Source organism: Callionymus lyra, chromosome 14 (assembly GCF_982586985.1).
Source record: "Callionymus lyra chromosome 14, fCalLyr1.hap1.1, whole genome shotgun sequence".
Classification (NCBI taxonomy): domain Eukaryota; kingdom Metazoa; phylum Chordata; class Actinopteri; order Syngnathiformes; family Callionymidae; genus Callionymus; species Callionymus lyra.
The window spans coordinates 7,052,218-7,174,063 of NC_141831.1; the positions used below are offsets into that span (position 1 = coordinate 7,052,218).

At 35.2% G+C, this 121,846-nt stretch overlaps 1 protein-coding gene across 3 annotated transcripts; it reads left to right on the forward strand.

The window, feature by feature from the left end:
* Positions 1–10,792: 10,792 nt before the first annotated feature.
* tiam1a (TIAM Rac1 associated GEF 1a) lies at positions 10,793–106,346 on the forward strand. 3 transcript variants are annotated; one of them, XM_087807946.1, is made up of 29 exons: positions 10,793–10,948; positions 35,501–35,561; positions 38,886–39,484; positions 41,215–41,483; positions 46,106–46,378; positions 46,450–46,675; positions 49,058–49,230; positions 51,254–51,478; positions 53,583–53,768; positions 57,111–57,257; positions 58,588–58,662; positions 63,164–63,334; positions 73,082–73,186; positions 74,841–74,922; positions 74,990–75,076; positions 79,227–79,439; positions 80,789–80,913; positions 93,418–93,642; positions 95,061–95,129; positions 95,204–95,329; positions 97,540–97,648; positions 97,728–97,907; positions 99,112–99,399; positions 101,002–101,060; positions 101,229–101,325; positions 102,676–102,763; positions 102,838–103,010; positions 104,334–104,528; positions 104,603–104,746. In XM_087807946.1, the coding sequence occupies exons 3-29, from the start codon at positions 38,893–38,895 to the stop codon at positions 104,614–104,616; spliced, it is 4,572 nt and encodes a 1,523-aa protein (XP_087664072.1). In that variant the 5' UTR covers positions 10,793–10,948; positions 35,501–35,561; positions 38,886–38,892; the 3' UTR covers positions 104,617–104,746. The 3 variants fall into 3 exon arrangements, with proteins under 3 accessions (XP_087664072.1, XP_087664070.1, XP_087664071.1); XM_087807945.1 differs by having other exon boundaries at positions 10,794–10,948; positions 99,112–99,218; positions 99,291–99,399; positions 104,334–106,346; XM_087807944.1 differs by having other exon boundaries at positions 104,334–106,346.
* The last annotated feature ends 15,500 nt before the right edge of the window (positions 106,347–121,846 follow it).

Here is a 121,846-nt window from a genome sequence, read left to right on the forward strand (position 1 = left end):
TCACTCTGTGTCTATTATGATAAACGCTGACGACGTATAGAGTTAAATCCTGGACTGTTGTTCTTGTTCATGTGGTCTTTGGTTGTATCAGGAGTAAAACTGTTTAACATTTGTTAAAATCCCTTGTGTGTGTGTTGTCTCTGGGTCAAGGTGACCCGGTGGCTTGAATACGAACATGTTTGTGGTATCCCTTGTGTTGTCTGTGGGTCAAGGTGACCCGGTGGCTTGAAAACAAATGTTTGTGGTATCCCTTGTGTCGTCTCTGGGTCAAGATGACCCGGTGGTCTGGAAACAAACGCGTTTTTGGTATCTCTTGTGTTGTCTCGGGTCTAGGTGAACAAGGTAACTCAAGGGATACCACTAAACACATTTGTTTTTGGGCCACCGGGTCACCTTGACCCTAAAATGACACGAGGGTTAAGTTTGTCATTTAAGGGCTTTGATTTCAGTATTTTTTATTTTAAATAAGTTAAAGGCAACTGAAAAAAACTAAAAGAAATACCTTCGACATTGGTGTAAACCGTGATGTTTTTTTTGTTTATTTAAAATAATAGTTAAAAATAACAATTTAACACATTTTTATATCAGTAGTTTTTTTTTAAAACATTGTTCTTCTTCTTATAATTCCAAGTCTTCCCATTCAATTATCTTTTTTATATGTGCTTGATGCTCCTCAGAGATAACAATTAAATATATTTTATTTGTATTTTAATTCAACTTTTTCAAATTTTTAGGTGCAAACTCTTTCTCCTTCAGACCAGCCACACCCGTAACTTCCTCAATTTTCTTAATATAGAATCCAACGTCACGACCATCACTGACTCACTGAATACAAAACTTTACTTCCTCAAATGTTGCTTGTTAAACAGCTTATTCTTCAATCAACGTCCTTCCATATCAAAAGCACTGGATATAGAAATAAAACTTTAATTAATGACTCAATAACTTAAAATATTAGTTGATATAGTGACGTGTAAAGATGTCGGTGTTTAAGACAAGATAACAGAGGTTATAGATGTTATCAACTGGAATTTGTGTCCTGAAGGAAAACAAATAAAGATAATTCAGATCAATTGTATGGAACACCAGGAGGGCCATAATTAGTTTAGTGTTTGTAAATAAAGACATCCAGGGTAGGAGGAGGAGAAACTATGAGGTAAAACAAAATGGACGCCTCTTTTTCCAAACACTTTATTCTCATTTTGACACTCTTGGTGTTCCGTACAATCGAGCCTCAAAGAACGAAAAGACAATATCAAAATCAGACTTTTACTTCCTGTTTCGTAAATATACATTTCGACTGCTAAAATATTTCCGTGATTGAGTTTGACATCAATTTGACATTTTGTGAAGTATTTGTCGCAAAAAAAACACACATCAATTATTGTATTTTGTTATATATGTTTTAGTGCATATTTAACTATGGAAGGAAGAGATTGTTTTATAATCAAATGCTTTGTTTATTAAAAACATCATTTAAAATGGTTAAAATCCTCTAAAAAACATTGGATTTAAACAGCATAGAAGTCGTTCAAGACATTTATACAGATTTTTATCTTATTTTATTTGTGCTTTTAATTGATTTTCTGAGACTCCTGTGTTTGTCTTGGTGTTGTCTTGACCTTTAAAGTATATATTTTATTGAATATTGTTTAATTTGTTTAAGCGCTTTGTGACCCTGGTCCGGAAAATCTCTACAAATATAAATGACTTACTTATAACCATTTTAAAATGACTGATGACCTCAAGAGGGTCCGATGCTCTTGTAACAACATGGCCGTCCAAGTGTGACCAGAGAGAGACTTTCATACAGTTTTTACATTATATTAAAACTAGCCTGAATGGAAGAACAATGTCAATAATGATGGACGAGGATGAAAACATAACACAATCAATATCGAGCCATGGATCCATTAATGCCTTCATCTCAGCACACGTAGTTATTACATTGAAGTCAATCTTGTTCAATAATTGGATACTTAGAGCAAGAATATCGAACACACAAGGGGCTAAAATCTTTAAGGTCCAAAATAAATGTGTTTTTACTAAAGGAAGTATAAATCTAATGTACATTTGTGTATCTTTTATAATATATGGATAGAAGGATGGATGGATAGATAGACAGACAGACAGACGGACGGACGGACGGACGGACAGATAGATAGATAGATAGATAGATAGATAGATAGATAGATAGACAGACAGACAGACAGACAGACAGACAGACAGACAGACAGACAGACAGACAGACAGACAGACAGACAGACAGACAGACAGACAGACAGACAGACAGACAGACAGACAGACAGACAGACAGACAGACAGACAGATAGATAGATAGATAGATAGATAGATAGATAGATAGATAGATAGATAGATAGATAGATAGATAGATAGATAGATAGATTGAGACAGACTGAGGAGCAGAAAGAAGGAAAACAGGAAGAAAGAAGTCAGAATAATATGTGACGTAAACTCATCGACTTCATCTCTACACAAAGAAAACTGGAGTCTTTTATTGGAGGTCAATGGTTGAACTTTATTGACACTGAAGAGGAAACAAGAGTCACAATGATAACAAACAAACAGTCAAAGAAAGATTCATCCAAACACTCGTGGATCATGTTGACGCCTCAGAGAGTCTCTGGCTGAACATCTGCTGATGCTGGAGACACTTCCAACATCTCCACTTCCTCCACAGGTGCTGGGAGCTGCTCTCTACTCCTGCTCCTCTGGACCACAACAACAACAACAACAACAACCACAACAACAACACACATCATGAAGATCACGACACTGAGCATCACAGACCGCACTAGATGGTGATCAACCTCTGGCTCTCCGAACATTACAAGGGTCTTAGATGCGAACACACAAAAATTGTCTTTCAGAACCACACTCCAGAACTCTCCGCTGTCTTCCAGAGAGATGTTAGTGATCACCAGGCTCGTATTGGAACGAAAGATTCTGTCTTTTTGTTCTTCATATACTTGTGATGTTCTTCCTTCAGTTCTGTTTGTCTTCATGAACCAGAGAATCTCATCAGGCTGTTTCCAGTCACACTGTAGAGTCACGTTCTCTCCTCCAGTGAAGAACACATCAGCAGGCGGGTCAGACTCAGGACACACAATCAGAAGGTAATTATCATACTGACCACTGCGATCACAGGTGTATTCACCTGTGTGGTTCAAGGTCAGTGATGGAAACATCAGAGTGTAGTTGTGAATCGCTTCATGTTTCATCACTGAATTAAAGATCCTCCACTTGTGTGGTTTGTTTCCATTGAAGTCAGAGCAGTTCAGCTCCAGACTCTCTCCCACTGAGCTGTGAACGTAATTATAGTGTATGGAAACAGAAAACTCCTTCAGTAGTTCACAGCTCTGATGGTTCTTCTCCAGACAGTAATAATCAAACGAACCAGAACTTACGTCAAACGTTAGCAGAAGAGATGATTTGTTCTTCACTTGCTGTCGTTTGTACATTGAAGATATTTCATCATCGATTAAAGCTAATTCAGTATATCTTCTTCTGTGGTTATATTGACGTAAAGCCCACTGGACACTCTGGTTTGGTCCCACACCGTCACACTTCAGCTCCAGTGTCTGTCCAACAAAAGGGTAAAAGTCCTGACGTCTCATCTTTCTTCTGCCACAAACCAGGAGAGTGGAGTTCTTCTCGTGCGTCACGTTGTTCTGGGTCCAGCACTGTTCTTGGTACTGACCCGAGTCTGAAACCTTCAGAGGGATTATTGTATAAGAAGCTTCTCTCTGAAGACTGGAGTCATGATACCATGAAGAGCTCCACAGAAGTTCCTTCTCCTCACCGATCCATCTTGAGATCAAGCAGACGTCATCAGCTGTTTTGTTCAGGATGAAGAGATGAAAGTGTCCTTCTCTCTTGAGGATCTCAGCGAGGATGTTGTTGGAGAAGAACGCCACCAGCAGCAGGATCAGTGCAGCCATGTCTTCGTCTGTGAGTGAGAGTCGACTCTGCTGCGACTTCATGATGTCAATCTCTTCACCATCAGCAGCTTCTCGCCTACGATTCCTGGAACTAGACGATAACATCAGGAGGATGTTCTGCGTCAACTTCCTGTCGGCTTCATCAGGTGTGAAGCTTCAACGGAAACTTTTGTGAACTCATATGATTCAAACTATTTTAATGCAATAAAAACATAATTATTTAAGTTAATTTTTGCAAAACCTGGCCCTTTAAAAAATATTAACATCACACTGTCGTAGTTTAAGGGCATATAATAGCATAAAAGTGTTTTTTTTTAATTCTTTTAAAAATGAACGGCTGAATTTAAAAGGCTTCGAAAAATGTTTTATTGAATTTAAAATGCTTCGAATTGTTTTATGTTGAATTTAAAATGCCTCGAAAAATTTTATTTTTGAATTTAAAAACGCTTCAAATTGTTTTATGTTGAATATAAAGGCTACAAGAAAAAAAAATTGAATAATTTAAATTTATATATAATAAATATTAAATAATTGAAATGAATTCAACCTTTCAATATTTGATCGACTGTATGATAAAAATATTGGAAGATTTTTTTTTAAGGTTTTTATTGTCACAATAAAAATAAAAACAACCACAAAAAATGTGCATCTATCAACCATAACACAACGACACAATAGTTGATTTATTTCTGCAATACGTATTTTGATTGATCAGATAGATAGATAGATAGATAGATAAATAGATAGATAGATGGATGGATGGATGGATGGATGGATGGATGGATGGATGGATGGATGGATGGATGGATGGATGGATGGATAGATGGCTAGAGGGATAGAGGGATGGATGGATGAATAGATAGATGGATAGATGGATGGACAGATAGAGGGATAGAGGGATGGATAGACGGATAGATGGACGGATGGATGGACGGATGGATGGATGTATGGATAGATGGAGGGATAGATGAATAGATAGATGGATAGACGGATAGACAGAAGGATTGACGGACGTATAGATGGATGGATAGATATATCGATAGATGGATAGATGGATAGATGGATGGATGGATAGATGGATAGATGGATAGATGGATAGATGGATAGATGGATAGATGGATAGATGGATAGATGGATGGACGGATAGATGTATGGATAGATGGATCGATGGATGGATAGATGGATCTATGGATAGATGTATCGATAGATGGATAGATGGTTAGATGGATAGGCGGATGGACAGATGGACGGGTGGATGGATGGATGGATGGACGGATGGATGGATGGAATGATGGATGGAATGATGGATAGATGGATAGATGGATGGATTGGATGGATGGATGGATGGATGGATGGATGGATGGATGGATGGATGGATGGATGGATGGATGGACGGATGGATGGATGGAATGATGGATGGAATGATGGATAGATGGATAGATGGATAGATGGATGGATGGATGGATGGATGGATGGATGGATGGATGGATGGATGGATGGATGGATGGATGGATGGATGGATGGATGGATGGATGGATGGATGGATGGATGGATGGATGGATGGATGGATGGACGGATAGATGTATGGATAGATGGATCGATGGATGGATAGATGGATCTATGGATAGATGTATCGATAGATGGATAGATGGTTAGATGGATAGGCGGATGGACAGATGGACGGGTGGATGGATGGATGGATGGATGGATGGATGGATCGATGGATCGATGGATAGATGTATCGATAGATGGATAGATGGTTAGATGGATAGGCGGATGGACAGATGGACGGGTGGATGGATGGATGGATGGACGGATGGATGGATGGAATGATGGATGGAATGATGGATAGATGGATAGATGGATGGATTGGATGGATGGATGGATGGATGGATGGATGGATGGATGGATGGATGGATGGATGGATGGATGGATGGATGGATGGATGGACGGATGGATGGATGGAATGATGGATGGAATGATGGATAGATGGATAGATGGATAGATGGATAGATGGATAGATGGATGGATGGATGGATGGATGGATGGATGGATGGATGGATGGATGGATGGATGGATGGATGGATGGATGGATGGATGGATGGATGGATGGATGGATGGATGGATGGATGGATGGATGGATGGATGGATGGACGGATAGATGGATGGATTGACTTTATTATTAATTCCTCTGAAGATCTCTTTCGGGAAATTGTGTTTCCAGTTCAGTACAGAAAGTTTCATAAAAACAAGAACAAAGCGCAAACAAATGAACAAAGTGCAAGGGGTGACAAAGTATAAAGAACATAGAATAAAGATTAAAGCAATAATATTAAACTAACCTTTAAATAAATCATATCAAGTTCGTGTTTCATTCATGTTTCACTAGTTTACAGGTTTATTCTTGAAGTGAACTTGTGTCAAGAGTCACTTCAGAGGAAATACCATCTTATTTTTCAAAATAAAACACCTTTCAGACATGAATTTACCAGTGAAAAATGCTCAAGGACCAGGGGTCCGGGGGGGTCCACCGCCTCAGAGAATGAAGACACCAACCAAACCCAGTATTCACTCGACAGGTGTCAGCAGCAGGATGTGTTTCCATCTGATCACACCTGTCGCCTCGTTAGCCGGGTTTGATGGATCGTCAATCACACCTGTCACTCCGGTCCAGCTGTGTCTCTGATGCTTTTATTTTCTATCTTCCTGCAAATGCTGATGGAAAACAGTTATTAGTTTATCTCACCTGGAGCCAGCGGTGTGAGTGTGTGTGTGTGTGTGAGTGTGTGAGTGTGTGTGTGTGTGAGTGTGTGTGTGTGTGTGTGTGTGAGTGTGTTGGGGGGGGAGAAGGGGGGAGGTACCGGGCCGGAGGGAGGAACCATTGTGGTCCAGAAAAAGATACATTATTCATTAACTCTTGTCGCTCGCTTGCTGATAATGATTTTATCCAATCTGGCAGCTCGTGTGTGTGTGAGAGTGTGTGTGTTCAGATTGTGTATTTTATATCTTTTTTAATCCTCTTCCAATAGGATGTTTTTTCCATGAATGTCAATGTGACACGTTTAGCAGCTGCTGTGAAACAGGAAGTCACTCTCTCTCCGATCGCTCTCCGATCCTTCCGACTGATTGTGTCATTCAAGAGTGTGACGTGTGTCGACTATTGTGTGTAACGGTCGACACCGAAAACACTATATTGACCGACACCGAGTGAAAACTCTTTCTTTTGCTCAATTTCAGACTTTTGACTTCAGTTTTCTTTTAACTCTGTTGTTATTTTTTACTCTAGAACATTTTTTGACATTTGTCACACATTCTTTTTTCAGAGCGAGAGACTTTTATCTTGTTCTTCTTCGTCTTCTTCCACGTCATGATCGTCTATGTCTCATTTTCTTCTTGTTTATGTTCTAACTTCTCTTTCCTCATCACGCATTTCATCTTCTTGTTTTTCCCCTCGAATATGTATTTTTCGTTGTCGTATTTAGTTTCTTGTCCTTCATTTTCTCCTTGTTCTTTATCTGCTTGTGTTTTTCTTCATCGTTGGGACGTCACCTTTTTTCTTCTCCTCCATCCTGATCCTTCTTGTCTTCTTCTTTTTTGTTTTTAGCTTCAACTTTGTCTTTTTCTTCATCGTTGTCACTGCTTTCTTCTTCTTTGACTCCTCTGTCTTTATCTTTATCTCCTTCATCGTCGCCTTTTTCCTTCGTCTTCTTTCCCATCATGGACAGCATGGCCTTCTTCTCCGACGTTGTTGCTGTCGTCATCTTCTTTCTCCTCTTCATCCTCCTCTTCTTCAACTTCATTTTTTGACATTTCGCGTAAGGTGATGCTAACAAGTTAGCCTAGCGTGACCTTCCTCTTCCAACTCTACAAGTGTTTCCACATCCTGTCAATCGCTGAACAATACATGAAACAAATGTGAATTAATAAGTTTTTCATTATTGATCACATTTCTTGTCAAATCCGAGTCAAATCTTGGTCGCCAAGTCTTTTTATTTGGATTATTTAACTTCAAAGATACTGAGAAGAAGAAGTCGACAACTAAAGAGAGAATTTTAACGACAGTAAAACCGAAGAAAAAGGAATTTCATGCACTTTTTATTCCGTCCCCTCGTGTGGTTGAGTTTGACATTCTTGCTGTAACTACTCAAAATGTTGCTGAGATAAAAGAAACACGTTGAGCACAGATGCTCCAAAACCTCAGATGAATTAAATATTTTAAAATTTGTTCTTCTCCTCTCGACAATATCCTCCTCTTCGTTTTTGTTATTTTTAGCTCCTGCTGGTGCAAACATGCGGTGACGACTCCCCGGTTATTACATTACAGCCCAATAACACCATGTTTGTGTAGCTGTGTGGGAAACTGATCGTCTTCAAGTCCTCGCCGGTCCCCCCGGATCGGTCACTTCCTGTTTGAGTTTCCCCCGGCGTGCACGACCTTCCCCGTCCTCCGACGTTAGATAATACAAAAACAAACATTCCATCTTGGAGAGGATTTCTCGGGGCTTTTACAAATGGTCTGACTGTGGTGCTGAAATGTCAGCGGGCGCCCTGGGATCGTGTGTCTCTCGAGTACCCAGAGTTCAACGCTCACGTCGGGTCTCTTTGTCCGGCATGTCTGCGGGCGAACCTGAACCCTTTTTTTGTGTCCCGACGAGTATCGCCTCCTCAAATGCTAAACCTGCCCAAACGTCGGCTCCACAATAGGATCCACGTGTTACATAAGAGTCCTTTTTTCTTATTGTCAACGATTCACGGATGAGATAAAACCTGTTTTCGTAGAAGAATCTCATCGACGAGTCAACAGAGGACGGATGTTTAGTGACGAGCTAATGTTGTTAGCATAAAGATGGTGTTCATATATGTTTGTCTCGTGCTAACGTCACTTTTTTAATTATATCCATCTTGTCATGATGGTGACGTGAGAATATTTTTGTAAGATCATGTTTCACTGCAAAACTATTTAATCATTGCAGTACTTTTCAATGTTATTTATCAAAGGAATGTCTTAAGGAGATCTTGACTAGTTTCCTGTAGACAGAGACACGTTTTATTGATACGCAAACCTACAAAATATGGGTGTAAAACAATACAGATTACACTTAAATATCGCAATATTAATTCGCATGATAATGTATCGATTTTCAATAGCAATGTTTCGATTTCTTTCGATATATTCCAGTTCATATAAAAAAAAAAAAAAGGTTTTCAATTTTATATTTATTTACTATTTAACATGCAAATATTCCAGTATACAGTATGCATATGTTTATTTTTTGGCCACTAGATAGCAGCGGTCATTACGTCCTCAACAGCTAAAGCAATAATGAAATTCTGCCGATGACTGAGGACGAGAGGATACAGTGACTCCAGCAGCTTTTTAAAGCTGATGTTTGGACATATTTTGGTTTGTAAACAAATGAAAGCAGTTACGAATTCGTCAAGAGTCGTGTTGCAGTAAATTCTGCAACACCAGAGTGAAGTACTTGACAGTAATACACATATATCCTTGTTACTACAGTATCACAATACACTGTATCGTTGCCCCTGTATCGTGATTCTTTATCGCCTGATTCTTTATAATACACATCCATATTTGTGACTCCTTCATTAGACAGAAACTCTTTTGGGAAAATACATTTAGGTAAGTATTGTATCATATTCCTGACAATACACACTCCTAGACACGCGTTTAACTCGTTGGATTCACAAAGATCCCACAAGATCCCGGCGATGACTGAGGACGAGAGGATACAGTGACTCCAGCTGCTTTTAAAGCTGATGTTTGGACATATTTTGATTTTGAAAACAAATGAAAGCAGTTACGACTTTGTCAAGAGTCATGTGGTCTGTAAATACTACAACACCAGAGTCAAGTACTGGACAATACTACACATATATACTTGTTACTAGAATATCATTATATATCGTTGACACTGTATCATGATACGTATCGTATCATATTCCTGACAATACACACTCCTAGACACGCGTTTAACTCGTTGGATTCGCAAAGATCCCACAAGCTCCCGGCGATGACTGAGGACGAGAGGATACAGTCGACTCCAGCTGCTTAAAGCTGAAGTTTGGACATATTTTGATGAAACAATTGAAAGCAGTAACGACTTCGTCAAGAGTCATGTGGTCTGTAAATACTACAACACCAGCGTCACAATATCCCTGTATTGTAGTAACAATACGTACATAGAGATACTGTATCGTATCACCAGATTCTTGTCAATACACATCTATAGTCAACAATCATAATGACAGAGACGTCTGATAAGACTAAAGGAGAACACATGTAGATCATTTAGTAAGTAAGTAAGTCATTTATATTTATAGAGCGCTTTTCCAGACCAGGGTCACAAAGCGCTTAAACAATCAAAACAATATTCAATATTTAGATAGACTTGGTCTCGGACAGTTTCCGGTTATAGACGGTTTGATGAATACACCTTTTGTTCGGCCCACGACCTTCTCGTACGACCGACCCTTTCCTAAAGTACCCGACCCGTGCATCAGTATGTTGCCGCGAGCGCCTCGGTATCTCTGTTGTCTTTTGTTTACAGCAGCACCGGCAGCAATTAAAGCGGAGCTCGGGGACGACTGGAGGCTCCTGAGAGCCACAGAACCAGCACTCATGCTGGCAGTCAATTGGCCAGTAACTGAGAGATGAGAGAGTGAAGACGGGAGAGGAGGAGGAGGGCGAGAGAGAGAGAGAGAGAGAGAGAGAGAGAGAGGGAAGTGGTGGAGGAGGAGGGCGGGCTCACAAAGGAGGCTGTGCTCACTCTCTTCACAGCTCCCTCAGTTGTGTGTCAGTGTGTAGGCGGCAGCATGTGTGAGTCAGTGCCGGAGTCGACTCATTGATGCAGGGATTCCTCTGTTTGCTTTTCTAGACGAGGACTCGTCTTCGCCGTCTTTTTTTTTTACTGCAAACCATCACAGGGATTTATCTTCACCAGCAGCACCGGGAGCTTGACTTGAAGGTACAAATATTTGTATTTTCTACTGTGTTGATGACGCACGGTGTGAATGAACTTGAGTTTTTCTGGAGAATCTCTTTTTTTGCCAGATGACTTGTTACACTATATTTTATAATGATTCCTTCACAGATTAATATTCCTCGCTTATTACATATATATTATTTTATTAGGTGTGTGACCACATCCAAACACCTTCTCTGTCTCTTATTTTTACATAATTTCTAGTGTGTTTTGAGATTGAAATTTCAAAAACATAAGAAGCCATTGTTTTTTTTTTGAAGTGGCCAGTGTGTGTGTGTGTGTGTGTGTGGAAATGAAAGGAGTTTATCAATCATTAATGTTGTAACTGGGACATTGCCTAGTTTCCTACACGTGGTACTGGAGGAAAATACCTCGACACGTTTGTTCCCAACAGTCGGTACTACCAAAGTATTACTATCCTATGAGGTGTAATAGTGGAGTTAACTGAAGGGCTGATTGGTTATATAGAGGTTTATGGTGTAAATGTCTTCAAGGAAATAGTGTGTAGTGTGTACGCACTTTATGGTTTTGTTTCATTTTGAGTATGTTTGTCACGAGTCACAGGCTGGTTAATGGTCAAGTGACAAAGTGTCCTTCGTCCTGGACACGTTCTTGAAACTGCTCCAACAAGTATTATTGGCTTCATGGAATTAAATGGATTTAATTGTGTATTTTGAATTATTTTCTAGTTGGAATACCAAGTTGTAGCTTGTTTCTCCCAGTTGTGTATTATCGTTATGCAATTGTCAAAAAAGGTCACAAAGTAGCAAAAAGATTTATATAAATCTCAGCCACCAGATATAGGTAAAGGATTTTGTAATTATTCTTGTAGTACATAAACCGTGTATTTCTGCTGCAATTGAATTTCCTCAGGGGCCACATGACTGTAAGGGGTCGTCAAAAAAAGAGAAAAATTATCATTATATCATGAGATTTTATAACGAAGCTAAAAACCCTGCAATTATTATTTAAACATGGTAAGATTAATTCTAAAATAAATCTTACTTTTACTCAATTCTAAATGATTTTGAAAAATAAATTCTCACAAAAAGGACAAATAAAAATAAAATAAAAAATGTTATCGTGTTGTTATATGTTGAAATTAATAATAAAAATAAACAAATAAAGTGTTTAAATAACAGGCGATCATGTGGGGCCCTTAAATACACACAAAATAGACTTAGTCTTAGAGTATTATTCTAGTATTTGTTCATTTTTGTGTTGCAATTAAACTTCCGGCCGCTAGATGGCAGCAGTCATTACGTCCTCCGCAGCTAAAAGAACAATTAAATCCTGGCAATGACTGAGGACGAGAGGATGCAGTTGACTCCAGCAAATAAAGTGTGTATAAAATATAATAACTAAAAAATGATCAATTTACATGCAAATATTTACAGTGTTTGATCATTTTAGTGTTGCAATTAAAATGTTTCCACCAAATGACAATGAATTCCATCGAGATCTTGGCGCTGACTGGGGATGAGAGGATACAGTGACTCCAGCAGCTTTTAAAGCTGATGTTTGGAAATATTTTGGTTTGAAAACAAGTGAAAGTAGTTACGACTTCGTCAAGAGTCATGTGGTCTATAAATACTACAACACCAGAGTCAAGTACTGGACAATACTACACATATATACTTTTTACTACACTATCACAACACCAGAGTCAAGTACTCCACAATACTACACATATATACTTGTTACTACAATATCACAACACCAGAGTCAAATACTCCACAATACTACACATATATACTTGTATCACTATATATATCACAGTTTATTGTTGCCCCTGTATCATATGTATACTGTAACTATTAAATCTGCTTTTTTTATTTCTAGAAAATAACACATCAAATCAAAACTCCATCATCGTTCATTGAGTTTTACTGAAACGTGGACGAAGTGCAGCTCGACTTGTCGACGTTTACTTAAGATGTTGTAGAGATTTGAAAACCACAAGATAATTCCACACAATGATCCGACTCCAGCCTGTCATCTTATCTATGATAAAAAAAAAAAACACTTCAACACACTGATGCATCCGTCGATAAAGATCCTCAACACCATCTAGATATGTATCTTTTTTTTTTTACAACACTCACAAAGACGTGCTGTGGCCCCGAGGCTGCGAAAAAAAACATCTCCAACAAGTGCGTCCATTGAGCGAGTGTCTACGGCAGCATGTGCAGCCCGTGTACACTGAGCTAATATAGAGTGTGAGCGTAAAAAAAAAAAGGGGGGAAGGGTCTGATAAGTGAGCCGCATGTGTGCGTGGGTTCCTATATATGTGTGCGATGGCATATGACCCAGATTAACCACTACGGCTTTTTCCCGCGACGTCAGCTCACCTCCGGAGCAGATATGGAGGCTCATCACTCCGTACTATCTCCCGTGAGCAGCCGTACGTTCGTGAAGTGCTTCTGAAACGAGGGAAGGAAAAACCAAGCGAGCCCGTTGTAATTACATCCCTTCGCTTTGTTGAAGTTACACAAATGACTCGATAATCATCGCAACACGATGAATTAAACCCCCGCGACCTTGTTGTTGTTTAGGAGAGCAAGAGCGCCCCCTCTCTGTGTGATCCTGGCGTCGCTTTGATGAGCGCGTGGCGGGAAACGATAAAGCTAACGTGAAGGGGATCGTCCTCGTCCCTCTTACTTTTGTCTCGCCCTCGTTGCTTTCTCGACGATTCATCCCTTCTTCTTTTTTTTTCTGCTGGTAAGCAAATATGTGGCTTAGGAGCCGTTTCCAGCATCTCCCCCCACATAGCACTGGTTAAATGTTTGTGTTGCCCGTGGGCTCTGTGCGGTTGTGTATCTGTGCACATGGTTGTGTATCTGTGCACGTGCAACGTTTTCTCTCCTTTGTTATTCTTAATCAACTGATGCTTTATCTTATATACGTTTGAAGGACAAAACTCAAGCTTCTAATATCGTAAGATGATGGGTTGTATATTTTCTAAGAGGCATTTTCTGCAGGATAGCTCATTATATAAATACAATTTTTCAGGGTAACTTTTATACCGCATGGCCCGGGGGCAAAATTTGGCCCGGAAAGTCATTTTATGTGGTCCATCAGCTGGTCGTCTCAAAATTAAAAATAGATTATGTTAATCTTTGTATCCTTTTAAGATCTTTGTGTTTTTCTTCTTTGATCTATGCTCTTTATATTTGCATCTTATCTCTCTTTGCACTTTGTTCCTTTTCTTTGCATTTGTTCTTGCTTTTATGAAACTTGGACTGTAAGTAAGTAAGTAATTTGTAATTATAGCGCTTTTCCAGACCAGGGTCACAAAGCACTTAAATAATCAAAACAATACTTAATAAAATATATACTTTAAAGGTCAAGATAATACTGAGAACAACACGATTAAGCCTAAGTTTTCCATTAAAAAAAAAGCATATTGCAGTTAAAAAAAGGAAAAGTGTTGCGAACAAAAGTGCAAACCAAATATTCAGTGTATATTTTAAATAAGCTTCTTCCTTAAGGGGGGAAAATTTCCGCTGCCATGATCATTGAAAGACACAAACCATCTCCCAATTTAACACGACATATTTAAAAAAAAGCAAAATATTTATATATAAAGCACGTTTTACATTTGATTTCAATTTAAATCTTAATAAACATCTTTTTCAGTCTAATTTCAAATGTTCTTTTCTTTAGGGCACATTTTTATTTAAGTGAAAAAGTCAAAAGCAAGTCTTTTAGTTTTGGGACATTTAAAGCAATTTTTTTTAGCATTTCTGGGTATTTTTAAAAATATGTTTAGACCCAGACATTGTAAGGTAAGGTAAGGTAAGGTAAGGTAAGGTAAGGTAAGGTAAAACTTTATTGATCCCTCAGGAGGTCTCCTTCGGGAAATTGTTTTTTACCAATAGCCAGCAATTTTTCATAAACAATAAAATAAAAAATAAAAAATAATACATAAAAAATAAAATAAGAAGAAGAACAAAAAGAGGAAGAACAAGATGACACAATCTAAGTCTAAAGATAAAGACAAAGAACATAGGTCAAAGAAAAACAACAAAGACAAAGGATACAAAGACTAACATAGAACAGAACATCCAGATACTCTCACTCCACTCCTGCCCCCGAACTCAGAATTGTACAATTTAATAGCCCGAGGGATGAATGAGTCCCTGAGTCTATTAGTGTTGCACCTGGGTAGGAGCATTCGTGCACTCATTCTGCTTCTCTGCTCACTGATGACAGTGTTCAGAGGATGACTGTCATCATCCATGATGGACAGTAGTTTGTTCAATGATCTCCTCTCAGCAACTGTCACCAGTGAGTCCAGCTTCATTCCAATTTGTGTACTTCTTCACAGATGTTCTACAAGTATGCCCAATTCCTTGTTTTATTTAGTGATTTAAGAACCTCCTGAGAACGTCTTGAGACGTTTTCATCGTGAGAAAATTCCTCTTGACCTCCGACCCGGTGACCCGAGCGACAGTAGCTAGCATCACGACACAAGGGGTGACGACACGGCCTCAGGAAACTCCACGATCGGAATCGGAAACGTAATTCGTAACGCGAAATCGCCTCGAAGCCACGAGCGAATCACGAGCGAAAAGCTCCGTAACGACATGTGATTAACGTGACATTTTAACAATGTTTTCGAGAAATGACGTGACATTTATTCCTAACAGGAAAGAGACGGAAGCGTCTGCATAGATGTTCCCGTGAAAAGAATGTTTCTAAAGGCGGTGATGATTGTGCAAACGCGCTGGAGGTTTACGTGCGTCCGTTGGAAATGTCGCCGGTCTGGTTCGACCGGAGGCAGTTTCGCGTCAGGTGTTGAACGTGACTGTCAAACATCTAAAACCCACAGATGCAGATGGAGGACAGAAGGGATGTGGGGGGTTCTAATTTGTGTTGGGGTGTATGTATGTGGGGGGGGGGAGGGGATATCTCCCAGCAGCTGACATGATCTGGCATGTGCCCTCATCTCACTTCCTCTCTATTGTCTGTCTCTCGTCTGATTTCGGGAGTTCCTTCCTTCGTCTCCATCTTTGTCTTCATCCGTCGTCCCTCTTTCCCTTTCCCGCCCTCGCTCCGGCGTCGCTGTCGCGTGTCCGTCCATTAGCGGCTGATCGAGGCTTTGTTTGCGGCCCACGCTTCGCATCCATGTGTGTGTGTGTGTGTGTGTTTCCCAAATGTGGCTAATTGTTTTTGTTGAGAAGCAAAACTACACAGTGGGGGTGAGAAAACAAGTGCAGGTGGTGTGTGTGTGTGTGTGTGTGTGTGGGCAAGAACCTGGCGACGATACGATATATTTTGATACTGTAATATAACAAGGATATACTTGTAGTATTGTCCAGTACTTGACTCTGGTGTTGTAGTATTTACAGACCACATGACTCTTGACGAAGTCGTAACTGCTTTCATTTGTTTTCAAACCAAAATATGTCCAAACAACAGCTTTTAAAGCCACTGTATCCTCTCGTCCTCAGTCTATACTTGGATCTCATTGGCTTTCATTGTTGCTTTAGCTGCAGAGAACGTACTAGTTGGAAGTTTAATTGCAACAAACAAATGAACAAACACTTGACTATTTGCATGTTAATTGTAAATAAATTAAAAAAGATTCATACATTTATTGAAATATAAACTATAAAATAACTATAACCAAAATAAATTATGATTGAAGCCAAAAAATATATACATTTTTAATATCTTTTGAATTAAGAAATCAATTAAGTAATTTTTATAATTGACAGAGTATCATGAAAAACATATTTTTTTGCGATTATATTTTGATACTGTAATATAACAAGGATATGTTTGTAGTATTGTCCAGTACATGACTCTGGTGTTGTAGTATTTACAGACCACATGACTCTTGACGAAATCAGCTTTAAAAGCTGCATCCTGTATCCTCTCTTCCTCAGTCATCGCAAGGATCGCGCAATTTTTTTTTATTAAAGGAGGACGTAATGACTGTTGCCACCTAGTGGCCGTAAGTTGAATTGCGACACAAAAATGAGGAAAAGCAGATAATATTTTTATTTAAAAAAACAAAAATCAAATTATTTTACTTTACAAAAACATTATTAAAATATAAACCATAAAATAACTAAATAGATTAAAAAGCCAAAACAGTATCATTGATAAAAAATGTCACAATATTTAAGTGTTAAGTGTTTTTTCTCTCACTATTTGCTGTATTCGAGAGCTACTCTAATGTTCGACAGCAGGTACAACAAATCCATATTTGGACCATAAAGTCTGCAATTATTCAGAACAAAGCAGAAAGGGTTCATATCCTGGTGACACCTCTTCTTATTACCTCACTTAACTGGAACTGCGGGAGTTTGACTAAAAAACTGCTGTTGAAGCGTTTTTGCTGTTCCGACATAATAATGTTCAGCAGGAGCGTGTTCGCTGTAATGAGCTCGTGTAGACGACCCTAGTAAGAGGTTTTCAGTCGGAAGATAAAGAAGTACGAGCTGGTTTTTTTCTTTGTGCTGAAAGATTCATTTCCCTATGATTACAGCTGTTCTTATCTTCATTTCTTCTACGTTATTGTGTACTCATAAGCTGGTTTGTTTTGAAAGATTACAATACACTATTTTACCTCGTCGTTTGGGAGCTGCTGTAGAAGTCTTTCGCTGGCATTCGTGCCATTTAGGTTTCACTTACATGGGGTTATTTACTTCAAGATATGGCAGATACTGATAACCTTTTAAGACTTTTTTTTCACCTAATTGACAATGATCATTTTCTTCTTTACACTTAGGATAGGTATTGAACTTGCGGTCATATTACACAATAAAGCAGTTTTTTTTGTATGGCCAAAAACACCCTCATAACCTTCATTTCGAACAGCCTTGAGTCTTATAATTTGACATAATTTGCAACCTTAAATTGGATACTTATATGAGGACGACCATAAACTACTATTTCATCATATAAAAGGTCTTACTTTGCGGTTACGAAGGGACTAAAATTTGGGGTAAAACGATCGTATCAATGCACTAAATACTAGGCTTTTCTTTCAGATACCTTTAGAGATTATCTTGTGCATAATTGACTGATAATTTTTCTCCTACCTACGCTTATAAAATATGTCTGCATCGCAATACGGTACAACTATACGATATATAGTGATACGTAGTAACAACCAACATTATATTTTGATAGTGTAGTAAAAAGTATATATGTGTAGTATTGGCTAGTATTTTACTTTGGTGTTGTAGTATTTACAGACAACATGACTCTTGACGAAGTCGTAACTGCTTTTTATTTGTTTTCAAACCAATATATGTCCAAACATCAGCTTTAAAAGTCACTGTATCCTCTCGTCCCCAGTCAACGCTATGATTTCATTGTTCCTTTAGCTGCGGAGAACGTGATAAGATTGTAGGCCGGACATGTAATTACAAAAAAAAAAAAAGAACAAACGCTGGAATGTTAATTTTAAATAAATTTAAAAAATATCAAAATCTTCATAGTATGTACATAGTACATAACTATAACCAAATTAAAATAAAATTCTAAAGCCAAAAATATATACATTTAAAATATTTTTTGAGTTAATAAATCAATAAAGTGTTTTTTGTTATGGACACAGTATCAAGAAGAAAAAAATTGCAATATTTAAGTTTATATTGTGTATATTTAAGTGTATATTGTATATATTTAAGTGTATATTTAAGTGTTTATTGTGTATATTTAAGTGTATAAACTAAACAACTATAACTAAAATGTCCCCTTGTGGGACTAATAAAGGAAAACCTTCATCTTCTCCTTCATAAAACAAAGGCATCGAACTCGGGTTCGTTGGTGGCTTCGACCTCAAACCTTGAGTAACATCTTAAGAGCAACAACCGCATCCATCCTTTTCTAGATGTGAAAGAATGTTTGTGTCGTTCAAACCCTGACGACACAGTTATGAAGCCTTTAAAGAGGAACATCGTAGGAAGCCACGAGTGACGTTCAGACGCGCTGAGCGAGGATTTAAGGAAAAAAGAAGGATTAGCGTGTTGGTGTCAAGAACATCAAAGATGGAGCTTCTCCACCTTTATCTTTACGACCCTTTATGCTCATGTTTGCTGGTGAGACTTTACGACAGAGGAAGTGGGTCGTCGCCCCTCAGACCTCTTTCTTTCACCGGGCCGGAGGATCCCGACACGGGCGACTCAACCCTTCATCACATAGTCACGCTTCGCATTCCTGCCCGTTGACCTGGAAGTGATGCGGCGAGATCGTACAAGGCCGGTTCTCAAAAAGCCGCCCGCATTGGTAAGTGTGTGCGAATATTGATGCCACAGTATCCGAGTGCGGAGGCGTGATGGAAGTGCTGGCCGACATCTTACGGGCATAGATTTTTTGTTCTGGAAATTCTGATTCCTTTGGATTCAAACTATGGTTCTTTTCTATAGATCCTGCTGTTTGTTGTTGTGTTCGAGGTGCACGAGTGTGTTGACGTGTGTGTGGTCGGACCTCCCTTTTGTCCTTCTCCCCCCTCAGGCCTGCACTCAGATGTCAGTGTCATGTTGAGCTTATACAGGTCACTAATGGACCGGGCGAGAAGCCTCCATTCACCAGAGTCACTCAGGGCCTAAACAATGAATGAAGGTTTTTCAAACCCCAGTGTGTGTGTGTGTGTGTGTGTGTGTGTGTGTGTGTGTGTGTGTTCCATTTCTCCCGGGAAGTGGACCCATTGACCTAGATCCTACCCCAGTCCAGTAAAAAGAAGCATCACAGCTGATGGGGATTTTTTTGGTGGGCGTCTCGCTCTTATCTCCTGTTGACTTCCTGACAAAAGCGTCCCAGTGATGGTCGGACCAGAGAAACCGTTATCAGCTCTGACTTGAGATTGCACTTGAGATTTATGAAAACACACGCATTCAACTGAAAAACTGCTGCCTGGGCATTAAGTATTCCATGGTATTACCTCTGTGACCGTTGCTGTATTTTTTGGACTGTAAGACGCAGCGGATTATAAGGCGTATTAGAGGCACGATTCCACTCCGTAAGTCAGTAGCCTCTTTGAGTTATTCTGTGGAGCTTGCAGAAAAAATATTACTGAGCCTCACTGAGTAATACTACAGAGCATCTCGGAGAAATACAAATAAATAAAATCGAAATAATAAATGAAAGTCTACAACAGACCCCCGCCAGGTAATACTACTGAGCCTTGCGGAAGAATAACACAGAGCTTTGTGGAGTAATACTACGGAGCCTTGCAGACTAATAGTAAAGAGCATCGCAGACTAATACTACAGAGCTTCGCTGAGTAATACTACAGAGCACCATAGACTAATACTACAGAGCTTCGCTGAGTAATACTATGGAGCAATGCAGACTAATACTACAGAGCTTCGCTGAGTAATACTACAGAGCACCACAGACTAATACTACAGAGCTTCGCTGAGTAATACTATGGAGCAATGCAGACTAATACTACAGAGCTTCGCTGAGTAATACTACAGAGCTTCGCTGAGTAATACTACGGAGCCTCGCAGACTAATACTACAGAGCTTCGCTGAGTAATACTACGGAGCATCGCGCAGTAATACTAAGAGCCTTGCAGAGTAATACTACAGAGCCTTTCAGAGTTATACTACAGAGCCTTACAGAGTAATACTACAGAGCCTACCAGAGTTATACTACAGAGCCTTGTGGACTGATACTAAGGAGCCTTCCAGAGAAATACTGAGCCTCGCGGAGTAATACTATGGAGCCTTGTGGACTAATACTACGTAGACGAGTAGTGACTTACTTAAGTTTTCACTTGTGATATTTGCCTGAGCATCAACAACCAATTTCATGGTATTAATTCTGGTCTGGAACCAGTTTAACTGTTTCTGTGAGGTGTTTTTTGGATGGTTTGACAAACTGAATTTTTCAGATTTATACTTGGCAAAGAAAAAGTGTGAGTGAAGTGTAAAGAGTGTTTCTCTCTTCAAGTCTTTGAATCCTAAAATGCCTGAATTTAAATGAAATAACTGTCCAACAAACGTGGAGATTTCACTTGAGTCCGACATGTTCCAGAGATGTTCTAGTTCCTGAGCTTCTCTGCGAGACAATGAAGGTCCAGTGTGACAGAACAGCTGATATTTGTCTGCAACATTCTTACGGAACATCTTCTTCCTTCACTGCACTATTGTCTGAGTCTTAAGAGGACACTTTGTTGGACAGTGTTGTTGTTGACTCAGGTGCTCGGTCGACCCCCTCACACTTCCTCGTCTTATCAGTCCACGCTGAGGCTTATCTGGACGCTCCACTGAGGGAAGATTATTCCTTTGATGTTTCCATATTTAGTTTCACTCGTTCTTCATTCAGCATCACAGGGATCCTAAGAGTTTGTCGGACAGGATTAGAGAATCTTCATTTAAGGGTATTAGCCTCATTAGCCACAAGCTAATGGTTGATGGCAACACCATGTAGATCAAATTATTCTTTCCACATTTTCTTTTGGACCAAAAAAAACTTCTGGTATAGACGACTACAGAGGACAAAACCGCTAAGGCTAGCTAGCGTGCGGCTGGAATCAGAAATGTTCGAAACTGGTAACGATACCGATACATTTACTTTGATACTGGTTACTGAACATCTACGTAACATTTCGTATTTTTAAACAATTCCTAAAAGTGAAAAAATAATCTTATGTTCACTGCCTTTGTCAAATCCACATATTATCAAGATTTGATCAGAAGAGGGTATCGAAACTTTGCACATAGAGACGAAGAATTTTACGATACTCGGTACTACCGAAGCATTTCGATCGGTGCCTGTAAAGAACTGAAGTTCGATACCCAGCCCTAGTTTCAAATGAGGGGGGGTGTATAGGCAAGAATATATGATACGTATCACGACACATGGGTATCGATAAAACATATTACGATATGTTGTGATATTGTAGTAACAAGTATATATGTGTAGTATTGTCCAGTACTTGACTCTGGTGTTGTGATATTGTAGTAACAAGTATATATGTGTAGTATTGTCCAGTACATGACTCTGGTGTTGTGATAGTTTAGTAACAAGTATATATGTGTAGTATTGTCCAGTACTTGACTCTGGTGTTGTGATATTGTAGTAACAAGTATATATGTGTAGTATTGTCCAGTACTTGACTCTGGTGTTGTGATAGTTTAGTAACAAGTATATATGTGTAGTATTGTCCAGTACTTGACTCTGGTGTTGTGATAGTTTAGTAACAAGTATATATGTGTAGTATTGTCCAGTACATGACTCTGGTGTTGTGATAGTGTAGTAACAAGTATATATGTGTAGTATTGTCCAGTACATGACTCTGGTGTTGTGATAGTTTAGTAACAAGTATATATGTGTAGTATTGTCCAGTACTTGACTCTGGTGTTGTGATATTGTAGTAACAAGTATATATGTGTAGTATTGTCCAGTACTTGACTCTGGTGTTGTGATAGTTTAGTAACAAGTATATATGTGTAGTATTGTCCAGTACTTGACTCTGGTGTTGTGATATTGTAGTAACAAGTATATATGTGTAGTATTGTCCAGTACTTGACTCTGGTGTTGTAGTATTTACAGACCACATGACTCTTGACGAAGTCGTAACTGCTTTCATTTGTTTTCGAACCGAAATATGTCCAAACATTAGCTTTAAAACCTGCTGGACTCACTGTATCCTCTCGTCCTCAGTCAATACCTGGATCTCTCTGGATTTTATTGTTACTTTAGCTGCAGAAAATGTACTGACTGATGGTCGGAAGTGTCATTGCAATGAAACATATAAACAAACCCTGGAATATTTGCCTGTTAATTAAAAAAAAAAAATCAAAAAAAAAAATCCATTGTTATGTAAACTATAAAATTACTATATTCAAAATAAAATCGATTTGAAAGCCAAATCTCAATTTAATTTTTTTTTTGTTTAAGAAATCGATTAAGTGCTTTTTATTAATAACACAGTATCTTTAAAAAATCTATATTATTTAATTGTATTTCAGATTTGCATGTATTTATATTGTAGTAACTATATTTTCCTAGTATTGTCCAGTACTTGACTCTGGTGTTGCTGAAGTTTTAACTGCTTTCATTTGTTTTCAAACCAAAATATGTCCAAACATCAGCTTTAAAAGCTGCTGGAGTCACTGTATCCTCTCGTCCTCAGTCATTGCAGGGATCACTTAGGATTATCATATTTTTTTTTAGCTGGGGAGGATGTAAGTTTAATTGCGCCACAAAAATGAAAGAATTGTTTTGATACGATGGATAAAGTGTTGTGAATATTGGAATGGAACTGTGGGAAAGAGTGAAAGAAGGATGCGAGGAAGATTCTAGGAGCTATTAGCCTGTTAAAGATAAACAACCAAACCGTTCTTTTAACAGTGAACGATGCTTTCTTTGACCGTTAACCTCCATCCAGCCCTTCAATAATTCACAAACGACCCCTGTGCAGCCGTATAGTTAGTGACAACGGATCGTTCCGGTCTTTCCCTCTTTGAAGTGACAAAAACATCCATCTCCATCATCCCCTCAGGACTTATCAGCGCCTCTCATGTCTGCCTCTACCTCCGCACACATCATTCACCCGTCTACCTGTGGCCCCAACACTCAATTTCCCCGGCCCCCCTGTCGCCGTAACAGCCTCTCATCCCTCTTTCAACACCATCATCCCTTTTTTTTCTTTCGCTCCCAACCCCCTGGATCAGGCTGCCACCTCCGTCAGCCTCCATTCCTAAAACCCTCTCATTCCCTCGCTCAGCACTCGTCCGCCCTATTATTTCTGCGTCTCATCAGTCTGAGAGGGAAGGATCACCCGCTCATTTGCCCAAATTCCTTCCTCTCCGTCTATTGTCTGGCTCAGTTTGAAGAATAAATTATACTTAAGTTAAAAATGTTTCCACTCGCCCTCGTGTCGACTAATGTTGGGATTATTTTCAGAGTAATCTGTTATTTTTAGAGTTAAAGAGAAAAATGTTAGTTTATTTTTCATTACGTATACAAAGAAATTGGATCTTATTAAACATAAAGTCACATTTTAAACTACTAATGCATTAAATGAATCGGGTTATTTGGTTGGTAGTATTTTGTTCAGGACTATTTTTGAAATATTTTCAGAATAATCGGTTATTTTTAGAGTTAAAGAGAAAAATGTTTGTTCATTTTTAATTACATATACAAAGAAATTGGATCTTCTTAGACATAAACAAACATTTTAAACTACTAATGCGTTAAATAAATCAGGTTTATTGGTTAGTAGTACTTTGTTCATGACGATTTTTACGATACCATACGATACAATACGATACGATGGGTGGATGGATACGACACGATACAATGGATGGATACGATAGACACAATACCATACGATACCATACGATACCATACGATACCATGCGATAAAATTTGATAGATACGATACGATCGATACAATACGATATGCTAGACACGATATGATACGATACAATACGATATAATAGATACGATATGATAGATACGATATGATAGACATGATACGATACGATACAATACGATACGATACGATACGATACGATACGATACGATACGATACGATACGATACGATACGATACGATACGATACGATACGATACGATGCGATAAGACAGGATACGATACGATATGATACGATAAGACACGATACGATAAGACACGATAAGACACGATACGATACGATACAATATGACACAATACGATAGACACGATACGACACGATACGATACGATACGATGGATACGATAGATCAACTTTATTGATCAAGGGTGAGTACTTGGATATAATAATAAATACACTTTTGTACAAAATAATGTTAAGATATAATTAAAATAAACTCTTAAAACAACAAGGTTTTATTATAATTAATTTCTATTTTCACTGACCTGAGATCGTTGTATCTCCGCGTCTACGGTGTGTCTTATCAGACATACCAGCGACCTCTGAGGATTTTCATATTAAAACAGGAAGTCGTTAATCAAACAGACTGAGCAACGCTTTATGTATTTTGACATTTGCCTTCATATGTCAGACGCCTGGACGTTCTAGAAGGTGAGGATAGGATTTTTAGGTTATTCCTATGAATAACTTAGAGCCGGCTTCTATTATTTAGTCGTGTAAAACATGGCAGTCATGCATATTGAATGAATATATATTCATAATGTAGTATTTTCAGGGTGAGTGCCTGGTGCATGTGCTGGGCCAAAGTTCAACCTTTGGTTCTGAATCCAAAGTCTAGATTTGTTTGTCAGATCTTAACCTTCCAAGGTGGACTGTTGACTTGTCCACGGGCTGTTCTGGTTCTTGACCGGTCCAACTGCTTCCTGCTGTCTCTGTGTCTGACACAAGAGCCGGAGGCTTTAGTGACCCATTTTTGTGGAAGTCTTTTGCATGTAGAGGTTATTCAAAGTTTTATGACACAAAATTAAAAAAAAATGTTTTTAGTAGCAGTGTATCGATATTAAAAATAAATAATTAAATAAATGTATGTATATGTGTATGTATATGTATATGTATATTTATATGTGTATGTATATGTATATGTATATGTATATGTATATGTATATGTATATGTATAACAGTTATTTTAATTAAAAGTAATTTTATGGTTTATAGTTCAGTGTACATTTTATTGTGTGTATAAAAGACAATAATTTGCCTCTTTTTTTAGCCCTTTGTAAGTTACCCCTAAAATTAAAAGTTTTACTTTTTTTTATCCATTATTAGAAGAATGATAAGTATATTTGTAAAATAATTGATTCATTAATTGGATATTTTAATAGTTTACTTGTTGAATACTAACTTTGTCATAAATGAAAAATAAAGAAAATAAATAACTAAAAAAACATACATAGAGTTGTGGGAATTCCCATGATTCATTGCAGGACTGATGCTAATCTCGTCTTGTAAAATTGTAGTAATTAAAACCGAAGGTTCTGACTTTTTCAGTTTTCTACATATTATCTTTAAAGCAATAGATTTGAGTTTTAACCAATATCATAAAATATCAAGTCAATTCTATTCGTTTTGAGCCGATAGCGGTTAGCATGCTGTTAGCGTCAGCTACTTAGCATTAGTCCTTACTTTCCTAATGAAGATACTTTTCATTTAAACTGTTTCACTTCTTCGCTGCTCTCAGGCTGTTCAATCCTCTTTCCAGCAGCATGTTCCTGCCAACAAACCGGTGAAAAAAAAAACAGAATTTTCCTCTATGAATATTCCTCTATGCTTCTCTTCTTCAACATCTTTCCTGTGCTCCGACACTCCCAGACTCTCTCGCCCCGGGGCCCTGGCTCCCACGGGGGGTTTCTACGCTTTCCAACTGAAAGTGGAGCACAGTTGCCGTCTTGTCCGACGGCGTTTTTCCTGCCAACGTTTATTTGGACTCGAACGTTCCGTTGATTGACGGCTCGTCATCAGAACTTTTCCTCCCAGCTAATCGCTGACACTTGATCCCCGATGGTGGCGTTGATTTATGAGCCTTTCAAAGACGTGTTCGGTCGTCAGCCACGGTATCTCAGAACGCTTCCCAATCCAAAACGGTGGGTAACAAAAGGGGCGGAGCCTCTGGAGCTTCACGCACTCATTGACTTTCTGCGGCGGATTTTCCTTTAAAATATGGTAATCCCCCGAGCGCCGGGCTGCAGAGACAGTCAAGTGAAATCCCAGTTAAGGAGCGTACGCTGTAAGCCGCGAGGAAGACGGGGGAGCGTGTTTAATGAGGTTAGTGACACTTGAGGAGTGAAGAAGGAGGAATTCTGGGAATTCTACCATCACGTCTGTTCCTGGCTGGATAGACAGATGCCACACAAGCTCTTCTTGGATTCATACTGTTGTTGCTTCGATACACGCCTGCTCTTTATCACCTGTCGGCAACATGGACTGCAAGTAGAATATCAGTCAGTTGTGTGTACATATATGTGTAGTATTGTCCAGTACTTGACTCTGGTGTTGTAGTATTTACAGACCACATGACTCTTGACGAAGTCTTAACTGCTTTCATTTGTTTTCAAACCAAAATATGTCCAAACATCAGCTTTAAAAGCTGCTGGAGTCACTGTATCCTCTCGTCCTCAGTCACCAAATAATAACTATGGTAAAAAAATTATGATTTGAAAGCCTCATTAAAAATGTATTTATTTATCTAAGTGCTGTTGCAATACAAAATATTGCGATACATCGCAGTATCAATAAATTCCAACACCCCTACGATACAGGGTCAATGATACAATATAATGTGATACTGTAGTATGGTTTTAACGCCATATTTTAAATTGATTTGTTTTTTAGTTGCTAAAAGTGCTGTTGATATATTGATACGCTATCATGGAAAAATATTGTGATATATTGCTGAATAAATACAGTATTTGTATACAGAACAATACAAGGTCAATGATACAATGTATTGTGATACTGTAGTAACACGGATATATTTGTAGTATTGTCCAGTACTTGACTCTGGTGTTGTGATAGTGTAGTAACAAGTATATATGTGTTGTATTGTCGAGTACTTGACTCTGGTGTTGTGATAGTGTAGTTACAAGTATATATGTGTTGTATTGTCGATTACTTGACTCTGGTGTTGTGATAGTGTAGTAACAAGTATATATTTGTAGTATTGTCCAGTACTTGACTCTGGTGTTGTGATAGTGTAGTAACAAGTATATATGTGTTGTATTGTCGAGTACTTGACTCTGGTGTTGTGATAGTGTAGTAACAAGTATATATTTGTAGTATTGTCGAGTACTTGACTCTGGTGTTGTGATAGTGTAGTAACAAGTATATATGTGTAGTATTGTCCAGTACTTGACTCTGGTGTTGTGATAGTGTAGTAACAAGTATAAATGTGTTGTATTGTCCAGTACTTGACTCTGGTGTTGTGATAGTGTAGTAACAAGTATAAATGTGTAGTATTGTTGAGTACTTGACTCTGGTGTTGTAGTATTGACAGACCACATGACTCTTGACGACGTCTTAACTGCTTTTATTTGTTTTCAAACCAAAATATGTCCAAACATCAGCTTTAAAGCTGCTGGACTCACTGTATCCTCTCGTCCTCAGTCATTGCTAGGGATTTCATTGGTACTTTGGTCATCTAGTGGCTGGATGTTTTACTTGCAACACATTTATAATACTTGGTTCTTGTTATGTTTGTGAACAAACTACAAAAATCGTTATGTAATATTTTGTTTATATCCACTTTATTGAAATATCAACTGAAATAAGAAATATATATGTTTTTATAACGTCTTTTTGGTTGTTGTTGAATGTCAAAATAGTATTGAGAAGTTGTTTCATATTAATAAATAGGTTGTGCGTTTCGACGATGCTTGAAAACTATATTTTTTACACCAGAAAAAAAAAAAAAAAAAAACTTTTTTTGTCTCTTTAGATGGTAGTTGTTTTTGAATTCACTCATAACAGTAAGTAAGTAAGTAAGTAAGTAATATTTATTTATATAGCGCTTTTCGAGACCAGGGTCACAAAGCGCTTAAACAATCAAAACAATACTCAAAACAGTACATACTTTAAAGATCAAGATAATACTGAGAACAACACAGGAGTTCGAGAAATTCAAGGAAAAGCCTGAACAAATAGAAACGTCTTAAGATGTTTCTTAAAGGAGTCAGTAGACTCCATCAAGCGCAAAGAGTCACATTTTTTAAATGACATTTTAACTGCCAAACTTTGCTCTACATTCTCTCCAAATGTTTGTGTGTTGAAATATGCCTATAAATAAATAAACAAATACACATGTACACACTAAAAAAAACATACAGTTCTACTACTGTCCCTGTTTATGTTACATTAAGGCTTCATTGAGTTCCACAGACTCGTCTGTAGTCTTTGACTCGGGAAATGACAGCGAGTTCAGTAAATGAAAATGATTTGGTTTCCTCCACTTTGTTCTGTCACTTGTGGTGTGGAAATGAAAAGAGCTCTTGAGCAAAGCATCAGGATTCGTCTCTCAGCAGTTTAAAGAAACGACTTTGATTTAAGTAGAAGCTGCAGCGACCAGGCTCGGAGGCGTTGTGTGTTTGTATGTGTGTGATTGTGAGTGTGTGAGTGTGTGTGTGAGTGTGTGTGAGTGGGGTGTTGGCATGTGTCTTGTCAGATCCTAAAAGGATGAATAAGAAGCTAATCTTCTTGCAGGGAATAGAACCAGTGACGTCTCCGACAGCCTCGGAGGAGCTGCAGGGATACGGAGGTCGATTCGTGCCAAAATTATTCAATTTCAAGAGTCGCTTAAAAAGCAACTTTCTTTTCATTTAATATTTTCATTTCCTTTGTTATTAAAGTAGCTCAACCTTTTTTTTTATTGATTGAAGCAAATGTTTTGATTTGATTTTTCTTTTGATTAAAAACATGTTTATAATAGATTTTTTTAAAGCAACTTTTTTAGTTTCAACATATGTTTGTTGTTTAAAGGAATTAAAGCAAAGCAACTTTTTAAAGATTTTAATAACCATTTTTAATGAAGCAACTTTTGGGGGATTGTAGCAACTTTTATATTTATTGGAAATATATAACTATATTTAAATGGAATTATTTTGTTATTCAAGCAACCTTTTTATTCATCTTAAATATATATATTTTTAAATTATACCTTTTTCATTTGTTTTTTTCAAAGAATTTATAAAAAATGTAAAACATTTAATTGAAAATAGGCGAGCATTGTTAGCATGTGTGTATCACAGGTGTGTGTGCAGGCGAGCATTGTTAGCATGTGTGTATCACAGGTGTGTGTGCAGGCGAGCATTGTTAGCATGTGTGTATCACAGGTGTGTGTGCAGGCGAGCATTGTTAGCATGTGTGTATCACAGGTGTGTGTGCAGGCCAGCATTGTTAGCATGTGTGTAGTACAAGTGTGTGTGCAGGCCAGCATTGTTAGCATGTGTGTATCACAGTTGTGTGTGCAGGCGAGCATTGTTAGCATGTGTGTAGTACAAGTGAGTGTGCAGGCCAGTATTGTTAGCATGTGTGTATCACAAGTGTGTGTGCAGGCCAGCATTGTTAGCATGTGTGTATCACAGGTGTGTGTGCAGGCGAGCATTGTTAGCATGTGTGTATCACAGGTGTGTGTGCAGGCGAGCATTGTTAGCATGTGTGTATCACAGGTGTGTGTGCAGGCGAGCATTGTTAGCATGTGTGTATCACAGGTGTGTGTGCAGGCGAGCATTGTTAGCATGTGTGTATCACAGGTGTGTGTGCAGGCGAGCATTGTTAGCATGTGTGTATCACAGGTGTGTGTGCAGGCGAGCATTGTTAGCATGTGTGTATCACAGGTGTGTGTGCAGGCGAGCATTGTTAGCATGTGTGTATCACAGTTGTGTGCAGGCAAGTATTGTTAGCATGTGTGTATCACAGGTGTGTGTGCAGGCGAGCATTGTTAGCATGTGTGTATCACAGTTGTGTGCAGGTGAGCATTGTTAGCATGTGTGTATCACAGTTGTGTGCAGGCGAGTATTGTTAGCATGTGTGTATCACAGGTGTGTGTGCAGGCGAGCATTGTTAGCATGTGTGTATCACAGGTGTGTGTGCAGGTGAGCATTGTTAGCATGTGTGTATCACAAGTGTGTGTGCAGGCGAGCATTGTTAGCATGTGTGTATCACAAGTGTGTGTGCAGGCGAGCATTGTTAGCATGTGTGTATCACAGGTGTGTGTGCAGGCCAGCATTGTTAGCATGTGTGTAGTACAAGTGTGTGTGCAGGCCAGCATTGTTAGCATGTGTGTATCACAGTTGTGTGTGCAGGCGAGCATTGTTAGCATGTGTGTAGTACAAGTGTGTGTGCAGGCCAGTATTGTTAGCATGTGTGTATCACAAGTGTGTGTGCAGGCGAGCATTGTTAGCATGTGTGTATCACAGGTGTGTGTGCAGGCGAGCATTGTTAGCATGTGTGTAGTACAAGTGTGTGTGCAGGCCAGTATTGTTAGCATGTGTGTATCACAAGTGTGTGTGCAGGCGAGCATTGTTAGCATGTGTGTATCACAGGTGTGTGTGCAGGTGAGCATTGTTAGCATGTGTGTATCACAGGTGTGTGTGCAGACGAGCATTTTTACTTTTACCAAATCTTAGCAAGTATAGCTTTTATATTTTCTTTTTCCCAATTTACATTTAAGTTGCTTAAGACCTTGGCTCACATTGCCAGGATCCACGGTCCAAAAGAAACCGTGTCTTTGTACTAAGAAGAACATGAAAGCGTGACATGGGAGTTTTTAAAAAATACACCACACTGTACTGATAGAAAACACATTTTAACACAATTGAATTTTTTTTGAAACCTAATGAAATTATAATATAATTCAAAAATATAAATATCTTCATATTTTTTTTAATTTCCCCCCAAAAATTCCCCAACCAGTATAGCATTTATTCTCTAAAAAATATATATATATATATTTTATTATGTTTACTACTGATATTATATATATATATATTTCATAAATGAATGCCTATGTTTAGATTTACGTCTTATTATATTTGTATTTTAGCAGTTTTTACATTTTCTCATATATATTTTTTTACCTTTTCATTGTTTATAAAAAACATTTTTGTAGATTTTTTTTTTAACCAAAAATCATGTTTTTTTTTGTTTTTTCTACAAACATTTCTGGACATTTAGTTTTATTTGCGCGGTATTAGAAATTTAAATGATAAAAAAAACAAATCGAGACGTACATATGAGATTCTCTTCTCTTGTTCTAGTACCTGGTTCTAGTACCTGGTTCTAGTACCTGGTTCTCGTACCTGGTTCTAGTACCTGGTTCTAGTACCTGGTTCTAGTACCTGGTTCTACTTCATGGTTCTAGTACCTGGTTCTAGTACCTGGTTCTAGTACCTGGTTCTAGAACCTGGTTCTAGTACCTGGTTCTAGTACCTGGTTCTAGTACCTGGTTCTAGTACCTGTCCTGACGGTGACATAGGATCCCGTCAGTGACGCCTCACGACGAGTCACTGAGCAGCAGGTTTTGCACGTGTGGTTTGATTCGTGGCGAAGGGACGGCCGGTGCGGGTGGAGCTGAGAGACGGTGTTCAGATGAGGACGCTGGCATCGGGTGTGTCTGCGGCATTGTTGTCCTGACAGGTTTTTGGTACTTTTCCAAAGAATTTGTACGTTGAGCAGAGGTGTAAGTTAATATCCGTACACTTAAATATCACAATACTATATTAAGATTCAACAGCAATGTTTAGTTTGTTTTTTTTAGCTTTAAAATCATGTTTTTTTATGATTTATATCTGAATAAATTGTGTGTAAAATAAAATATTTAACTTTTTAAAGCTTTAAATATACAAATATTCACATTGTTTGTTCATTTTCGTGTTGCAATTAAACCTCCGGCCGCTAGATGGCAGCAGTCGTTATGTTAAAGAAAATCCTGGTGATGACATGGGGACGAGAGGATACAGTGACTCCAGCACCTTTTTAAAGCTGATGTTTGGACATATTTTGGTTTGAAATCAAATGAAAGCAGTTACGACTTCATCAAGAGTCATGTGGTCTGTAAATACTACAACACCAGAGTCAAGTACTGGACAATACTACACATATATACTTATTACTACACTATCACAACACCCAGAGTCAAGTACTGGACAATACTAGAAACATATATACTTGTTACTACAGTATCATGATATATTGTATCGTTGATACTTATCAAATCACCAGATTATCCTATTTTTATTGTAAATATTTGTTTTGATCGGAGCCATATTTTTTGGAAAATTTTATATATTTAATTTATTATTATTTAATTATTATTAAAACATTTTATTAATGATAGTTTTCTTTCATTGAAAACAATTTGTTGATTTTTATATATATATATATATATATATAGTCTTTTTTAAATTTAAAATATAATAGGTTGAACCAAGTTTTTTTTGATCGAAAATACGTTTATTAATGGAATGTATTGTTTCAAAGCATTTTTTTTTTATTGAAAATATTGTTTAGATTAAAGCAACTTATTTTACTAATTAAACAGTAAACTGTTGTTTTAAAATATATGTTAATTAATGGATTTTTCAAAGGCATTTTCTATTTAACTAACTTTTTATTGTCTATATATATATATATAGACAATAAAAAATAAAATAAAATAAAATAAAGTATATATATATATATATATATATATATATTATTTTCCACCTCCTCATTGAACTTCATGCTTGTTGCTCAAAGTCACTTCTGAGCAGACGGTTCGACTCCTTCGTCTTCCACTCCTGCCTACATCCCTGATGCCTTGCTCCAGGGCAGTGGAAGCGGAAGCGACGCAGATTCTAATCGTTTCAGACGTTTTACCGCCAGAGGAGGAAGAAACGCTGAGTTTGCTTCTCCCCTGAGTTTTGTCTCGCAGGTTTGCTTGTTTGGCATCTGCTGAGAGATTATCTCGACTGAGCCACGAGCTCGACAACAACACAACACACAGTTTAGCGAAGACTATTTAAAAGAAGCAACTGATGGAGTACTTTGTACATTTATGACACAGTATTTATCTCTTGAAGATGGATTACGTTGCAGTGAATATCACTTTTTCCTGCTCGACTATTTTAGTCTTGATGCTCAAAAATCCCTTCGTTTTATTGTAAACGTCGAAATCTTGAAACTGATTTGTGTTTTTACAAGATACTACACAAAACCTATGAGGTGTTGTTGTGAAACTCTTGCTCATGAGCACCATTCATTTGAAGGTTGAGTTTCCAGAGCACGAAGGTTGCTGGTTCAATTCCTGCTGTGCAGCTCGCATAGTGTTTAGCAACCTGGTCAATAATGTTAGAATTAGGGGAGAAGTAAATACTGATACATATAAATATTGCAATATTTCTTCACAATACTGTATGATATTCAACAGTATTGTAACAATTTTAAAAGGATTTATTTTTTACATTATTTATTTACATTTTGCTTTCAAATCATATTTTTATCTTAGTTTATTTATAGTTTATATGATGTTTTTTCAAAACAGTGTGTATTAAATAAAAATAATTGTTTTAGTTCTTTGTCAATTATGATTATCATGCAAACATTCACAGCGTTTGTTCATTTTTGTGTTGCAAATAAAGCCACGGCCTCTAGATGGCAGCAGTCATCACGTTCTCCGAAGTAAAAGGGCTGAGGATGAGAGGATACACCTGATGTTTGGACATATTTTGGTTTGAAAACAAATGAAAGCAGTTACGACTTTGTCAAGAGTCATGTGGTCTGTAAATACTGCAACACCAGAGTCAAGTACTGGACAATACTACATGTATATCCTTGTTACTACACTATCACAACACCAGAGTAAAGTACTCGACAATACTACACATATATCCTTGTTACTACACTATTGCAACACCAGAGTAAAGTACTCGACAATACTACACATATATCCTTGTTACTACACTATTGCAACACCAGAGTCAAGTACTCGACAATACTACAAATATATACTTGTTACTACACTATCACAACACCAGAGTCAAGTACTCGACAATACTACACATATATACTTGTTACTACACTATAACAACACCAGAGTCAAGTACTGGACAATACTACACATATATAGTTGTTACTACAGTGTCACTATATATCGTGATATGTATCCTATCTATCCTCTCTAGTAATTACGTACTCTGCGGCTCGAGAAACATTAAAATCCCGCAACATCCCCTGACTGAGGACGAGAGGATACAGTCGACTCATAATTTAACAATTATATTTTGTACTTCATTTTCATTAATTATTTAATTGTAAATCTCAGTTATAGTATTTAATTTCCCTTCTTTCATTGATGTTCTTGATTAATTGACATCAAATATTCGATAGAAAAAATGTATAAAACAAAATACCATGTTAGTAAAAAACCACATTCATTTTCTTTGGTTATTTTTCCTTCAGAACATATTGTTGAGTAGAAAATGAATGAAAACACATTCACTCGTCGAGGTTCATTCAAATACTTCTTTGGGAAACGAGAGCCGCAGGACCGGTCGCTACCAGATTTTCAGATTATATCCCTAATCTGGGTTTTGGCAACATATCGGGGTCTCATCGTCAGCGCCGACCGGCAACATGTTGTCGGTTCTCACGGCAACGATTAGAAAACGTATCACCATGAAAAAAAACATGAATATTAGATTATTATCTAATGTAAAAAGTCACTCCTGCAGACATGAACTCACTCGACGAGTAACTTAAGCAGAAAATTACGACGCACGGTCGTGATCTATCGCTTATTACGAGCTTCTTAATCCCTCGTCTTTGTCTGCCTGAAGGTGAAAAGTGATTTCCCTGAAGGTCGCGTCTCAACACGCCTGATGGTTTCGGGTTCAAGTTTCAGGGAGCAGTTCAAAGATACTTGTTTTTATTGTGGTTTCCTAACGATGAGTGGTGTATTCATTTTTGTGTGTATCGACGTCGGGTCGACTTTGACCGCCGTGGTTTTCTCTTCCCTTTCATCCTGTCTTCTGTTCTTTCCCTCTCGCTTCCATCGCCGCCTTTCAAAGCCTTCGTACCTGGTTTTTCAGAAGTTTTTGTCACTTTTGAGTGTTTGAAGTTGCCCCTGAAAAAAACTTCTCCATCTTTATCTCGCAGGGATCGACGAGGAATGACGACGCCCCGCTGACATGGAGGCGCCGCCGAGGCAGAACTACAGGTGACCCCCGACCCCAAGGCTCTTCCTTTTGACGTCTTATGTCATCGTCGACGCCGATGGTTCTAAATCTGGCAGTTCGTTCGTAGCGTCGCCTCCCGTTGTTTTCCCAGCGTTTGATGTGTGACTCACTGGAGAAACAAACCAACTGTAGGCGTTATGTAACCGCCGCGGGAGGAAGTACTAGCTATAAACTTTGATTTATCTCTGGTTTTATTGTAGGTTTATCTTGATTAAACTGATGAAAGTGTTATTTTAACTGTAAATATTTTAACTTTAAAGTGTCTTGAGATTACTTTAAACTAATACATAACCTGGTGTTCACTTAAACCAAGTTGACACTTTTAAATAAAGTTGGATTTAAATAAATAAAATAAATATAAGAATCGCATGCATTAGAGTGAAATTTTATTAGGGCGACAAATGTTTTCTGTTTTTTTTAATTTTTTTATTGTGAATAATTTACCTACAGGCGTTTGGAGGTAGATTTGTTTATTTATTATTATATAATTTAATAAAGTTACTTCAATCACCAAATATGTTTTTAAACACAAAAAACGTTGCATCATTAAAAAAATGTTTTTTAATAAAGAAAAAAAAAGTTTCAATCTAAGAAAGTTACTTCAATCAAATAATATTTTCAATAAAAAATCAAAATTAGAAAAAGGTCCTTCAATCAAAAAATGTTTTCAATAAAAAAATCTAAATTAATCAAAATAAAAAAATGGTCCTTCAATCAAAAAAGGTTTTCGATAAAAAATCTAAATTAAAAAAAGGTCCTTCAATCAAAAAATGTTTTCAATAAAAAAAATCTAAATTAGTTCAAATAAAAAAAATGTCCTTTAATCCAAAAATACGTTTTCAATTAAAAATAAAAAATATGTTTAAAAAAAAAAAAAACCCCATAAAGAAACAGGTTTTCAATCAAAGAAAGTTACTTAAACAAAAAAAGTAGTTTGACAGATATTCCTTTCGACAGATTCGTTTTTTATTTGTGTTTTTCTTTTTAAAAATACATTTTAGACGCTTTAAACTTGGAACTTATGACTGAATATTAATCTCAATATTATCACAGGGACGTTTTTTCTTAACCTGTCAGAAGTGTGGCCCCCCTGACTTCTGTGTTCTATATATATACATTAAATCTGAGGTGCAGAACAAACAATGGGCTCATATAGTTTTGAAGTTTAACTTCTGACTCAAAATTCCAGACTGTCTCAAAGCTGTTTTGGGAACGACAACGTTTGGACTTTCAACTTAGATGTGAAGTGATTCATCATGTATCAGATGATGAAGGGATTTTTTCTTTAATTCGTGTGGTTTTAAATTGTTTAGTTGAAGAAAAAAGGTAATTATGGGGGATTTTATGTGCATGAGTGAGTTTTGTTGCTTAGATCTTAAATACCTGCAGGTCAGATATGAGTCACATAAACACACGTAATCTTTTTTAAGATTTAAGAGTCAAAGCATCAAAAAGTTATTATATAATCATGTGATGATTAGGTCTTTCATTTGTTTTCAAATCAAAATATGTCCAAACATCAGCTTTAAAAGCTGCTGGAGTTACTGTATCCTCTCGTCCTCAGTCATCGCTGGGATCTAGTGAGATTTCATTGATACTTAAGCTTCATAGGACGTAATCACTGCTGCCATCTAGTGGTCCGAAGTTTAATTGCAACACAAAAATTAACAAACGCTGCAAAAGTTAGCATTTTAATATTAAATAAAAATATATTCTTTAATTGAATACACACTTTTAAAAAACATGTACCGTAAAAGCAGTATGATGTTGCAAAGTTTTTTTTTCATTTCGGCAATTGAATATCATGGGAAACGTGGAGAGTCATGATGGACAAAAAGTAAATCTATAATCTAGTGATGATTAGGGCTGTGTATCCACAAGAATGTTGATATGATACGTTTCACGATACAACAATACAATATATTGCAAAAATATTGTAGGAACAAGGGCTGCAGAGATACACTTTCACTTATTGTTGAATTATCAGAACTGAAAACCAAAATATATCCAAACATCAGCTTTTAAAGCTGCTGGAGTCGACTGTATCCCCTCATCCTCAGTCATCACCGGAATCCAGCGAGATTTCATTGATGCTTTAGCTTCATAGGACGTAGTCACTGCTGCTATCTAGTGAATTGCAACACAAAATAATGAACAAATGCCGCAAACATTTGCAGTTTAATAGTAAATAAAAAATATATTATTTTATTAAATACACACTTTGATGTACTTGCATAATTCTCGGGACAATTTTAAAGGACAATCATCCTGTGATTTTTTTCTCCACTCTTTTGTTAATAGAATCGAAAACTAAAATATCTCCAAACATCAGCTTTAAAAGCTGCTGGAGTCCACTGTATCCTCTCGTCCTCAGTCATCCTGAGGGGTTTCATTGTTTCGGACGTGATGAATGCTGCCATCTAGTGGCGTTAGTTTACTTAGAACACAAAAATGAACAAAAGCTTTGAATATTTGTATATCATAGAAAACTGAATTATTCTATTGAAATAAAAAGCACTTGATCAAAATAAAAATCACAAAAAAGAAAGGATTTAAAGGCAAGAAAAACAAAGCATAAATTTTAAAAAATCAACACAGTTTGGTGGGAAAAACATTTGGGAGTCACTGAATCCTCTCGTCCTCAGTCATCGCCGGGATCTTGCGGGTTTTCATCGTTTCATCCACGAAGGACGTAATAACTGCCACCATCTATTGGCCGTTAGTTTAGTTAGAACACAAAAATGAAGAAAAGCTTTGAATATTTGTATATCATAGAAAACTGAATTATTTTATTGAAATAAAAAGCACCTTATCAAAGTAAAAATCATTAAAGAATTACAATACAAATAAAACAGGATTTAAAGGCAAGAAAAACAAGGCATCATAAAAAAATTAAAGAAATTTCAATACAGTTTTGTGGGAAAAACATATAGTAAGTAAGTAAGTAAGTAATTTTTATTTATATAGCTTTTCCAGACCAGGGTCACAAAGTGCTTAAACAATCAAAACAATATTCAATAAAGTATATACTTTAAAGGTCAAGATAAAACTGATAACACAACAGGAGTCACTGTATCCTCTCGTCCTCAGTAATCGCTGGGATCTTGCAAGACTTAATGACTGCTTCCATCTAGTGGCCGTTAGTTTAATTGCAACACAAAAATAAACAAACGCTGTGAATATTTACATGTTTATCGTAAATAAAAACATATTATTGTATTTAATACACACTTGATTAAGTTTAAGTGCATCGATATTTCCTTAAAACCTGATCATTAAACCATTTTATTTCCCCTACTCCCCAGTTGAATCATGGGAAACGTGGAGAGTCAACACGGGGTCAGCGGCCTCACCGGGGACGTGAGCGGTCACCTGTCCCGCAAACACACTTCCCGCTCGCTGCGTCTGTCCGGCAAGCAGCCGGTGACGCGCCGCCCTCGCCACTCGTCCACCGTCAAGCAGGAGCACCGGAACTCCGAGACCTCCACCCGCTCCTCCAGCACCCCCAGCATCCCCCAGTCCCTGGCGGACAACGGCCTGGAACCCTTCAATGCCGGCGAGGCGCTGGAGGACTTCGGCGTCAACCCGCACTGGACGCAGCGCGTCGCCATGACCATGAGGCCCGAGAACTACCAGAACGACGACGACCCTTCGGCCACGACCCGGGAGGAGCTGGCGGGCGAGGCGGACCCCCCGCCGGGCGAGGAGAGGTACCTGCAGCGCATGACGGACGGGGGGAGCTTCCTGAAGAAGAGGTCCAAGTCGGCCGACATGTGGCGGGACGACAGCCTGGAGTTCTCGCTGTCGGACCTGAGCCAGGAGCACATGACCAGCACCGAGGAGATGATCGACGGAGGCGAGGAGGAGGACGAGGAGCGCTTCGTGAGGCCCAGAGGGAGTGCAGGTGAGGAGGAGAGACCGTGGTGCAGGTCCAGGGGTTTCACTTGGAACCTCTGAAGGGTGTGATCTAGACCCAAATCAAAGTAGATGTTCATGTTGCCATGGTGACCTGTAGATACATTAACATAAGAGATAAATGGATGTTGAACGACGGGGATTTTTAAGATGAATTTGGCCGTTAAATAATAAAAAGACGATATTAAAATATCACTTTTTCTCAGGTTAATACTTTTTATTTTGGCTCCTGACTTCGACTGATGCAATGTTCGACAGCTCTGCTCTATTGGAGGTTTGGCCCCTTGTGTGAGGTCATGAGGTCAAAGATCGTCTAAAACTAACATTTCATTTTGTATTCATTGTATTTTACTGCTTTTAGATCAGAATTAAAAAAAGAAAAGTTATATTTCATAATATTTTTAGCTTTTCAAGCTATATTTTATAAACTTTATTTTTGTAACTTCAGCGTTTTTTTGTTTTCCATCTTTCATTCCTTTATTTGAGTTTCTATATTTAATAGGATTAAGGATAACATTTAATTTCGATTTTTATCATCTCTTTTTGGTTGTAAAAAAATAACTTTTTTAAATTATCTTCGTACTCGCTAGCTTGGCTAGTTGCTAGTTTTTAAAAGGAAATCTTATTAATTTTGGATTTAACACTAAATAAACAAACTATTACTTAATGTAATCTAACATTTACTCAAGATTTATGTTAAAGATTACGTTTATTTTTGTTTTCTAGTTCAAATATGTATAACATAAATTTAGGATTTAAAAAGTATGTAACTTATATGTATTTGCTAGCTTAGCTTTAGACGCTAGCGATGCTATCATTGTGCTACACGATACTACCAGTCGTTCTAAAGGGATTTATTTTTCTATTTTTGGTATTTGAAACTTAATTAAAAACATATATTATAATTTAGTTGAAATGAAAACATGCATTTTGATACTTTTTCCCTTTTTTTTTAAGTTTAAATACATCCAACAAATAAATAAATGAAGGTGCTTTTTTGAGACTAAGGAAATTCTGAGCACTCTTTTTTTGTGAGATCTTTTTTATTCAAAGAAAGTAACAAACAATTGCTTTTTCTTCTTTATTTTGCTAAGGGATGGGATATACAAATATAAATACTTTTAATATTAAAAATGTATAAATTAATTAGAGATCATTTTTGTAGAAAGAAAAAGTCAAATTTATCTAACTTTGAATCACATGTCTTGCAAATAAAGAGTCATATGTGAGTTTTAAATATCCATTCTTTAAAATAAACCAATTAAGTTGAATTTATGTTATATATTTGAGTATATTTAATTATATTTTGTTTTTTGGGGCACAAAAAAACACATTTTTCTCCAGTCATAGAAATATAAAATAACCTAAAGCCGTTTTTCTTTGCTCTTCACGCGACACTAACTTGACAAAAGGTCGCACACAGAGGTCGGATCACTTCAAAAAAAATCTTGTGATTAAAGCCAAAACCTCCGGGTGAAGGTGATCCAGCGAGTCCTTGACGGCTCCTGCTGGAGAAGAAGTCTCCGCAGGGAAGGGTTGTCGGGTTCGACGCCTCGGGGTAATCAGTCTGGAGCGACAGAAGATACGACGAGAAGACGTTGATTTTGTATTTGGTCGCAATCAGGATCAAAACCTGCTGTGGTTCTTTCTCACCACCTCGGTGTGTGTGTGTGTGTGTGTGCGTGTGTGTGTGTGTGTGTGTGTGTGTGTGTGTGTCAGGCTCCGCCGAAAGGGCATCGTCTCTGGACCATCTGTGCAGCCAGCACAGCCCCGGCCTCAGGGGGCCCAGGAGCCGCTACGCCAAGAGCCGGAGAGACGGCGACGGCGAGGAAGGGCCGATGTCTCCGGGCGAAGAGGAAGGCGGCGGCTACGGTGCCTTCACGCTGCCCTGCAGGCGCTCGCACTGCCTGTCGGAGGGTCTGACCGGACTCGGCGTCACGCCGGCACCTCATCCGGTGTTCCAGGGGCGGAGAGCACAAACTACTCAGGTATATTTATGCGATACTATCATTGATGATACTACTGGTGTGTAATGGGGAGACTCTTGCGATACGATACGACATATCGTGATACTGTAGTAACAAGGATATATTTGTAGTATTCTGGAGTACTTGACTCTGGCGTTGTAGTATTTACAGACCACATGACTCTTGACAAAGTTGTTTTCAAACCAAAATATGTCCAAACATCAGATTTAAAAGCTGCTGGAGTTGAATGTATCCTCTCGTCCTCAGTCATTACGTGGATATAACTGGATTTCATTGTCACTTTAGCTTCAGAGAACGTTTAATCGCAACAAAAATATGAACAAACACTGGAATATTTTCATGTGAATTGTAAATAAAAGCAAAAAGAATCAAAAACTTAATTGAAAGATAAACTATAAAATAACATAAAATAAAATACGATTTGAAAGCCAAATATATATATATATATATACTATATACTATATACTATATTTCTTTTATTAAGAAATCAATAAATTCCTTTTTATTACTTAAACAGTATCATGAAAAAAATATTGTGATATTTAAGTGTATATTGCGATTGTATTTTTATACTGTTATAACAAAGATAAATTTGTAGTATTTTCGAGTACTTGACTCTGGCGTTGTAGTATTTACAGACCACATGACTCTTGACAAAGTTGTTTTCAAACCAAAATATGTCCAAACATCAGATTTAAAAGCTGCTGGAGTTGAATGTATCCTCTCGTCCTCAGTCATTACGTGGATATAACTGGATTTCATTGTTACTTTAGCTTCAGAGAACGTTTAATCGCAACAAAAATATGAACAAACACTGGAATATTTTCATGTGAATTGTAAATAAAACCAAAAAGAATCAAAAACCTAATTGAAAGATAAACTATAAAAGAACATAAAATAAAATACGATTTGAAAGCCAAATATATATACAGTATATATATACATTTATAAAAAAAGTTTTATTAAGAAATCAATAAATTCCTTTTTATTACTTAAACAGTATCATGAAAAAAATATTGTGATATTTAAGTGTATATTGCGATTGTATTTTTATACTGTTATAACAAAGATAAATTTGTAGTATTTTCGAGTACTTGACTCTGGTGTTGTAGTATTTACAGACCACATGACTCTTGACAAAGTTGTTTTCAAACCAAAATATGTCCAAACATCAGATTTAAAAGCTGCTGGAGTTGAATGTATCCTCTCGTCCTCAGTCATTACGTGGATATAACTGGATTTCATTGTTACTTTAGCTTCAGAGAACGTTTAATCACAAAAAAAATATGAATAAACACTGGAATATTTTCATGTGAATTGTAAATAAAAGCAAAAAGAATCAAAAACTTAATTGAAAGATAAACTATAAAATAACATAAAATAAAATACGATTTGAAAGCCAAATATATATATATATATACTATATACTATATTTCTTTTATTAAGAAATCAATAAATTCCTTTTTATTACTTAAACAGTATCATGAAAAAAATATTGTGATATTTAAGTGTATATTGCGATTGTATTTTTATACTGTTATAACAAAGATAAATTTGTAGTATTTTCGAGTACTTGACTCTGGCGTTGTAGTATTTACAGACCACATGACTCTTGACAAAGTTGTTTTCAAACCAAAATATGTCCAAACATCAGATTTAAAAGCTGCTGGAGTTGAATGTATCCTCTCGTCCTCAGTCATTACGTGGATATAACTGGATTTCATTGTTACTTTAGCTTCAGAGAAAGTTTAATCGCAACAAAAATATGAACAAACACTGGAATATTTTCATGTGAATTGTAAATAAAAGCAAAAAGAATCAAAAACTTAATTGAAAGATAAACTATAAAATAACATAAAATAAAATACGATTTGAAAGCCAAATATATATATATATATATATATATATATATATATACTATATACTGTATACTATACTATATTCTATATACTATATTTCTTTTATTAAGAAATCAATAAATTCCTTTTTATTACTTAAACAGTATCATGAAAAAAATATTGTGATATTTAAGTGTATATTGCGATTTTATTTTTATACTGATATAACAAAGATAAATTTGTAGTATTTTCGAGTACTTGACTCTGGTGTTGTAGAATTTACAGACCACATGACTCTTGACGAAGTCGTAACTGCTTTCATTTGTTTTCAAACCAAAATATGTCCAAATATCAGCTTTGAAAGCTGCTGCTGTATCCTCTCGTCCTCAGTCATCGCCAAGACTGACAGAATTCATTGTCATTTGGCGGCAACATTTTAATTTCAACACAAACATCAACAAACGCTGTGAATATTTGCATGTAAATTGATAATGTTTTAGTTATTATATTTTATACACACTTTATTTGCTGGAGTCACCGTATCCTCTCGTCCTCAGTCATTACCGGGAAATCATTCTAGCGGGAGGACGTTTAATTGCAACACAAAAATTAACAAAATCTTTGAATATTTGTATATCATACAAAATTAAATTATTATTTTGAAAGTAAAAGCACTTTATTAAAGTATAAACCATAAAAGAACTATAATTAAAAAATAAAATAGGATTTGAAGGCAAAAAACAAAGCATTATTATAGAATAATCTTAAAAAATCAATACAGTATCGCAGGAAAAACATTGGGATATTTAAGCGTATCGATATATTCTAGAGATTACAGTGATTTCAAGTCACATAAGGAAAGAAGAAAAACAGGTTCGCTGACAAATGAAATAAACATGTTTGAAAAAACTACAAATAAATATATTTATTGAGGTCAACAAAGTCACATGAACGTGTAAGAAGCCCTAGAGCGAGACAAAGGTTCTACACTTGTGTAATATTCATGTGTCATTGTAAAGAACGTGAGCGAAAAACAGAGAAAAATATTCTCTTAACTCGCTTCCATGGCACCACAAGCACCCTTGGATCCCACCAGTTCCCTGAGTGCGTATTATAAATTCATCGTCCGCCCGCCTGAGTAAAAATAGACGGAAAAGATAAAAACAAAGAGAAACACGTTGAGAGCAGCACTCAGAGATGCATCCATAAGACGGTGAGAAGTTTATATAACGCAGTGATTCAAAGTACTCGTCAGCAGCAGCAGGAAAAACACAATTGAAAGACATGAAAGTTACAAAAGAGATTGAGATTCGATTAAAAAACGAGCGGTAATCGGGTTTGGATTCACTGTATCAATCCGATTGAATATTTTAAAACCTATATTTTGATTTGAAAATCACTCACAGCCAGTACTTTTACAATCTGTGCATCATCTACAACAGCAAAAGTATATCTGCGTATCATCTGCATATTATTGAACAGATGAGTTATGCCTATAGACTAAGAAAAAATACAATTTTGACAGTTTAACTTACAATACATATATGTTTTTTGATATTTAAAAATTATATAAATGTTTAATTTAAAGAGTTCAATCATGAAATCTCTTTAAAATAGACACCAAACTAAACCACGAACATTGTAAGCTCAAATTCCCGTAGAAGGAAAAAAACCGCTTTGAAAAATTGCCAAAAAATAACCGAAATTTGTACTGAATATTCACTTAAAATAAACATTCAAGGAATAATGTAAGTAAGTAAGTAATTGTTTTTAAAGACTTTTCTCAGACCAGGGTCACAAAGCGCTTTAACAATCAAAAACAATACACAGTTAAAATATATACTTTAAAAGATAAAGACAACATAGAGACAAACACAACAGCAACAAGAAAATTAAGAAAACTAACAAATAAAGATGTCTTGAGATGTTTCTTGAAGGAGTCAGTAGATCATCAAACACAGATGTTTCTTGAAGGAGTCAGTAGATCATCAAACACAGATGTTTCTTGAAGGAGTCAGTAGATCATCAAACACAGATGTTTCTTGAAGGAGTCAGTAGATCATCAAACACAGATGTTTCTTGAAGGAGTCAGTAGATCATCAAACACAGATGTTTCTTGAAGGAGTCAGTAGATCATCAAACACAGATGTTTCTTGAAGGAGTCAGTAGATCATCAAACACAGATGTTTCTTGAAGGAGTCAGTAGATCATCAAACACAGATGTTTCTTGAAGGAGTCAGTAGATCATCAAACACAGATGTTACTTGAAGGAGTCAGTAGATCATCAAACACAGATGTTTCTTGAAGGAGTCAGTAGATCATCAAACACAGTTGTTTCTTGAAGGAGTCAGTAGATCATCAAACACAGATGTTTCTTGAAGGAGTCAGTAGATCATCAAACACAGAGATGGTTCCAAAGCTTTGGAGCAACAGTCTGGAAGGATTTCTCTCCTCTGGTCCTGAACCGTTTTCAGGAACCATCAGTAGATTCTGATCCACAGACCTCAGAGCCCGAGCTGGGGTGTAAGTCTGGATCAGAATCTACTGATGGAAGGTCTGACCATGAATAGATCAGAAAGTAAGAACCAGAATTTTAAAATAATCCTGAAAGAAACTGGCAGAAAGTGAAGAATTTTAAGGATCGGAGAAATGTGAGTTCTTCTACTAGAGCGGCTCAGAATTCTCCCTGCAGAGTTTTCTATTAACTTTTGTATTGAGCCTTGGCAGAGGTATGTGCCGTACCAGTGCTCTCCAAGTTAAAGGTCTTCTCTCTCGCCGTGACAGGACATCTCCGGTGTTTTGGGCGAGGGAAGCGAATACGGCGACAGCGGCATCGACGGCGTGGCGGCGGAGATGGACGGCGACGGCGAGCTGTTCTCCCGCCGCTGCAAGGCCATGTCGGCCTCCTTCTCCGTGTACTCGGCCACCGAGAGCCTCCTCTTCAACGGCAGCGACAGCGGCAGCAGCAGCGCCGGCGGCGGCGACGCCAGGGCGGCGGAGGGAGGAAGGGGAGGAGTCTACGAGAACTTTCGCAAAGAGCTGGACAATCAAAACTGGGTTCGTCTGGTTCCTGTGCTACGTTTTAAATATTTTTCTGTGTGACGTTGACAAAGTTTTTTGTATTTCAGACTCACAAGGGCCGAGACTGCGCCGAGGAGTCGGCCGTGAGCGACGAGCGCAGCAGTGGAACCCTCAGCTGTGCGTTTCCTTCCGACGCGTTGCTGGGATGCACGCAAGGAACGGTCAGGAAAGCAGGAGCTCTGGCCGTGAAGAACTTTTTAGTTCATAAGAAAAACAAGAAGGTGGAACCTGCAACCAAACGCAAATGGAAGCACTATTGGGTCTCACTGAAAGGTGATTTATACTGTAGTAACAAGTACATATGTGTAGTATTGTCCAGTACTTGACTCTGGTGTTGTGATAGTGTAGTAACAAGTATATATGTGTAGTTTTGTCGAGTACTTGACTCTGGTGTTGTAATAGTGTAGGAACAAGTATACATGTGTATTATAGTGGAGTACTTTACTCTAGTGTTCTGATTGTGTAGTAACAAGTATATATGTGTAGTATTGTCCAGTACTTGACTCTGGTGTTGTAGTATTTACAGACCACATGACTCTTGACGAAGTCGTAACTGCTTTCATTTGTTTTCAAACCAAAATATGTCCAAACATCAGCTTTAAAGGCTGCTGGACTCACTGTATCCTCTAGTCCTCAGTCATCGCAGGGATTTCCTGGTGACTATAGCTGCGGAGGACGTAATGACTGTCGTTATTTAGAGGCTGGGTGTTTCATTTCTACACAAAAATTAACAAAAGCTGTCAATATTAGCATGTTTATTGTACCTTTTGACAGTTAAATTTGACACAAATCATAAAATAAATATGATAAAGTAAAAATATTTTTTAAAGCCAAAAAATAAATATAAAATCTATACAGCTTTATTAAATATTGAGACATTATCCTGTATCAATATTTTATTAAATAGCTATTTGCCTGGATCGTGCAGGATGTTTATTGATACTTCAATGTCGGATCGTAATGATTGCTGCCATCTAGCGGCCGGAAGTTTAATTGCAACACATAAATGAACAAACACCGTAAATGTTTGCATGTTAATTGTAAATCTATTTTTTTTATTTTTTTTTATTCCCTAAATTAGATATAAACCATGTTAAAAAAATATGATTCAAATATATATATTTATATATATATTTTGACATGGTATTGTGTATTGTATTGTAAGTCAATTTGATATTTTCTTACAGAAAATTATTGTTATTTTAATACAAACTTTATTGAAATATAAACCATAAAATTACTATGAAACAAATAATATCTGATTTGAAAGCAAATTTAAATATAGATACAGTTTTGTGAAAAAAAAACCCTGATATTTAAGTGTATCAATATTTTCTTACACTGCTGACCAAACATCCAAAAACACTTAAAATCACTCATGTGACCAAACAAACTTACTGCCATCAATTATGGAGACGACAGCGTCGACAGCTGTTATTACTGAGCGACACATGAGATCCAAAGATCATCCTGTCAGTCGTGATGCGTTCACTGACCTCCGTGATCACCTTTACTCTCCTTCGTCTTCATGTGTTTTTTTCACGTCCGTCCTCGTCACCATTTAATGTCAAATCTGCAGCCTCGTCCGACTCCATCCCATCCCTTGAAAATGTGCTCCATCCAACATTTGCAAAATGAATTGATGTGACGGCGGATTTTTCACCTTTTTTTTTCTTTTTCTTGTCAAGTCGCCATCAAAAACTATAAATGTTCCAAATTAAACATTGAGCACTGAGCCGTTGCATACCTCTGCATAGGAGCGGAATTTCACTTGATTTTATTATAAAAAACAACTATCACAGCAATCAAACAACTTTTATTATTGAAGAATTAGCTTGTAGCATGTTAGCTTGGTAGCATTCTGAGTTCTACAGCGCTATCGTTTCTGCTAATCGAACAATAACACAAAACAAAATTGCAATATTTTAATTAAATAGATATTTGCAGAGATCTCGCAGGATTTTTATTGATACTTTAGCTTTGGATCGTAATGACTGCTGCCATCTAGCGACCGGAAGTAAAATTGCAACACAAAAATGAACAAACACCGTAAATATTTGCATGTTTATTGTAATATTTGAATCAAAACAATTTTAAAAACAAAAGATAAGACATTATTTATCATTAAAATCACGTTAAAGTTGATTCAATGGGATTTATGAAGCTTGGTTTCTGTTGTTTATTTTTGATAGCTCTTAGCTAAGCTAGGCATACTGGTGAGTAACAGAATGAATTTTCTTAAGTCCAGTTGGAACTACCAAACTATATTAAAATGTTTTAAAATCTTCTTTTAACTATCATAAAGATTCCCTCAAAGTTTTGTTAAAATATGTTTCTCCGTTTTTTTTTGTTATTTCGCTAAGAGACAGACTTTAACATAGCTATAGCTAAATAGCTAAATAGCTAATAGCTAAAAACGTTTACTAACATTATCTTATATAACATATCCTGACATTTTTTAACCTTTTTATGTTTTAGAGAGACTGAAATTAATACTTACGGTGAATATAAGATAATATTTGTGGTAATATTTGGTTATTTTTGAGCAACTATATTGATTTAACAACATTAAGATTCAGTGTTAATGTTTCGCTGATGTCTAATAGTGTAATTTCTTCTTGTTTTGATTCTCATCCTAATCTTGATATTTCCCAGGCTGCACTCTGTTCCTGTACGAGTCGGACGGTCGCTCGGGCATCGACCACAACAGCGTTCCTAAGCACGCGCTCTGGGTGGAGAACAGCATCGTTCAGGCCGTTCCCGAACATCCCAAGAAAGATTTCGTTTTCTGCCTCAGCAACTCGGTCGGAGACGCTTTCCTTTTCCAGGTATGTTGTGACACTAACCTGTACTAACCATGTGCTTTTTTTTTTAACGCACAAATTGTTACACAAAATAAGGAGCAATAAGTCTCGCCTGTAGCCATGAGTGCAGATAGAGAGTCACTGATTTTCGTGGTGGGGAGGATTGAATGATTTAATTAAACATTTAAAATGTTTAAACTTTTGTTGTTAAGCATTGATTTTGGATTTTTTTTTTATATATATATATTTTCAAAAATAAATATATTTTTACACATGTAGTTGGAGATTCTAATTCCAATAGTTCAAAAATGCATGTTCAATATAATATAATATAATATAAATAATAGTTCAATTATTTTAAATTGATTCAAAACGGCTACGAACTGAAAAATATTGAATTTAGAAAATTAGTTTTTGAATTGCACTTTTTTTCACATATAGTTTAATATTCTAATCCCAATAATTCATTTTTTTTATTTTATATATTCAATATTTTTAAATTTGTGGCTTTTAAATTCAATATAAAAACTTCTTCATAATAGTTTCAATTTTTTTCACATTGAATTCCAAAGGCTATGAAGTAAAAAATATTGAATTTTGAAAATGTGTTTTTGAATTGGACTTTATACACGTAGAGTTCGATATTCTAATTCCAATGATTAAGACAAAAAAATTCTAAATTAAATTTGTATTTATTTCATAACCTTTTTGAATTTCAATATAAAGATGTTGAGTTAATAATGCAGAATCGAATGAATTTTATTTATACATAGAGTCTAATATTCTTCTTCCAAGAATTCCAAAACAAATATTTCTTGATATATAGGCTTTTAAATTCAATATAAAATTGTTGGTATAATTGTGCCAAAATGAATGATGATTTTTTAAAATTTAAATTCTGTAGTTTTTTTTTATTTTTTTTATTTCATAGCCTAAATTCGATATAAAAAGGTTGGTAGAATACTGTTAATGATTTGTATATAATGCCAATATATATATAAAAAAAACAACTCAATAGTATTTAATTCATCGCCTTTTAAACATGAAGTAATATTGTTATAATAGTGCCAACAATTTCATACTGAATTAAAAAATCTACAAATGAAAAAATATTGAAGTTATTAAGTGTATTTTTGAATGAATGGAGTTAAAATATCAAACTCTATGTGTAAAAACTTTTTTTTTTCGTGAATTATTCCAACAACACAAAAACAAATTCAACCTTTTAATATACAAATTACTGAATTAAATTACTAAATAAATTCCAAATTTCACATACAACAATAATAATAATAACAACAATAATAATAATAATAATAATAATAATAATAATAATAATAATAATAATAATAATAACAATAATAATAATAATAATAATAATAATAACAATAATAATAATAATAATGATAATGATAATAATAACGATAATAATAATAATAATAACAACAATAATAATAATGACAATAATAATAATAATAATAATAATAATAATAACAACAATAATAACAACAATAATAATAATAATAATAATAATAATAATAATAATAACAACAACAATAATAATAATAATAATAATAATAATAAAAATAATAATAATAACAATAATAATAACAACAGTAATAATAATAATAACAACAATAATAATAATAACAATAATAATAATAATAATAATAATAATAATAATAATAATAATAATAATAATAATAATAATAATAATAATAATAATAATAATTTAAAATTTCCACTCTACAATATGATGATGTACTTCCATGCAGTCGTCACATGCATGTGCACACGTGCACTAATGAGTTCAAACCAGGATCAATGGTTCTCGTCAGGATCCACGAGATAAAGAGTCAGTGATTTCCTCGAGGACTCACGTGTCAACGTGTTCGTTTCCTGACGTGTCTAAAGGCCAGACGGCCATCTTGCTATTGTTACCATGTGACTCACGTCTTCATTCATCTTCGTCTCCTGACATTTCCATCAACACCAGACGTCATCTTCCTCCCCTCGGAGGTCACTAATCACTCCTTCTGATCGCCAGACGTCGGGGCAGACGGAGCTGGAGAACTGGATCACCGCCATCCACTCGGCGTGCGCGGCGGCGCTAGCTCGCCAGCACCACCGCGAGGACACGCTGAGGCTGCTGCGCACCGAGGTCCGCAAGCTGGAGCAGAAGATCGACATGGACGAGAAGATGAAGAAGATGGGAGACATGCAGCTGTCCACCGTCACCGACGCCAAGAAGAGGAAGACCATCCTGGAGCAGGTGCGTCACCTGAGGATCGAGAGGTTCTCCTGAAGTCACGTCTGAGTTCCTGACTCCGTCAGTAGAACCTTCCTAAGAAGTTTACTTTTGATTCATCAGAAGTAAACTTGTGACGACATGACCAGGTGAACGTTCACGTGAATGACCTTGACCTCAAGGTCAGGTTCAATGGGAAGTTGATTCTGGTTCCACGTGTATGGATTGGTCGCTGACGGGTCACAGTGATTGACAGATTGATTGACAGATTGATTGACAGGATTTATTCTATACATTCGTGTCCACATGAGAGAAGCTGGTGAGTCAAGAATGGGTCACATGTTCACGAGCCTGGATTTGGACGACTGTGATTGGCTGATACACTAAAATAAGCTCTGAATAATAAACAAACTAAAATGATGTAAATTAAGCTATAAGAAATAACTGAGTGTAAATGTTTTATTACTAGATTAAATTGGTTTATTCAACATTTATTACGACTTTAATCTCATGATACATTTTTATAATAAATGTAATGTTTAATCTGGTCACAAATGTAATGTATACAACTTCAATATCGTAATAAATGCAATATTTAATATCGTAGTACATGTAATATTTAATCTCAGAATAGATGTAATATAAGAAAATAATCTCCTAACAAATGTTGTATGTGATTTTAATCTGGTAATAATTGTAATATACGACTTTAATCTCATAAAAATGCAATATTTGAACTCTTAATAATGTTATATTCTACTTAAATCTCGTAATAAATGACTTTAATATCGTAATAAATGTAATGTAATTTTTGATTTTAATCTTGTGATAAATGTTATATATGACTATAATCTCATATTAAATGCAATATCTAATATTGTAAAAAATTAAACATCTGACTTTAGCCTCATAATAAATGACTTTAATATCATAATAAGTGTAATATTTAATATCGTAATACATGTAATATTTAATCTCAAAATAGATGTAATATAAAACAATAATCTCCTAATAAATGTTATATCTCCTAATAAATGTTATATACAATTTTAATCTGGTAATAACTGTAATATACGACTTTAATCTCGTAAAAAATGCAATATTTAATCCCGCAATAATATTATATTCTACTTAAATCTCGTAATAAATGTAATAAGTGACTTTAATATCGTAATAAATGTAATGTAATGTATGATTTTAATCTTGTGATAAATGTTATATATGACTATAATCTAATATTAAATTCAATATCTAATATTGTAATAAATGTAATATACGATTTAAGCCTCATAATAAATGACTTTAATATCGTAATAAATGTAATATCCGACTTTAATCTTGAAATAAATCTTATGTATGATTTTAATCTCGTATTAAATGTAAAATACGACTTCAATCTTGTGATAAATGTAACGTACGACTTTAATGTCGTTAAAAAATGTAATAAATGACTTTATTCTCGTAATAAATGTTATATTTAATCTTAAATTAATACAATTTTACAATAAAAAAAATGTTTGTGATTAAAGTAAAATTTTAAAATTAGTAATAAATGTAATTTATTCTACTTTAAGCTCTTAATAAATGTAATATTTACGACTTTCATCTCCTAAAAAGTTTAGCATCTAATGTTGTGATAAACGTAATATATACGACTTTACTCTTGCAATAACAAATAAACAAACTTTGAGTGGACCTAATACTATTTTAATGACATTTAAAAAAACATTTTAATACTTTTATTAACTAACTTTATTTTATATTTGCCAAAACATTCTTACGTTGAGATCAAACTATGAAAGAATTATTTAACAAATAAAATAAGGAAAAATAAAGGGAAAATGTTGAAAATTATGTTGTAAATCAAAAGTGAAATGATTTTCACAGCAGCTCTAAACACACACACTAGTGTGTACTAGTGTGTACTAGTGTGTACCAGTGTGTACTAGTGTGTACTAGTGTGTACTAGTGTGTACCAGTGTGTACTAGTGTCATGATGTGAGTGTTTCAACCTCCCACGGCTCGTCCTGTGATCCACGGAACACGAGCCCAGCGGGTCGGCGACGGCGCTCGTGATTCATCTCCGTGGACATCAAACCAAATGTTCTCCTCCTCCTCCTCCTCCTAGATCTTCCTGTGGGAGCAGAACCTGGAGCGCTTCCACATGGACCTGTTCCGCTGCCGCTGCTACCTGGCCAGCCTCCAGGGCGGGGAGCCCCCCAACCCCAAGCGCCTGCTGGGCTTCGCCTCCCGTCCCACCAAACTGGTGATGGGACGCCTGGGGATCTTCTCCGTCTCGTCCTTCCACGCACTGGTACGACCTCTTCCTCAAGGTCACGTGCACACGTCTGCGCTTGTGCGCACGTGTTGGACTCTCTGTGGCTGAACTTCTAAGGTGTTGTCTCTCGACACGACAGGAACATGAGTCACTTCTGCATGAATCATGTTAACTTGCGTCTGAGTTGATTCATAATTCAAATATGGAACAAAATGTTGCATAATAGTCGTCATGGTTACGACAAATATAGGTAGGTAGGTAAAACTTTATTGATTGATCTTTATTGAAATTGTTTTTTACCAATAGCCAGCAATTTTTCATAAACAATAAAAAATAATACATAAAAAATAGGAAGAAGAACATAAAGAGGAAGAACAGTCGAAGAATACAGTCGATAATACTTGTTTGATAATTAATACATTTATTGTTAATATGTAGATATAGACATATTATATTCTGTGACTGTAAAATAAAAATTAAAAAGTAAGTTAAAAAATTCAGCAAAAAAATAAACCCAAATATTGCAATATTCATTAAAATATATATATATATATTCATATTCATACATATTAAAAGTATGGAAGTATTCATCAGAATATTAAACTGCATTTTCAGGCATTTATTTTTATTTTAATAATTACATTTTAATTATTTACTTGAATAATTTGTACATTGAGAGGTTTCATTTATTATTATTTTTAATAATTATTGAATCATTGAATTCATACATTTTTAATAACAATCGGTGAATTTGTTTTTGTCGTTGTTATACCAATAGTTTTTCATATTGAATTTAAAACGGTACGAATCGAGAAATATATTGAATTTAGGAAATTTATGTTTGAATTATTCTAATTAGAATATTAAGGTCTATTTGTTAAACAAATAATATATATATTTTGAATATATGTACTGTATATATATATATAAAATTCAATTGTAAAAATAAAAAATAAATCAACTTTTAATTTAAAAAATGGTTGAATTTAAGTATTTATTAAAACAAACTCAAACTTTCCATATAGAGATTACTATTATATTATTTGACACATTTCTTTAAAGGGAAAAAGTACAAAAAGAAAGATACATTTAGAATTAACACAATAATAAGTACACAATAAAATGTCGAGCTCGCCGACGCATTTTCTACATGTACTTTTCAACGCATGCTCAGCGTTTTCATAAGTACCTACCCCTCCTTTACTGACCACTGGAAATATTTCGCTTCAGATTATTGTTATCATATTTAAAATCTACTTTATATTCTCTCATTTTTTCTTTGACAGATTTGATACATTTTTTTTGGTTTAATTTTTAATGAATTTCCACATTATTTTTTATTTTAGAAAATCTTTCCATTTAACTTTATAATCAAAGCTTTGTTTGTGTTATAATCTTTATTTATGTAAGTAAATTTGATTCTTATGCAGATTTATTTTTTCTAGCATCAAATTTAGACTTTGCAGTCACATAATTTATGAATAAATTAAGTGTTAGATTATACTTGCACTGAAACTGAAAATTTTAGACGACCATAAAAACAAACAATGTCAAGGTGTTCGAGTTCAAGTGTGATTTCGGTAAAAGTTCTTTCTCGACTCGTATTGTTGTGTTTTTACAACAAAAAAATTCTGCAAATTCTTTCGTTTATTCTTCACATTCTGTTCTGCGCTCACAACAGACAACATGACTTTGTGTTTTTGTTCTTTTCTAACGTCTGTCAAGGCTGGAGGCGGAAAAAAAACCACAACAAGTTGTTTTGTTACAAGTTGAATCTGCGATGCTCAGAATAAGTGGGTCAAAGGTCGCCGGTGCTAACGCTGCCAAACATCTCCACAAAAAAAACTCGAGCGGTTTTGATACAACGAGGCCAAACACACATCAGGGATCGACGTGATTGGTCGATCGATACGGACTCTTTTAGAGACGCTGGCAACCCTGAGGCGCTTTTCCCACAATCCCCTCCTCCTTCATCCTCCTCTCTTCCCTTTGTCTGCTCTTTCTTCAACCTCTTCCTTTACTTGACGTTTAATTTAATATTGAACGTTAGTGTCATGAATGTATTATTTTAGCTCATTTTTATCGACAGTTTTTATGGTATTTAATTTTTTATTCTTTAATTATTAAATTAAATATTTTTACATTGAAAGGTTTAATTCGTTTCTATAGTTGAAAATTAAACCCTTTTTATATCAAAATTATATTGATTTAAAAATAAATAAATATATAAATTAATAAAAATGTGATTTTTAAAATTATTTTTACATATAGAGTTGGATAAGAGTTAGAAATAATAATTCCAATAATTAATAAATACATGATCTATTCACCTATCCATCCATCCATCCATCCATCCAATCATCCATCCATCCATCCATCCATCCATCCATCCATCCATCCATCCATCCATCCATCCATCCATCCATCCATCCATCCATCCATCCATCCATCCATCCATCCATCCAATCATCCATCCATCCATCCATCCATCCATCCATCCATCCATCCATCCATCCATCCATCCATCCATCCATCCATCCATCCATCCATCCATCCATCCATCCATCCAATCATCCATCCATCCATCCATCCATCCATCCATCCATCCATCCATCCATCCATCATCCATCCATCCATCCATCCATCCAATCATCCATCCATCCATCCATCCATCCATCCATCCATCCATCCATCCATCCATCCATCCATCCATCCATCCATCCATCCATCCATCCATCCATCCATCCATCCATCCATCCATCCATCCATCCATCCATCCATCCATCCATCCATCCAATCATGAAAGTTTGATCAAGTAGCTCGATGCTCTATTGCTAATGTCTGGAGGCTCTGTTATAGCAACATTTTTATATTGAATCTAAAAGACTATACATTAAAAAATATAGAATTTTTAACATGTATTTTCGAATTTTTGGAATTAATATAGAAAATATTGAATTAATTTATTGAAACAAGTGTTGAATTCTTTAAAAAAAAACAAGAAAATTTCGATAAAAATGTAATATTAATAAGTCGATATTCTTATATTCTTCCATGTTAAAATGTCAAAATGCATCTGCACTTCTGTGAAAACGTGATTTTGTCTCTAAATTCTTTGAACGGTAGGTTTTATTAGAAGCTTCTCGTGAGAGTCTGACCGACATAACATGACGTGTCTCTGCTTCATAAGCGCTGAGTGCTGGAGAAACTCCCACGAGTTCAGTGGCTGCCACTCGCTGCCACGGCCCATGAGCATCACGTCGTGCACGTTATAAAAAAGCATCTCGTTGAGTCTAACATGCTAACGTTAGCGACGTCCGAATTAACCCAGAAACGCCAACGATCGTCTCGCATAACCACGGTTCTATGTCGGTCCAGGTCGCCGCCCGGAACGAGGCCAACGTCAAGAGGAGGAACCAGGCCATGCCTCGGACCTTCAGCAAGCGCCGGAGCCGCTTCTCCTCCCTGTGGGGTCTGGACACCACGTCCAAGAGGAAGTCCAAGTGTCACCCGTCAATCAACCAGGTCAGGAAGTACATTAGTGTCATTAGAATGTAACGTTAGAATGTAAAATGTTTTTAAATTTATATATACAAATGTTCAATTTCTTATTATAACTGAATTTAATAATTAGATTATTGACATTATGCTTTCTTTTTAAATAATTGATTTTAAAAACTTAATATTTTCAAAATAAAATGTATTTCTTACACAAGAAATGACATTTACATCACAAGTTTACAAATATATTTTTTTATTTTAATTCAATATTTTTTTTATTTTATTGCCTTTTAAAATTCTTATTTTAAACGAAGATTTTTGCATTGAATACAAAGGGCTGTGAATTAGAAAATATTGAAAGGTTTTTGGACTTATTGGAATTAAAATATCAAACTATACGTGTAAAAAAAAAAAATCATCGTTCTCAAAAATATGTTTTTATTACATTTTAAAATAAAATTCAACCTTTCAATATACAAATGATTAAATACATTTATTCCATAAAATACATTTTCAATATACAAATGATTAAATACAATTATTCCATAAAATACATTTTCAATATACAAATTATTAAAAAATATATTAAATGCTTAAAAAATGTATATAATTATTTTTTAAATCATTCACTTAAATAATTTATATATAAAAGGGTTGAATTTATTACTAATGAATAACTGAATTTATGTTTGAAAACAAAGAAAAAAATACTTTATTTAATACAATATTTTTTTCCTTTGTAGCCGTTTAAAAATAAACATTTTAACCAATTTTTTTATATTGAATTCAAAGTAAGTAAGTAAGTAAGTAAGTAATATTTATTTATATAGCGCTTTTCCAGACCAGGGTCACAAAGCGCTTAAACAATCAAAACAATATTCAAAAAAGTACATACTTTAAAGATCAAGATAATACTGAGAACAACACAGGAGTTCAATTAGAAAATACTGAATTGAGCAAAACGTTTTTTGACTGATTGGAATTAAAATATCAAACAATACGTGTAAAAAAAACAAAAAAACATCCTTCTCGAAAATATTTTCTCATTAAATTTAAAAATACAAATACAATAAAAGTTTAACCTTTCAATATACAAATGATTAAATTCAATTATGACATAAAAAATATTTTCAATATATGAATCAAACTAAATCAAATCGTTAAAAAAAAAGAAGAAAGTTTAATTGCAACACAAAAATGAACAAACACTTGAATATTTTCATATTAATTGTACATAAAAACAAACATATATGAAAATGAAAAAAAAGAAGTATATTCAGATAAAACATTTTAAAGGGTGATGTTATAATTCTTTCTAAAGCTTCTCAGGTGTTTAAACTGTGATTTCACGCAGGTGTTCGTCGAGGGGGCGGAGCCACAGAAATCACGCTCGGAGCAGACGTTTGAAGATTCAATCAGCGAGAAATCTGTGAGTCTTCTTCGGATCATTTTTAACAAACGCTATTTTTTTCTTATTATTAGATTCTCGTGTTCGCCTCGACTGATCGCAGGAAATGTCAGAAACAATATCTGCAGCGACCCGAGGCGACTCGTAACGAAAACCTTCTCTGGTTCGCTGTCGGCTCTTTGAGCGTCTGATCAATCTCTTGACAACGGGCTCGGTTCGACCCGGAGGCCAAACAACAAAACTGGATTTTCCGCTTCCTCTCACTTATCTTCGGGATCCTTACGGTGCCGTTTCCGAGGTTATTCCGGGGCAGAAGAAAATCCATGTTCTCTTCTGCATCCGCGAGCATCTTCCTCGCCTGGAGACGCTAATTTCATCTTCGCCCGAGTCCTCGTCCTGAACACATCCTTGATGCTGCCACACGGAAATACCATCCCATAATATGACACTTCCTTCATCCTCAAGTCAAACATGAAGGAAATATAATCACTTATTAAGGATAATTTATGTCACAAGATCTGCAAAAAGTTACACAATATTCCTCACTTTTAATCGTATTCTAACAGAAGCAATAACACAAAAGTAACAACATTCAATTAAACACTTGATATGTTCTCCCTGAGTTTCCCTGGGTTTACTCCGGTCGCTCCGGTTTCCTCCCACGGTTCAAAAATATACATTGATTGACGACCTGAAATTGTCTGTATTGGCCTTGAAATTATTATGAATAAATGATAAAGTTAAAAGTAAAGTATGAAATATTTTTGATGAAAAGCCTTTTTTTGCGTAAAATCCTCTTTATTTTATTTTTATTTTTGTGTAAGATCGAATAAGAACTGGACTTCTGAAGTCAATGCAGCATGTTCACAACATTTTAAAGAACATCTGTCCTCCTTTTAAGAGATGTTTATTCCTTATTTCAGGTAAATATATGCACATAAAGTATAGATCGTTTTTGTTGTTTTTAACACATAATACGATAAAGCAAATTGTAGTCATGAACAGAAAATAAACACAACTTAGGGTCTTTCTATACTCTGTGCTATCAATTTCAATTATACGTCTATGTTGTATATGTTGTCAAAAGCGATCGACAGTAGAGATGGGCTGGCTGGGCGGCAAAGCATTAGAGGAGCTGTTCAAGTCACCTTTACTGAGAGGGTTGTTGAGATGTGAGATGTGATTAGTTGGCTGGGCGGCAAAGCATTAGAGGAGCTTTTCAGGTCACCGTTATTGAGAGGGTTGTTGAGATGTGATTGGCTGGCTGGGCGGCAAAGCATTAGGGAAGCTGTTCAATTCACCGTTACTGGGAGGGTTGTTGAGGTGTAATTAGTTGGCTGGGCGGCAAAGCATTAGAGGAGTGGTTCAGGTCATCGTTACTGATAGGGTTGTTGAGATGTGATTGGCTGGCTGGGCGGCAAAGCATTAGGGAAGCTATTCAATTCACCGTTACTGGGAGGGTTGTTGAGGTGTAATTAGTTGGCTGGGCGGCAAAGCATTAGAGGAGTGGTTCAGGTCATCGTTACTGAGAGGGTTGTTGAGATGTGATTGGCTGGCTGGGTGGCAAAGCATGAAAGAAGTCGTTCATGTCTCCTTTACTGAGAGGGTTGTTGAGATGTGAGTTGTGATTAATTGGCTGGGCGGCAAAGCATTAGGGAAGCTGTTCATGTCACCATTACTGAGAGGGTTGTCGAAAGGGATGGCAACTCGTTGTCATGTTTCGAGTTCAAAGGAATCTTTATTTGAAAAGGTGGAAAATTAAATGGTCGATAGTTCGCAGATTTTCTGGGCTTGGATGCGTTGTTGTTTATTAAACTCCCTTTGAGGTAAAACGGTGCTAATGGCTCCATTAAAACTAGTGTAGTTTTCTCAGAAAGTGCTGTTTGAAAGGTCATTTTTCTTGAACACGACTCTAAGTTGTTGAAACGATTACGTCAGCAGAAGATAAAAGTGACGACTGCACACGGCTGCAGAACGACACGTATTAAATACTCTTATATAATACACAGCATGTATCAAACGCAGTTTCAAGAGTACACGCTGACTCTCAACCACACCCGCGGGTGAGAGCCGACGTGTCCATATTTCATGACCGCAGATGAAAGTGAAGACGAGCCTCGATCTGAGGAAGAGCCTCCATCTGAGGACGAGCCTCCATCTGAGGACGAGCCTCCATCTGAGGACGAGCCTCCATCTGAGGACGAGCCTCCATCTGAGGACGAGCCTCCATCTGAGGACGAGCCTCCATCTGAGGACGAGCCTCCATCTGAGGACGAGCCTCCATCTGAGGACGAGCCTCCATCTGAGGACGAGCCTCCATCTGAGGACGAGCCTCCATCTGAGGACGAGCCTCCATCTGAGGACGAGCCTCCATCTGAGGACGAGCCTCCATCTGAGGACGAGCCTCCGTCTGAAGGAGTCGACGGCGTGAACACAGTCCGACTGCGAAGCATCAGATTCTCTTCCACCCACGCGAACGTCTGCAGACGCGTCTCTGGATCCAGACGCCGAGAGGCGCTGGGTTGTGGGACGAGTCAGGTGAGACCCTCGGCTTCATCCCTGCAGCAAAGGCATCCTGGAGGAGGCAGGTGGGGAGACAGATGGTGGAGGTTCTGGGCTCCAGGGGGGGAGGAAGAAGTTCTGACCTCCTGGGTGTGTTGTTTAGTGTGTATTTTTATCCTTTTGTTTTCTTTTCGAGCAGATAAACGACTGTTTTCTAACTCAGCCGTCGGTTATTGACAATACTATGATACTCTGATGTGAGTAAAACTATAAGAACTGATCGTAATAACAACGTTTTTGATTAAAAAACACATTTAAATTAGTTTTTATTTTTGTAATTCATTTATTTTTTATATATGTAACATTTTGTTGCTTCTTTTATTCTGTCCTTTTTGTAAATACTCTTTGTAAGTAAATACTTTCAACAAACAATACTATACAATATTTACAAAGTAATATATGTTTATTTACTACTTTGAACTTATGGTCCGCATCTTTTTTTGACACTTTTTCCTAACTAAATTATTTTTTTTACTTATTTTTATTTATTTAAAATGTTTGAGAGATTTATCTGACTATTGGATTCTGTATTTATTTTTTTTATTATTATTTTTTCTTCTTTTCCGTGCTTTTATACAATATTTAATAAATAGAAAATTATATATAGAATGAGTAATTACAAAAATATAATATTATATACTGTATTTATATAATAATATAATTTAATATATATAAGATTGTTTTTACGTCATGGCATATTAACAGTGAAATCTTTTTAATTTGATCTTTTTGTTATTAGTTTCTGTATTTTAAACATCTTTATAAGTCTCTAAATTAATAGTATTTTAGAGCAAACCATCTGATAGTGTAGTTACAAGGATATATGTGTAGTATTGTCGAGTACTTGACTCTGGTGTTGTAGTATTTACAGACCACATAATTCTTGACAAAGTCGTAATTGCTTTCATTTCTTTTCAAACAAAAATACCTCCAAACATCAGCTTTAAAAGCTGCTGGAGTTACTGTATCCTCAGGTCCTCAGTTATCACCGAAATCTTGTAACTTCTAGCATTTCAAGTTTGTTAACCTAGATCTAAAATAGTTTTGCTGGGCCTAAATTTATTTTCCCAGAGTCCTATGAAGGTTTCCAAATATGTATATGTACGATCTAGTATCTGGCGATAATTATCACGATAAAAGGTCAACAATACAGTGTATTGTGGTACTGTAGTAGCAAGTATATATTTGTAGTATTGTGGAGTTCTTGACTCTGGTGTTGTAGTATTTACAGACCACATGACTCTTGACGAAGTCATAACTGCTTTCATTTGTTTTCAAACCAAAATATGTCCAAATATCAGCTTTAAAAGCTGCTGGGGTCACTGTATCCTCTCGTCCTCAGTCATCGCAAGGAGCTTGCTGCGAAGGACATGATAACTGCTGTAATCTAGTGGTCGGAAGTTTAATTGCAACACAAAAAAGAACAAACACTTTTTAATATTTTCATATAAATGGTAAATAAAAACAAACATTTATACTCACTTAATTGAAATATAAACCTTAAAAGAAGATGTTAAACACAAATAAATGTTTTGATATTTAAGTATTTGGACATTTTCTTTCATCATGAAGTGTAGGGTCAGGGTGAGCAGCTGGACGAGGACTTTGATGGAATGATGATTCCATTGGACTGGCAATGATTGAATAAAGGCAGTGAAAGTACAAACACAAACGCCGTCACCTGATAGCAGCAGATAAGATGTCAGACGCTGTGAGGTCCAGCAGACGGACGAGGGAAAGAAGAGGCCGATGGCACTGACAGATTGTCGGAGGTCATGGTGACGGGCTCAGAGGTCAAAGAATGTCCTCGTGAAGATCCAAGCGAACACACGCGTGTGAGCAGACACCACACTAGTTAAGAGCTGCTCAATAAATGACGTTGTAATCAGATCTTCATGGTATCATCTCCACCATCTGCTGAGCTCAGGACATGAAACTATTGTTTGTTTTTATCTTCCAGAAGGATAAATCTGCCTCGGAGAAGAGTCTTCCTCACCAGACCGTGGAGACCGAGATCTGGGTTCCGGAACATCTGACTCCATCCTGGGTTTGTCTCCCCAACAATCAGCCGGTCCTGGCCATCGTTCAGCCCGGAGAGACGGCGCCGGAGGTCCTGGGCTCCATATGTCAGGTGGGTCCCTCGGCTGCAGGAGCTTCCTTCATGTTGACATTTAGTTTCATTTGGATTCTCACGTTTCATTGTCATTGAGCTGCTTTGAATTCTTGACATTAAAACTGTTTGACATTAAAAATATTTAAAATGATGGGATGTATAAAGATTTCTGCATCAAATAGAAATAACTATTAGGAACAATTAATGAATAATGTTAATTAATGAATATATTTAACAGTTAAACATTAGATTGTTGAAAGGATGGATGGATGGATGGATGGATGGATGCATGGATGGATGGATGGATGGATGGATGGATGGATGGATGGATGGATGGATGGATGGATGGATGGATGGATGGATGATAGAATAGAATAGAAAGGCTTTATTCATCCCCAGAGGGGAAACACACTTTCACAACAGCGCAGTTGGAAGAAAATAAAGTGCAAGGAGAAAGAAATAGTACAAGAGATAATACAAAATAAAATAAAAACGATCTTAAAAATATACAAATTATTTACAAAATTAGAAATTGACACTATTAACAAAATAAAATAGAATAAAAAATAACATAAAATAGAAATAAAAAACGGAAAAAAAAATAAAATAAAAAGCACACAAGAAGAAAAACACGCTACGGATTAGCATCAGGATATTTAAAGTAGAGAGTTAAATATCCTGACACCAGTTGGGATGAAGGACCTTCTATAACGCTCCGTCCTGGATGTTTCCGGATGGATGGATGGATGGATGGATGGATGGATGGATGGATGGATGGATGGATGGATGGATGGATGGATGGATGGATGGATGAAACATATATAGATGGATGGAAAAATAAATAGATGGATCGATGTATGGAAACATATATAGATGGATGGATGGATGGATGGATGGATTAAACATAATTAGATGGATGGAAACATAGATAGATGGATGGATGTATGGTAACATCGATAGATGGATGGATGTATGGAAACATAGATAGATTGATGGAAACATAAATAGATGGATGGATGTATGGAAACATAGATAGATTGATGGAAACATAGATAGATGGATGGAAACATAAATAGAGGGATGAATGTATGGAAACATGAATAGAGGGATGGATGTATGGAAACATAGATAGATGTATGGAAACATAAATAGATGGATGTATGGAAACATAGATAGATGTATGGAAACATAAATAAATGGATGTATGGAAACATAAATAGATGGATGGATGTATGGAAACATAGATAGATGTATGGAAACATAAATAGATGGACGTATGGAAACATAGATAGATGGATGGAAACATAAATAGAGGGATGAATGTATGGAAACATAAATAGAGGGATGGATGTATGGAAACATAGATAGATGTATGGAAACATAAATAGATGCATGTATGGAAACATAGATAGATGTATGGAAACATAAATAGATGGATGTATGGAAACATAGATAGATGTATGGAAACATAAATAGATGGATGTATGGAAACATAGATAGATGTATGGAAACATAAATAGATGGATGTATGGAAACATAGATAGATGTATGGAAACATAAATAGATGGACGTATGGAAACATAGATAGATGGATGGAAACATAAATAGAGGGATGAATGTATGGAAACATAAATAGAGGGATGGATGTATGGAAACATAGATAGATGTATGGAAACATAAATAGATGCATGTATGGAAACATAGATAGATGTATGGAAACATAAATAGATGGATGTATGGAAACATAGATAGATGTATGGAAACATAAATAAATGAATGTATGGAAACATAAATAGATGGATGGATGTATGGAAACATAGATAGATGTATGGAAACATAAATAAATGAATGTATGGAAACATAAATAGATGGATGGATGTATGGAAACATAGATAGATGTATGGAAACATAAATAGATGGATGTATGGAAACATAGATAGATGTATGGAAACATAAATAGATGGATGTATGGAAACATAGATAGATGTATGGAAACATAAATAAATGGATGTATGGAAACATAGATAGATGGATGTATGGAAACATAGATAGATGTATGGAAACATAAATAGATGGATGTATGGAAACATAGATAGATGTATGGAAACATAAATAGATGGATGGATGTATGGAAACATGGATGGATGTATGGAAACATAGATAGATGTATGGAAACATAAATAGATGGATGTATGGAAACATAGATAGATGGATGTATGGAAACATAGATAGATGTATGGAAACATAAATAGATGGATGTATGGAAACATAGATAGATGTATGGAAACATAAATAGATGAATGGATGTATGGAAACATGGATGGATGTATGGAAACATAGATAGATGTATGGAAACATAAATAGATGGATGGATGTATGGAAACATGGATGGATGTATGGAAACATAGATATATGTATGGAAACATAAATAGATGGATGTATGGAAACATAGATAGATTGATGGAAACATAAATAGATGGATGGATGTATGGAAACGTGGATGGATGTATGGAAACATAAATAGATGGATGTATGGAAACATAGATAGATGTATGGAAACATAAATAGATGGATGTATGGAAACATAAATAGATGGATGTATGGAAACATAAATAGATGGATGTATTGAAACATAGATAGATGTATGGAAACATAAATAGATGGATGGATGTATGGAAACATGGATGGATGTATGGAAACATAGATAGATGTATGGAAACATAAATAGATGGATGTACGGAAACATAGATAGATGTATGGAAACATAAATAGATGGATGGATGTATGGAAACATGGATGGATGTATGGAAACATAGATAGATATATGGAAACATAAATAGATGGATGTATGGAAACATAGATAGATGTATGGAAACATAAATAGATGGATGGATGTATGGAAACATGGATGGATGTATGGAAACATAGATAGATGTATGGAAACATAAATAGATGGATGTATGGAAACATAAATAGATGGATGGAAACATAAATAGATAGATGTATGGAAACATAAATAGATGGATGGATGTATGGAAACATAGATAGATGTATGGAAACATAAATAGATGGATGGATGTATGGAAACATAAATAGATGGATGTATGGAAACATAAATAGATGGATGTATGGAAACATAGATAGATTGATGGAAACATAAATAGATGGATGGATGTATGGAAACATAAATAGATGGATGTATGGAAACATAAATAGATGGATGTATGGAAACATAAATAGATGGATGCATGGAAACATAAATAGATGGATGTATGGAAACATAGATAGATGTATGGAAACATAAGTAGATGGATGACAACATAAATAGATGGATGTATGGAAACATAAATAGATGGATGGATGTATGGAAACATAAATAGATGTATGTATGGAAACATAGATAGATTGATGGAAACATAAATAGATGGATGGATGTATGGAAACATAGATAGATTGATGGAAACATAAATAGATGGATGGATGTATGGAAACATAAATAGATGGATGTATGGAAACATAAATAGATGGATGGATGTATGGAAACATAAATAGATGGATGTATGGAAACATAAGTAGATGGATGGAAACATAAATAGATGGATGTATGGAAACATAAATAGATGGATGGATGTATGGAAACATAAATAGATGTATGTATGGAAACATAGATAGATTGATGGAAACATAAATAGATGGATGGATGTATGGAAACATAGATAGATTGATGGAAACATAAATAGATGGATGGATGTATGGAAACATAAATAGATGGATGTATGGAAACATAAATAGATGGATGGATGTATGGAAACATAAATAGATGGATGTATGGAAACATAAATAGATGGATGGATGTATGGAAACATAAATAGATGGATGTATGGAAACATAAATAGATGGATGGATGTATGGAAACATAAATAGATGGATGTATGGAAACATAAATAGATGGATGGATGTATGGAAACATAGATAGATTGATGGAAACATAAATAGATGGATGGATGTATGGAAACATAAATAGATGGATGTATGTAAACATAAATAGATGGATGTATGGAAACATAGATAGATTGATGGAAACATAAATTGATGGATGGATGTATGGAAACATAGATAGATTGATGGAAACATAAATAGATGGATGGATGTATGGAAACATAAATAGATGGATGTATGGAAACATAAATAGATGGATGGATGTATGGAAACATAAATAGATGGATGGATGGAAACATAAATAGATGGATGTATGGAAACATAAATAGATGGATGTATGGAAACATAAATAGATGGATGGATGTTTGGAAACATAAATAGATGGATGTATGGAAACATAAATAGATGGATGGATGTTTGGAAACATAAATAGATGGATGTATGGAAACATAGATAGATTGATGGAAACATAAATAGATGGATGGATGTATGGAAACATAAATAGATGGATGTATGTAAACATAAATAGATGGATGTATAGAAACATAGATAGATTGATGGAAACATAAATAGATGGATGGATGTATGGAAACATAAATAGATGGATGTATGTAAACATAAATAGATGGATGTATGGAAACATAGATAGATTGATGGAAACATAAATAGATGGATGGATGTATGGAAACATAAATAGATGGATGGATGGAAACATTAATTGATGGATGGATGTATGGAAACATAAATAGATGGATGTATGGAAACATAAATAGATGGATGGATGGAAACATAAATAGATGGATGGATGGAAACATAAATAGATGGATGTATGGAAACATAAATAGATGGATGTATGGAAACATAAATAGATGGATGGATGGAAACATAAATAGATGGATGGATGTATGGAAACATAAATAGATGGATGGATGGAAACATATATAGATGGATGGATGGAAACATAAATAGATGGATGGATGGAAACATAGATAGATGTATGGAAACATAAATAGATGGATGGATGTATGGAAACATAGATAGATGTATGGAAACATAAATAGATGGATGGATGTATGGAAACATAAATAGATGGATGTATGGAAACATAAATAGATGGATGTATGGAAACATAGATAGATTGATGGAAACATAAATAGATGGATGGATGTATGGAAACATAAATAGATGGATGTATGGAAACATAAATAGATGGATGTATGGAAACATAAATAGATGGATGCATGGAAACATAAATAGATGGATGTATGGAAACATAGATAGATGTATGGAAACATAAGTAGATGGATGTATGGAAACATAAATAGATGGATGTATGGAAACATAAATAGATGGATGTATGGAAACATAAATAGATGGATGGATGTATGGAAACATAAATAGATGTATGTATGGAAACATAGATAGATTGATGGAAACATAAATAGATGGATGGATGTATGGAAACATAGATAGATTGATGGAAACATAAATAGATGGATGGATGTATGGAAACATAAATAGATGGATGTATGGAAACATAAATAGATGGATGGATGTATGGAAACATAAATAGATGGATGTATGGAAACATAAGTAGATGGATGGAAACATAAATAGATGGATGTATGGAAACATAAATAGATGGATGGATGTATGGAAACATAAATAGATGTATGTATGGAAACATAGATAGATTGATGGAAACATAAATAGATGGATGGATGTATGGAAACATAGATAGATTGATGGAAACATAAATAGATGGATGGATGTATGGAAACATAAATAGATGGATGTATGGAAACATAAATAGATGGATGGATGTATGGAAACATAAATAGATGGATGTATGGAAACATAAATAGATGGATGGATGTATGGAAACATAAATAGATGGATGTATGGAAACATAAATAGATGGATGGATGTATGGAAACATAAATAGATGGATGTATGGAAACATAAATAGATGGATGGATGTATGGAAACATAGATAGATTGATGGAAACATAAATAGATGGATGGATGTATGGAAACATAAATAGATGGATGTATGTAAACATAAATAGATGGATGTATGGAAACATAGATAGATTGATGGAAACATAAATTGATGGATGGATGTATGGAAACATAGATAGATTGATGGAAACATAAATAGATGGATGGATGTATGGAAACATAAATAGATGGATGTATGGAAACATAAATAGATGGATGGATGTATGGAAACATAAATAGATGGATGGATGGAAACATAAATAGATGGATGTATGGAAACATAAATAGATGGATGTATGGAAACATAAATAGATGGATGGATGTTTGGAAACATAAATAGATGGATGTATGGAAACATAAATAGATGGATGTATGGAAACATAAATAGATGGATGGATGTTTGGAAACATAAATAGATGGATGTATGGAAACATAGATAGATTGATGGAAACATAAATAGATGGATGGATGTATGGAAACATAAATAGATGGATGTATGTAAACATAAATAGATGGATGTATGGAAACATAGATAGATTGATGGAAACATAAATAGATGGATGGATGTATGGAAACATAAATAGATGGATGTATGTAAACATAAATAGATGGATGTATGGAAACATAGATAGATTGATGGAAACATAAATAGATGGATGGATGTATGGAAACATAAATAGATGGATGGATGGAAACATTAATTGATGGATGGATGTATGGAAACATAAATAGATGGATGTATGGAAACATAAATAGATGGATGGATGGAAACATAAATAGATGGATGGATGGAAACATAAATAGATGGATGTATGGAAACATAAATAGATGGATGTATGGAAACATAAATAGATGGATGGATGGAAACATAAATAGATGGATGGATGTATGGAAACATAAATAGATGGATGGATGGAAACATATATAGATGGATGGATGGAAACATAAATAGATGGATGTATGGAAACTTAAATAGATGGATGGATGGAAACATAAATAGATGGATGGATGTATGGAAACATAAATAGATGGATGGATGGAAACATAAATAGATGGATGGATGTATGGAAACATAAATAGATGGATGGATGAAAACATAAATAGATGGATGGATGGAAACATAAATAGATGGATGTATGGAAACATAAATAGATGGATGGATGGAAACATAAATAGATGGATGGATGTATGGAAACATAAATAGATGGATGGATGGAAACATTAATAGATGGATGGATGTATGGAAACATAAATAGATGGATGTATGGAAACATAAATAGATGGATGGATGGAAACATTAATAGATGGATGAATGTATGGAAACATAAATAGATGGATGTATGGAAACATAAATAGATGGATGTATGGAAACATAAATAGATAGATGTATGGAAACATAAATAGATGGATGTATGGAAACATAAATAGATGGATGTATGGAAACATAAATAGATAGATGTATGGAAACATAAATAGATGGATGTATGGAAACATAAATAGATGGATGGATGGAAACATTAATTGATGGATGGATGTATGGAAACATAAATAGATGGATGGATGTATGGAAACATAAATAGATGGATGGATGGAAACATTAATTGATGGATGGATGTATGGAAACATAAATAGATGGATGTATGGAAACATAAATAGATGGATGTATGGAAACATAAATAGATGGATGGATGGAAACATAAATAGATGGATGTATGGAAACATAAATAGATGGATGTATGGAAACATAAATAGATGGATGGATGGAAACATAAATAGATGGATGGATGTATGGAAACATAAATAGATGGATGGATGGAAACATAAATAGATGGATGGATGGAAACATAAATAGATGGATGTATGGAAACTTAAATAGATGGATGGATGGAAACATAAATAGATGGATGGATGTATGGAAACATAAATAGATGGATGGATGGAAACATAAATAGATGGATGGATGTATGGAAACATAAATAGATGGATGGATGGAAACATAAATAGATGGATGGATGGAAACATAAATAGATGGATGTATGGAAACATAAATAGATGGATGGATGGAAACATAAATAGATGGATGGATGTATGGAAACATAAATAGATGGATGGATGGAAACATTAATAGATGGATGGATGTATGGAAACATAAATAGATGGATGTATGGAAACATAAATAGATGGATGTATGGAAACATAAATAGATAGATGTATGGAAACATAAATAGATGGATGTATGTAAACATAAATAGATGGATGGATGGAAACATAAATAGATGGATGGATGTATGGAAACATAAATAGATGGATGGATGGAAACATTAATTGATGGATGGATGTATGGAAACATAAATAGATGGATGTATGGAAACATAAATAGATGGATGGATGGAAACATAAATAGATGGATGGATGGAAACATAAATAGATGGATGTATGGAAACATAAATAGATGGATGTATGGAAACATAAATAGATGGATGGATGGAAACATAAATAGATGGATGGATGTATGGAAACATAAATAGATGGATGGATGGAAACATAAATAGATGGATGGATGGAAACATAAATAGATGGATGTATGGAAACTTAAATAGATGGATGGATGGAAACATAAATAGATGGATGGATGTATGGAAACATAAATAGATGGATGGATGGAAACATAAATAGATGGATGGATGTATGGAAACATAAATAGATGGATGGATGGAAACATAAATAGATGGATGGATGGAAACATAAATAGATGGATGTATGGAAACATAAATAGATGGATGGATGGAAACATAAATAGATGGATGGATGTATGGAAACATAAATAGATGGATGGATGTATGGAAACATAAATAGATGGATGTATGGAAACATAAATAGATGGATGGATGGAAACATTAATAGATGGATGAATGTATGGAAACATAAATAGATGGATGTATGGAAACATAAATAGATGGATGTATGGAAACATAAATAGATAGATGTATGGAAACATAAATAGATGGATGTATGGAAACATAAATAGATGGATGTATGGAAACATAAATAGATAGATGTATGGAAACATTAATAGATGGATGGATGTATGGAAACATAAATAGATGGATGGATGGAAACAATGATAAATAACAAGCATAAATAAAATGCTCATAAATTCCTTCTATTTCTAGTTGATTGACAGCTCAGGAAAGTCATGCATGTTCTCGTCATATTCACAACATGATTTTACAACACAGTCTAGTCGTAGGAATGTCATAAAGACGTGGACACACACACACACACACACACACACACACACACACCCACACACACACACACACACACACACACACACACACACACACACACACACACACACACACACACACACACACACACACACACACACACCCACACACACACACACACACACATACATCATTTTCATGACAGTCACGTCATCTCCACTAATTGCACTTTTTCACTGGCAAACCAGAGTAGAACGATACGTATACGTTCCACTTAAGTCTCTGTTGATATGTGCTTGAGCGACATATGTGTGTGTGTATGTGTGTGTGTGTGTGTGTGTGTGCGTGTGTGTGGGCATTTCCAGCATGTCATCAACATGTCAGCAGCAACTGGAGCGACTGATTTATGCCCCTGGTGTGTTACATACATGCCCATAATTGTGTATTTCATGCATGGTTTCCTTGAAATCCATGTGACGATGAAGAAAAGACGTTTGTGCTGAGATAATAGGAAGGGCTGCCTTTTCATGTGTGTGTGTTTGAGCACATTATGGGAAAAAAAATGTAGTTTTTATTCAAACAATGATGTTTTCAGAGCCATAAAGTGGACCCGAGCTGCCACTACCTGCGCCTGAAGGTCTGGATGGACAATCAGGTGCTTCTCTACGTTCCTAAACCTGAAGACGACATCTCTGAACTGGTGAGAAACGTTGAATTTACTTTTATTAAAAATCACTTCTTTTTTTTTTATTATGAACTATATTTGTGCTGCGTACTGATATAGTTCAGCATCTAATATCGTTGTAACTCCAAAATCTAGTTAAGAAAGTGCTGTTTTGGTTCCTAATACACTTAAAAAGCAACAGTTTATTCATCACATTACATTTTATGCATTAAAAAAACATGTATTTTTCGTTTTATGGTCAAATAACACAACAAATGTGCTTATGATGATAATTACGTTTTAAAAAAAAAGTTTTCTTCACAAAAACACGATATTATACCAAGTGAATCAAAATATAATCATTTTTATCTTTTAAGATAATTCGTTATTATTTGTAAAAAGGTTTGTAACATAACATTTAAAGTATAAATCATGTGATTTTATATTTAAATTGTTGAATAAAAACACTTTAAAATGTGCTTACGACGATAATTTAAATCGTAAGATAATAAATACATTAAAAAGACCAAGCTTTTCCTCACAAAAACACAGTATTATGCTGAACAAATCGAAATGCATTTTTTTTAAATTAAAATAATCTATTATTATTTGTAAAAGGTTTGTAACATAACATTTTAAGCATAAATCATGTGATTTTATACTTGAATTGTTGAATCAAAACACAAGGGATGACAAAGTTCAAATATAAAGAACATATATTAAAAAAAATAACACAAAGATTACCATAGAATAGAATTAACATACCTTAAATAAATAAAAATAGTACAATAATCTTTTGTTGTGTTTTGTGAGAATCTAAATACAAAAGCATTTACATCAAAAACATGCAAATAAATCACTCAAACAAATATTGTAGTCAAAAATGTTATATTTGACATAAATAATGTATATATAATAAAGATTTCACACAAAACCCTTTTGTGTACTTTGTTTAAAAAGCAAATATATTAAATAAACATAATTATCTTCACGTTAAATAGACATAATTGGTTGAGCTTCTGTAACAATCATGTCATAAATAAACATCTGATTGTTTTGAATTATGTTAATAATTATTATTCTATCTGGAGACTTAATTGATGTTTTTTCTTTACATAGATTTTCTTCATTTTCTTTTGATTTCGTGGTTTCCCCGCGAGGAATCACGTCTTTTTTATTTATTCATTTGAATATAGACATGTTTCATGTGCATCTCCATTGATTCCGTGATGAATGTCACGCGTGAAGCGACTCACTCGCGTACAAACAACGAGCCAAAGTCGACACAAACACAAACACATAAAAAAAAAGCTTCTGTTATTTCACATCAAGCGACTAAATCCCTCCGTCGTTCTTCCCTCTTTGATCAGCCATGCATTTGAGCGACTTTCATCCACGACTCTTTTTTTCTTTTTCCGTGATTATTCCGCCGCTCTCCTCCCTCCGTCTGTTGCTTCGCCCTCGCAGCTGCGTCCGCCACCGTCGGGTCACGATCCTCCACTCGTTTCACAGCCGCGACCTTGAGGTTGACCCGCCGACCTTCACGTGAAATTGCCCGGTTAAGGGTCTTGAATAAAACATGAATCAATCCGATCCGCGTCGAGAGGCGTGACGCCGACCTTCGCCGCGAGACGACAAACAACAGCATCGACGCCGACTCTTTTTCTGACGTTTTTTTATTTTATTTCAGCTGTACAAGGAGATCGAGATCTGCCCCAGAGCTACCAAGGTGATCCGCTTCGACAAGGCCGAGACCTGCGGCGTCGGTTATGGTGAGTGTTTCGATATCAAGGAAATGGTTTTGGATTCTGACTTCCTTTTGGTTTTGCTTTTTTTTAGGATTCTCTGTTGAAGTTCTAGACGAGGAAGGAACGCAACAGCTTCACGTTACGGAAGTCAAACCGGGTGGATTAGCCGCGGCTAAAGGTACAGTTCGCAAGAAAAGTGACGAGCTAACTCATGACTCTATAATATCCAGCGTAAAGCGGAATAACACCACACATTTTGAACAGTTCACGGCTAAAATTCAGTTCAGTTTTCTATGAATTTATCTAGCAACAATTTGACTGAAGCTGAAAAGGTGGTTGTGGCCAGTTTTATAAAAATCTTGTTTTAGGTGTTTTTCCTCGTTCTAATCATAGCATAGCACATGAGCAGCAGCAGTTAATAGCCATACAAATCAGTGTCATTTCAAGCCGATCTCCCGACACTCATATGACTCTCACGATGCGACCGAACCAAATATTAAGTGCTTATAATTAAAATATATGAGTAAAAAAAGGTCAACGGTAAAGTTGTCAAGAAAATCTATTTCCACGCTCGATGGTTACCACAAGGATTTTCATTTTTTCTCAGCTGAACGTAGCGGTTTATCAACGGGTCGTTGGGTTGGACGATCTTGTATCTGGTATGACTTTTCGCTTTAAAAAGAAAACAAGTTGTGTCAGTAAAAGTACAGTATTTAAAACTAGTATAATGTCTGACTTTTTTATTATTAAAAAATGTAGCTTATTTACGCTTTTTATGTTCTTGTGTTACAACATTAACAGTTTACTGTATATAATGAGGCCCCTAGAGTTACATTTCCCGTCCCTGACTTTACAGGTGGTCTGTGCTCTACTTTCTCCCCTGCATGAATAGATTGTTTGTTTCAGGACTTTTTCCTATATCTCCCCTCCTTTCTTTAGTTCTCCTTTTTGTGAGGATAAAATTTTATCTCGAATTAATACAAACTTAATTGTTAAAAAATAAAAGATTCATCATATTTTTATTTTTTTTAAATTTATCTTATTTCGCTTTTTTAGTGCTTGTTTCCTTCTTTCTATTAGCTTGAAGCACCTAACAACAGCCACAGTAAATACCCGTGACTTATTGCACCTTCTTTACAGGTGGTATGTGCTCTACTTTCTCCCCCCGCAAAAATGTATGATGTAGTTTGTTTTAGGACTTCTGTCCTGAAATAAATTGAAGAAATGATTTGAAAAAACATCTATTATATTGGTTTCTTTCTTTCCTGTGGCTCGAAGCCCCTAACTACAGTCACACTACATAATGTGGCTCCTATTTTCCCACCCCTGACTTAGCAGCTTTACAGGTGGTCTGTGCTCTACTTTCTCCCTCGGCCAAAATAGAATATAGTTTGTTTTAGGACTTTTTCCCTGGGGTAAATTGAAGAAATGTTTTTTTAATGGTTGGGTCCTTCTTTCTAGCGGCTTGAAGCCCCTTACAACAGTAAATAATGTGGCCCCCGACTTATCGCACCTTTACAGGTGGTCTGTGCTCTACTTTCTCCCCCCGCCAAAATAGAATATAGTTTGTTTTAGGACTTTTTCCCCATGAAGTAAATTGAAGACATTTTTTTTAATGGTTGGGTCCTTCTGTCTAGTGGCTCGAAGCCCCTAACAACAGTCACAGTAAATAATGTGGCCCCTGGCTTAGTACCTTTACAGGTGGTCTGTGCTCTACTTTCTCCCCAGCAAAAATAGAATATAGTTTGTTTTAGGACCTTTTCCCATGAAGTTAATTGAAGACATTTTTTTTAATGTTTGGGTCCTTCTTTCTAGTGGCTTGAAGCCCCTAACAACAGTCACAGTAAATCATGTGGCCCCTGGCTTAGTACCTTTACAGGTGGTCTGTGCTCTACTTTCTCCCCCCGATAAATTATTATATAGTTTGTTTTTTAGGACTTTTCTCCTGAAGTAAATTGAATAAAAGCTTTTTTAATGGTTGGGTCCTTCTTTGTAGAGACTTGAAGCCCCTTACAACAGTCACAGTAAATAATGTGGCCCCTGACTTATAGCACCTTAACAGGTGGTCTGTGCTCTACTTTCTCCCCCCGCCAAAAATAGAAGCTCATGTTTCCTCAGTTTCCTTAGCCATCGTTATTCACGATGATGGATTATTATGTTAGTTCAGGGAAGCAGGTTCAGTGAATGTAAATCCTGTTCGTCGGTTCAGGGTCCGCCGGTCGTAACGTAAAGAGAAAGAAGACAAACCTGGAGAAGACGAGTCAGCGTTCTGGCCCCTCGGGGTCCCCCTCGCCAAGGTCGTCCGGAGCCGGTGTAGCAATCTAAAAAAGCTGCTAGCTTAGCAGGAATCCGTCGCCCCCCGGAGGACGCGGCTCGTAAAATGTTTGTGTTTTCAAAACAACAAATAATCCGTCGAGGCGAAAACACACAAAAGCTCACGGATGAGTGTCGGCAGGTCTTGAAGAAAACCTTAATGTGAACGTGAGGAGAATAGAAGGAGGAACCAGAACATCGACGAGGAGCCCTGGAGGGGTTTTTCTCTCTCTTTCCCACTGTAATCCCCCCTTTTTTTCCTTTTTTTTCTCCCTCCGCTCACACACTGCTTCACACAGAGCCGGGCCAGAGGGTTATCTCTCTCTCTTTTAATACTCCTGCCGACATCCCAGACAACTGGGTCATAACCGAGGGCTACGAGAACGAAGCCTCTTTTGTGGTGCGTTCTGGGTAAAAAAGATGGATCTTCTCGGTGAAACCTGACGTCGTCGTCTGAGGCGGCAGCTGTCACAAGGCATCGGGTTTATTCGGCGCGGTTAGCTGCTAATTGGTTCGCTGATTGACTCGCCGTTCTCAATTAACAGCCGCGCTTCAGTGGTGGCGTGTGTGTGTGTGTGTGTGTGGGTGGGTGTGTGGGTGTGTGGGTGTGTGTGAGACGATGGTCGTGCGGTTGTCGACTTGAAGTAATAACACAATTTGTGACACGAGATGAGACGAGAACGATGGTAATGGCTGGAGGTGGAAGAACATTTTGATTCCGTGATACTATATGGATATTAAAGAGCTGTGAATGGATTAAAATAATATATATATTAATATCTAGTAACCATAAAACTATTTTAAATGAAAATATATACAACATATAGTTTATTTTTAGTTATGCATCTATTTATTTTTGAATATATTTATTAAATTGTATTTATATTTTAATATTTTTTTTATATTCATTTTATCATATTTACAAATATATATATATATAAATATATAAATATATAATTGGCTTTCAAATAATATATATTTTATTATAGTGTTTATAGTTTATATTTCAGTGAAGTGTGTATAAAATAAAATGTGTAGATTTTTTTTTTTTTTTTTAATTTGCAATAACATGTTAATATTCACAGCGTTCGTTCAGTTTTGTTTTGCCATTAAACTTCCGGCCACTAGATGGCGGCAGTCGTTACGTCCTCCGCAACTAAATGAACAATAATATCCCACGAGATCCCGACAATAACTGAGCTTTCAATTTATATTTTATTATTATCATAAGAAAAAAAGAAAAATTAATTTTTTTTTAAACCAAAACTAACGTTGTTTTTGTGTTGCAATTGAACTTCCAGCCGCTAGATGGCAACAGTCATTACACCCTCCACTGATAGTAGAAGTAGACCACCTGGTAAAAAAACGAGTCTGTGTCATTGAGAATACTAAACAGTATATATTTATTTTATTTTAACCTTGAAATCTGATTCAAAATTAGTTCAAAATACTACATAGCCGTCAAGCTAACAAGTAAGTTTTAAGCGCAGTAAAACAAAATGGCCCCTGATGTAATTCATCCGACTCTTGAATATAGGTGCGAGGAAATATCGATACACTTAATTATCGCAATATTTATTTCCACAATACTTTAATAATATATTTTTTTAACTTTCAGTTAACATGAGTATTGATAGTGTTTGTTCATTTTCGTGTTGCAATTAAACTTCAGCCGCTAGATGTCCGCAGTTGTTACGTGCTCCGCAGCTTAAGCAACCGTGAAATGCGGTGATGACTGAGGACGAGAGGATACAGTGACTCCAGCAGCTTTTAAAGCTGATGTTTGGACATATTTTGGTTTGAAAACAAATGAAAGCAGTTACGACTTCGTCAAGAGTCATGTGGTCTGTAAATACTACAACACCAGAGTCAAGTACTCAAAAATACTTCACATATATACTTGTTACTACACAATCATCGTATTGTTGTCCCTGTATCATGATATGGACTGAATCACCAGATTCTTGTCAATAAACAACATTTCTACGAAATAAATAATCTTGTTTTTCTTGCAGGAATGCGAGCCGGCGACGAGATCATGCTGCTGAACAGCAAACCCGCGTCCGACCTTCAGATGGAGGACATGAGGTCAGCGTTCATGAACCAGGCGTTGACCTTGAGCCTCAGCACTCTGCCACAGCTGGACCCCATGGTCCTGTGTCCGCTGCCCCCGCGACGCTCGGACGGCGACCAGAACACGTCCGTCGACATTTTCTCCGTCAGCCAAGGTGAGCTAACGTCGGATGATCGTGTTTTGTTTTTACAAAGATTGGAAACTACCTCGTGGAGCAGAGTTGTCGCAAAACTTTGGGGGTTTTTGGGGTTGATTTGGTTGGATTTGACTTTTGATATAATGAGACTTAGATTTTTTTTTAAATTAATTTAAACATTTGTTTTCAAATGTTGAATTTGTTTTTATTGAATAATGCATTTTATTCATTTGTATATTGTTTTTGTTTTTCGAATTAAATACATTTAAATTAAGAAAGAGTTTGATATTATATTTCCAATGATTAAAAAATACATATAATTTAATTGAATATTTTTTTAAATTAGTATCCTTTTAAATGGAATATAACATTTTTGGGAAAATAGTGCCAAAATGTTTATATTGAAATAAAAAGGCTACAAATATTTTCTAAATCAATTACTTTTTTTACACATAGAGTTTGATATTTTATTTCTAATAATTCAAAAATATATACTTTTTATTCAGTAGTTTTTATTTTATAGCCTTTTAAATTCAATATAAAAATGTTGGTGTAATAGTGCAAAAATGTTTATATTGAATTAAAAATACTACAAATATTTTCTGAAGGAATTATTTTTCTTACTCATAGTTTTCAATATTCTAATTCAAATAATTCATACAATATTAAATATATTTTTTATGTGTAGCCTTTTAAATTCAAAATTAAACGTGTAATATATGAGTTTAAAAGGCTATGAATAAAAAAACAACAAAAAATGACCTATAAAATGTATGTATATTTTGGAATTAGGATATGGAACTGTGTAGGAAAATAATTAATTTGAAAATATTCGAATTTTTTAAATATTATTATTAAAAAAATGTATATATATATATATATATATATATATATATATATATATATATATATATATTTATATTCTTTAAAATAATTCCATCGTAAAAAAAAACCTGCAACATTTAATCAGAAAAAAAACTCAAACCTTGAACCTGAAATCTTAAATAAACTAATATTTTGATGGAGCTGATATACTTTTGTAAACCTCTATCCTAAGGCGTGTTGTTCATCATCATTTACTCGTAAGGATCAAGGGTTTAGAAAAGTATTTGTAAAGTAGCTTCAGGTAAATGTCGTGCAGCAGAAAAAGTACTCCTGACACACAGATGGTCTTCGTATGAAGAAGGTGAAAAACCTTCTGGTTATTCATGGATCCGTCTGAGCGTCTCTGACCTGCTTCATCAACACAAGGACAACATTTGTATTCCTGAGAAACTACAGCCTCGTCTGACACTCGCGCGGCAAAATGAATTTTAATGGGAACTTCCTTTAATGTTTAAAATATTCTGACTTTGTCTGCAACGCAGAGGACATCCTGGACGAGGTCTCGGGGCTGACGGTGGACGAGAGTCTGGAGGAGGGAGCCCAGCTGGTCCTGCAGAGTCCTGCGGGTCCAGAGAAGAAGGGGTTCCCAGGGACCACCGGACACAAGGTGAGACTCAGACACACCAGGAGATGTTGAAACAAAACAGATCGTTCTTCGGTTTGAAGTGTGAGATCATCGCTGTGTCGACTTCACTTCTCACGTTGTTAACTCCGGATGAAACTCGATCAAATGGAAAACAAGATATTGATTGACGGCCGAACCTCATCTAGACGTGTTGATGCTGCGAAGTGAACGTGACGGAGTTTGTCTGGAGGAGGTTTTTAAACATCTGGCTCACTATGTTATGATTTACTCATAGTCCAGGGCTGAGATTAATCGCGATTAATTCAATTCATACTTTGATTATCTCAAATCATTTTGATTAATATCGAATTTTTTTTTATCAATCTGGAATAGTTTTGAATAATCTACAGTAATGTGGTTAATTTTGAGTAATTTTGATTAATCTTGAGTAATTTTGATTAATCTCGAATAATTTTGATTCACCTCGAATAATTTTGAATAATCTAGAGTAATGTGGTTAATCTCGAGTAATTTTTATTGATCTTGAGGAATTTTGATTATTCTTGAGTAATGTGGTTAATCTCGAGTAATTTTGATTAATCTTGAGTAATTTTGATTAATCTCGAATAATTTTGATTCACCTCGAATAATTTTGATTAATCTTGAGTAATTTTGATTAATCTCGAGTCATTTTGATTAATCTTGAGTAATTTTGATTAATCTTGAGTAATTTTGATTCACCTCAAATAATTTTGAATAATCTTGAGTAATTTTGATTAATCTTGAGTAATTTTGATTAATCTCGAGTAATTTTGATTAATCTTGAGTAATTTTGATTAATCTCGAATAATTTTGATTCACCTCGAATAATTTTGAATAATCTTGAGTAATGTGGTTAATCTCGAGTCATTTTGATTAATCTTGAGTAATTTTGATTAATCTTGAGTAATTTTGATTAATCTTGAGTAATTTTGATTCACCTCAAATCATTTTGAATAATCTTGAGTAATTTTGATTAATCTTGAGTAATTTTGATTAATCTCGAGTAATTTTGATTAATCTTGAGTAATTTTGATTAATCTCGAATAATTTTGATTCACCTCGAATAATTTTGAATAATCTTGAGTAATGTGGTTAATCTTGAGTAATGTGGTTAATCTCGAGTCATTTTGATTAATCTTGAGTAATTTTGATTAATCTTGAGTAATTTTGATTAATCTTGAGTAATTTTGATTCACCTCAAATCATTTTGAATAATCTTGAGTAATTTTGATTAATCTTGAGTAATTTTGATTAATCTCGAGTAATTTTGATTAATCTTGAGTAATTTTGATTAATCTCGAATAATTTTGATTCACCTCGAATAATTTTGAATAATCTTGAGTAATGTGGTTAATCTTGAGTAATTTTGATTAATCTCGAGTCATTTTGATTAATCTTGAGTAATTTTGATTAATCTTGAGTAATTTTGATTCACCTCAAATCATTTTGAATAATCTTGAGTAATGTGGTTAATCTTGAGTAATTTTGATTAATCGCGAATAAATTTGATTAATCTCAAATAATGTCAAAAAATTGAATAATAACGACTAATTTTGATCAATCTTTATACATTTTGATTAATCTCGAGTTATTTTGATTAATCATGATTTATTTTGATGAATCAAAATTTAAAATCTTTTTAAAGAAAGTGCATCTGATGACGATTGAAAACCTGTGTTTCCGAAAAAATTATTAAGGATTAAAAAAAAAAATTCTACCCAAAATTTACTTAACAATCACCAACATAACTATATATTTTTTAAGACATTAAATACTTTTGTTTACGACAAAAAACTTCTTCAGGGAAAATGCCAAACTAAAACCATAATAATTACTGCTGTTTTTGCCAGAACTGGTTCCAAGTACTGCTCCCGAAACATATATACAGTATTTACTTGATTAAATACTTATAAAAAATATATATATATATAATTATAATGAGTTATGATTCATTCATATCATCAAATGTTTAATTTTTTGATGGCACCAAATACTTGATACCTCAACATAACAGATTTTAAATGAATACACAATTGTCAGTGGCAGCTATACTCACTTGATTAATATAATTTATAATTTCTGTTTCTATTGATTATTATCCCATGAAAGTGTTTTTTTTTTTTAAAGAAGATAGTATTTTCTCTGAGGTAACATTACGACTCTTGACACGTCAAGTTTAATTCAAGTGTTTCCCAAAAATAAACGATTGAAAACGAGTGAAACACTAATAATAAATGATTAATTTTTACTGTTTTCGCTTCAAGGTCGTTCCGTGAATATAATACCAGCATTAAACCTATCGCCGATTAAAAAAAAGAAACCTTTATTTAAATAAAAATACTATTTCATCATTTATTTCTGATTAAACATCAGTTTTCGGCAACATTTCCCGTCAAAAGACGTCCACGAGTGTCTCTCTATGCAGACGATACAGTGCTGAACGTGTACAACATTAAAGTGTAGAAGAAGAAGATGTTTCCGTGGCGATGGAACAGATGCGAGCACCGTATGTGAGGAGGTGTGTGCGCCCCGAGGCGTGAGGATGCAGGTGGACAGCTGCGAGTGATGGAGCGTCTTCGTAATTAATCTCACGTCTGATCTCATATCACTCGGCGTCGTGAATCCCGGGCCACGGCACCAGATCCTTGGCTTGTCACTTCCATTATCAGGCCCCGCCGACGCTTCCCGGGGCCGGGGGTTCTGGATGCGTGTCAGTGGACTCGGGTCTCTCTCACCAGACGGGTCGGACTAGGGTCCAGACTCGGACCTCGTGACTCCATTGTGCCGCTTTGAGTCGGAGAGAAATGGAGCGTTAGATTCTTGTCCGAACGGAGGCTCGAGATTCCATTGGAACGTTACAGGAGAAGAAGAAAAGCATCGATTATTCCACTCGTCGCACTTTGAACGTTGAATTATTTTCCAATTTTCCATGTTTTGATGATGACAGACAGTTTTGAATATTGGTTCTGATGGAAGAAAAACATCAACCAGATGTTTGGGGACGAATTCCCAGAAACAGAATTCCGTGATTAGTTTCTTTATTTATACACTTAACCCTTGTGTTGTCTCTGGGTCAAGGTGACCCGTTGGCTTCAAAAAAAATGAGTTTGTTCTATACCTTGTGCTGTCTCTGGGTCAAGGTGACCGGAAGGCCTGAAAACAAATGTGTTTGTGGTATCCCTTGGGTTGTTTCTGGGTCAAAGTGACCCGTTGGCTTGAAAACAAATGTGTTTGTGGTATCCCTTGTGTTGTTTCTGGGTCAAGGTGACCCAAAGGCTTGAAGAAAAATGTCTTTGTGGTATCTCTTGTGTTGTTTCTGGGTCAAGGTGACCCACAGGCTTGAAGACAAATGTTTGTGTGGTATCCCTTGTGTTGTCTCAGGGTCAAGGTGTCTGAAGGCCCTGAAAACAAATGTGTTTGTGGTATTCCTTTTGTTGTCTCTGGGTCAAGGTGAACGACCTCCACTAGTTTGACCTCATGAGGGCCAAACAAGTCACTTGTTTATTTGAAGTCAATTTTAGTCATCTCAGACAATCTTCAAATGATTTGTGGATCCAGATGGTATTAGTTCGTCCATTGTTTCTATAGTTATTTGAAGTATTAGTTCCTCTCTCCGTTCGTCCTTCATCGACCTTCATCTTCTTTGTTTTCTTCTCCCTCCGTCCTCATCGGCCCCTTGTGGTTCTCCCCAAAACTTCTCTCCCCCCGACCTCCCACCTCACCCCCTCTCTCGCCCCCTGCTGTTAATTATCATAAACAACATGAGGCTCTTAAACGACTCTGACCCGACGACAACTTCTCTTGACAAGACTCACCGAACCTGTCACTCAATTTGTAAAAAGGAAAAAAAAACATATTTAAAAATAACAAAAAAAATCTGTTCTTTTGTTCTTTTTGTTTCTTTTTTTGGTTAAATTATTTTGGCACAAATCCGACCCGACGTCTCGCCTGGTGTCGCCCGGCGCCGGCGGTCACGAGTCAAAGTGGGACAGTTTTAATTATCCCGACGTTCTAATGACTTCATTCTCCACAGTGTCTCACATCACTTAGTGGAGATAAACGAGTGTCTGACGCCGCCGCAGGAAACATGGAGGTTCATTATTTTAGACAAAGGGAACCCCCCCCCCCCCCCTCACCACACACCCACCTCAATGTGATGAGAGACCAGGACTCGGGGTGATGATGATGATGGAGATGCCGATGATTGCTGGTGTTTTTTACGAAGGTGTTCCAGACTCTCGGCGGGGGGAGGATGTAATTTACGGCTCCGTCGGTTCAACCCTGGGGAGGAAATTCAGATTTAAATTGTTTGGAAGAGAAGGTTCTGCCCTTCGTTTATTAGAACTAAATGATTCTGTTTACATTTTCATTTTTGCAAAGACTTTCCCTCAAGACTCTTGATGTTAGTCCTGGTGTGTTTTCAATCTTCACACTAATTGTAAACAGGAAATGGATGGACTTGAACGTTTATTAACCTCAAGCCAGGTGTGATTTAAGATGATTGTTCCTCAGGATCTATTATTTTTTATCTCTCTGGGGTGAATTAGTTTGTTGTTTGTCTCGATAAAATCAAATAAAAATAGAGATATTTTCAGTAAATATTGATAGTGGGGAAAGTAAAATATTCCTAAATATTTGTGGCTTTCTGCATTTATTAAAAAATTAAATTTAAATAATTTTAATTTATTTTAATTATTGTATTTATAATTTTTATTAACAGACCTGTATTTAGTATAACTTTAAAAAAAACACAAATAATAAAATACTTTGGCTTTTTTTAAATGTTTGGAATTTGTTGGAAATTATTTTAATGGAGGTGTTTAGGCGTTGTTGTTGAAATAAAGATGTGTATTTTGACCTTTTGCTTCAGCGCGAGTTACAGAATAGTTTCATAATAAATATAATAAATCTTTTATTAGGAAAGAATGATGCTTAAAAATGTCTTTCTTATAGTGTTAATAATACTTATAACTTATTTTATGCTTTTAAGACACCAAATTAATCACTTTTTAAACAATTATTTCGTAATAAATCAGCAAATATTTATATTTATTGACGTCACTGTCAATGATAATAGTTCCTTTGGACTTGTATATGACTATTATATAAATAAAAACACAAGAATTTAAATTTGTGTTTTATTTTTAAATATATTTAAATTTGTTCACCAAAACAGTTTTCTATCAACAGCAACAGATACACAAAAATGATATGATTATTTTATTAAACAAATGTTATTCATTAATAATCGAATTTAATCCATTTGAAACTTTAAATATCGTTTTTCATCTCGCAAATGAAATTCGAAAAACATTTTTTTTTATCTATTTGTAGATGAAGAAAATGTTGATAAGACGCTCATTATTTGTTTATCTTGGCTTAAAAAAAAAATCAATAATTTGATTAAAATTAAAAGATATTTTTGAAGAAATAGTTTTTCCTGTAGTGTATTTCCGGTGCATTACTGCCACCTGCTGTCCAGAAGGTTTATGATCACGTTGAAAGCAGGACCTGTTCAGGTAGTTCTCCGCCTCTAGCCCGAAGTAGCTGGGACCCTGTAAGGAGAATAAACAGCAAAGAATGAAACAATTAATAAAGGATAAAACAAGGAACTAATTATATGGATAAAAGTTACATGTGTTAATATTTTGTCGATTTTCTGTCTCTGGAAAACCGTTTTTGAATTTTAATAAATAAATAATACAAATAAATAATTAAATTAATGATATTTTTCGTTTAAGAAAACACACATTCATATTCAACTTTAAGTGAGCAAAAATGATTTGACATCAAAATATCACAGTTTTATTTCCATCCAACAAAAACCCATGTTGTGAAAATATAAAGCGTTTGTAGTATCTCGATACATCCACTTGATGGCGCTGTTGTATGCGAGTATTTGAACGTCAGAGTCCCAGATAATACAATTAAAATAAAATATTGTGATATTTGTTTCCATGAGACAAACAAGTCAAATCCATATTGAAAATAAACAGGTTTATATCGAGAACATGTTGAAATATTCCAGATTGAACCTCCTGTGACGTCACAGTGGTGTCAGATTAAGAGATTATTTCCTATCAATTCCTCGCAGGGATCAATAGATTTAACGTGTTTCTTTAAGAAGATTCTTCTGCGGATGATGACAAGAACATTCCTGTGAGATCCTTGGAAGTCCATTCTTTCCACGCGCGTGTGTGTTTATTAAGCGCGTGCACGCGCGCGTAATCTCCGCTGATCCGTGCGTGTGAGCAGGTCTGGACTCGCGCTCGCGCTCCTCCCTGGAGCAGGAGTGCTCGTGCGTGTGCGAGCACGTCTGTGTCAGAAGGGAGTTCACCTGTGAAGGGTTTGGAATTTGATGGGAATTATTTTAATGGAGGTTTTAAGGCGTTGTTCGATCGAGTGGAAATAAAGATCGTGTTTTTTTCTTCTTCAGCTGTGATTACACAACAGGTTCATAATAAACACTTTTAATAATACTTTGCGTTAATAATACTTTTAAGTTATTTTCTACTTTTTTATATACCAAATTATTCACTTTTTAAACAATTATTTCGTAATAAAGCAGCAAACATTTACATTTATTTACTCTTAATAGTTCCTTTGGCTTATATTAATATTTTTCTATTAACATTATTATATTATTATTAAATTATATTATATTATTATATTATTATTATCTAGAATATAACGTGATTCTATATATAGTTGTTTTGTTTAAATAATCGTCTAATCTATTTGTGTAAAGTATTCTATACGTCAAATATATCGAACTATTACACTGAAGGAATAAATATTTAAATAACAAACAAACAACCATGAATTTTCTTTTTTGTTTGTAAGTAAAAATGACTTAATTGGATTAAATATGAAGTGTTATGACATCATTGAACTTTCATTTCAAGTTAAAAAAAAAAACTTTCCTTCAAGCAAGTATTTAAAATAAATGTAAACATAATTGTAAATACAGTTTTTATTTAACAAGTAAATAATATACAAAAACATTAATTAAGAGTCTGTGTAAAGTGAAAATAAAATTATTTTTATTTTTTATTATGCTTCTATCATCATATTTATGATCTTTATATCTTTATATGCAAAGATAAAGTTGTTTTCATGTAAAATTCTACACAAAGATACTTTAGTGACAAACATGAATTTTAGCTTTTTTGATGCCATAATTACACAACGTTTTTTTTCCCTAGTGATTTGAGTATTTTATGCATCATATTTAATCTTTGTCTTCATCCCTTCTTTATGTTGCTGTGAAAACCCCTTAAATTCGCTGTTATTGCTACTTATTTTGGATATTTTGCTTCAATAAAACACCATACGTGGAACAATGAAACAACTGGTGAGGTTTCGTGAAACAACTGGTGAGTTTTCGTTAAACAACTGATGAGGTTTCATGAAACAACTGGTGAGTTTTCGTTAAACAACTGATGAGGTTTCGTGAAACAACTGGTGAGTTTTCGTTAAACAACTGGTGAGGTTTCGTGAAACAATTGGTGAGATTTAGTGAATCAACTGGCGATTTTCATGAAGTTTAATGAAACAACTGGTGAGGTTTCATGAAACAATTGGTGAGATTTCGTGAATCAACTGGTGATGTTTCGTGAATCAACTGGTGAGGTTTCATGAAACAACTGGTTAGGTTTCGTGAAACAACTGGTGAGATTTCATGAAACAACTGATGAGGTTTTGTGCAACAACTGGTGAGGTTTAATGAAACAATCAGTGAGGTTTCATGAAACAATCAGTGAGGTTTCATGAAACAATCAGTGAGGTTTCACGAAACAATCAGGGAGGTTTCGCGAAACAATCAGTGAGGTTTAACGAAACAATCAGTGAGGTTTCACGAAACAACTGGTGAGGTTTCAAGAAACAACTGGTGAGTTTTTACAAAACAACTAATGAGGTTTCACGAAACATTGAATGGTGTTTCATGAAACAGCTGAAAACCATCACATTTTATGTTTAGTTTATTCTGGATAAAATCCAAAACAAAGAAACATTATAACCTGCTGAGACCAACAACAACCTTATCTTATCCGTAGAATCTTATCAGAGGTTTTCGTGCTATGGTTCAGGAGGAGCAGGTGCAGCAGGTGTGGTTTGTTCCTCACATGTGACTCAATACACGGAGCTTTGACTGGTCTTGTAGGTCTGGTAAAAAAAAAGAGAAAGACTAGAAGCCTGCAGGAGTGTTAAGCCTCTCGTCCTCCCTCCCTTCTCTCCTCCCCCTTCATCGCCGTCCTGTGAGGACGCGATGCTTGATCTTGTTACTCGCGTTCTGCTGCAACACCTGGACTGCAGGAGGGCGTCCGTCAACAGTTAGTTCAGGGCGGATCGGGGGGGAATGGACTTCCTGGCCGAACTTGAGGATCAGGAGAAGAACTTGTGAGGAGCCATGTCGGCGTTCAGGAGGAGCCGGAGCTCCAAGCACGAGTCCCTCTACGATGTGTTACAGCTGGTGAGTCCTGAATTAGGGATGTTTAATGGAGCATTAGCCGCTGATCCTGGACCGTCAGTCGCTCCATCTGTCACTTGGACACCAGTCAGAGGACCTTGAATGCACCGCCATAGTGATCACGCTTTTCTTATAGGAGCCATTTTGTTTTATAATTCTGGTTAGCTTGAAGGTTATGTAGCATTTTGAAGCAGATTTATGCATTTATGTTCTGTGTACTTTCGTTTTCTCAATGTCATTTCACAACATCCTGTAATAGCGAGGATATACGTGTAGTATTGTCCAGTACTTGACTCTGGTGTTGTGATAGTGTAGTAACAAGAATATATTTGTAGTATTGTCCAGTACTTGACTCTGGTGTTGTGATAGTGTAGTAACAAGAATATATTTGTAGTATTGTCCAGTACTTGACTCTGGTGTTGTGATACTGTAGTAACAAGTATATATGTGTAGTATTGTCCAGTACTTGACTCTGGTGTTGTGATAGTGTAGTAACAAGTATATATGTGTAGTATTGTCCAGTACTTGACTCTGGTGTTGTGATAGTGTAGGAACAAGTATATATGTGTAGTATTGTCCAGTACTTAACTCTGGTGTTGCGATACTGTAGTAACAAGTATATATGTGTAGTATTGTCCAGTACTTGACTCTGGTGTTGTGATAGTGTAGTAACAAGAATATATTTGTAGTATTGTCCAGTACTTGACTCTGGTGTTGTGATACTGTAGTAACAAGTATATACGTGTAGTATTGTCCAGTACTTGACTCTGGTGTTGTGATACTGTAGTAACAAGAATATATTTGTAGTATTGTCCAGTACTTGACTCTGGTGTTGTGATAGTGTAGTAACAAGAATATATTTGTAGTATTGTCCTGTACTTGACTCTGGTGTTGTGATAGTGTAGTAACAAGGATATATGTGTAGTATTGTCCAGTACTTGACTCTGGTGTTGTGATAGTGTAGGAACAAGTATATATGTGTAGTATTGTCCAGTACTTGACTCTGGTGTTGCGATACTGTAGTAACAAGTATATATGTGTAGTATTGTCCAGTACTTGACTCTGGTGTTGTGATAGTGTAGTAACAAGAATATATTTGTAGTATTGTTCAGTACTTGACTCTGGTGTTGTAGTATTTACAGACCACATGACTCTTGACGAAGTCGTAACTGCTTTCATTTGTTTTCAAACCAAAATATGTTCAAACATCAGCTTTAAAAGCTGCTGGAGTCACTGTATCCTCTCGTCCTCAGTTACCATGTAATGGACTAACGTATAAAAAATATATATATATGATTTTTAAAAGGATTTATTTATTTTTAATTGCTACAGTGCTGTTAAATATCAATACAGTATCTTGAAAAAATATTGTGATACATTGTATCTATATTTTTTTTAACATCCCTTAGATACAGGGGCCATAATACACTATACAGTGATCCTGTAGTAACAAGTATATATATGTTGTAATGTCGAGTACTTGACTCTGGTGTTGTAGAATTTACAGACCACATGAGTCTTGAACCAAAATATAAACAAACATCAGCTTTAAAAGCAGCTGGAGTCACTGTATCCTCTCGTCCTCAGTCATCGTTGGGATCTCGTGGGGTTTAATTCTGCGGCCATCTAGCTTTGCTACACAAAAATGAACAAAGGTGTGAACATTTTTATGTTAATTGTAAATCAATTATAAATATTTTATATTAAATAATAAAACAGACAAGTACTACGATGAATAATATATACTGTATATATAATATATATATATAATTTGTTAAAATTGAATATTTCCTATTTTCGTAGAAAAAAAGAAAGAGTTTTTTTTATATTTTAAATAGTTTTCTTCATGATTAATATTCAAACTATTTTAAAGTTTCTGTATCCAAAGAATATATACCTTAGTGAAAAATATGTATTCATTAAATTGTATACAATAACATACAAATGTGTGTCTGCGTCATAATTGAACTTAATTTCAAGTTTAATTTATTTTTATTTTTGATTTAAGTATTTTATTTATTTATAATAATATAGGATAAAATATTAAGTCCATAAATTATCTTTATTTACAAGTAAAAAACAAAATGTTTTCTTCTTGTGATCCCAGTATTTTCTCCGTCACATTCAAGATAAGATAAGACATGAAAACCCCTCACATGTCATTATCATCTTGTAACGTTCAAGTGTTCGACGCTGATCACTGACGCGAGGCGTAATCCGGCCTCTATTTCTGAATCAATCTGGATTAACACGTTCATATAATCCCGAAGTTATGTGCTCATTTTTGTTTGTTATTCACAACACGCCTGTGCCAGGTCACGTGACCGTCGACACGCCTCTGCACGACTTGTCTCTGCTGATTCCACGCTTTCTCATCTGCTTTGACAGTTTTTCCGTCGTGCTTTTCAAACCAGTTTTCGGTGGAGCTGACAAACATCTTTGAATCACCGCGAGCGAAGGACGTTTCCACGGTCGAACAGAAGCAATTACTGACATGATTGCGACATCCGTGTTTCGAAAACAGTTTTCACTACATTGTTTTTTATTATTAACTGTTTGTTACTTTCCTTTAAGATTAATATTAAGATATTAACTATCTAGAGATGATTTACAACAAAATACTATAAATGATACATCTTTGACTACACAAGAGTGAGAGATTCAACTCTTGCAGTGCATTGTGGGACTGAAAGGAATTGGGTTTTTTTTGGTTGTTGTTGTTTTGATTTTAGAGGGGAACTATTTTTAATTCAATTTGATCATTTCTTATTATCTTAAGATTTTGTATTCATCCTTTGATCGTCTACATCACACTTTTTCAGTCAAAATCCAGTAAGTTTTTTGTTTTTTTACTTTTCTGTTCAACAAAAATAGAAACTTTTGTGTCAAATACTTAATTTTCCTGATCATTTAAAGCCTCTTTAACTCCAGCTGATGAGTTGATGTTTTGTCCGAAATCACAAGATTTTCCCCCAGAAAAGTCAATTATAAACTTTAAGAAAATGACATGGGTTGAGTGTCGATGAGGTTTCATGAAACAGTGTCATCATTCTCTGTTAAACAATCATGTGAGGACTTTTTTAATTAATGGTTCAGAGCCATTCGTCGTCAAAGGTTTCATGAAACTTCATCCAATGTTTCATAAAACCTTATCCAATGTTTCACGAAACCTTATCCATTGTTTCAAAAACCTTATCCAATGTTTCACGAAACCTTATCCATTGTTTCAAAAACCTTATCCAATGTTTCATGAAACCTTATCCATTGTTTCATAAAACCTTATCTAAGGTTTAATAAAACCTCATCCAATGTTTCACAAAACCTTATCCATTGTTTCATGAAACCTCATCCAATGTTTCACAAAATCGTATCCAATGTTTCACGAAACCTTATCCAATGTTTCACAAAACCTTATCCATTGTTTCAAAATCCTTCTCCAATGTTTTATGAAACTTTATCCAATGTTTCACAAAACCTTATCCAATGTTTCACGAAACCTTATCCATTGTTTCAAAAACCTTATCCAATGTTTCACGAAACCTTATCCATTGTTTCATGAAACCTCATTAGTTGTTTTATAAAACCTTTTCCTATGTTTCATGAAACCTTATCCAATGTTTCACGAAACCTTATCCATTGTTTCAAAAACCTTATCCAATGTTTCATGAAACTTTATCCATTGTTTCAAAAACCTTCTCCAATGTTTCACAAAATCTTATCCATTGTTTCAAAAACCTTATCCATTGTTTCACGAAACCTTATCCAATGTTTCACGAAACCTTATCCAATGTTTCACGAAATCTTATCCATTGTTTCAAAAACCTTATCCACTGTTTCATGAAACGTCATCCAATGTTTCATGAAACGTCATCCAATGTTTCATGAAACCTCATTAGTTGTTTTATAAAAACTTTTCCTATGTTTCATGAAACCTTATCCAATATTGCTTGAAACTTCGTCGGTTGTCTCATTAAACCTCATCCAGTGTTTCATGAGACGTTGTTTCTTACATGTCTTTGTGTGTGTTTCCTCAGAGCACCGAACAAGTCACAGCATTCTGCCGAAGTCTCCACGACATGAACTCCCTGGAGTGCCCCATGTCGTCCTCGTCCTCCTCGTCCTCCTCGTCTCTCACCCCGAGTCCTGTGTCGGCGTTACCGCCCTCGTCGGGCAGCGTCACACAGAGACAGCTCTCCCATGCCGACAAACTGCGCAAAGTCATCAACGAACTGGTGGAGACGGAGAAGACGTACGTCAAAGTAAGTAAACAACTTGGAAAAATAAAACACTTTTGTTAGCTGTGGCTAAGCTACAAGTATTGTTAACTGTTTTTTACACAAAATAACTGATGAAACCATAGGAGGAAAACAAGTGATAGGGTGATGAGGTTTCATGAGAAAGCTGATGAAATATTATAAAAAACAGCTGATGAAATTTCATAAGAAAGCTGATGAAATATTATAAAAAACAGCTGATGAGGTTTCATGCAACAGCTGATGAAGTCTCATGAAACAGCTGATGAAGTTGTATAAAAACAGCTGATAAGGTTTCATGAAACAGCTGATGAAGTTTTATAAAAAGAGCTGATAGGGTTTCATGAAACAGCTGAATAAGTTTCATGAAACAGCTGATGAAGTTGTATAAAAACAGCTGATAAGGTTTCATGAAACAGCTGAATAAGTTTCATGAAACAGCTGATATAGTCTCATGAAACAGCTGATGAAGTTGTATAAAAACAGCTGATAAGGTTTCATGAAACAGCTGATGAATTCTCATGAAACAGCTGATGAAGTTTTATAAAAACAGCTGATAAGGTTTCATGAAACAGCTGATGAAGTCTCATGAAACAGCTGATGAAGTTGTATAAAAACAGCTGATAAGGTTTCATGAAACAGCTGAATAAGTTTCATGAAACAGCTGATGAATTTGTATAAAAACAGCTGATAAGGTTTCATGAAACAGCTGAATAAGTTTCATGAAACAGCTGATATAGTCTCATGAAACAGCTGATGAAGTTGTATAAAAACAGCTGATAAGGTTTCATGAAACAGCTGATGAATTCTCATGAAACAGCTGATGAAGTTTTATAAAAACAGCTGATAAGGTTTCATGAAACAGCTGATGAAGTCTCATGAAACAGCTGATGAAGTTGTATAAAAACAGCTGATAAGGTTTCATGAAACAGCTGAATACGTTTCATGAAACAGCTGATATAGTCTCATGAAACAGCTGATGAATTCTCATGAAACAGCTGATGAATTCTCATGAAACAGCTGATGAAGTTATATAAAAACAGCTGATAAGGATTCATGAAACAGCTGATGAAGTTTCATGAAACAGCTGATGAAGTTTCATGAAACAGCTGATGAAGTTTCATGAAACAGCTGATGAAGTTTTATAAAAACAGCTGATGAGGTTTTGTGAAACCATTGAGTGCCGCCTGGTGGGCGCTAAAAATGCCGACACTGTTTCATGACGGTTCATCAGCCCATCACTGAAATTCTATACAAAATTTGCATCATTATTGTTGCAGAAATCTTAACCAGAACAAGACTAATGAAGGTATGCAGTTTAAACAGTGAGATTCACAGATGAGGAATAAGATAAAAAAGCTTCTCATGAACAAAAAACAAAAAACAAAAAATCCTGAAGTTCTTCATTCCTCGTGTCGTCCCAGGACCTGAGGTACCTCATCGAGTGCTACCTGACACCCCTCCAGGCCGAGAGCTTCCTGACCCGGGACGAGGTACACCTCGAAGACAGATCAGAATCTCAGCAGGTTCTTTTTGTGCCGACGGTGACGCCGGTGTGTTGTTACAGCTGGACGACTTGTTCGGCAACCTGGGGGAGATGGTGGAGTTTCAGGTGGAGTTCCTGCGAACCCTGGAGGACGGGATCAGGCTGGTGCCGGATCTGGAGCGACTGGAAAGGGTGGAGCAGTTCAAGGTGCGGAATTCGCCTGAAAATGAAGTCGTCGTTTGATTGCGGAAGTAAATCAGTGTCATTGCAATATTGAAAAGAGTATTTTTAAGCATTTATTATCTTTTGAATTAGTTCATTTTTGATTGAAAGGTTGATTTTTTAAAATTTAATTTGTGAATTTGATAATCTTTATATTTAAAGTTTGAATTTTTGTAAATTTTAATCAAAATACATTGTTTTTATCCAGTAATAAAGTTTTTGTTTTAATTAAAATAATAATAAAAATGTTCAAAATGTAATATTTTGTAATTCTTAGCTTGTTTAATTAAATATAAAATATATTATAATAGAGTCAACAGCTATTGAACTGTTTTAATTATTCATGTTTTCACGCTCTTGAAAGAAAAATGTCATATAGTTTATATATTTAATTCTTGTGACTAATTCAACATTTTTAATTTGTAATTTGTGTTTAAATTGAATATAAAATTTTAATACACCAGACAATACTAAACGAGTATAGAGCTACTCGAGCTATAAATGTGGCGCCGTTTAAGCAACATTTTTATATTGAATTCAAACGAAGTTAAGAAATAGTTTGGTTAGAAATTATGTTTTTCAGTTATTGAAATTTGAATATCAAACTGTATGTGCAAAAAAGACAAAGATTCATCCATTTAAAAAATATTTACCTTTTTTATTTAACTATTTAAAAAAAAGCTAATTCAACCTTTCACTTTAAAATATTGAATTGAATTATTAAATATATATATATATATATATATATATATATATATATATATATATATATATATATATAGTTTCATTCTCAATTACACACACTATGTAGTTTTTTTTTGTTTTGGATCAGATTTTAGGTGTAAAATATAAACAATATATACTTTGTTGTATTCTCAATGACACAGACTTGTTTTTTTCTTTATCTACTCGTCTACTTATATCAGCGGAGGACATAATCACTGCTGCCATCCAGCGGCCGGAAGTTTAATCGCAACACAGAAATGAACAAACAATCTATAGTTTAATGTTAACCGCAAATAAAAATAACAAAAGTATTAATAAAAAAGTTACTGCTTTCAATTGTTTTTAAACCAAAGTATGTCCAAACATTAGCTTTAAAAGCTTCTGGAGTCCACTGTATCCTCTCGTCCTCAGTCATCGTCAGATTTCACAGTTTCTTTGAATTGCAACCAGAAAAATGAACAAAATCTGTAAATATTTCTATGTTAGTTTTGAATTAAAAAAATTATATAATGTTATTCATCTGATGTTTCACGAAACCTTATCCAATGTTTCACGAAACCTTATCTAAGGTTTCACGAAACCTTATCCAAGGGTTCATGAAACGTTATCCATTGTTTCAAAAACCTTGTCCAATGTTTCATGAAACCTCATCCATATTTCATGAAACCTCATCCATATTTCATGAAACCTTATCCAATGTTTCATGAAACCTTATCCAATTTTTCATGAAACCTCATCCAATGTTTCACAAAACCTCGTCCAATGTTTCATGAAACCTCATACAATGTTTCAAGAAACATCATACAATGTTTCACAAAATGACATCCAATGTTTCACGAAACCTTATCCAAGGGTTCATGAAACTTTATCCATTGTTTCAAAAACCTTATCCAATGTTTCATGAAACCTCATCCATATTTCATGAAACCTCATCCATATTTCATGAAACCTTATCCAATGTTTCATGAAACCTTATCCAATCTTTCATGAAACCTCATCCAATGTTTCACAAAACCTCGTCCAATGTTTCATGAAACCTCATACAATGTTTCAAGAAACATCATACAATATTTCACAAAATGACATCCAATGTTTCACGAAACCTTATCCAAGGGTTCATGAAACTTTATCCATTGTTTCAAAAACCTTATCCAATGTTTCATGAAACCTCATCCATATTTCATGAAACCTCATCCATATTTCATGAAACCTTATCCAATGTTTCATGAAACCTTATCCAATTTTTCATGAAACCTCATCCAATGTTTCACAAAACCTCGTCCAATGTTTCATGAAACCTCATACAATGTTTCAAGAAACATCATACAATGTTTCACAAAATGACATCCAATGTGTCATGAAACCTCATCCAAAGTTTCATGAAACTTATATTATGTTATTTTATACACACTTTACTGAAATATAAACGTTCAATCATTTAATGACGGTTCGTGACTGTGACCCGACAGAAGGTTCTCTTCTCTCTGGGCGGATCCTTCCTCTACTACGCCGACCGCTTCAAGATCTACAGCGCGTTCTGTGCCAGTCACACCAAAGTTCCAAAGGTTCTGGCTAAAGGTGAACCATCTCCCTTCATCAGGATATAACCAGTTCATCATTTATGCTAACTGTGGTTTCTTTGTTGTCGAACCTCCAGCGAAAACCGAACCGGACTTCAAGGCCTTCCTGGCCGAGAGGAACCCCCGGCAGCAGCACTCGTCCACGCTGGAGTCCTACCTGATCAAGCCCATCCAGAGGGTCCTCAAGTACCCCCTGCTGCTGAGGGAGCTGTACTCGCTCACGGACCCCGACAGCGAGGAACACTATCACCTGGATGGTGAGTCCAGACACACTATCGGAGTATTTACGGTTAATCATCGCCATATTCTGTGTTCGGGATACTGTGTCCATGTTTAAGGAACGAACTTTCAAATTCTAGTTTATATTAGCGTTGTTTTATAGTTCATATTTCAGTAAAGTGTTAATGAAATCATTTTTTTTTAAATTCAAAACTAACATGTAAATATTAACAGCGTTTGGTCATTTTTGTGTTGCGATTAAACTTTCGGCCACTAGATGGCAGCAGTCGTTATGTCCTCCGCTGATATAAGTAGACGAGAAGATAAGTAAAAAACAAGTCTGTGTCATTGAGAATACAACAAAGTATATATTGTTTATATTTTACACCTAAAATCTGATCCAAAATAAGTTAAAAAATACTACATATCCGTTCTAGCTAACAAATATTTTTAAGCGCAGTGAAACAAAATGGCCCTTGATGTAATTCATCTGACTCTTGAATATAGGTGCGAGGAAATATCGATACAGTTAATTATCACAATATTAATTTTCACAATACTTTTATTTATTTAATTTAGTTTGTTGTTACTATTCACAGTGTTTTTTCATTTTTGTGTTGAGATTAAACCACTGGCCACTAGATGGCAGCAGTCGTTACGTCCTTCGAAGCTAAAGCAACTGTGAAATCTGGCAATGACTGAGGACGAGAGGATACAGTGACTCCAGCAACTTTTAAAGCTGATGTTTGGACATATTTTAGTTTGAAAACAAATGAAAGCAGTTACGAGTTCATCAAGAAGTAAATTGTACATTCTACAACACCAGAGTCAAGTACTGGACAATACTACACATATATACTTGTTACTACAGTATCACGATAAAGTGTTTTGTGGCCCCTGTATCTTAGGGGTGTTATAAAATATAGATAAAATGTATCACAATATTTTTTCAAGATACTGTATTGATATTCAAAAGCACTATAGCAATTAAAAATAAATAAATAATTTAAAAAATCATATTTAGTTCTTTTTTACGTTAGTCCTTTTCATGGTAACTGAGGACGAGAGGATACAGGGACTCCAGTAAATTCTGCAACACCAGAGTCAAGTACTCGACAATACTACAAATATGTCCTATAGTATTGCAATATACTGTATCATTGCTTCTGTATCGTGATAGAGTCATATCAATACACACCCCTTGAACATCGAGTCGGTAACGTGCTCTTATGCGCCCTCTAGTGGCGATGAAGGCCATGAACAAAGTGGCGAGCCACATCAACGAGATGCAGAAGCTGCACGAGGAGTTCGGCGCCGTCTTCGACCAGCTCATCAGCGAACAGACCGAGGTAACGGGAGGCGACGAGGGTGAGATTCCTGAACGATCGGGACCAGCTTCTGACCGGACGAGTGTCTCTCAGGTGGCGGATCTGTCCATGGGGGACCTCCTGCTGCACGCCAACGTGGTCTGGATCAACGCGCCCGCCTCCCTGGTCAAGGGCAAGAAGGATCCGGAGCTGGCAGCTTTCGGTGGGTTCTTAGGATGAGTATGTCGTCATAGAAACCGCTCGCACAACACGAGGCACTTTCCAAACATACTTCATGACTTCACCATGAACACTACTGGCTAATGGAGGAGACAAAAGTATACTCAGTATACTCGACACTGATTGGCTCAACAAAACTTTGGGAATTTTACTCCGTAGTGGGATTTAATTGACATTTAAAATGTTGATTTTTAATTGTTTTATTGACATGTTGTTTTTTTTTAGCATTAAATTAATTATTTGGAATAATTCTATTTTAACCATTTCTATTTTGAAAGGTTGAATTTTTTTTTATTTAATAATTAAAATAAAACTGTTTTACATGTAGACTTTGATATTGTTATTACAATAATTAAATATATATATTCTAAAATTATTATTTTCTCATTAGTATCCTTTTAAGTTCAATCAAAAATGACACTATTATACCAACATTATCATATTGAATTTAAAAGGCTACCAATGAGAAAATGTGTTTGTTCATTTTTGTGTCGCGATTAAACTTCCGGCCGCTAGATGGCAGCAGTCGTTACGTCCTAAACTGTGAAATCCGGCGAGGACTGAGGACGAGAGGATACAGTGACTCCATCAGCTATAAAAGTTACAACTTACAAATATTGAATTTAGAAAATGTATTTTTGAAATATTGGAATTATAAAATCGAACTCTATGATTAAATAATATATATCATTAAACATTTATTTAAATTGAAATGACTAATTACTAATTATTTAATTTAGTTATTAAAAATATTTCAATATAAGAAAATGTTTCAACAAAATAAAATGGACATTATTTGCATCTGTTTGATTCAAATTTTTCCTATTTTGTAGAAACATTTACAATTTATTGTTACAAATATTCAAAATATAGTGTAACAAGAAGTAATTTATCAGGCTTTATATGCTGGTTGTACTGCTTTATTACCGTAATGACAGTTTTACGCGCACAAAGTACTTTCTCAGGAGGTGACACCGTCAATTTAAAATGTGAAATAAATCAATAAAAAGAAAAGCTGTTTATTTATCATATATATATATATATATAAAAAAACATGTTATAATAAATAATATGAAATATATAAATATTTGATTCATCATTTTAAACTTAAGATACAATACAAATAATGCTTTTATCTGTAATAAATAAAACTTAAACGTGGGTCCTATATAACTTGTTTTTGTAAGAAATGAGCTTTATTTAAAAATAGGTTGATATATTTGACGTTTTTTGTCACGATCTTGACGTTGAAAACGGTCATAAAATCAAACTCAGCGTGTTTTTCTCGCGTTTCTCTGCGTGAACACGAGATGTTTGACAGTCAGAACAGAAAACACCGAACTGTCTCTGCATGAAAATGAAAATCCTGCTCGTGAATCTTACATGAGGAATCTCTGATTCCCCGTCATCTAAAGTGCATCATGTCCAGGATTAAAGAACGTTTCAAAGTCTCTGCCTCTGAAACCTTTGAATATTTCACCGACACGTGAGAACCTGCCTCGCGTGTCAGAAGTATTTTCTCACACGATGGCGTTAAAATAAGTTTTTAATATAATATTCTCATGTTTTATTTCTTTTCTCTCAGTGTTCAAGACGGCAGTCGTGTTTGTTTACAAGGATTCCGCCAAACAGAGGAAGAAAATCGTGAGTAAATATTTCTATTCGTGTGAAAATTTGAGCGATCGCTTTTTTATTCATAGAAGTTGTGAAAATAAAGAATATTTTAGACTGAAGGAGTCTTTAGTGACGGGCGCGTCTGCCCTCTGCAGGCGTCATCGTGTACTGCAGCGCTGATGTGTTTTCTTCCGACAGGTTGCGTCACATCGAGCGTCCGTCAGCGAAGACAAAGATCCCTTCCGCTTTCGTCATATGATCGCGACCGACTCTTTACAAGTCCGCGCTCTCGCAAGTGAGTAAATAATATATATATTTTTTTAATACTATCAAGATAAATAAAAACAAAACTACGGGCAAAACATAAATATCTATAAATGTTAAAATGTTTTTAATTATTTAAAAAAGGAAAAGATAGAAAGCAAATAAGAATATCAAGCTATGATATACATATTTTTCTTTTCATATATATATTTTTTTTCTTTAAATAAAAAATAAAAGATTACTTTATAACATTTTGAAGTAAGTTTAAAGGTTAAAGCCGAATAAATAAAATAAATCTGTGTTAAAAAAAGAATAGTAGTGATCAATCAAGATATCAAAGTATTTTGATTGATGTGTTTATTGTTTTCATTCGTCTTGCAAGTTAGTAATAATGGAACTAAAATAAAAAAAACACTAACTAACACTAACACTAACTAATGCTAAATAATCGATGCATCTAAGAAATGTGTAATACATGTATTTTCTAAAAAGGTATTTGATCATACTTAATGATTATATAAAATATATTTTTTATTTGTATGAACACATTTTATTCAAATGTTATCAACACAAACGAAAGAATTGTGGACAAAACGTAAACATCTTCAATATCGGATTCTTTTTCAATTTTCTTTCAAGATACAAAAAAGTAAAAATAAACAGTAAAATATGTATTTTTTAAAACACTTAAAACTAGTAATGTGAGGTAAAATAAAGGAAAATTAATTGTCATTTTCTTAAGCCTTGACCCTGAGATAACACGAAGAAAGGTTATTTCACTTTAATACATTTTATATTATATAGTGTGTTTTCAGAGTTCAATAAATCAACTAAATCTGTTTAAAAATTATTATTTTTAAATTGATGTGCTAAACTTAAATATCTCTAACAAAGAAATCTTCAAAACATTTCTTTCAAGACATTAACATAAAATGAGAGAAAAAATAAGAAAATTAAGCCATAAAATAAATAATTTTAACACATTATATTTAAACTTATAATGTAATAAATCTAGGAAAGATGACGACACATAAAAGTCCGTTTATAACACGTTATTATTATAAATCTTTACAATCGTTTTAAAATGTTAAATCATTTTATTAAAATAAAAGCTTTTAAATAATAATATATAATAATATTTTGTAATAATAATATTAGCCAAATATTGAACTAGTCGTTGCATAAAATAAAAAATAATTTTAATTAGTTTTTTAAATGTCAAGAAAGATGATTGTAAAAATACGTTTATAACATTTTAAAGTGCGTTTTAGGATAGAGGTCAAGGGTCATCACTAAAAAGTTATTAAAGTATTGATTGGCTCAAAAATGAATCATGGATTTTACGTGTTTACCAAACATTTTTTTCATTTTCCTCCGTCAGACTCGGAAGGAACATCCGTGTGCGAGATCGTTCACACCAAGTCTGAGTCCGAGGGTCGACCGGAGAGAACGTTCCAGCTGTGCTGCAGGTAAAACACCTTCAACACCTTCAACACCTGCATATATGTTCCATCAACATCAACGTGATGTTCTCCTGGCGCAGCTCTCCGGACAGCAAGAAGGACCTCCTGAAGTCCGTCCACTCCATCCTCAGAGAGAAGCAGCGACGGCAGCTGATGAAGACCGACAGCCTCCCGCCCAGCCAGCAGTACATCCCCTTCGGGGGGAAACGCTTGTGTGCGCTGAAGGGAGCTCGACCCTCCGTGAACAGAGCAGGTGACTATTAGCATAGCCCTGTTAGCATTAGCTTCAAGATGTTTGTTAGCATAACACTGTTAGCATTAGCTTCAAGATGTTTGTTAGCATAACACTGTTAGCATTAGCTTCAAGATGTTTGTTAGCATTAGCTTCAGGATGTTTGTTAGCATAACCCTTTTAGCATTAGCTTCAAGATGTTTGTTAGCATAACACTGTTAGCATAAGCTTCAAGTGAACCCTTTAAATTAAAGCCTACGCTGTTTGTTAGCATAACACTGTTAGAATTAGCTTCAAGTAAACCTTTAAATTAAAGCCTATGATGTTTGTTAGCATAATACTATTAGCATTAGCTTCAGGATGTTTGTTAGCATAACACTGTTCGCATTAGCTTCAAGTAAACCTTTAAATTAAAGCCTATGATGTTTGTTAGCATAATACTATTAGCATTAGCTTCAGGATGTTTGTTAGCATAACCCTTTTAGCATTAGCTTCAAGATGTTTGTTAGCATAACACTGTTAGCATTAGCTTCAAGATGTTTGTTAGCATAACCCTTTTAGCATTAGCTTCAAGATGTTTGTTATCATAACACTGTTAGCATTAGCTTCAAGATGTTTGTTAGCATAACACTGTTAGCATAAGCTTCAAGTGAACCCTTTAAATTAAAGCCTATGATGTTTGTTAGCATAATACTATTAGTATTAGCTTCAAGTTAACCTTTAAATTAAAGCCTATGCTGTTTGTTAGCATAACACTGTTAGCATTATCTTAAAGTAAACCTTTAAATTAAAGCCTATGGTGCTTGTGAGCATAACACGGTTAGCATTAGCTTCAAGTACCTTCAACTACTTCTTCAGCTACAAGTGTAAGAAACATCTTGGAAAGTTAGTCTTGTTTCGTCCAGAATACATTTTATTTAAATACTCTTAATTTAAATTAATATCTATAAATCTATAAATGTTTACAAACAAAACATTTAAATTGTTTTATTCGCGAAAAAATTATCTCCTTTTGGAAAACAAGTTAAAAGAGCGCAGACGTCTGTCAAGCAGCTCCTTGATTTTGTCGAATTTTTTTGTTTATCATTCATTTTCTTTCCCTTACATTTATTTTATCAGTAAATTAAAAAAAAATATAGTATTTGAAATATTCACAAAGATCTTCAAATATGTTTTGGATCCAGATGGTATTTTCAAAAGGAAATTCCTTCACCAGTTATGTTGATTAAAGTATAAATATTAAGTTAGTTTTGCAGTTCTAGTCATACATCTGTGGTGGAAAGTTTTGCTGACAGTTCCCTCAAAAAAAGCCAGAGACCGCGTTGACACTGTGTCTCCTCTCAGCCTCAGCGCCGTCGCGGAGGTTAGCGCGCCGCAAGCTGGTGAGGAACCGCTTCACCATCGACACCGACCTCGTCGTCCACGGCAACAACAACAGCGCCGACTCCGAACCGCCCGCCGCCGCCGCCGCCGCCGCCGCCACCCACACCCACAACCCCCACTCCCAGCATGCACCTCTTCGACCTCACAAGCCCCAAGGTGAGGACACGGACCGCTGGGTGGAGGAGCAGTTTGATCTGGGTTGCTATGACGATGGCTGTGATGCCGTGCAGGTGAAGGAGACTGACATTCTGAGCGACGGCGACGAGTACTGCACGTCGGTCCGGGCCGCCTCGGCCGGCCTGCGGGGTCTGGACCTGGGCGGGGGAGGCCAGAGGACTCGGGGGGAGGAGGACGACCACCACGACTCTCTGGACTTCCCTCGCCCGTCGCTCAAACAGTGCTCCGCCGAGGGCATCACGATCCAGGACCAGGACGTCTGGGTCCGCAGGGACGACTTTGGACGCAACGGCGACGTCTTCTGAGGGGAAAAAAAACAACAAAAACTTTTCAATTAAAAACAAAAAACTTTCCCCTGAAAATTTTCACCTGCATCTCCCGACAATCTCCAGACTCTTGGCAGCTGTCCGTCACTCATCAAGCCAAAAAAAAAAGTCTATTTTTCAGGAATGTGGGCGTCTATATTTTTCTGCCTCAAGAAAAAACTGTCACTCAAGGGCTCGTGTTACTGAAATCTTCCTTCAGGGTCAAAAACCATGGAACTAGCTTTACCAGGATTTTTGTTTTTTGGACTCCTGGACTGAACTGAAATTTTTTCACTTTTTTTCTTGGTCTCTTTGTAATAAAACATCCTGCCTTTTCGTCTTTATTTAATCGTTGCCTTGTCATGGCTGTGTTTACACCTTCGCTGCCCAAGTGTTGCCACGTCTGTGCCATTCACGTGAATGTTTTTATTTGTGTTCTCGACCACGACGCTCCTGAAAGAATCCACGACAAACCTTCTGGTTTTACTTGAAGAGCGAGTCTCATTGTCGTGCGTCGTTTCTCCTCGGCCACCAGGAGGCGCTGCTTCACCATTTGTCCTCACCCGGGTCACTATAGATGGGAGTGAATCAGTGGCGTCGGAATATTGAGGAGTTGGATTTAACATTTTAAACGTTGAAACTTTGAATTTATTTATTGAAAAGTATTTTTTCAAGCATTTTATTTATTTATTTTTATTAAATTACATAATAAGTTTTGAAACCGTATTTTTATGGAATAATTGAATTTAATAATTTGGTTATTGAAAGATTTGAATTATTTTTAATAATTAATTTAATTTTAGAAATCGTACATTTTCAATGCGAATGTTTTTAACACACTAGAGTTTGATTTAATAATTCAAAAATATTTTCTATAAATTCAATATTTTTTTTATTTGTAGCCTTTTGAATTCAACGTGAAAATGTTGCGACCATTAAAACACAGAGTTGCTCGATCATGTGATACAACGTGGTCATGTGATCGTTCCATGCGCCACATGATTGGCTGAAAAGTTCGATCAAGTCGCTCTGTGCTCTGTTGGTTTTGTCTGGCGTCAACATTTTTATATTGAATTTAAAAGGCTACGATTGAACGAATAATGAATTAAGAGCATTTCTTTTTTAATTATTGGAATAAGAATATTAAACTCTATGTGTAAAATAGAATATTTTTTCAATTTTTTAATCTTTTAATATAGAAGTTCCAACGAGTTAAATTCAATCACTCGATTTATTCCGATTCGACTGATCCGCTTCCGTTCACGACTACTGTGCACCTCTTGGATGTAACACTTGTCCAGGGTCAGTGGAAACCAAATTTTTTGGAGGTTAATTGTCTTTTTACGACAATTCTGTTGTTTTTTTTGCTGGGCGACGTTCACGAAGACTGTGAGGTACAATCACTTGTGCTTAATAATAATAATAATAATAATAATATTGTGATGCTTCCTTCTGTACTTAAAAAAACTGTGTTCGTACATGAAACTGTTGAGTATTTTCATTTTTATGTCGGAATAAATTTCTACATTAAACCAGAGTGAGACCAGTTTGTAGAGGGAAGAGTTATTAATTGATATATATTTTCCTACTTACTTAAAATATTTTTAATTGTATTTTATTTCTTCATGTTTTATTTATTTTTAAACTATATTTTTCTATTTTTTTGACAAAAATAAGTAGCCATAGAAAAAGAAAAATGTCCTCTTTAAATAACTACAATTAATAAATACAAATTTATTTTAATTTATTTTTTTGTAACAAAACATAAAACATAATTCCTATTAACTTCGAATTAAAAACAATTTAGATGGTAGTCATTTCATGAATTACAATTTGTTATTTGTTTTTAAACATTTATACATATTTTTAATTATCACATTCTTATTTTTATTACAAAAAATATGAATGTAGAAAACAGTGGAGTTTAGAAATATATATATATAAAAAGTTAGTTTTGTTTCATCTAGAATACATTTTATTTAAATACTCTTAATTTAAATTAATATCTATGTAAAAAATTGCCTTTAGATGGGAAAATGTTTACAAGTAAAACATTGAAATTGTTTTATTCTCCTTTTGGAAAATAATTAAAAGAGCGCAGACGTCTGTCAAGCAGCTCGTTGATTTTTTCAATTTTTCTTTGTTTATCATTCTTTGTTTATTCATTTTTTTCCCTTTAAATTTATTTTATCAGTACATTTAAAGACATATATAGTATTTGAAATATTCAAAAAGACATAAAGATATTCAAATATGTTTTGGATCCAGATGGTATTTCCAAAAGGAAATTCCTTCACCAGTTATGTTGATTAAAGTAGAAATAAAAAAAGGAAAATAACATTTTGTAAAGTTCGTTTTGTAGTTCTAGTCATGCTTAAGCATCTGTGGTGGAAAGTTTTGCCGACAGTTTCTTCAAAAAGAGCAAGAGACCGAAATATATAAAAGACACAAACATTGAAGCAAACTCCAAACAGGAAGTTATCGGTTTACGTCTTAAATGCTAACATTAGCAACAGCAAAAAACATTAAGTTTGTGTCAATATATATCAAATTATCCTCTTTTAACTCAACTTTTCTTCTTAAATCACATACATTTCCATTTATGTTTCACATACATTTCCATCTATGTGCTATGAGTAATAATATATGATGTATAATATAATATAATTATAATAATATATAATCATAACATAATATAATCTATGTGCTATGCTAACGCTAGAAAACTAGCGTTAGCATAGCACAGCTATATATAACGAACCGCCTCTTATGTAACATTTAATTGCATCATAAACCATCTTCTTAAAATGCCTTGTCGTGCTGAAGCTTTTCCCCGCATTTTGATCAAAGCTAATTAGAGATTTTTAAATTAAAAAACTGCATCAAGGCGACGTTTTTGATGATGAGAGTTCGGCTGCTTCTTAACTCTCCGACTCTAGGATGACGACTTGCTCAAGGACTCTCCAGCCGAGGCAGCATCAGCAGCAGCAGCAGCGTCTTCCAAGTTTGTCCACGGGCTGTTTGTGAGTCTTCCAGGTTGCGATGCCAGGTTTTCTCGGGTCACCGGGCTCCGGGCGTCTCGAAGAGAGTTCTCCTGATAAACAACATGTCAGCACAAGGTGATATTAAGTCAGCCTGCAGGACGGTTGATGGTCGTGCACGGATGGTCGTGCACGGATGGTCGTGCACGGATGGTCGTGCACGATCTTTTTTTAATCGTGAGTTCTGGTTCTCGCGGAGGAAGTTCCCATCAAGACGCCCGGAGGCCGCGACGGATAATCCGGCGTCTTTAACCTGAACTTTAATCCGAGTCTCATCAGGACCGGAGGAGCTGCCAGTGCATCTGCTCCTTAATCTGAGCAGGAATAAGATCCAGATCCACTGTAACCTTGACTAGAGTCGACCAGGACAAAAAAAAATCATAGCGTGAATCTTTTCGTATCAATTTGTTAAAGAGCGTTTGATGATGTTACAGTAAAAAAATCACTTGTATAAATGACTTTAAAGTTATCTTAAGCATCAAAAAGATGTTCAAAACGTCAATAAAACTAACATTTATTTAACTATAAAGGAATACATGACTCACATAAAGGTCACTCATAATTATCACATGACATAGAGGAATGATCACATGACACACACACTGTTCTTATAACAAATAATGTCCACATGACACGTGATGCTCAAACAAATGTTCACATGACACACAAAATGATCACACGACATAAATTAAAAATCCCATGACACACAAATTGATCACATGATACCCATAAATTATTCGATGACATAAAGAAATGATCACATGACACATGTAAGGGTCAAACAAATTATCACATGACACACATACTGATCACATGACATAAATAAATGATCATATGACACACATAATGATCACACACATTATTACATGACACACAAACTGATCACATGATACCCATAAATTATCCTATGACATAAAGGAATTACCATGTGACACACATAATCATCAAATGACAGGCATAAAGTAATGGTCACATGACATACACACTGTTTATATAATAAACATAATGTCCACAAGATACACAAAATGATCACATAGATCACATGACACACATAAGCATCACTTATCACATGATACACATAATGATAACATGACATACATGAAAGATCCCATGACACACACACTGATCACATGATACCCATAAATAATCAGGTGTCATAAAGGAATGATCACATGACACATAAAATGATCACATAAATAATCACATGACACACAATCTCATCATATGATACCCATAAATGATCACATGACACAAAGGAATGATAACGTGACACATTTAATGATTCACATAACTCACATAAATGATCACATGACTCAAATAATATGCACATGACACAAAAATGTTCTCACAACACAAATAAATGAACACATGACACACATAATGGTCACATAACAAACATAATGTTCACATGACACCCATAAATGATGTACTGCTCACATGATACCCATAAATGTTTACATGACATCAAGAATTAATCACATGGCAGACTTAACAATCCCATAAATGATCACATGACTAGTATACATCTCACAGAATATCCATAAAAGATTACATGAGGTGAAGAAATGAAAATACACAACGATCAAATGACACACAAAAAAACCTCATGACATAAATAAATGATGGAATGACACGCATACGCTTCATATTAAAAACATTAACCTGAAAAACATTATAATCACATAAATGATCACGTGACACATATTATGCGAACATGACACAAACAATTGTATCGACATAGATAGACGATCACATTATACACATAATGTTCAATAATTGATTAAATAACATCCTGTAACATCACTAATAAAAGCATAAATGTATGTATAAAGTTAACATCTTGTTCAGTGTAACAGAACAATATAAATACGAGACATTCTCTAAAATCTAGTTTTCTGAACTGCTGACAGTTTTTGACTTCAGTTTAAACTTTTCTTTGAAACCTTGTGTGTACGAGTCGAAATGTACGATTGAACCATGACGGATGTAAAATAAACATGCAAAATAAAGGTTCATTAAACAAAGAAAACAACCTCAAACCCAACATATTTACATTTTCCACATCAGATTCAAGTTGTAGAACAAAAGAACAGTGAACGTCAAACACTAAACGTGAAAAAGTATCCCCTAATATGTACTTAAATCATCTTCCGTTACCGTCGTTTTATTCTGAAAGGCCAAGGCGGAAGTTGTCTGCAGCTCTCCCGCTGACTTGACGCGCTCTCACGCACAGGTTGAGACCAGAAACAAAAGTGACAAGAATCACATCTTTGACTTTTTCACGAAGACATTTTATTCTGATTTATTTTCACATCTCGAGGTTCGGACGAAACAGTTTCGAACGAAAAGAAGGATTTAAGATCCGGAACTTGTGCTTTTTTTTTGGCGCCGGGATGAAGGACCAGGTGCGTCGGCGGGACGACGGCAGCGTCTCGTCCGCGTCATGGAGTCTCTTCTCCGGCTGAGGTTCCTGGAGCAACATGGAGGACAGAAGGAGAGTCTCGTGGCTCCTGCTCTGGTCCTGCTTCTCGATGACTTCAGCTCAGGTCCTCAGGATCGGTGAGTGAAGAATGTCGAAGAATCTTTTTAAATGTTTGGCAACATTTGTGGTTAAAACAATAAAACATTCGCTTCAACACAAAATTACATTATTTTCCATTTAATTTCATTATTTAAACGTTTGAATTAACATTTTTTTTATTGTGTGAATCAATTTTCAGAATCATTATAATAATAATAATAATAATTTACATTTTTAAATAATACAAAATAACGCAAACTTAATTTTAATACTTAAAAACGGTAAAAGAAAACAGCCTTTTGATAAATAAAAAAAAGAGTAATTGAAACAAGAATCATTTACTAAACTCAAGTTATATTAACAATATATATATATATATATATATATATATATATATATATATATATATATATATATATATATATATATATATATATATTTTGACAAATTTGTTTTTATTTTTTAAACATCATTTTTGTGTAAATATTTATTTTAAGACTTGAATAAATTGCAAATAAAAAGAAAAGCTTTATTATTTTTCTATGGCGAATTAATAAATATATTGACACGATTATGGAGAATAAATGTTTTAAAATATTTTAAAACGGTCCAAGGAAACATAAACAATAAATGGATTTATAAAAATGATTAAAAAAAACTGTTGTTGTTGGTAAGGGTTTGATTTCATCGTTATTGTTCTTGTTTATTTATGTTTATCAACATTGTTGTTATTCATAATAAAGCAAGAATGAAACAAATGTATTAACATCATCACATCTTTTTAATGTAAATACATTATAAGAATACATTTGTTTTTCAAATAAATAATAGCAATTAAAAAATAAAACTCATTGTATTTAATATTTCACATTACAATTAAACAGGTATGAATAAAAAAAATGTAATTGACAGTAATATACACAAATAGATTTCTGTTGTTGTTTTATACTTTTTAAATCATTTTTGACAGATTTTATTGTTAAAAAAAAGAAGCAAGAATTAAACATATATTGACTTTAAATTTAAAATAGTAACAAATATAGCAAATACTTAAAAAGATATTTATGATACTATGGATAATAAATGTTTTTAAATAATCTAGTGATGTGTATATATAGTTAAATATTTGTGTTTTTGATCGTAAACGTTATTGTTATTAACACTAATAATGATCCAGGTTCAATAAATAATCGCGATATAACTGTTTGAATCTGTATGTATTGCTATTCTGAACCATCTTCACTGGAACTCAAGTTTCCTCCCGTGAATCCCATCTTCTCACTGTGATACCCGGAGATGCTCATCTCCTTCCTCCATCCATCCTTTGACCTCATTTCCAAGACGACCAAGAATTAACTTCTCGCTTTGCATCACAATATCATCGACCGTCCTGAGAGTGGATTCATTTCGAGTCCAGACTTCCAACCGTTGCGGACGAGACGCCCCGTGATGGAAGTATCGATTCACCGGCGAGCGTCTGAGAACGTGTTCAACCGGTCGTGATGGAAGTGATGCAAGTGTCCGCGGACGCTCAGAGTTCAGAGAAGTTCAGGCGTGGACGAGTCGAGAGGAGGATGTTCGTGGCGTCGTTCGCTTCTTCCGACGGTCCTGCAGGAACTGAAACTGATTGAATATTTATGACTTGAATCAAAGAAAGGTTGCTAGGTAGGGCTGCACGATATATCGGAAAAATATTGTTATCGCGATATCTGCACGTGTGATACGCATATCGGAAACATGTGCGATAATTTATAATATTTATTGTATAAATCAAGCATTACTTTAATGTGTACTTCGACCAATCAGTGTCATGTTCTGTAAAGTTGTCAATTTGTACTTCTATGTCTCGATGTTGTTTACGTCTCCGTCCGTCTGTGAACTGTGCAGCTTGCTAGGCTCAGTTGCTATGGCGACGCGTCTTGCCGGCGCGCTGACTTAGCTCAGTATATACACGGAAGTAATACTAACTTATGATCTAGTCAAACACTAGTGATCCAGTCACTCGTCTCTTTCAACCTCCTTTGTTAAAGCAACATATCGTAAGAACTTTTCATCTCGTCTCAGTTGTTTTCTTATATATATTATTTCTTAAGATCGTGAACTTCCAAACAAGTGTAAACCTGTCCGTCTTCGCCGTATGCTAACGAGCTAAGTTGTTAGTGTCATTTATAAAGTGTTATGTGTGCGTGTACAAGGAGGTGGATTTATTATTGATTTGGTGATATCGCGACGCGCCGGCGGCTCCTCTCTGATGTCTCTCAGTTTGGCGGGAAACCAATACAAGTCCCGCGAGACTGAGTGTTATAAGTGATATTAGAAATAAAAAGGAGATTAAATAGTATTTCTAAAGTAGTAATATACTAAAGTAGTATTTGAAGTAGTAAACCAAATATATACGTTTAAATACATGTAGATTTAACTAGGACATATGGATGCTTTAATTGTTGCAGTGCATTATGAGGGTGACTACGATACGTGTCTCGTCTTATTTGAATAATAAAATATTCTTGTTTTACGCATAATGTCTGTGGGAAAAAAATACAAAGGAGAAAAAAAAAGATGATTAAATAGTATTACTGAAGTAGTAATATGCTAAAGGTACAACTAGGTAGGTAAACTATACGTTTAAATAAATGTAGTCTCAACTAGAACATATGGATGCTTTAATTGTTGCAGTGCATTATGGAGGGGGACTATGATGTGACACATTAAATACAAAATAAACAAGAAAATGGAATGTGAATGATGGTAGAAAAAGTATTTTAAGAGATAATTAAAAAATGTAAGAAGTTATGAATTGTGTATTTTTAAAATATGAATAAATCGAAAATAACTAAAAATATAGAAGAAAACATGACTTAAATAAATGAAACTTAAAGTTCCTTTACATCTAAAAACAAACTAGTTTATTTGAAATAGAATCAACACTTCAGTCCAGACTTCTGTAAAGTTGCAGCTCTGGACTCTGAGGTTGTCTCCGAACATCCATCAGGCTGTCGGGGACAGAGGTTTGTTTTGGACGTGAAGACTCGTCTCAGATACGTATTGATCCTCATGCTCTCCTGAGGCTGAGACTGAAACACTGCTTCTTACTTTTCTGTCCAGAGAACAAACTCAAACAAAGCAAGACGTGTGTAGTTGTGCGTTTCTTGAGTGATGGAAAATTCTACCTTCAGATTCCTGATGTGAATTTCATCTTAAATCAATATTATGTCATCAAAGTGAGTGTCCAAATGAAATCTAGGACAAAAAGGAATATTTTATGTCATGTTTCTGCTCCTGATGGGATGGATTGATGCAACTAAAAGATCACATTTCAGTTTGTGTGCCTTAAAAATATGTATATTTTAACAAAAATAACTTAATTTGGCTTTTACAATGTCAGAGCCTTAAAATGTCTATTTTAAAGATTTATTCAAATAAAATGTCAAATTTGTGTATTTCATTGAAGAGGTTTTTTGTTCAGGTTTTGAATATTTTTGACATAAATCTCACTTTAAATATTTTGAAGAGAGACAGCTTTTACCTGTATTACCTGTATGTATTCTTATTCTTAAGTAGGGGTATGTATTTGAAAGAATATATATATATATAAATATATATATATATATATATATATATATATATATATATAATATATAATATATCATAATACAGAAGCGACAATGCGATATATCATGATAGTGTAGTAGCAAGTACATATTAGTAGTATTGTCAAGTACTTGACTCTGGTGTTGTAGTATTTACAGACCACATGACTCTTGACAAAGTCGTAACTGCTTTCTTTTGTTTTCAAACCAAAATGTGTCCAAATATCAGCTTTAAAAGTTGCTGGAGTCACTGTATCCTCTCGTCCCCAGTCACTTTATTCTCTCGTCCCCAGTCACCAGTCACCATTTGCATTGTTTTGTGGTACTGTAGGAACAAGAATATATATGTAGTATTGTTGTGTACTTGACTCTGGTGTTGCAGAATTTACTCTTGACGAGTCACTGTATCCTCACTGTCTCCTCTTGTCCTCAGTCATTGCCAGAATATTTTAATTTCTAGTGTTTCTTAACCTGGTGGAGTCACTGTATCCTCTCGTCCTCAGTCACCGCAGGATTTCAATATTTCTTCAGCTGCAGAGGATGCAAGCTGCTGCCATCTAGTGGCCGGAAGTTTATTTGCATCACAAAAATGAACAATGTAGCTGCATGTTAGTTCTAAACGAAATCGGAAAAAAAATCACTGACTTTATTGAAATATAAATGGTGCTGAATGTCAATACATTATTGTGAAAAAACATTTCAATTTTATAGAGTATAGAAGGTTATTAAGGTTCATTTATTACTTGTTTTAAATATAAAAATCACTTTAATTAAAAATAAATAAATAAAAAGATCCCGTGTGTACATCTCGAGATTCCTTTAAAATTAAACAAATTAAAAAACTTTTTTTTTTTAAATAAAATGTATCCTTAAGAAGAAAACTTCTAAAGGTTTGGATATTTTTGGTGGAAAACATTTTGTTCCTCAGCTTTTCTTTTAGTTCCTCTTGTCGTTTCTCAAAGAGAACGTGATGATTCTCTCGCAGAAACAAAAGCACAAAATAAACAAAACAAAACAAACTCAGACAGACATGTTTTTATCCTTGAAATCTGTGTTTTCCACAATTAAACTCAGACACACTGAGCTTCAGACGAGCTCGAGCGTCGATCCTTCCTCGTAATTGCTTGTTTCCATATAGACGTGGAGGTTTGGTGCCCACGCCAGCAGCTCTTGAGTCAACGTCTCCACTGACGTTCCTTCAAACTTGAACCAGGATCACGGACGTCCACATCGGTTCAGTCTGGCTGGAGCAGAAGAAAAGGTGGTCGGACGCGCTCTGATACACAAGAGGAACTGAACTCAGACGTGCTCTTCAAGATCTTCAAGACTGACTCTTCACCTCCCTCTGCGACCATCTTTCTTCTGGAGGAGTTGAAACACCAGTTCACTGAGCAGACATTAACGGTCCAGAGACGTCTGCTTGTAAATAGTTGTCGACCCGACTGAGTAAAGAACATTCTTAGCATCTTACGAGGTCGTTTTGATTCCACTTTTTCTGTCGAATTAGACCCGAAATGGACCTTATTAACTCAGATTCTACCATTTATTGACTCATAGATTTATTATATATAAAAAGAAATATATATATATATAAATATTCTGTATGTTTATCCTTGGCGTGTATTGTCAAAAATCTGTTAATACGTATCACCATACAGGGTCAACGATGAGATATATTGCGATATATAGTGATAGTGTAGTAACAAGGATGTATTTGTAGTATTGTCGAGTACTTGACTCTGGTGTTGTGATAGTGTAGTAACAAGTATATATGTGTAGTATTGTCAAGTACTTCACCCTGGTGTTGTGATAGTGTAGTAACAAGTATATATCTGTGTAGTATTGTCAAGTACTTGACTCTGATGTTGTGATAGTGTAGTTACAAGTATATATGTGTAGTATTGTCCAGTACTTGACTCTGGTGTTGTGATAGTGTAATAACAAGTATATATGTGTAGTATTGTCCAGTACTTGACTCTGATGTTGTGATAGTGTAGTAACAAGTATATATGTGTAGTATTGTCCAGTACTTGACTCTGGTGTTGTGATAGTGTAGTAACAAGTATATACTGTATGTGTAGTATTGTCCAGTACTTGACTCTGGTGTTGTGATAGTGTAGTAACAAGTATATATGTGTAGTATTGTCGAGTACTTGACTCTGGTGTTGTGATAGTGTAGGAACAAGTATATATGTGTAGTATTGTGGAGTACTTGACTCTGGTGTTGTAGTATTTACAGACCACATGACTCTTGACGAACTCGTAACTGCTTTTATTTGTTTTCAAACCAAAATATGTCCAAACATCAACTTTAAAAGCTGCTGGACTGTATCCTCTCATCCTCAGTCATCGCCCGGATTTCACATTTTTTCATTGTTTCTTTAGGAGGACATTATAACTGATGTCATATAGTGGCCGGAATTGTAATTACAACGCTAAAATGAACAAATGCTGTCGATATCTGCCTGTTAAATTAAAAATAACTAATTTTAAAATTTGAATCGATATACAGTATCATAAAAAATATATATCTCAATGTTTCATGTAATATTGTTAAAATGTTTCATCCATCAGAAGTAAAAGTAAAAAAAATAAAAAAAATGCTGATGTTTAACAGCAGAATTAAAAATGATAACGTTGAGGTTGAATATTGTAAAACAAATGAATTTATTTTAAAGCAAATTAATTCGAAACTACAGGTTTAAGTAAAAAAAGGCTTAGTTGAGATAATCAATAGCAGACTGAAAAAGTATTTTGGTTAATTTCATTAAATTCTGCATGTACTCTCTCACCTTTTTCTCATAGTATTTTTCTTTTAATTAATTTGATTAATTATATTTTTAAATTCCATTTAGTTTTCATTATTTTTTGAAAGAAATTAAAGTAAAAATAATCATGCAAAATTTAATCCATCACCAAAGTATGAAATATATTAAAATAAAAACAATGTCAAATTAAAAAAAAGTGTAAATAAAATATTAATTTTGTAAATAAACTTAAAATAATAATACAACATCTTAAAATCGTGTCATATTTTTTATATTGAAATAAAGTATAATCAGAATGTAATAATTAAATATTTTATGTACAATTAAAATGCAAATATTCACAGTTTCTTCATTTTTGTGTTGCAATATAACTTCAGGCCGCTAGATGGCAGCAGTTATTTCGTCCTCCGCAGCTCAAGGAACAATGAAATCTCGAGATATCCTGGAGATGACTGAGGACGAGAGGATACAGCCGACTCCAGCAGCCTTTAAAGCTGTTCTTTGGACACATTTTGTCTTTCAATTCTTTGAATTCAACCAAATAAATGGAATAATCACAAGATAAAATCGTGATTCTCTATTTTTTATCGTTTGTAAAAGTCATAAACGAATAAAGCTCGTCCACTAATAAATAAAAAATAATTTCATCATCACTGATCACCTGCGACCGTCATCTCAGCCTCTGCAGAGATCCAAAAGCCTGACAAGGCAATCGAACGTCGTTTAAATTCCATCTGTAAATGAAAAATAAATGGAAAAAGTTCCCATTTACTAGCGTTTTATGCAGATTTATCAAATTTCCCCACTTCGTTGCCATGGTTACCTGGAACCCTCGGCAGCGATTTGAGAATTAAAAGCCATTCCAGATGGATGTTTTCCGCTCGCACTTGGATTACGCTTCGTTATTTCAGCGGCGGCCGGAGGTTTTGAATCCATTAATTTATTATCCAGGCATAAAGTTTTGACAAATTTCACGAGCGGATTTGATTTGAAAACACATAATTAACGACGGCGACCTTGCAGCGCGAAGACGTTTGACGACTTTATGCGTCTTTAACCATCATTTCCCAAAGGAATCAATAAAGTCGTATATTATTTAAACGTGTTTATTCAAGATGAAGCGTTTCTTTCATAGATTTACTACAAATGTTTATTTATTTAAAGTACTGAAGACGTTTGTTTTACATGTAGTTTCACAATCCATGTGTATTTATTTTTAACATGCGTTTTAACGTAAATAACTTAAGTTTATGTCATCATAAAAAACGTGAAATTACAAATATTTATTTAAATAAAATTAGAAGCTTCACAAAATCTAAAACGTTTTCGATGCTTTGGATTCATGACAAGTGGACAAATGGTAATAATAATAATATAAATGTCTAAATATATATATTATTTTCTAATTGTATGAATATCCAACATGCCAATTATTAAAGGAACAACAATTAAAATGATTACAATAAAACAAATGTTATTTAAAAAGATGTAATATAAAAAAACTATTTATACAAAAAGGGAAATAAGGATACAAAGATGATGTAATAATTTACGCTTTTGTTGTATTTAGTCAGAAAATTTGAAATGATAATAAAAATGTGTCTGAACTACAATTACATTGAATAAAAAAATGTTTGAGGTTTCAATAATTTTTGGTTTATACATGAAATAGTTTTCTTTATTTTAACATCTATACTCTCCAGCAAAGGAATTTATTTTGATCACTGAGTTATGATGTTACCACTAATAATCACTGAGTTACGATGTTACCACTAATGATCACTGAGTTAAGATGTTACCACTAATGATCACTGAGTTACGATGTTACCACTAATAATCACTGAGTTACGATGTTACCACTAATGATCACTGAGTTACGATGTTACCACTAATGATCACTGAGTTAAGATGTTACCACTAATAATCACTGAGTTACGATGTTACCACTAATAATCACTGAGTTACGATGTTACCACTAATGATCACTGAGTTAAGATGTTACCACTAATAATCACTGAGTTACGATGTTACCACTAATAATCACTGAGTTACGATGTTACCACTAATAATCACTGAGTTACGATGTTACCACTAATAATCACTGAGTTACGATGTTACCACTAATGATCACTGAGTTACGATGTTACCACTAATGATCACTGAGTTAAGATGTTACCACTAATAATCACTGAGTTACGATGTTACCACTAATAATCACTGAGTTACGATGTTACCACTAATAATCACTGAGTTACGATGTTACCACTAATGATCACTGAGTTACGATGTTACCACTAATGATCACTGAGTTATGATGTTACCACTAATGATCACTGAGTTACGATGTTACCACTAATGATCACTGAGTTACGATGTTACCACTAATGATCACTGAGTTACGATGTTACCACTAATGATCACTGAGTTACGATGTTACCACTAATGATTACCGAGTTACGATGTTACCACTAATGATCACTGAGTTATGATGTTACCACTAATGATCACTGAGTTACGATGTTACCACTAATGATCACTGAGTTACGATGTTACCACTAATGATCACTGAGTTACGATGTTACCACTATTGATCACTGAGTTACGATGTTACCACTAATGATCACTGAGTTACGATGTTACCACTATTGATCACTGAGTTACGATGTTACCACTAATGATCACTGAGTTACGATGTTACCACTATTGATCACTGAGTTATGATGTTACCACTATTGATCACTGAGTTACGATGTTACCACTAATGATCACTGAGTTACGATGTTACCACTAATGATCACTGAGTTACGATGTTACCACTAATGATCACTGAGTTACGATGTTACCACTAATGATCACTGAGTTACGATGTTACCACTAATGATCACTGAGTTATGATGTTACCACTAATAATCACTGAGTTACGATGTTACCACTAATGATCACTGAGTTAAGATGTTACCACTAATGATCACTGAGTTACGATGTTACCACTAATAATCACTGAGTTACGATGTTACCACTAATGATCACTGAGTTACGATGTTACCACTAATGATCACTGAGTTAAGATGTTACCACTAATAATCACTGAGTTACGATGTTACCACTAATAATCACTGAGTTACGATGTTACCACTAATGATCACTGAGTTAAGATGTTACCACTAATAATCACTGAGTTACGATGTTACCACTAATAATCACTGAGTTACGATGTTACCACTAATAATCACTGAGTTACGATGTTACCACTAATAATCACTGAGTTACGATGTTACCACTAATAATCACTGAGTTACGATGTTACCACTAATGATCACTGAGTTACGATGTTACCACTAATGATCACTGAGTTATGATGTTACCACTAATGATCACTGAGTTACGATGTTACCACTAATGATCACTGAGTTACGATGTTACCACTAATGATCACTGAGTTACGATGTTACCACTAATGATCACTGAGTTACGATGTTACCACTAATGATCACTGAGTTACGATGTTACCACTAATGATCACTGAGTTACGATGTTACCACTATTGATCACTGAGTTACGATGTTACCACTAATGATCACTGAGTTACGATGTTACCACTATTGATCACTGAGTTACGATGTTACCACTAATGATCACTGAGTTACGATGTTACCACTATTGATCACTGAGTTACGATGTTACCACTAATGATCACTGAGTTACGATGTTACCACTAATGATCACTGAGTTACGATGTTACCACTATTGATCACTGAGTTACGATGTTACCACTAATGATCACTGAGTTACGATGTTACCACTAATGATCACTGAGTTACGATGTTACCACTAATGATCACTGAGTTACGATGTTACCACTAATGATCACTGAGTTACGATGTTACCACTAATGATCACTGAGTTACGATGTTACCACTAATGATCACTGAGTTACGATGTTACCACTAATGATCACTGAGTTACGATGTTACCACTAATGATCACTGAGTTACGATGTTACCACTATTGATCACTGAGTTATCGATGTTACCACTATTGATCACTGAGTTACGATGTTACCACTAATGATCACTGAGTTACGATGTTACCACTAATGATCACTGAGTTACGATGTTACCACTAATGATCACTGAGTTACGATGTTACCACTAATGATCACTGAGTTACGATGTTACCATTATTGATCACTGAGTTACGATGTTACCATTATTGATCACTGAGTTACGATGTTACCACTATTGATCACTGAGTTACGATGTTACCACTAATGATCACTGAGTTACGATGTTACCACTACCACTAATGATCACTGAGTTACGATGTTACCACTAATGATCACTGAGTTACGATGTTACCATTATTGATCACACGATGTTACCACTAATGATCACTGAGTTACGATGTTACCACTAATGATCACTGAGTTACGATGTTACCACTATTGATCACTGAGTTACGATGTTACCACTAATGATCACTGAGTTACGATGTTACCACTAATGATCACTGAGTTACGATGTTACCACTAATGATCACTGAGTTACGATGTTACCACTAATGATCACTGAGTTACGATGTTACCACTAATGATCACTGAGTTACGATGTTACCACTAATGATCACTGAGTTACGATGTTACCACTAATGATCACTGAGTTACGATGTTACCACTAATGATCACTGAGTTACGATGTTACCACTAATGATCACTGAGTTACGATGTTACCACTAATGATCACTGAGTTACGATGTTACCACTAATGATCACTGAGTTACGATGTTACCACTAATGATCACTGAGTTACGATGTTACCACTAATGATCACTGAGTTACGATGTTACCACTATTGATCACTGAGTTACGATGTTACCACTATTGATCACTGAGTTACGATGTTACCACTATTGATCACTGAGTTACGATGTTACCACTAATGATCACTGAGTTACGATGTTACCACTATTGATCACTGAGTTACGATGTTACCACTATTGATCACTGAGTACGATGTTACCACTATTGATCACTGAGTTACGATGTTACCACTATTGATCACTGAGTCTAGAGG

Excerpts from the sequence above, each read along its gene's own strand:
- tiam1a (XM_087807944.1), top strand. The coding sequence starts at position 38,893 with ATGGGAAACGTGGAGAGTCAACACGGGGTCAGCGGCCTCACCGGGGAC. Across the intron at positions 46,379-46,449 it reads AGCTGGACAATCAAAACTGG|ACTCACAAGGGCCGAGACTG; the intron begins GTTCGTCTGGTT and ends TTTGTATTTCAG. Across the intron at positions 97,908-99,111 it reads GGAACACTATCACCTGGATG|TGGCGATGAAGGCCATGAAC; the intron begins GTGAGTCCAGAC and ends TGCGCCCTCTAG.